Source organism: Ammospiza caudacuta, chromosome 22 (assembly GCF_027887145.1).
Source record: "Ammospiza caudacuta isolate bAmmCau1 chromosome 22, bAmmCau1.pri, whole genome shotgun sequence".
Classification (NCBI taxonomy): domain Eukaryota; kingdom Metazoa; phylum Chordata; class Aves; order Passeriformes; family Passerellidae; genus Ammospiza; species Ammospiza caudacuta.
The window spans coordinates 3,518,627-3,624,337 of NC_080614.1; the positions used below are offsets into that span (position 1 = coordinate 3,518,627).

Sequence of the window (105,711 nt, forward strand, 5' to 3'; positions counted from 1 at the left end):
CACAGGATGCTGGAAATGGGTGATTTATCTGGAGCAGGGCTCTTGGGGAGGATTCCCTGCCAGCCTCCTGCTCTTTGGCTTTCCCGCGTGTCCCACAGGAACCGGTTAAAGGAATCACCCAGCAGCAGCAGCCACCAGGGCATCGCTGTGCCCGTGACTCTGGTTTGTCTGCCGGCATCGTGACAGAAACTGCCTGGTTCTGTCAGAGCTGCAGCACGTGGAGTCCACAAGAGGCCAAGATGAGCAGAGGGATGGAGAACCTCTCCCATGAGGGAAGGCTGGGAGAATTGGGATTGTTCAGTTTGGGGAAAAGAAGGCTCCAGGGTGACCTAATTGCAGCTTTTCAGTACATTTCTCGTCAGGGAGCTGACAAGAAAGATGGAGAGAGACTGTGGAAAAAAAGCCTGGAGTGTCAGGACAAGGGGGAATGGCTTCCACTGCCAGAGAGCAGAGATGGACGGGATATTGGGAAGGAATCCTTCCCTGTGAGGGTGGGCAGGCCCTGGCACAGGGTGCCCAGAGCAGCTGGGGCTGCCCCTGGATCCCTGGCAGTGCCCAAGGCCAGGCTGGACAGGGCTTGGAGCAGCCTGGGACAGTGGGAGGTGTCCCTGCTCATCCCACTGGATGAGTTTTAAGGTCCCTTCCAGCCCAAACCAATCTGGGATTCGACGAATCTCCAATTCCCAGCTCAGAGGGCACATCCCAACAGCTTTGTGAGGAACGCTAACAGAACAGTCCCAGGAATGCAAGAAGAGGCTTCACATCACAGCGATTTCTAAGCTGGATGTCATTTTTCTGTTCCTCTTGTCCACCTGAAGCACAGCTCAGCACAGGGAGAAGCTCACGGGAGTATCCCCAGGATCTTCTGGGATGTTTGGCTTGTGGCACGTGAGGATTTTACTAGCAATGACACAACTGCTCTTTTATATCTATTTCCTGCTATAAACAATTCCATATAAAGCATTTCATAGAAACATATTTTGTTATGCAAACACACTAAAAGAGGGAAAACAATGTGAGTACATAAACTGACTGCAAATGATTAATGAGACAGTAATTAGCCAGAGGAGCATTAATGGGCTGTGAGCAATTCAGATAAGCACAAGGCACATGCCAGCCAGGGAGCATCACTCGTGACACCAGAGACAAAGCGGAGCCAGAATCAGGGCTTGGCTGAAAACTTGGTCAGTGGAGGACAACAATAAACTGTTTTTCCAGCACAAAAGACAGCCAAGTCACCCTCACCCACTGGTAGAACACAGAGCAGATAGACATGGAGCATAGATTCATCCCAACCAGTTCTAAACTTTTTATATTGGGAGTGTATTTGTCCCTCTTGGTGTCTGTTCCAACTTCCAACATCTGCAAGGTGTTTTTATATTTTTCTAGCAATTACAAATCAGGAGATTTTAAGACATTTCCATTTTTGGCATGGGAAAATATGAAGTTTCTAAACTATTGTAATAATGGTAAGTCTGTTTTCTGCTTTCCCAGATCTTTTTAACACCATGAACTTGCTGACAAAGAGTTATTTGAAATGCAAAAGAAAATTTTCTTTTTAACGATAAGTGAGTCTTGCAGTTCACCAGCCTACTTCCAGACATTCCTGCACTTTGATACCAGCTTCTGCAACCGAGAGATACTCAGGCTCCTAAAATTTGGGGCAATCCAAAAGTCCATCAAGCACCACCATATGCCACATCAGCAGAAACACAGAAGGGCTCAGGCACTTTGACGAAGTTTGCTTACGACAAACCTTCTATTTCTCAGCAAATAAGAACAAGTTCTTCTCACCTCATCCCCCTCCAGCGAGTTCATGAGATTAGAGCCTTCCTGAACTCCTTGCCCTCCTCATCTGTAGTGTTTCATTTCTTTCTGCTGCTCCTCTCTGGGAGGGAGGGGCTGGGACTTGGGGGCACGGGCAGTGTGAGCATTCAGGTGCACTTGAGGCTGCCAGTGTGGTACTGTGTGTCTTCTGCTGCTAACACTGACCTCATCTGACTTTTTGGGATTAGGGATCCTTCCCTTCCTTCTTTCATTCCTTCCATGAGATTCTTGCTGAGAAACCGTCTGTATTTTACTGCTCAAATTAAAAGGCAGAAAGAAATTAGAGACTGAGGGATTTTGTTCAGGCTTTTTTTTCAGATGAGATGAATATTCACAAAATCACTCAAGAAGGGCATTCCCAAGTGCATGAGGTTGTTTGGTGAACACCACAGGAAAGAAGATGGTCCCACCCTCTAGGACACTGCTCTTTTAGTTTTCTGATCTCTTTCATGGACTCTGAGAGATCCTGTGTGGACCTCAGTCATGCTTCAGTTTGTACTGGAAACCTTCTGATTACTAAAACAAACAGGACAAACGAGTTATCCTAGGCTGAAAAAAGAGATACCCTAGGATAAAAGAGCTAATAACAATTGGACATTCAACAGTCAATTTAGTAATTTCAATCTCATTCTTCACTTGGTGCTGTCAGGTAGTAAGTGTTTTTAAACCAAGAGCAAACTTCCTACCCAGAGAGCCCAAAGCTGTTGATACATATGCTTTAAGCAAAGCACTGCATTCAGCACACAAATGTCAGAAACAGGTAATTCCCCCAGGCCTGTCACTGTTTGGAGAACAATGAAATTGCTTTCATCTAAGAGAGTTCTAATTTAATAATCATGGTCGTGTCTGGTTGTCAGAGTGGTCTGCTAATGCCATGGAGTCTGCTTCCGGACAGGAATTGCCCACTGATATTATCAGTCATTGTAAACTGTCTTGGCTGGGAAGTCAATCATTAACTCTGGTCCCCATGTCATAAAAACATCATATTGTAAGAGCATGACTGGCTTAAGGCTCTCACTAATCAATCAGGCATACAGCAGGAATACAGCAACACATAAAAGGAGCCAGAGACTCAGGAAATCCTTCAGCTAAGGTGCACCAAGGTTTATCTCCATGGAGAAATCCACTGACAAGCCAAACAAGGAAAACAGATTGTCAGCTCCTGGAGCACTGCAGGCTGAGGCAGACAGTCCAGCGCCCGTGGCAGGAGGTACTGCAGAAATGAGCAGAGCAGGATCCGTAACACAAAACTCAAAACATGAAAAGAGAGTGGGATTCACTGAAGAGTGTACTGAAGAAATGGAGAGACCTTCAGGAACAGAGAGAGACAGTCCTGCTGCCTTTAAAGCAGCAGGTTTGGAACAAGACTCTCCAAACTCACAGCCGCTTGCTGTGCTAACGGACACAAACTCTCCTGAAATGAGCACGTTGGACCTGAACCTGCAGTGCTCGGACACAGCCACCCCAGACATGGACTGCATGATCTGCTTCAACAAGTACAGCATCTACAGAGTCCCAAAGCTCCTGGACTGCCAGCACACCTTCTGCGCCGTCTGCCTCAAGCTGATCCTCAGGAAAGAGGGGAGCACCTGGACAATCACCTGCCCTCTCTGCAGAAAAGCCACCTGCGCGTCAGGAGGGCTCATCCGCACACTCCGGAACAAAGAAGACATCCTGGAGCGCTTGGAGAGCCTGGACTCAAACCCTGAGGTGTACATCTGTGCCATGGGGCTGGATGGCAACAACAGCTGGACTCAGAGCAGCCAGGACGTGTTGAACGCAGAGGAAAGCAGCCCAGCACACAGCAGCCTGGCTGTGCAGAGACTCCTGCTGCTCCTGCTGCTCGGGGTGATCCTCGCCCTGCTCATCCTCCCCTTCATGTACTCGGGGACCGTGAAGTGGGTAATTTGTCTCCTGCTTACTTTGGGCTTGCTCATGTCTATGGTGCTTTGCTGCACTCCTAAATTCCACTGCAGGTGCAAGAAGGACTCCCCTGCCTCCTGTGACAAGGAGATCCACATTGTTACTGTGGCCTGAGACAATTAACCTGCCTGTCCCACAGATCAGGGACTGGGCCAGGGTGCACGCTGGGCACACCAGGGAGTTTTGGACCTAAAAACAATCTCTCAGAGAATAAATTCAACAGTTGGCTGAGCTGGCTCAATGCCAGTGCACACTGTTGTTAAATCTCATTACTGCAAACAAAATGAACTATTTATATGTTGATATTTATGTTTTCACACTTTTTTTTTTTTTTTTTTGTAATTGTGTTGGTTTGCTTTTGCTATTTTGTTCATGTCTGTGTCCCCTCCTGATCAGCCCTGCAGGATGTTATCTGGGACACCTGGGAGGTGATGTCCTGCAAAACCCCGGGGTTGCTGCTCCCACTCTGAAAACAAGGACACCTTTCTTTGGGACAGAGTGGGAAATAAGGCTGCTAAATCAGGGAGTGGGTGTTTGGAAAAGAGTTTTTTCAACCCAGATTATCACCTCAGTCCCTGGCGGGGATGGGGAAAGGGGATGTCATTTGATGTCATTTGAAGTTACATACAAAATTGGAGAGGAAGAGGCAAAATCAACATTCCTGATCTTGGTTTGTGGCTTGCAAAGGGCAAGGCTCAAAAACCTCATGACCCTCCAAATTCCCCACCTTATTTAGCACTGAAATAGTTCCTCTCACCTGAATTCCTTTATCTGGCAACCTGCAGGACCTCTCTTCTTTCCCCCTTTACATTGCCCTTGAAGATGCTCACGGAGGTAAACAGAAATCCAGTGACTGCTGCGCCACACCATGTGTGATATTTTTAAATGGAATGTCTCCATTAAATTTAAATAATATGAATTGCTCATTGACTTCTTGGTTTCAATTCCTCATTGACTATGTCAAAACAATTCCTAGTTTCCTTATTGACAGTATTAGAGAGTCTGCAGAGCTGAGCTGGTGAGTAAAGCAAAGCAGTAAAGTGTTGGAGTGTTCCTTCATTTAAAAAATAACTTAGTTGCTAAGAAAACACCCTGAAACCCAACTAAAATTAAACTGAGGGAAAAAATAGATTTCTCTAGTTAAACTGCATGTTTAAGAGTGTTAAGGATCTCAGGAGACCTTGGATCAGGTAAATATTTGTGTTTGATAAGAATGGAAACTGATGTCCTGCAGTTGCTCAGTATATAAATACACAGAGTGTCTCACAGCAGATAAATAGATTAGACTAAGAGGGTAGGAGATCTTGTGCAGCTAAAGTCTTGGAAAACACAGCTTTGTTTTCTGCCAGGAACAGGAGCCTTCAGGGGATACAAATCCTTAGGATTTTCTCATCTCTTTGGACAGCAACAAGCTTACTGCAGAATATATATGACATTTGCTAATAACCAACCAGAAAAAAAGCAGGTAGTTTTAAACCCAAATACTGTATTATTCCAAATATAAAGACTGGATCAGATATTTAGCTGCACTGAAAATAATTTTAGAAACCCTGGGCAAGTCTTAAAGCTCACAGAGAATATTCTTGTCGAGTTCCTTTCACTAACACCAGTGGGTGACTGGTACTGTAAGGGTCTGTAACAAATTGATTTATATTGGCCTGAACACATCATCCCACAAGGGATCCTGCAAGCCCATGTATGTTTTCAGCACATGGGTGTGAAGAAATGAAAACAGAATGAACATGCCCAGTGAAATCTCTTATTATTCTTCACCCTGCCCTTCCAAAAGAATTCTTTTATTACACTACTTTCTACAGAGCCAAAAAAAAAAGGTCAACAGGAAAGGGCAGCATACAGAAATGTGACTTCCAGGATGAGACTGGCCCTCTGAAAGAATCCTTATGGATCCACAGAGTTCTAGTGCAGCACCTTCCAAGTTTTCCTTCAGCAGTTCCACAGAAATGTTTTTCAGCCTGAGAGCCATTAACACCAGGTGATTCAGAGTTCACCCGTGCTGGTGGCAGTCATGAGGCTCTGGAACCTGCTATCTTTTGAACACATTCCCATCGGACAAGATAATTAGGCTCAATAACCATGCAAGACTCTGAGCGGCAATTACATTTATGGAGAAAAGGCTAATGGGAATATGATCCTATTCCAAAATGTAAAGGATTTGCCTGCACTCAGGTTTAATTCATGCTGGTCATTTTGTTAAGAAAATTTCAGCTCTGAAGTCCCATGCCCTGCTTACCTTACCCAGCTAGCTCCTGATTTCGGACAGTGACTGGGTAATACAGTGTGCCCTGATAGAGAGGGAATTATAAAGATAAATGGGGCTGGGCAGCATCACCTCATCCCTCGCCATGCCCTCAGGCGATCCTGGGATCAGCTCGCTTGGTTGGAGCATGGTACTGACAACACCGAGATAGTGGGTTTGATCCCTTCTGTGGCCCATTCACTTCAGGAGTTTGGCTTCATGATAATTTCGGGTCCCTTCCAGTTCAGAATATTCCCCGATCCCCTCAGTGCCCTCCATGCCCTCAGCCCGGCGCAGCTCCCGCCCTCCCCACGCCGATGGCGCAGCGCCGGCGGCCATGCCGGGCCGGGCCAGGCCGGGCAGGAAGGGGCGGGCGCTGGCGGCGGTAGTCGGTGCTCGGTTCCCGGTTCGCGGTGCTCGGTTCCCGGTTCGCGGTGCTTGGCCGGGCCGGCGGCAGGTCGGGACCGGGCAGGTGGGAGAGGGGCTGTGCGGGGGCAGCGGCGCTGGTTGAGGTGCGAGCGGGCGGGACCGTTCCCTCAGGCCGCTCCCTTGCTGTGGCAGCTGCTTCCCTCCCCTCAGCGTAGCCTGAAGCGCCGCTTTCCGTAAATAAGTGCCTGTGTTGGAGCCGCAGAGACTTCAGACGTGAAGGACTTGTGGTAAATGTGAGCACGGGCATGGCTGTGGCGGTGTCCGCCCTCACAGCTTCCCCAGCTGAGGTGCTGCCTTCTCGCTTCTCAATGTGCTGTTCCCTCTCCGCAGCTTTGCTCACTTCACTGTGAGGACATCGCTTCTCAGCGGCTGCTGTGCCAGCCTTAGGATTAACTGAATTAAACACGCTCACTTTTCCGACTACTTAAGCTTTGGGCTTCGTGTCCCTGTCCCCTCGGGCTCTGATCCTGTGGCCCATCTATAACGCATTCATGTGTTCTTGCATTGAGACAGAACTGAATTAACGGCATTCCGTGTTTATACCTCGTATCTACAGATTGAAAGCAGAGGCTGTGGTGCTCCCAGCGCCTCTGGAGCCGTGTGCAGGTCACCAAAAAATCTCATTTGGCCAAATGTTTCCACAGTCACAGCGTTGTGTGTGATGTGTAACCACAGCTGGGCTGTGCTGTCCCCACTGTGCCTTACACAGAACTCTTTGGCCAGCCCCGTCTGAATAATTACCTACAATCGCTCCTCTGGAGTTAATGAGATGCCTCATTAACTTTGGGAGGTTGTGGAGATGATGGCTTGGTTGCCTTTGTCACAGTTTAGTACAAACACGATGCCAGCCTGTCTCTATTTCCTCTTTCAGCTTACGTGTATCGTAAAGCTTTAGATCCCCAAAGGAATTCTCTTTCAGCTTTCCAAACAGGATTGTGTTATTTGCTGTATAAAATACACAATTTCTCAAGAAAACAAAGGGCTTTGTTTGAAAAATGAGAGCTGAAAGTGATAAAAAATTCTCTTTCAAGTGACAGATTATGGCAATGCTGTTGATTGCTGAACATTGTTTGAGGCAGAAATCAGAATTCCGGTGCCATGAGACTTAAAAACTTTTGGAATAAATAACTTTTGGAATATGTTTCTAACTCTCAATTCCCTCATCTTGGATTTGTGGCAAAACTTCTTGTCCCAAGTTTTCTTTAGTAAATCACACACTGCCCTTTTTTTATGTTGTATGTCTGAAAATCCCAAGGCCATTTTTTCCTACCTGTTTATAAGGAAAAAGATACCTGTGTAGAGGGAAGTACATTGATCTGAACATCTTCAGAGCAAAGCCTTCCAGAAACTTTCTCTGGGTATTTTAGCTACTCAGCACTCTGAATTATTTGTTGCATGCCAGGAGCCACTGTGGTGTTGCTCCATTATTGCTCCATATTTGATGTAATTAGGAAATTAGGTTAAACAGTTGTACTGCTCACGGATCTTTTTTAGCTGCTTCACTTTTCGAGCCCAAGTTAAGAGATCAATAAATCTGTCAGGGAAGGGGGTTTTATTTTCAGTGCTGTCTCCTATAATGTGACCAGAGGTGAGCAGACATGACAAATAATTGTAAAATTATTGGAACTTTAGTGTTAGATTATTCCTGGGAAAATTGATCTGGAAGTCTGGATGTTTAGGGTTTCTGAGTGTGAAGGCAGGACAGACACCTTTCCTAAAGGACCATGACAGATGGCAGGCAGATAATAAATTCTCTTTAAAAAGAGCAGCTCCTGTTGAAGTTTTTTTCTTTTAGGGCTCTAAAATGATCCATAAATGGTCGGCATCCCCTGGGAGTCACTTGTAGTGTCACGGGCTCCTAATTCCTATTTAGCCAGGGTGTGGAAGAAAGGAAACATTTTAATTTGAACTATAAAATGAAATGGGTGATTTGGGCCTCTTAGAAACTGATTGGATCTTAAGGTAATCAGTAGAAATTTCAGGTGATGGAAGTGAGCCCTGGACCAGGTTGTTACCCAGGTTGAATTTGAAATGAGCTAAGTGCTGTCACCTCTGTCTGAGGTCTCAGTTTGCTGCTGGCACCATCAGGGGAGCAGCTGGGAGCCCATCAATTGGAAGTGTGTGCACATCTACAGTCTAAAAAATAATCCCTTGGCCCAGCTTACAGTCCGTGTGGTGCAGGGATCTTATTTTTAGGGAAAGAGCAGTGGTAGGTTGTATAGAGGAGGAATATTACAAACAAAGCTCAGCAATGACTGTGGGACACATCCAAGTCCTTCTCAGAGGCTGCAGCTGGACTCAACTTTCCCAATGCTGTCAGCAAAACAAACAGGAGCAATTTGGACTGAGGATGAGAAAAGGAAAATTATTTCCCAGGCAGCTGTACTGGTCCCTGCACCAGGGGCAGAACTTTTATTTTCATGTTATTTTTGCAGTAAGTGTAGGACTGGTAGGCCTGAATGGAGCCCAGTCCTTTTGCATCCCAAAGGGAACTTGTCCTTTTGCAGGTTGAGATATTTATTGTCAGCTAATTTTGTGCAAAGTTTGAGAATTGATGAACAATTGGATGAATTGTTCATCTGTGTCCTGTTCCTGTGTCTTCTTTGGTCACAGCAGTGTGTTGGGGACAACAGACAGGCGGGATCTGGTATTCCAGCAGCAAGTGTGGCAGTGAAAACAAAGGCCATTTGTCTCCTCACTTCCTGGATTCCAACTGTTTGTTGTTGGTTTTTTTCTGCTGCTTTTTCCTCCTTGACCTCGCAGGCGAAGATGGCTGCGGAGGAGAAGGGGAGGCGGCGGGAGGAGCCCGAGCCCGGCGGGCAGAGGGAGCCGGGCGCTGTCCTGGGCCGGAGGCTGCCCGAGGCCGGCAGGTTCGCGTACGCCGCCCTCTGCGGGATTTCCCTCGCCTGGCTGTTCCCTGAAAACGAGCAAAGGTACAGCCGGAGGCAGGCCTGGGCAGGCCAGGGGGAGTTTGGGTGGTGGCTCAGCCAGAGCTGGTGTCACACTCTGTGCGGGGTCCTCTGAAGTTGCGGGGGTGGAAGAGCCTTTCTCTCTTGCACCTGTAAGGCTTTTACAGTTCAGCACAGAACAGATCTGTTAACACTGCAGACATCAGAGCATGTTCTGAAGCAAGGTCTAGTCCTACTCAGATTATTTCCTTGTTTATTTAGCCAGTTGGTTTAGCAATTCACCTTCATCTGACTCCTGATGCTTTGATTTTTGTTTGAACTGATGTTTGAAACCAAGGACTGCTCAAAACTTCCAAAAATACCCAGTTGTAAAGCCTTGAAATACCCAATTGTGAAGCCTTAACTGCTTCTGTTGCCTTACAGCTCCTTCAGGACAGAATTCATCAAGGGCTTTGTGAAGTGGCTGGACCTGCCTGATGCTGTCTTACCTGCCATGACAGCCTTTGCTGATGGCTTGGGAGGTGAGGGCACAGAAACTTTCACTGAAATTTTGCTGAAGGATCCCATCTTGAAAGAAAATCCACTTCTCATTACCCAGGTAAGTCCATGTGCTCCCCTCGCCCTTGTTTGCTTTGCAAAAGAGGTTTGCTATATGTGTCTGTTTGCAGCTGAAGTGATGTTTATGCAGTCAGGGAAATAAAACCAATATTTCTGATAGGCATTTATTTATAAGCAGCTGTAGGGAGACTGGCAGTCTATCCATAAAGACTTCATGGAAATTATGAACATGAAGCGTGGTCACTGTCTGCTGAGTTGTGTCTTTGATGGTTTCACTTTACAGAACAGAGAACTGAGAAAGTTTTTACTTTGATTGTGTTACTGCAGTGGTCTCCATCCATACACATGTTGTATAGATTTTAGTGACACCCTGAACACAGTAGACACGATTCTCACTTGTCTGAAAGCCCCTTCACTCTGTATGTATCACAAACCACCTCCACACACATGCTCCAAGAGCACAATTTCCAAAGTCTTTTTCCCAAAGTACATTTTGACCAGAAGGAAATTATTGTGACTTTATTTTCTTTTACTGAGGAAGTGAAACTGGGACTGCTCCATAATGTTCTGCTGTAAAAGCTGGTGGAAAGGTAAAAGAGGTGAAGCATTTTGGCAGCATTTGCTTTTGCTGGGGAAGATCTCTCCTCATCCAACCTCATGTTATGCCATGCAGGGTGAAGAGAGCATTAGGCTGCTGCTGGTGTCCCATGGAACGTGGGCACTGTCACCCTGGGCCAGACACCCCAAGGGCACCCAGTGCTCTGATATTGGCTGAGTAAGGGCTATCACACACTCACCTTGAGCAATGGCCTGGAGAACAGCAGATGTGAGAACTCGGCTGTGCATGGGGAGATAAGAGAGCAGTGAACAGCTCTGGTCACCTTGACTGGCTCCCATTTCTTCAGCCACCTTTTTCTCTCTCCTGTCAGTCCATGAAATGCCTCAGAGGATCTGCTCCTGGTCCAAATGTTCCAGTGCCCAAAGTCCTACAATAGTACAAGGACAGCAACAGAGTTCTTAATCTTAATAATTTAGAGCAGATCTTCTGAAATAAAAGTGCCTCTTTGGATGCTGTTTCCTCAAATTCAATACATCCACACTCATTCTTTCTGCCTTGATGTGCTTCCTGCAGTTTCCCTCATTCTCTCTGCCTCAGGATGGATTCCCTGCATTGAGGCAGGTTTTCCTGCTTTGCTGCTGAGTTTATTAAGGATGGAATTTAGCTTGTGCTTGCTCTGAGCTTGTGCTGCATGAGGCCTCCATGTGGCTCTGGATCTGCAGGAGCACACAGGAGTTTGCCCTGACAGGAAACTGAGGATATCCCCTGGATTTTGGTGGAATACAGAAACCATAGACAACTTTGATCAGTTGAAAGCAAAGATAAGGAATAACTATCAGTTTAATGCCACAGCAGCAATGCCTAAGACAGTCATCTGCATGTGGGCAAGATGATTGATTTTGTAAGAGGAGAGGCAGAATGAAAGACTTCAGTAGAGCAAGGCAGCAGAGGTGTGTCTGGAAAAAACCCTGGTGTGTGGCAAACGTCAACGATAAGCTGAGATCAGCTTTCTCCTTCTTACCTGCAAATAAACAAGCTAGGGGACAAAGCTTTATGAATTATTGATCTTTTGCTTTATGGTTCTAGTGCTCCTTTGTATTCAGCAGCTGGTGATGCAATATTTACTGTTTATTAAGTATCTGCTTTAATTGCTCAGCATGTTCAGTGCAGGGCCTTTCTGGCACTAATGCTGCATTTTTTGAAAGCTCTTCATGTCAAAGGAGCTGAAGAGATGATCCATGAAGTCAGGAGATTAGATGTGAGCTCACCATTGATTCAGTGAACATCTGAGGATTATGGATTGTTATCTTTGTGTCTTTTGTGTCATTGCAGATGACTAACACACAGGCAGATGGTGGTAACTGAATCCTTTCAAGATAGTAGTCATAGCAGGCTATGGGTGTTGTATGGGAAGGCAATGTAATAAAAGAGGTGTAGAAGCTGTGATAGGTGATTACATGTTGAAAATTCTTATTATAAATATGTTTTTTCTCTCAGCATACTTGGAATACCCATAATCCAGTGGTTTCCTACCCACATTCACTGTAATGTGGATTTGGGCCTCTCTGTTTTTAAGGAAGTGGGTTTTGAACTTGCATCAACTCAGAAAAAGCTGGCAAAGACTGAATAAAGACTCCCTTCTTTTGTAAGGCTTCTCAGTCATATGGGTGGTTGTCTTGTCATGGAGTTTTCATGGAGATTCAAAACACTGACTTCACAGTAAGGCTGCAATATAACAACTGCTGCTTAGGGAGGAAAACAAACCAGTTGTGAACTAACCTAATCACTGCTGGTAGGATTCCAGCTGCCTGCATGTGCAATACGAGCACAGCCTAAACTGCAGCCTAAATTTGAGTTTGCTAACTGGCACAGGTGCTGCAAAAACAGTTGTTGCTGTTTATCACCTGTTTACTTACGTGCCTCCCTGACCTTTTGAAAGGCACATGTGTACATGCTTAGGCCAGATTTACGTGGGGTGGTGTGATATGAGGTGCCACAGGTGATACTGGGCAGGCAGGACCTCAGTCACAGCCTCACTCAGGGAGAGTTTATTGCCCACAAGCCATCACCTCTTCCAGAGGCTGCTTATGGCAGTCCATGGAAAATTGTGGCAACAAGGTCACAAGCTTCACCTTATTCCAGACTCAAGGCCCTTTGCTTGGTCAGCTTTTTGCTCAAGGCTCCCAGCCCTGCACCTTCTGCTGGGCTTTGACACCTCTGTGCCAACCCTCCCCCCAGGAGGAGGTGATGGTGCCCACATAGTTGATCCCTGGGCACTCCCAGTATTCAGGCTTTGGGAAACCAGTTACATCCCTCCCTCTGTACTGGCGCCTCCAATTCCCACACCCCACCAGCCAGCCTGGGGAGCAGCCTGCAGTTTGTCTCTCTTCTGGTTGGTTCAGGATGGTTTGTTCTGCATTCTGCACTCCTCATGTGTAGGACTCTCAGGTTAGAGACGTTTTTACTATACAAACTGTGCTTGGGAGCTTACAGGACTAATAATCATAAACTCTTTGGCAGCTTCCTACATCTTTGGCTGCATTTTTTGTGTTCCCAGGGGGCTGAAAGGATTCTGTGTAAAATTCAGCTGTGCTGTGTTTGTGTGTAGGAGAGGGAAGCAGCTCAACTGAGCTGGTGCTTAATGTAGTCACATAAAGAGCTTAGAATTTGTCCAGTGGCAATAAAAGAGGAGAACACAGTTGTAAAAACACTGGCCTCTTTTTCATGGATTTAACCATAGAAACCATCTATTGAATTGATTTGTTTTTCCATTTTTTTATGGTAAAGAGCCAACACAGGAGTCAAGTCCCTCAATATTGACAGATGTCCATAAATTCTGAGGTTTTTTAACTCACTTAATCCAAAAGAACTTCATGCCAGTTCAGCCTTACTGCCTAAGGCTGTGAGTTCCCAGAATGCCAAAGAAAATAGGGGCCATTAGAGGAACATTCAAACCTGTTAGTGATGCATATGTGACTGTAGGGAGCAGAAGGCATTAGAGTGGGAGGATTAGAGCCCTGCTCCTCCAAACTTTAAAGTCTGGTGTAAGATCAGGGTCATAACAAAATTTTAAAAATGTAGGATGCCTTAGCATATACCAAGCACTGTCTTCTTCTGTCCAGCCCTTTGTACTGGCCTTCAGAGAATTTTGGACTGCTTTTGCTCTGTGCTGCCTCACTGAATTGGAACTTTCTGCTTCCCTCTTATGAACTGAGCTGCTGCAGTAATTCAGTCAGTGTGATGGGTTTTATGCCTCAATTTTGATCCCTCCAGACCTACATCATCAATTTTAAATTGAACATTATTTGTTTTTTCTCTCTCTTTAGGACCTTTTGTCGTTCTCTCTTCAAGATGGTAAGCTTACTTTTTCTTTGTAAAAATAATGTAGTTGAGTTTACATCTGATACTTTGAAGTGCTCAAAAAGGTGCTATCCTATTTCATCTCAGCTTCCTCTGTGGCAAAAGCTGCACACTCCTTCCCTGCATCCCCTTCAGGAAAAACAACTCTTCTTTTAGGAATGGTTCATAATACCCACTGAAAATTAAACAGCTCTTCACCTCCTTACCTTCACCCACCATCCATTGCCAAGCAGATGTAAATGATGGTGGAGTGGGGTGGTTTTTCTCCAGTGTTTCCAGGGAATCAGGTGATCTCTTCCTTTAGGAAGGCAGTAAAGCTGTTATGAAAATCTCAGCCTAAAATAGTTTCTGCTGGTTGCCTAAAAGAACAAAAAAAAAAAAAAAAAAAAAAAAAAAATCAGGGTATAAATTCCAGAGTGTCCTGTGAAGCCCATTATAAATAAATGTGATTTTTCTCATATATTATATTACACATAAAACAATTCTCTGGCTTGCAATCCATTACATGGATTAGTCTGATAAAATTAATGAAATAAAGACTGTCTGCTGAACAGAATGTTCATTTCTAAAAGAAGCCTGGATTCTATCACTACTTGCATTTTTTAAATCTCAGTGTTTTAACATGTCCTTACAGGAAAGAACTCACTGGTTGCTGATACCCTGTTGCACTGCAGAACAAAACAAGTTTTGTTCTTGCTTTATTTTTAATGGAAAATTGACAAGTCAGTTATTGCAAAACCGCTTATTTTGTGAAGCTGGAATTTAGGAGCAACCTCTTTCCAAGCCTTGCTGCCTTCCCACCAGGCTGGTGAGGAGGAACCCAGCAGTGTCAGCAGACAGAAAAAAGAAGGGGGCTCGTTCCCCCTGCCTGGCCTTGCAGGACGTGCCGCATTTCGGGAAGGAGTGAAGATAAATCCTGTCCTCGTTTCTCAACTACGCACAAACCTGACCAAGGGTGTCATTTAAAGCTATGGAATTGATTTGGTATCTTGGTAATGATGGTAATAAATAAACAACCCTAATAGATTGCCCAATGCCCTGTTTGATCTACGTGCAGCGGGTATCACGAACACTCTTTGTAATTGTGTCTTGCTGGTATCTTCACCCACCTTGAGAAAAATTTCCATCCCAGAGTGCACCAAGAACCCTTTATAAAAGCCAAACACCAGGAAGTAGTAGATGCTGCTGAGAGAAACACATTAAAAAAGCAAGAGTTGGCACAAATAATTTAAAATCTATAGCATTTAAGATATTTTTTCTTCTAAGATGTCTTTTCTTGAAGAACACCTGCTTACAAAACCAGGAGTATTGAGTATAACAGATAACAACAGTTATCTGCTGTTGTCTGAGTGCACTGCTGCATCTCCAGCAGGGAGTGTAAAAGCAAACATTTGTCCGTGGTGCTGCTGGGGGAGCTAGTGTGCAGCTTTACACTCCTGAGTGCTTCTTGCTGCCACCAAAGGAGAAGACAAAGTTTTTGCATGGATTTTTTTGCATTTTTACAAAATGCCAGTTGAGGTGGGCTGTACCCAGTTACCCACACAGACATGTTTGATATTTCCAGTCCTGCTGCAGCATTTCCCTGTTGCAAAATTGCCAGCAGGCTTCTACCCCAGAGGATGGAGACCAAAGGATCTGAGATCCTTTTCGTGCCACAGAGGCATTACCTGGTGTGGTGGCTCTGTTTGCAGGGAAGAAGGATTTTCCATTTATCAGTCTCTTCTCGTGTTCCTGGAATAAAAGGAGGACCTGGGGGAAGGTGACACATTCCTTGAGTACTCTGCTCCTTAACTAAACTGTGGCAGCAGACTGATCAGGCTGATTTCCTGGGCTTTTCTCTCCTCAAGGATCCTATGATGCTCGAGCCAGGGTGTTGATCTGCCGTGTCAGCTGGCTGCTGAGAATTCCCTTGGAAGATCTGGAAGTCCTGGAGGAATCTCTGCTTGAGAGCCTGAAGGAACAAAAAGAGGAAGAGTCAGAGTAAGAACGTTTGGGTTGATATGGGATCAAAAAACACTGCCAGTGCTCAAAAACTTAGCAGTAATTACTTGTGCCTAAGTCCAGTCTCTGATTATTCCCCACATGGCTTTTGCTGTAATCATTTATGGCTTGATTAGGGTTGCAGAGCCCTCACAGCACTGACAAGAAGAAAAGCTCAGCATTCTTAAAATCAGAGCTGAGATCTGGCCTTGCACACTGGTAAAGGCTGTTCTGCTCTGGGCTGCCTCCTTTCCTCTTTCCAGTTGCTTCTCAGACACTGTAGATTTTGTATAAATACCTCACACAGATCTTGTTGTCTCTTGGCCCAATATCCTTCAGCTAGAACTGCCTCTTGCAGAATGAAGTTCCTACAGATAATCAGGGTTAGATCCTCAGCTGTTCATTGTCTCTGGATCTCTCTTTAAGCATCTTTAAGAGACAGCTGGATAACTCCTATTGAAGGGAGATTTCTGAGGGCAACAGGCTGGATCTTCAGATATGTACAGACCTGGCTCATGATTCTATGTTATTAACATGGAATTAGTATTTATAATTCTTGGTATCTATAAGAAATGTAGTATCTTTATATTCCTCTCATCAGGCAGGAATTGTATGACAGTTTAGCAATATTTAAGGCAGTAAACATGTCTGTAGTGGACTTTCAAGGGAAATATTTTCATCTGTCAACTCAGCAAACAGGTTATGAGATTACCCTGAATGCTAATAAAGTTTTTAATCAACACCCTTGCCATGGTCAGATGATTGCCATGGAGTCCAGCGTGCGATGGGTATCTTCCAGTAAGAGCTGTGTTTAAATAATGCTTAACTTTATAGCACACTGTAAAAAGGAAAAGTCAGAATAATCTCAAAGATCGTGGACTTCTAAACATTTGGTGTGCAGGAGCAAGGGTTGGTAGTAATGGGGACTGTTTTGCTGTAGTTTGTGCAAGCAGACTCAGTGCTGGGCCTTTAAGCTGTGTCTGATAACAGTGAAAGAACAGTGTGGATTTCAAACCCTGCTGCCAGCCCTGTGGGCTTCCTGTGTGTCTGCTGTGGGGTTCCTGGCTTGTCCTCTGCACAAATTGCAGCCATGGGAGTAAATATCTACTGGATAAAAAGAAAAGAAAAATCCTTTTGGTAAGAGGGGCCCAAGACCACAGTGTGAACACAGTTTTGTTGCTCTGCTTAAACAAGGCTGAGATTTGTGGGGAACTGATGACCCTTTCTTTGGTTTGAAGTCAGGAATCAGTGGGGAAAGGAAGCAAAATATAAACCTGTCACCACCTTGACCTCACAGATTTTGGGGCTGGGAATACCATTATGTGCTTGGGATGCTTCCAGCTTTGACCAGCAAGAGGTTTTGGAACAGAAATAACCAACCAGGGGTTTGGCAGCTCCTGCACAGGTGTTTTTACTGATATTTGTTAACAGGAGGTTTGCTCCTGCCTTTGCTGCTGTGGATATGTTGGATTGAGGCCCAGAACCTATGAGATTAAATGTACAATACTCTAAAGAATAATGCTCAAAATACTTAAACTGTGTTAGTTAAACCAAGTGTGCTCTGACCTGCAGGTGAGAACCTTTCTTTTGTACACAGTTCTGTAAGAAACTGGAAAACATCACAACATTCGCTTGCTGATGTGTGCTCCTGCGCCTTTCCTTATTGGAAAATCACCTGAAATTCCCCATAACAATCTCTCTGAATATAATTTGTGATTCAGGCAAGAAGCTGCACATCTGAGCTCAGTGAGGGTAGAGAAATACCAGAAGCAGCAGTTAATTACCACAGTGGATAAAAGCAGCCTGGTAATCCAGTGATAGTGGTAATGGAGGAGCCATTAGGAAGCAGTGACAGGCAGAACTTCTCCTTTTATTTACTGCATCAGCAGGCAGGATTTAGCTGCCACTCTCTTTGTCCCCACATAACTCTAACTGCTCATTATTCCAACTGACTCCAAGTTAGGCATGTTCCAGCTCTCTTGTCATTATTGTCAGCCTGAGACACACTGCAGTGACTGTGAAAGCTGATGAAGCTCATGTAGAACAGAAATTGCTGGGTATTGCCAGCTTAGGTATGAACAGCCTGGCTGCAGCACTCGTATAAAGAACTCCAGGAGCAATTCTATCCAAAGCCAAGCATTCAGACTGGTGACTAAGGCACTAAGTAGAGCATTTGGAAAGGATGAAAGGAAATGGCCTCAGGCTGTGCCAGAGGAGGTTCAGGTTGAATCAGGAGGAATTTCTTCATGGAAAGGGCTGTCAGGCATTGGAAGGGGCTTCCCATGGAGGTGGTGGAGCCCCCATCCCTGTAGGTGTCCAAGGAACAACTGGACATAGCACTCAGTGCTCTGGGCTGGGTGACAGGGTGGGCATTGGACACAGCTTGGACTTGATGGTCCTGGAGATCTTTTTCAACCTCAGTGATTCCATGATTCTCTGATAGCCAAATCCTGCTTTGTCTGTAAGGCTGTAGAAGTAACTGTGGCTGTGCAGAAATTGGAGAGGTGTTGCTCTCAGTACCTGGTGAGATAATAGAGCAGTTTATACTGAGTGTCATCATGTAGCATCTACAGGATGGCCAGGGTATCAGAGCCAGCCAGCAGGGGTTTAGGAGGGGTAGGTCATGTTTGACCAGCCTAGTCTCCTTTTATGACCAGGTGACCACCTAGTGAATGCAGGAAAGGCTGTGGATGTGTCTGTCTGGACTCCAGCAAGGCCTTTGGCAGTGTCTGCCACAGCACACTCCTGGAAAAGCTGCAGCCCAGGGCTGGGACAGGAGCACTCTGTGCTGGGCTTAGAACTGGCTGGATGGCCAGCCCAGAGAGTGGTGGGGATGGTGCTGCATCCAGCTGGCAGCCAGGCACCAGTGGTGTCCCTCAGGGCTCTGTGCTGGGGCCAGCTCTGTTCAATATTTTTATTGACCACATGGATGAGGGGATTGAGTCTTTCATTAGTAAACCTGCAGATGACACTAAGCTGGGAGTGTGTGTCCATCAACTGGAAGGTAGGAGGGCTCTGCAGGGAGACCTGGAATGATTAGACTGAGTCTTAACAGGATGAAGTTTAATAAATCCAAGTGCTGAGTTCTGCATTTTGGCCACAATAACCCCCAGCAATGCTCTGGGCTGGGGATGGTGTGACTGGACAGTGCCCAGGCATAGAGGGACCTGGGGGTACTGCTTTGTAGCCATGATATTTTCTGAAAAATCCTTTCCTTAGGATTTTTCCTCCTGAGAGGCTGAGAGGCCTCAGGAACAAAATGTAAACAATGGTTATCTGCTGCTGTGGAATGCAACAGGTGCATCTGGGATTGGTCTCATGTGGTTGTTTCTAATTAATGGCCAGTTACACTCAGCTGGCTCAGACTCTGTCTGAGACAGAAGCTTTTGTTATCATTCTTTCTTTTTCTATTCTTAGCTTGCCTTCTGATGAAATCCTCTCTTCTATTCTTTTAGTATAGTTTTAATATAATATACATCATAAAACAATAAATCAAGCCTTCTGAAACATGGAGTCAGATCCTCATCTCTTCCCTCATCCTCAGACCCCTGTGACATGGTCACACTGCTTGACAGCCAGCTGAGCATGAGCCAGCAGTGTGCCCTGGTGGCCAAGAAGGCCACTGGCATCCTGACCTGGATCAGGAATGGTGTGGCCAGCAGGAGCAGGGAGCTCATTCTGCCCCTGTACTCAGCACTGGTGAGGGCACACCTTGAGTGCTGTGTCCAGCTCTGGGCCCTCAGTTTGGGAAGGACGTTGAGACATGTCCAGAGGAGGCAACGAGGCTGGAGAGGGGCTTGGAACACAAACCCGTGAGGAACAACTGAGGGAGCTGGGGGTGTTCAGCCTGGAGAAAAGGAGACTCAGAGGTGACCTTATCACTCTCTATAACTCCCTGAAGGGTGGTTGTAATCTGGTGGGGTTGGGCTCTTTCTCCAGGCAGCACTGACAGAACCAGAGGACACAGCCTCAAGCTGCATCAGGGAAATAGAGGTTGGATATTAGGAGAAAGTTTTTCACACAAGGAATGATAAAATGTTGGAATGGTCTGCCCGGAGAGGTGGTTTACAAAAAGACTGGATGTGGCACTGGGTGCCAGGGTTTAGTTGAGGTGTCAGGGAATGGGGTTGGCCTTGATGATCTTGAAGGTCTCTTCCAACCTTGTGATTCTCTCTGCAGGCACCACGTTTGCAGCTGCACAAGGTAATGAGCAATGGTTTTTTGGAGGGGCTCTGTGGAGACAAAGTCTCCATGACGTGCAGGTCCATAGGAGTTCTGCCAGTGAGTGCAGTGACTCAGGGATTTCACCCACTGAGCTCCATTCCCCTCCTGCTGCGCCTCACAAAGCTGCATATTGTTTGGGACTCGTGTAAAATTGTGTTAATCAAAATTACAGTGTGCTTAGGGGGTTCCAGGAAAGATTAGGCAATTATATGGATCATGAAAATCCAAAATTAGGCTAGGATTAACAGGGAAAATATCCAAGTTTGGAAGCAAGATAAATGTCACATTTCAAGGCCTGGATTAACTGCTGTGTAAACAGGCCAGAAGGAGCCTTCCTCTTGAAACAACTTACTCCAGTATCCTCTGTTTCTCCCACTTTCCTCTGAAATGGAGTCACTTCTTGTAAGAGAGAAAGACGCTGGAGAGAAATTAAAAGTAGTGGCTAATAACTGGTATTTGTTCCTTTTTGGTTTATTTACCTCTTTCTGATAAGCTTGTTAAAATACAGCTTAAATGCACACTTATGACTGTGTTTAATTCCTATTATATTATTATATTGTGATGTGCAATTAGAAAGCAGCTTGTAGTAAACACTGCTTTTGCAAAACAGTTTAATTGCATCTTTGTTTGTCAGTACAAATTACCCCTATTCCCTTTTATTTCAAACACTTTTCCCTGTTTCTTCTTAGCTTTCTTGTGGTTTTTTAGACACTTAGGCAGCATATAGTTAATGAAATGCTTTTGACTTTTTGTTTCTTTCTTTTTTTTTTCACAAGCTTCAGCCCTATTAGGAAGGGTTTTCGGAGTAAGTAATATCTGTTGGCTTTTGTCAGCAATTAAATTGTTTCAATTTAAATCTGTGGTCCATTTAATCCATTCAATTTAAATCTCTAAATCCATGCTCATAAATCTCACTGTGCTGTCACAGTCCACACCTGCATGTTCCTTTTTATGGCTCCTGGGAGGGAAGTTACACTGAAGAGAATAAAAGCAGATTTTGATGCAGCATTGGAATTTTCTCTTTGTTTTTGTACTTTTAATCCCCCCACAGAACTGCAGAAGTCTCAAGAAAAAAGAAGGAAAAAAGGAAAAAGCTGAAAAGATACCTGCTGATCGGTCTGGCAACTGTTGGGGGTGGAACAGTGATTGGTGAGGCTGCCCTTGGCATTCTGGGGACACAGCCCAGGGACAGAGAGGGGTCTGACTCCAAGAAAAGTATTTTCAGCCCCACAAAAATAAACATGAAAGAGTTCGCTGGAAAAGTTATCCCAGTGTAGCTTTACTAGCTGGGGGAAGTATTAAACTGAGGTTGTCACCCCTTAAAAATGCTTTCTCAATTTTTGCTCTCATAAGAGGATCAGATCTTCAACTCTGAAATCAAGAGTGTGAGATTAGATCAATGTTTCCTGAGCAAACAGAGCACAGCTCACCCCAAAGTCTTCCTTTGACTTTGAAATTATTCTTCCTTTATCTGAAGTCAGTCAAAGAATTTGGGCAGAGAATCAGGGCCTGGGGAGGGTCTCAGAAAGCCTCTTTATTGAACATGCAAAGAGTTCTTCCAGCAGCAGCAGCAGCACTCTCCCAGCACAGAGGAATGCCTGCCTGGGGTTTTTAAGGGATGATAGTTTGGTGATATCTCTTGCTGCATCCTCAGGTCTGACAGGAGGCCTGGCTGCCCCTCTGGTTGCTGCGGGAGCTGGCGCGATCATCGGGAGTGCTGGAGCAGCTGCTTTGGGATCCACTGCTGGGATTGCTGTCATGGCATCCCTTTTTGGAGCAGCAGGAGCTGGTCTTACTGGTAAGAGAGTGACCACACCATTCTCAGCCACTGGGGCTGAGAATCACATCTGTAAATACAGTTAATGACCCCACTGAGCTCTCTGCAGAGTGAGGGAAGCGATTTGAGGTGGAATCCATGAGATTTTTGTCTCAGTGCTGATTAAGGTACTGTGTAGCCCCTGGTGACCAAATAGGGAAGGAATATTTGGTATGTGGTTAATGAAGGAAATGAAAACTTCCTGCTTTGGGTTAGAAAGATGCTGCCATGGAGAAAAACACCTGTTACAGCAAAAAAAAACCCTTCTGCTGGATTCCCTCAGATCACATAAGCTCAGAAAGATCATGTTGGCTCCTTACTATGCTATAAGTAATGGATGGGCTGACTGAGGGTTTTGGAAAGGAAAAAAACCCTCTCCCGATTACCCAATTAATTTCTTAACGAACTCCTGCTGTCAGCAGAGGGTGTCCTTTCTGTGCCATCTCTGAGCCGTGTGTTTCTTCCTGGCTCTGTGTAGGATACAAAATGAAGAAACGTGTGGGAGCCATAGAAGAGTTTGAATTCCTCCCACTTACGGAAGGGAAGCAGCTCCACATCACCATAGCAATCACTGGATGGCTGTGCACTGGCAAATATGGTAAGAGCATGATGAGAAGCTGAGAGGAGCTCCAAGAGCTGTGGCTGTGTCCTGCTCCAGGCTGTGTTTGTGCTCACAAAGCACCATATCTACCCCACATTTCCATGGCATGGTAACTGAGCCACATCAATTCTCACCATAAGACTTTGCAACTCAATCTGCAATCCCAAGCAAAGAGAGGAAAAAAAAGAGGGCATTATGTTGGTGGTGGTAGCAGGACTGGGAGCAGCCATAGCAGGATTGTTTCTGGTAGGAACTGTTGCATGGTTTTGCCAGAAAAGATCTGTCTGGAAGATGATTGCCAGCACTAGTACAAAGTATCTCTGAGACCTTATGTTTATCCACCAGGAATTAAGAGAAAATAGTGTGGTTTTGCTCTCTCCATGTCTGCCAGCTAATGAGGTTTATTGGCAAGAAAGTTCTGTCAAGTAAATCCTGTTAAGCACAGCACTCTGGAGGTGACTTACAGGGGAAACCTTGAAAGGTCTGTAGTGCTTTGTTTTCCAGTGCAGCTTGTCATATAAAATATGTCACCTGTCTGCTAATGTGCTCAGCTTCAGCTGACTGAACAGCTGCCAGTTTATTGAGAAGCACCATAATTAACTCTGGATATCATTAATGCAGAAGGGTGCCTCACCCTGTCACTTCCCAGGCTGCAGCTTGCTGTCACAGGGAACTTCTCACTTGGCAGTGCTGTGCTTTGGCTTCTCTCTTCACTTGCCAGAGGTCCAAATGCTCAGAGCTGGAGGCTCCCAGGCAGGGTTAGAGAGGCAAGTGTGTCCCTCCAGGAACATTTTGTGTCTGTTTGCCTATAAAAGGGAGTTCCAGATGACACACATTCTTCTTCCATAACTAGCAATCTGCCAGAATGTTTTAAAGAACAAAACTAGGGTTGTCATCCATTTTCCTCCTTACAGCAGTATCTGTCTGTGCACACACTCCTTCAAACAGAGGGACTGAGGACAGGAGTTTTATGGAATTTGCCACCTTGTGGTTTTGGAGCTGCAAGTAGTTGCAAATCAACGTGTCCTCAAATAAGACAGACCACGGTGGGGATCTTGTGACACTTGGATCAGCAGCTGCCTCAACCTGCATTGTTTGGGGAAGAAACAGTGTGGGAAGGCTTTTAATTAATTAAGATGACAGTTCTGCTCTGCCCTTCAGTGTTGATCTGTCATTAATAGCATTGCTGGAATATTCCAGTGTCCTGCAGGTTTTGTTCTGATCCTCTGTTGGGCTCCACTTGCCATTGTGTTCTCTCCCAACATGAATTCCATCTTTGCAACCTTTCCCAGGGAGCTTCACAGCCCCGTGGAGCAGCATGCTGCACTCGAGTGAGCAGTACTGCCTGGCCTGGGAATCCAAGTACTTGATGGAGCTTGGCAACGCCTTGGATTCCCTGCTGAATGGCTTTGTCAACATGATGGCTCAAGAAGCCCTAAAATTCACTGTCTTGTCAGGTAAGAAACTAAATCCTATCAGATCTGCTTGAGTAGCTCTTGTGCAGTTTCAGTGTTAAAGGAGCTTTCCCAAAGAGGGAATGTTTTGGAGGGGGGAGTGCTGGCATTGCCCAGAAGTGACCTGAGAACCTCCTCTACCACACCTGTAATTTAGCTGTGCTTTCCTGGACTGCTGAGCCACCATAACATTGCATCATTCTGTTAAAGTTACAGCTGGAAACACCTTCCTTCACCTGGGACTCTTCATTTCCCTCTATTATTACACATTTACTGCTCTACAGAAACAGCCCAACATGTGGGTTGCACTCATTCCCCCTGTGGCAGAACATCAAATTCTTTCTTATCTTTAGTCCAGCAAAGCATTTCTCAGCACAGCTATTAAGAAAGAAGAGCTGGAAATGACATAAGCTCCTAGGCTTAGCCTTTAATTTCAGTGAACTCTCTTGCTTTTGATGTTTTCTAAGGAACCTCTGTGTGTTGCAGGAATTGTGACAGCCTTGACTTGGCCAGCATCCCTCCTGACTGTGTCCAGTGTCATTGACAACCCCTGGGGAGTGTGCCTGCATCGCTCTGCTGAGGTGGGCAAGCACCTTGCACACATCCTGCTCAGCAGACAGCAGGTGAGTGGCCACAGTTATCCAGGAGTAACAGCAGGAAGGGACTGGCCCAGGGAGGTGAAGTTCTATAGTCATGCTGGTTAAATGGCATCTTTCTAATGGGCAAAAATTAATAAAACAAAAACACAGAGAGTGCTGCATGAAGGTGACCAGCAGATATTTGGCTTACTGGGGAAAAGGAGGAGGTCCCAAGTGGATCAGAGAAATCCTGCTGAGATTTGTTCCATTTAAGCTAAAGCTTTTCTCAATGAGGAAGAAGAGATCCAGGTCATAAATGACCTATGGCTAAACCATGTCACAACACAGCCAGGCCCACTCACCTAGTGGAAGTTAGAGAGCGGGAGGTGAGGATGGGTGAAAAGGAAAGCAGAATACAAAGTGTTAAAAATATTTATGGATCATTAAGAGGCACCTGCAAAACAGCCTGAGAGAAAAGTGGGTGGCAGCCAATGCCCAGTGGCTCTGCAGCTTTGCCTGCAGAGAAGGGGAATGGGCTGGTACCTGACAGAAGTAACAGAAGTCTCTCTGAAAATGCTCAAAAAAAAAGGCATTTCTGCCCCCCAGGAGCCTGCCATCATTTGCTGGGCCAGAGCTGGTGTTTTCTGGCCATGTGTTTGTCTCACACCAGTCACTGCTGATCACAGAGGAGCCCAAGGGGAGCTGTGGCCCCAGAGCTGTGTGTCCCAGCAAGGTGGAACAGCAGAGGAGGGACAAACTTGATTTCTCATAAAAACCCAATTCTAGAAAATTCAATAAACTTTGTTTCATAGAAGCCCTTTCTTTTGCTATGGGGCATTTGTTCCTGCCTGTTAAGCATTTGCTGTTGTGAAAACACACATTCCAGTATGCTGGAGAGTCTAAAACCAGTTAATGAGATGTCTGGGGTGTCCATTGCACACCTGCTCCCTGGATATTACAAAGACCATTTTTCATTGATGTTGGGATTAGGCTCCCTTTAATCTTACAGAAAATCTTATTAGGCTGTTCAAAATAAAAGCTTAAAGCTTAAAAGCCACCTCATCTTTTATAACCATCACATGCTGCTGTCACTCAGCCTGAAATCTGGACGTGGTCAGTATTTTTGTATTGCAGCTTCTTCTTCTGTGTATTGAAAACATTTCTAGGAAAATTTTGTTCCTTGAATAAGGTTTTCATTTGGAAATTTCAAACCAAGGGCAGTGTCTGTTTTGGTTCTGTTTGAAACATCCCCTTTGTTGTAACTTCTGATCACTAGATTGTTTTCAGATGATTTTCTAAAGATGAAAAATACAAAATACAAATATGTAGCATTCTCCATACTGAACTGGGCATAACTTTGAGGAGACCTGATCCCTTTGAAACCAACTAAATTGCTCCACTATTTCAAAGGTGATGCACAAGCAGGTGCTCTGTGTCTCAGGCTCTCAGGGATCTCCAGCCTGATCTCTTTCCAGAGAAAACACCATTTGGTGGCATTTTTTCCTCTCCTTCTTTCTCAGGGCCAGAGACCTGTCACACTGATTGGCTTCAGCCTGGGTGCCAGAGTCATTTACTTCTGCCTGCAGGAAATGGCTCAGGAAAAAGGTAACATTCACCTTCTAACCATTTTTTCTTTTATTTTCCTTACTCCTGGTGGAGAAATTTTTCTTCCAAGAGGAAGAATACAGCTTGGCTCTTTTAGGATAGGAATAAAACAAAACAAAACAAAAAAAAAAAAATCCACTGTATTCACTTGAGGGGTTTCAGTGGGGCATTTTGGTCTGTGAACTACAACGTGACATTTGTGATCAGTCTGGAGCTGCCCCTGCACTGCCTGATCCCAGCAGAGGATGCTTTGCCTTTCTTGGGAGCTCTCTGCAGCTCTTGCATCTGATTCCCTGAGTCCTGCCTTCCATTTAAGTCTCTGAAATGCCACTGTCATCTGCTATTTTCATGGTAATTTTCCCCCAAAGTCAAGTATAAAACCATCTGCCAATTTATTACCCATTGTGGTTCTGTTTATTAATAGATTTCTATTTTTAATTTAGAAAAAAAAAAAAAGAGTAAAATCATTATGATCAGTTGATGAAAATTGTATCTTGGAGTTGAGTCAGCAGTGAGTGTGTGCAGCCTGCCTTCCCACCACGTTGCAATTTAACTCATTAACCACTTACTTCACAATAAATCATAACTAGGGAATTTTATAAAGGAAAATGTCCAGTAAAATCCAAGAAGGTGGGAACAGAGTCAAGTGAGGATGGAGAAGGTCAGGACTGACAGCTGTGTGCCAGAACTTCACTTCTGATTTAAGATAAAAGTCTTCAAATACAGGAATTCTGTTCTCAAAATAAATATAATCAAATCCAGAATAATCCTTAGTGAGTTACACCGGAGCCAGAACCCAGATCCTAATCTGGCCCTAGATCTACACGTTTTGTGTCCTGAGAATGCCAAGGGCTGAGGAATTTCCAGGTTTTTATTGCAGTCTGCAGGCTCTGGAATGACACGAGCCCATAGCTTAGGGAGGAAATCCTTAGGGGTCTGGAAGGTTGGCTGCCACTGCAAAGAAATCCAAGTGCTGTGGTGATGTATCAGAGCAGCTCCCACCATACACTGATTTTTCAGCTCCTTAATTGAATTCTGCAAGCTGAGCTGTTTGTGAGATGAAAAGCAGCATGTTTAGCACAGATTGCCAAGGCGTTCTCACAGGCACATTCCAGAGCAAGCCACAGAAGCAGCAGAGCTGGGACCTGGGACAGCTGAGACTGATTTGGGTTTGGACTTGGATGCCTGACACGAAAGGAACACACGGCCTCGTCATGCAGGCTCTGCATCCAGATGGCACTGGCATTTCTGAGGACAGAGAGCTAATGGTGGATTGGCCAGTGAAACACCATGGCAGGAACACAGATTCTGTTCAAAGGCTTCTCTGCAAAGCAATGGAACAACCTTGGGGTACTTCAGCACGGATCACTCCGGCAGCCAGAGCTCAGCAGGTTTCCAGAAAATGCCATTGTGGCAGGAGCTGGAGTCAATGAGCCATCAGAGACACGTGGGAGGATCATTGCTCTGATTTCTTCATCGTGATTCCCATCGTGATTCCAGAGACCAAACCTTGAGACCCAGCTGTGTGTGACAGGGGTGAGGTGTCACACACTGGGTGTTTGGGACTGATCACAGCTCATGTGACCATTATCCCACTGGGCTGTGATCCCTGCTGTGCTCAGCCCTGGGAATGCTCTGCCCTGGAACATCTGTACACAGCCAGGGCTGCATTCAGTGCTGTTCTCCCTGCAGTCAGGACTGATGTGCTGAGGTGCTTTCCCTTTCCCAGTGAGTTCCATCCCTAGGGCACAGCAAAGCCCAGCTCCCAGGACTGGTTATGGTGTCTGGGACAGCTTCTTTCTTCCACACCTTTTCTGGAGAAGTCATCTTAATCAGGTTTGAATTTTGGCCTCTCATTCTCACTCCATTCTCACCTGCTTGGACTTAACTGGAAATTTTCCTTTATAAAACTCCTTATTCATTAGCCACTCTCTATGAGGGTAAATGGTTAATTAAGTAATTTTTTTCCACTGCTTTTACAGACTTTATTGTTCATCATCATCTAAAAGATTTACAAACTGTGAAATAGATTTCATTTATCTCAAGCCTCAGCTGCTCTGCAGGCCAGTGATCTGTTCCCAGGTTTCTATCCTGTCAACATTCAAAGAAAATGAACATTTTTCAGCCAAGGCTAATTTTTTTTTTTTTTTTTTGTTCTAAGCAAGCAATAAACTGGACAAAGGACTGAAGAAACAAAAGCTTCCAACACCTTGCCCAAATATTCAGGATCCTGATGAATTAGCTGCTTGTTTATTCACTTGGCTCACACCACAGACATGGAATTTAGAACCTTGGTTGGTTCAAGCTTCCTGCAAGACTCTGTGCTTCCTTTTCATTGCCCATAATTATGGGAACAGGACTTTATTGCTCACAGATTACACTCACAAAATTGAATTGCTCTTTGCTCTTTTTGATTGGTGCAAAAATTGCTCTGCAATAAGAAATAATTCCAGGAGAGCTCATTTGGATTTGTCAGGCACGGGATTTACACGGCAGAAAAGGAGGCAGGCACTGCAGGCAGCTCCAATCCTTTACTGCTATCAGGGAAAGGAAGCTAAGGGATTTAGATTTGAAAAGTGCCCAGGCAGAACCTCTCCCTCAAATGTTGGGTTTGGCTCAGGTCTGTGGAGCCTGGTCTGCCACAGGTGCTGAGGATGGATTTGGAATGTTCTGCTCATGAGTCTTCCATTTAACTGCTGTGGCATCAGAGCCTTCATCTCTCTTTACAAAGATTTATGGAAGATACTGATATATTGTTCAGGAGTTTAGGAAAGTAGCAGGGCTGCCCAATATTTCTCATTCAATCATTATTCCTCCTGAAATTGCCCAGCTGCAGCTCTTTGGTAAGTGAGGAGGATTTATTATGCTTAAAAAGTTAACATGCTGTTCAGCAAATCAGGCCCTGGGCATTCATGTTACAGGAGAAGGAAATCAAAGAAGTTTGATGGATCTTCACTGGGTATTGGCAAGTTGTTGCTACTTCCAAATCAATATTAACAATTTGGGATTTCCCCTTGCATGTTCAGGTCATGTTTTTCATAGAATCAGCTGTGGGAAGAGCTCCTCATGCTTCACGTAGAACAACATTTGCTCACTCTGTGGGATCTCAGACCCCTTCACCTGTTTCAAAGCTCTGTGCAAACCCACATCAGTGAGTCTGCAGAAAGACCTTTCCAGGGGTTTCCAGACTTTTCCAGGGATTTCCAGCACCTTTCTGGGCAGAGGCCAGCCCACTTCTCCTTCCCAGTGCTTGGTCCTTTGCACTGTCTGAGAATCTCAGTTTTTCACATTTACTAACTCCAGGTGAATTGTGGACACTTGAGATGTATGCAAAGTTTTATTTATGATCCTCCTTTCCATTGTTTCTGTCTTTCAAGCAAATTGATTTTCACCTAAATTATGATTTTTGTGCACATCTGAACACACTTCACATAAGAATATTTTCTGATCCATCTTCTGAATCTGAACTGTTGTGCTTTCACCTTGACAGACTCACAAGGGATCATTGAAGACGTTGTCTTACTGGGAGCTCCAGTGGAAGGAGAAGCCAAGCACTGGAGAGCTCTCACCAGAGTGGTGTCAGGCAGGATCATAAATGGCTTCTGCAGGTCAGTGTGAGCTCAGTGCCCAGCCTTGTTAGCCTGCAGGTGGTTTGGGGCATTTATCCCTTTCAAGCACTTTGTGAGTGCTGGTGAGGACATTGAGCAGTGTCAGAGCCTCGTCCCTCCAGGCCTCTGCCTCAGATCCATTTGAGATGGCAGCTTCAGGAGGCACCTGGAGCTGTTTGACAGAGCTCTTTGGCTCTTTGTGCCACTGGAAACCTGTGTTCATAGAGGGACAGAGTTCTACCACTCACAGCCTAAAGTGCCTGGGTTTGTGTGTATAATCTGATGTATTCTGAAGGCCCTTTAAATCTCAGCTTTGCGTGAAGGACTGTAAATACAGCAGTTAAGTTTGCTGACTTAAAGATTGGGAATTAGAATCTATAAAAGCTTTAAGATGCAGTTCACTTGGGGCTGCTTATGGGGAAAAATATGTGAAAATCACAATGGAAGGGAAGGAGCTCAAGCAAATTGAAGGGTTTTATATCTGGAGTGAGTTTCTGGTCAAGATAGTCCACATGAACAAGATATTTAACTTGCAAAGGAAGAATAACTGGAATAGCTGTAGCAAATTTAGTAAGGATATGAAAGAATACAAAGATTGCCTTCAAAACAAATACCAGCCCTTTAAAACCACATTGAAAAACATTTTAGAAGTAAAAGCAGACAACTGTAGGGCAGAGTTATGGGAGCTGCTGAGTGAGAGGAGGGAGGTTCAGAGGCCTGAAACAGCTGAAGCAATCTCAGAAAAGCTATTAAGTAGTCAAGTGACAGCTTCAAACCTAATGACTGTGTCTTGGAAGATAATTGTGGCAGGAACACTGCTTACCAGCACAATTAGATAAGGGGAAATTAAAACCAAGGAATAAGCGGGGAAGACTAAGAACATGGGGAAATAAATTGAGACATAACCAGGCAAGAAAATTAACAAAGAATCTTCAAGTCAAGACAGTTTATAAAGCTGTGAGCCCTCAGGTCAAGGACAGGTGAAAATGCTGCTGGTGTTTTCCATGCATGCATCCATATGGATGCCTACACACATACATGGAAGGTGGGGAAGTGCTGTGTTACTGTGATTCTAACAGAGTGTTTTAACTTAGAATGAATAATTAAATACATTAATTTAAAGTCTTCAAGGTTAAAACAACAAATTATCAGTCCTATCTCTCAGCTAGGCTGGGAATTGTTGCTTTTGTCCTCTTTGGATGCCAGGATTTTCAGGGATGCCAGATGTAAACACCTCTTGCAGTGTTTCTTCCTGTGCCATAAGGAAAAGCTGCTTGCCTGGGAGTGCTGTGAGTTCCTCCAAGAAATCATAAATCATAGAAATCATTGCATATAACTGAGTTTACCCAGAAAATATTGTTCCTGTCTGTGTTCTACAAAAATAAATTTCACTGTATCACTGCTCAGTGTATCCATTTCCTGTAACACACACACACACAGAGACACAAAAAAGATTTTTACAGTTTCTAAGCCTGCCTGTGCTGTTGGAATAAAATACAGTGTGGGTGTGTCCAGAGGGTTATTCAGGCAACCTGAGGGGCAGCTAGAGGAGGGAATTGAGAGATTTGGGGAATTTCTGTGAGGATTGAGGTAGAGAGAAAGATTCTACAAACATTTTGTGGTAAGGCCTCACCTGATTCTGATTTCTCTGGTCTCTTGCTTGCACAAAGGGTGGCCTCATTCTGTCACTTCAGGAGTAACTCTATTTAGGTTGGATGAATTACACTGAATAGAATTCCTGTGAGATCAGATTTGAGCCCAGCTGCTGAGCTTCAGTCCTTGTTCTCCTTTGGCTTTGGAATATGAGGGGACAGGGTGAGTGAGAGCCCTGTCAGCTCTTGGAGCTGTCCCCTTCCACTTAAACAGCAGGGCTGCAAATTCCCACTGGGAAACCTCACCCAAATCAGTTGGACTGGCTCAGCTTTTGAAAGAACCAACACCTGAGCAGTGTGAATGTGTTATAAGGTTTTGCAGGGCTCTGCATAGACTTACAACTCCCAGTATGGAGTATTTGGGAGTAGTCAGGAATGGGCACCTTTGCCAGGAGCACTTCACCTGCTGCCATCACAGAGCACAAATCTCACTCATGTCCCACTTAAATCTGCTCTGTAGAGTACAGTGGCATTTTGGTACCCAGATTTTATGTTGTTGTTCAGCTCAGAAGAGTTTTGTGTTTCCTTCTCTCCTCATGCTACAGTCTACCCTGAAACTGTCACAGTGACTTATGGCACTGCTTTAGAGTGGGAACAAACCCTTCCTAGTTCTGTCACTGAAGCCATGTATTTCTACAGCACCTATAAATCAGGAGCACTCCCAGGAGCTTCACAGTTAATATTTATGTCCCAACATCAGTGTTGTAGGTCTCATCACTTTTACAGCTTTATGGCCTGGAGAACATAGCAGTACGTTAAAAAGATGAAATATGTCAATGTGCAAACCCTGAGCAAACATAGAAATAAACAGAAGGGTCAGATTTTTAAACTCCCTGCAGGTAAAGACACAACAGCCATGGATCAGGATTCAGTTCAGACTTACAGCCCTGTGTCCCAGGGGTCTGCCCTGAATCCAGCAAGTCATTCCTGTGTGGTTGCTACATCACACAGACCTGCAGCAGGTCTTGGTCCAGACATCACTGTGCTTCCCAGCACTTCCACTCTCCTCATGGTCTGAGCAGTAACCCACTGGAAGTGTTCCAGGTGAGGGTGGGCAGGGCTTGGAGCAACCTGATCTAGTGGAAGGTGCTCCTGCCCGTGGTGGGGGGTGGAACAGGATAAGCTTTAAGGTCCCTTCCTACTCAGACTGTTCTGGAATTCTTTGATTCCACATGGCATCGCTTGGGCAACAAGATTATTCCCACTCTTCTCTGCTTCCAGGGGGGACTGGCTGCTGAGCTTTGTTTACAGAACCTCCTCTGTCCAGCTCAACGTTGCAGGCCTCCAGCCAGTCGACCTGGATGACAGGAGGATGGTGAACATGGACCTTTCCTCTGTGGTAAGTTCTCATATTCTCATTTTTTCTCCATCATTCTTTGCCTGCAGCACTGTAACCCCACAGTGACTGCCCTGGAGAAGCTGGGGACTGAAGAGAGCCCCTCTAGGTACATTGTCCCTCTTTCCTGAGTTTGAGAGAACTCTTTTCCACACTTCCCTCTGGATTTTGTTGGCCCAACTGAGCAAAACAATGAGAATCTGCCTCTCCTCTTGGATATGTCTGGGGTTTTTTGGTTCTGACATATCTCATAGTGGAGATAGAAAATGCTGTCACTCCTCAAGAAGGGCCTTGCTGTCAGAGAATCATGGAAAGGTTTGGATTGGAAGGAGCTGACTGCCAGGCCCTGTGAGTGGGTCCTGGGGAGGTGGGATCAGCAGCTGGAAAACGTGGATCTCAAACACGCACATGGCAGGTGCCAGCCACTATCTTATCTTGGTGGAGCCTCCACAGTGCTCAGGTTCATGCTGGGACGGGCTCCTGGCCCTTGTACCTTGGTCCCCAGGGCTGTAGGAGCCAGAACTGCTCTGGAATTACAGAAGCTCTGTGACAGCAATGGTTGGTTTGCCAGGTCCTGCTGCCTTTTCAGAGTGTGTCTCCAGGAAACAGGGAGCGAATCACAGCTATATCTGGGAAACATTTAACTTCCTCAAAGCTGGCTGGTGTCATTAGTGATAAGCCACTGTTAGAACATCTGGCAATATATCTAAGCAATATTCAACTCAGTTATCTTACACTCATCACCACGTTGTTGGCTCTTCCACAGAAGAAGTGAGCTCTTCCACAGAAAACCAGGCAGGGCTTATCTTGTGCATCCATATCCACAGAAATCTTGGGCATGCCATTGTGTTTTTTCCATATCTTAATGTTTTAATTATTGTTTACTCTCTGCAAAGTGGAAGATGCCCAACACAAAGCTTGGGATATTTCCATGGTGATCTCTTCTTCCCAAGTGTCCCCACAAGCTGGCAGGGACCATCAGTGCTGCTCTGGAGCTAAAGGCACTTGGAAGAGCTTTTAGATTTTCTGGAGCACCAGCTTGCTAAGCCTATAAATACCCAACTGTTCTCAGCTCATTTCATTCATGGTAACTGAGCTCTGCACAGCCCCTGGCAGCACACGCAGGGCTTGGAGCTGAGCAGAGAGAACAGAGCCTTGGAGGAACAAAACAGGGGCTTCCCAGGAGGAGGGGGTTCGGTGGAGGCTGTTAAACTTGGCCAATGCATCTTTGCATCTCTCTGGGCTGTCAGCATTTCCACACTCCCACATCCATTTTCTCACCATCCCAGAGCTGCCAGTACTCATTTGCTCTCTGGCATCTGTTGCTGGCATGAAAATGGCCCAAGATGCCAAGTGGTGGCACGGGGGTGACATTTCCTGTCAGTCAGTCCATGCCACCCCTCTCTTTTTGAGTTCTCTTCAGAGACCCTCCTTCTCGTGCCCCTCTGCCTCCTGAAGAATGAAACCCCCTGAAGCCCTGCACACTTTATCCTGCCTGGATCACAGCAGCTTCTCCACTCCCCTCAGAGGAGCAGGATTTACATTTCACTGAATGAATAAGGTTTGCAGAGCTGCTCTCTGCTCATCTCCCAGGGCTCTGTGTCTGCATCCTGGCTGCCTGCTGCCAGCAGTCAGTCCCAGTGCTGCTCTCCTTCAGAAGGAATTGACACTTCCTTCATCTCACTGCAAAGCTTTGGGGAGGAAAAATGTATGTTAAGTAGGTGTCATTGCCTTGATCCATTTTCCAGACCAGGGGAAGAAATACAGTGCATTCTGGTGAACATTTTAGAAATAAAAGGAGCAAGAATGGGGAAGGAAATACCCACAGGCAATATTTTTTAAAGTGGCAAGAAAGCAAAGATGGATTTTGCTGCAAGTACAGTGCAGTAGCAGAACAGAAAAATACAAAGTGATATTCAGAGATATGTAGAGATACAGGTATTTTCTTTATGGGGACCAGCTCCACCCCTGCAGTTGCCCTTGTTGGAGGTCCCTGTGAGTGCCCTGCCAGGAGAAGGACAAGCTGTGAAAGAACAATAAAGTATTGCTGATGCAAAGGTGCTCAGCATGAAAATATTATGAAGCACCAGCAGTGGTTTTGGCATCTCCTGGTCCATCCATAATGAAAACTGGTCTGTATCCAACCAGCTTGGTTCTCATTGGTGCAGCACCAGAATCCTCAAAAGAGTGGAGGATTAGGAGCCCTCAGTATAAACAGCAATTCACCTCCAAGGCCTCCATCTCATGTCTCTCTTGATTAGTGTGATTTTATCTGACTGTCAGTAAAAAAGCAGAGAGAAAAATATCCTCCCACTCAGCAAATGCAGTTAGAAAATCCTTCCTCGTGGTTACAAAGGGGCTGATTTATTCTGTGGATTTATTTGACAGCACCTGTTAGAGACCAAAGAAGTTGTGGAGCTGCAGGGGATTATCCTGATTGCTGTTTGTTCCCAGAGGAGTTTGTTCAGTGCAATCTGAATTAATATTTGAATATTGCAGAACTGCTCAAGGAGCACCTTCAGGGAGGCTCAGGAGTCAGCAACAAGTCAGGAATGGGCAGTTTCACAGCAGCAGCAGCTGGGGATGAACTTTCAGGTTTAGAATCAATGAGAATGCATGGCTGCAAGTCCAGTGGAGAGCAGGGATGGATCTTAGAATTGTGGAATTGGTGAGGGGGAAAATGCTTTTAAGAGACCCTTGAGGCCATTTGTTCCCCCAGCACTGCCAAGGCCACCACTAACCCATGTCCCCAAGTGCTGCATCCACACAGCTGTTAAATCCCTCCAGGGAAGGGAATGCCATCCTTGCCCTGGGCCAGGGCTGAAGAGCCCTTCCCATGGAGAAATGTTCCCTGATATCCCTGATATCCAATCTCAATGTCCTCTGGCACAGACTGAGGCTGTTTCCTCTTGTCCTCTCACTTGTCGACTGGGAGAAGAGACCAACCCCCCCTGGATCCCCCCTCCTGTCAGCTCTCAGAAAAGGGACCAAAATTCCCATTATGAGGGAAGACAGCTTCAAGGCAGTCAGGTACATCAATACCACTAGCAGGTGGAAAGTCTGAATTTCATGAAATCCAATTGATTTGGCACTTCTGTGAGTCAGGCTTTTTTTCTCCAAACACATTAAATTGTGGCTTTTCCCACTGTATTCCCAAGACTTGCAGCAAAGAAATAATTGTGGTTACAAAATATGGATTAATTAAGAACCCTGGGGAGTTGGAAAGGCAAAAAGAGGTTGCCAGTGTGTCACTGCTCCTTTGTTTGAGTTGTGAGCAGCGAGCAGTGCCACCTCCCCAAGGGCAGGATCAGAGCAACAAGAGCTTGGAGCAGAGCTTGGCTTCAGGGAGCTGCCTGGAGGAGCTGGGAGAGCCCCTCTCCCCTCAGGGCAACATGCAGGGCCTTGTGGAAACAATTCCATCTGCCTGTTGGGCTGTGAGGTCACAGGGATGGCTTCCACAGCCCTGGAATCATCAGTGGCTTCATCTTCTGTGCTCCTCGCTGCTGATGATTTGGGAGCTCCAAGAATCCCACATTAAATACATATTCAATATGGTTTTTTCCCTTTGGGACACAAGCAGAGAGTGCTGGCAGTGTCACTGTGTTAGAACAGAGGAAGAAACTGAAAAAGCTTTTCCAAAAGAAAAGTGCAAAGGAGGCCATTAATAACTTGCAGTTTGTTTTTGCTTTGTGGCTGACAAACCTCAGAGGCTTCTGTCCCTCCTCACTCCTCACACAGACTGCTCGAGCTGGATGTGCTTTGTGGGAGCCTGGGGGTGCTCAGCTGCTTCTAAAGGCAGAGAGAACCATTTTACAGGTCTCACATTTCATAAGGTTGGTGCCCAAATGAATTCCCACAACCAGGAACAAGCAGAGAGCCACAGTTTCCTGCAGATCTACAGGAGGGATTTTCCCATTCCCCCTTGGTGCCTGGAACAGGTGTGTATCCTTCCACAGGGGATTCCCACACCATCTGTGGGGTGTGTGGAGAGTGTTCACAGCCCCCAGCCACCCTGGGCAGGGCTGAATTCCTGGCACTGCAGCTTCTCCTCCAGCTCCAGAAGAGCTGAGGGCACCAGTGCCACCTTTGAGTGGCTCACAGGTGGTCTGTATTGCCATCAAACCCAGCCCAGCAGAGGAAATTCACTGCTCCTTTGCAGAGCCAGCAAAGTTGTGATGCCAGTACATCTTCCTCTTTTGGAACATAATAACTGGCATCACAAATCACCTTTGACAGATATTCTGTTCCCCCTTAGAGCACTTTGCATGTGGAAATGGGACAGTTTGCACTGCATCCCTGTTCTTTCCTGGTTTGCAGTGGGCAGGTCTGTAGCTGTTGGCTTTGCAGGCAGCTTTCCCCATCCCACCCCTGGTGGAGCAAAGCTGTGGGAGTTTTCCCAAAGTGCTGCTCAGCTGGAATCTTCAGGAATGGCCACACAGAGGCCAGACAGGTGAATTAAGGATAGAAAATTAAGGATAGAAATTTCAGCTTTTCATTTCCTGTCTTCTGCTGGAACACAACACTGATTCTGTTTTATTTCTCTGCTCCCTTTGAGCTCCCATTCTGACCTTCTCAGCTAACATGGAAACAAAATCCCAGGGCAGCAGGCAATTAGAAGTGTTAATCAGGGGGAAGGCTGACTCTGCTGACTCCTTGTGCACATCATGGGTTTGAGATGCTGCAATTAGAGCAGCTGAATTATTGATAGGAGCTGAATGTCACTGACGTGCCACGAAGGTGTCACTGCCCTGGTGACACTGGGGGAAGGGGAGGGTTTAAACCTCCTGCAAATCCCCATGAGGTGGATTTATAGGATATCACATTGCTGAGGAGAGACATGGCAGAGACTGCTCCACAGCTCTTGGAATTTCCAAAATGCCCAAGACTTCTTGCCCAGACACATGATTGCCATCAGCTTATGAGGGATGAGTCAGAACAGGTCACTGTCCCCAAAATCAGCAAAAGTTCCTTTAGTTAATCTCAGGTGATCTTGTTTTGTGGGGTTGGGCTGAGAACTCGTTTGAAAGCAGCAGAGATGGTGATGTTTGAGCTGCCAAATCTTGTGTATTCCTGGAGCAAGATGGGGAGAGGAATGGTGACAGCCCTTTGGGTGTTGCAGGAGCCATCCTCTGCTTCAGGCTGGTCCTGATGCTTCCCTCTGGTTATGGACACCAAACCTCATCTCATGTTCTTGTGTGGAATCCTGAAGAATTTTCCATAATCTTCCATATTTTCCATAATTTTCCATAAAAATACTGATCAATATGTCCAGTATTTTGGGTCACTAGTGGCCTGCTGTGGTTTCTAGTGGCAGACACCTGGATCCCCAAAGCTCTTTTTTAGGATCACTCCAATTCAGTGTATGAATCCAGTCTTTATTTTTGGGATCTCTTGTCCTCCATGGCCCAAGACATTATGTCCAAATTATTTCCCAGTGATAATTATATGCACAGTTTATACTGGGTCTTTTAAAACACTCTTTAAACCATTGAATTGAAATAATTTCCACTTGGATTAGCACCAAAAAATGAGTATTTAATTGTAGCTACCTTATAAATGAATGGCAGTAGTTGGGAAGAGCATCAACAAAAACCAGCCAACAGCAGCTCCACAAACAGCTGAAAAATCAATGGAAGAGCTGTTTCCTTCAGGGGGATGGCTTGGAGTGCATTTCTGTCTACAGAGGGACATTTCTGAAGGCACATTTCCCTTGAAATTCTTTCAAGGACTCCTTTACTAATTCAGAATATTAATTCCCACTTTTGTGCTGCCTGTTGTCACTAATGTACAGCTGCTCTCCATTTGTCCCTTAGACCTTCAGAACTTGATTCCTCCATTTGCTCCCTGGGTTTTCTTGTGATATTCTGTATTTTACTCTTCTCCATCTTCCTCTTGGAATTGCTGAAAGTAAATTGAGCATAAAGCTGGCAGAGATTTTCAGCAATGGATGAATCCAGCAAAAGCCAATGATTACTCAGAATTTTCAACATTGATCACAAAACATATTGAAGTTTGGTGGAAAAAACTCTTGGAAAAAACTCTTGCCTTGGTGTAGAATTGCCTGAGGGTGTCTGAGGGAAACATCCCTCAATTACCAGCCCAGAAGTGACAATGACTGGATCAATCTGTTGTGGCTGAAAGATGATTGCAGGAAAAATTACAGTCTGGCTCAAAAAATATCACTGCAATGAAAGGAGAACTTTTACCAGTCGAGTGAGTTTTGAAATGAGAAGAAAAATAAGAATTGAGTGACTTATTCTGTCCACAAGGACTGTGATTGTGCAAAGGGATGATGTGAAAGCGAAGCGTCTGAGCCTCAGCAGAATAATTCTTTATTCCCTCAATTTGGCAGAGCAGAAATAGAAACATTAAAGAGGAATAATGTAAATGGCATTGTCAGGATTTCCAAAATAAATTCAGCTCTATCAATTTTTCTTCAAATATATTTTTGATTAGTTTCTCAAGGACTGCTGGTGCCCAGGATGCACCATTGCTGCAGGTGCCAAATTGAATCAATTTTTTAATAAATCCATTTAAATTGTAGCTTCTGAATTATTGGATGCATTCACTGTCCTCACTTTGACATTGTTTCCTGAGGATCCAAACAGAAGAATTTTATTCCTATTCTAACTTCATTCAGCACAGCCTGTGTCAAGGTCTGTGGAATGGTTTCTGTTTCCTGCTGTCTCTGGATTTTCCATCTCCTCTGCCCAGGCAGCATCAGGGCTTTGCCATGAGCTGTCAGAAAACTGTGGGGAAACCCAGGACATTTTCTGCCAGGCTGAGAATGGGGATTGTTCAGCCTGGAGAAGAGAAGGCTCCAGGGAGAGCTCAGAGCCCCTGCCAGGGCCTGAAGGGGCTCCAGGAGAGCTGGAGAGGGACTGGGGACAGGGGATGGAGGGACAGGACACAGGGAATGGCTCCCACTGCCAGAGGGCAGGGCTGGATGGGATATTGGGCAGGAATTGTTCCCTGTGAGGGTGGGCAGGGCCTGGCACAGGGTGCCCAGAGCAGCTGTGGCTGCCCCTGGATCCCTGGCAGTGCCCAAGGCCAGGCTGGGCAGGGCTGGGAGCAGCCTGGGCTGTGGAAGGTGTCTCTGGGGCAGTGGAAGGTGTCCCTGCCATGGCAGGGGTGGAATTGGAGGATCTTCAAGGTCCCTTGCAGCCCAAACCACTCTGGGATTCTGTGGATGCCCTCTGTGATGCAGGATGTAGCCAGAGTCTCACTTAAGGCTTTCAGTGACATGTGGGAATATCTGTGACCAGGGGAGCCTGCCAGCTTGGCACAGCTGACTGGAGTTTGAGGGACAGCCTGGCAGAGCCTGCAATCCCTCAGCCTGTGCCACCATTTGGGCTGTGTGGGTTCTGAGGCAGCAAACAGAACTGGGGAGTTTTTGGGAAGCAGCAGGGACATCTGAGCTTCTTCCCTTGTGCACCAGCAGCTCCCAGACCTGGCAGCTCAGTTCAGAGCAGGGCTGGACTCCAGTGCTTGTCCTGGACATCACCTTCACTGTAGCTTTGGGAAAGGGAGAGTGGAAAATAGCAACACCTGAGGGGCTGAGCTGGCTGTGCCCTTTGTGTCTCTCTGAGTGTGACAGCCAGGGCAGGTGAGGGCTCCTGGGAGGTGAGCTGTGATTATCCACTGAGCTCCAGAGCCTTCAGCTCACTCCAGGAACTCCTTCAGCCCCCATAAAATACCATTTGCTATGAAAACAGACAGTGTTAGCCAAAAGGGAGTCCTGAAGGATTCCCCCCAAGGTTGTTGCTGCTCCTGCTGAAATAACCAAGCTCTGCATAGGTGTTTGAACTTAAGGGGATCTTTTGCTGTGGAATAAGGTTGCTCTGTGGAGGATTTGATGGGCTTAAAACACATCAAAAGCAGTGAAATTCTCAGGCGTATGAGTGACCTGTGCATTCCCCAGCACACTGCTGGCCTCCACAGTGATTCCCTGTGAATCCAGGGGGGTTTGGTGAGGGGGAGCAGGAGGAAGGCCCAGCTGAGCTGCCCTGCCCACAGGGAGCAGAGGGGTGAGGGACACTCAGCTGAGCTCTGGCAGTTCCACAGCCCTGCAGAGCATTTGGAGCCATGTGCACTCCTGTGCTGGCTGCTTGGGATGGGTGGAGGAGCTTTTATTGAAGGGCACTGGATGGGAGCTGAAGATTCTTGACTCTGGAGTGAGCAATGAAGCGTTATCTTGCTGTACTGAGCTTGTCCCTGTGGCGTCATTTTGTGACATCAGTGCTGTGGTATCAGAGTTGTGATATCAGTGTTGTGATATCAGAGTTGTGGTATCAGTGTTGTGACTGAGTTGTGCCTGTCCCTGAGTCAGTGGAGTCCCAGGATCACGGGGAATGTCTCCTCTCTCCTCTGCCCTTCCCTTGGCATTCTGGGCAATGTCTCCTCTCTCCTTGCCCTTCTCCTGCCCTTCCCTTGGCAGCACCCACTCCAGGACATGCCAGGTTCCTGGCAGTGAAACCAGGGAGAAACCAGAATTCTCAATCCTCTGTATCCAACAGCAACACTGCCCTGGCAGTTTCATCGTCACAACTGATTGTTCTCAGGGATTTTTTTTTTTAATACTTTTGGGTGTATTTGGACTTTAAAACCTTTCCAAACATGCTGAGCTGACTGGCTGGTGGATCCCCATGAGCTCTGTCCCCTGGAGATCCTGGTGTGGCACTGGAGTCCTGCAGCAGCAGTGCCAGAGGCAGCTGGCTCGTGGCTCCCAGTGAGTCAAAACAACCATAAAGTCAAATGGTTGACTGGGATCAGTCAACCAAGTATGTCTGGGGCAAGTCACCTAAACAATCCCAGTAAATCCACCCCACTGCATTCCTTAAAACAAGCAAAAATGTATTTGCTCTGGTGCCAAGCACACTTCCTTTTGTCCTAAATTCCCCCTGCACTTTGTTCTGACAAATATAAATGTAGCTCTTTATTTGCCTTTTAAGATTTTATTGACAATGTTGTCGGTGTTCCCCTCCCATCTCCAGCAGAGGAATTCAGCCTTTCAGACTGAAGATGAAAACAGGCTTTAGTGAGTGGGATTGCTGGGGTTTCCCACTTTAAAGAGGCAAGGCAGTTTGTTTGCTGCTCTTTTGCTGGTGGCTCAGTGCAGCAGAGAAGAGTCCTCCCTCCTCTCACACTTCTCAGGGGCTGCTCTGGTCCAGCTTTATGGAGTCCTCTCCCCTGCTATCCTGGAGACAGCAGTGAGTGTCCTTGGAAGAGGTTGAGCAGAGCTGCAAGAGGGACAGACTCTCAGGAGGTCTCAGCTTTTCTTTCAGCTGCATGAGCTCCTCAGAATGGCTCACACCCAGCATCTCTCAGGGATCATGGTGCTCAGGGAAGAGGAATTCCCTGTTGTTTTAGTGGAAGCTGCTGGATACTGAGGAGTAATGAAAATCGGTCCTTAGGGTGGCAGAGGAAATTTGTTGTGTCTGACTAATGAGTCAGTAACAGCAGGCTGATCATTCCCAAGGCAGGGCAGGCAGATGGTGTGACTGGAGAGGTTCTGAGTGCAGCACACCAAGAGCCTTCAGCCCCTGCTCCCAGTAACTCCAGTTCCTTCCTGTCTCTGCCCACTTTGCCCAAGGCTGTGCTCATTCCTTCCTACAGCCCCCTCAGTGAGAAGTAAAAGGGTTGTACTTTTCTACAGCTCCCAGCCCTTCCATGGTTAATTATTTTAATTAACTAATCTGTTCAAAACATCCAGAGCCCGTTGAGCCATCTGGACAGATTCAAGTCACATATTTGTATTCCTGATGTGCTGATTAAATCCTTCCGTTTGCTCCAAGCCCTCAGTGCAGCCAAATGTGCCCCTCCAAAGCTGCTTCACACAAACAGCTCAGGGGGTTGGGGGTTGGATTTGTGGGGGAAAGGTTGTTTTTAGCTTTGGGAGAGGTGTGCTGGAACCCTGGTGCTGGCACAGCCCTGAATCCCACAGTGCTTTGGGCTGGGAGGGACCTTAAAGCCCATCCAGTGTCACCCCTTGCCATGGGCAGGGACACCTTCCATGATCCCAGGCTGCTCCAAGCCCTGTCCAACCTGGCCTTGGGCACTGCCAGGGATCCAGGGGCAGCTGAAGGATTGCTCTGGCACCAGGCAGGAGGTGAGCAGAGGGCCCAGGGCTGGGGTCTGTACAGAGCTCTGTGAAAAGCTCTTACCGTCATCATCCCTTCCTGGGGGTGTCATCCCTGTGTTGAGAAGCAGGAATCCTGGGACTGAGGTTATGGGTATTCCCTGCCATGGAAATTCCCTAATTACCAGCAAGGCTTGGAAAAATAAAAGGCCAAGACAAATCTCTGGCTGGGTCAGGAAGATTTAAACTGCTAAAAATTGGATTTACCAGAGAGGCTGAAGTATCTGGGGATGCTGTTGGTACATCAGCACTTGGGACACCTGGAATGGGGAAGGAATTTCAGCCTCTCCAGCCACGTGGCCTTTGGTATCAAGAACAATGACGTGCAGAGGAGATTTCCTCTCCTCCTGTGCCCTGATTGGAAGGAAACTTTACAACATCCATCTCAGAAGGGGTTATCTTGTCGTGGAATTCATTTTACAATAAAACTGTCTGGGTTTTTACACATACTGTTGACCTTTAATTGGTATATGAACCCATAACTCCTGGGCTCCCAGTTTTATACAGGGCAGGATGGATCAGTGCAATTCCTCAGCTTGGGAGTTGTGTGAGCTTTAATGACTCTGCCTTAATTTAAATAAGATAATCTTGGCTTTTGCAAGGGAGCTGAGGCACCTGGAGGACACCTTTTGCAAGAGCAGGCAACTGAGCTAAGAGAACTCTCCTGCCTGGGTGTCTCTCCCATGGCAGAGCTCCTCCTTTACCCCCTGGCACCCAGGATTTGGGGGGTGGAAAAGCTTTTAAACCTCTCAGAGGAAAACTCATCCAGCACCAAAGTGCCCCAAACACTGCAGCCACTTCAGGCTGGTTGATGGACACTTACCCAGTGGTGATTCCACCACTCCTGGAAACATAAAACATGTGAATGTGGCACTTGAGGACATGGGTTAGTGGTGGCCTCAGCATGATGGACTTGATGGCCACAAACATCTTTTCTAACCTTAACAATTCCATGATTCTGTGATTTTTTCCAGCCTCATTCTTTCCATGTGTCAGAGCCAAACCCAAGTCTCTCGGTGGTGGTGGCTGTTGGGATGAAGGGCTTGGCTGAGCTGGATCCCTGTGGGTTCCTGTCACAGACATCTTTTGTGAAAAATCCTTTCTTGGGATTTTTCCCCCTTCTGAGAAGCTGTGGCCTCAGCAACAAAGTGTAAACAATGGTTATCTGCTGCTGTGGAATGCAGCAGGTGGATCCGTGATTGGTCTCCTGTGGATGTTTGGATTTACTGACCACTCACGGCAGAGCTGCTCTCGCTCTCTGCTGAGACACAGATCTTTGTTATCATTCTTTTCTATTCTTAGCTTAGCCAGCCTTCTGAGAGCTTTCCTTCTATTCTTTTTAGTATAGTTATAATGTAATATATATCATAAAATAATAAATCAAGCCTTCTGAACATGAGGTCAACATTCTCATCTATCTCTCACCCTGAAAACCCTTGTGACCACTGTCACAGGTTCCCCCTCACAGGATCCTTGTTCCCTGCAGGTAAACGGCCACCTGGACTACATGAAGCAGATGGACACAATCCTAAAAGCCGTGGGCATTAAAACCAAGGACTGCCAGCTGGAAGAGAGGGGCAGTGGCAGTCTGTTTTCCCCTCAAGCCAGGAAATCCCAGCGGGCAGCTGGCAGCGAGGCTCGGGGAGAGGAAAACACCAGGAAGGAGGAGGAGGATGAGGCTGGGAGTGAGGCTCTCCCAGCTGGCTGTGCTCACCGACAGAATCCCTCCAGCTCTGCCCTGGGAGAGCCCTCTGCTCCCTGCCCAGACTGCTCACACAGCACAGACAGCAAGGACCAGGCAGTGGGGAAAGGAGCAAACTAGGGCAGAGCAGCTCAGCCAGCACAAAAACCGCTGTCAGCACACCCGTGGCTCCGGGATTCCCAGAGGATGGAGCTGCAGCTGCAGTTTGCAGCCCCTCCGGAGCAAAGTGTGGCACTGCCGTGGCACCGGATCAGAGGCTCGGAGCAGCCGCCCACGGCACCTCCCCGAGGCGGGAGAGGGCACATTCCTGCCTCAGCCTGTCCTGCTCCAAGGAATCCGAGCCAGATCCCATCCAAATCCTCGCAGGAAGCAGCTGCGCCCCTCGGCACCGTGTCCCTGCTGTGACTGGGGGAAGCAGGTGGCTCTGAGGGGATTTTAAACATTTCACAGAGAAGGGTTCATTATAGGAAATTAAAAACAATTCTCCACTGGAGATGAGTTTGGTTTGAGGATCTCAGGGGTGTTCCAGGCTCTACCTGCCCCACTCTGGACAGATGTGGATCTGCTCACCAGCCCTGCTGACCAGGAGGGGAAAGGCTGGGGCTGCCAGGCTTCCTTCCCTGCCTGCTGCAGGTTTGCTGCCAGGCCTCAGGCACTTTCCCAAATCCAAGATGGTTTCCCTGTCTCCAGGCTGAGGTTGGTGGGTGTTGGAGGCCCTGTTAGAAACATGTTTGGGACCCTGGGGGAAAGCAGCAGGAAAACCAGGGGGGTTTTTGATGGTTTATGAAAATCCCGGGTTCTCCAAGTCAGCAACCCACTGAGACTTTCCTTTTGTGTCCCACAGACATCTCCAGCCTTAAAAGCTCCATCCAGACATATTTTTAATTGGCTTAGAATAAAACCAATACTTGGCACAGGATAAACATGGATCTGTTTGATTTCTACCTCCTTCCATAAAAGTGAGTTGGCTCCACTCTCTTCATCCCCAGTCTCAGAGCAGAGGGAAGGACCCAGCCCTACATTCCCTGCCAGCACAGCTCCAGAATGATCCACATCATGTGGATCATGTGGATCATGTGGAAGATGTGGGAATGATCCACATCTTCCACAAAAGCCCCTTTTCTGGCCAGTGTTGCTGCTGAGCCCAGGCAAGTGCCTCAGGCAGGAGTGTGGCAGGAGGGTGATCACACTCTGGGGTTTTATGCTTTGCCACAAGAGAGGGTTCAAACTCTTCCACCCCCATCTGGGGGTCCTGTAGACTCATGAGAGGGAAATACTGGGATTGCACCTTCCAGTTTTGGTTCATACAGGGCTCTCCCCCTCCTCCCCACTGACCCAACAGCCATGTTAATCCCCCTCCCATTCCCAGCTTCCTGCAGACCTTACCTGCAGATCATTCCTCGTGGAGTCAGGCTCAGCTGGGTTTGGGGTGATGCTGTGACCCAGCAAAGCACCGTGGTTTGGATGCAGTGCCTGGCAATTCCTGTCCCTAAATCCATCATCCCAGGGGCTCAGACCTGCCCAGCTCTGCCCTGAGGGGTGCCTTGCTGCGGAGATGGGAGGGACTGGCTGTGGGATCCCACAGGGTTGGGGCTGTTCAGCCAGCTGCTGTTGGTGCTGCAGGATTGGGATGGGATTCTCTGCTCATCCAAGGCTTTGTCCACAAGCAAACACCCAATCACACAGAACTGCCTGCATGAGACAGGAAAGAATTATTGCTTTTGAACATTTGGCTTGAAGAGGTGACTCTCCCTCTCTCTCTGTCCATTTCCCAAGGCTGATTTGGTGCCTAACACACTTCCAGACTCCACAGTACCTTTTTCTGCTCCTTTTTAACTCGGGTTGTAGTCCAAGCTTGTATTTATATTAAGCCATTGTGGGAAGATGCACATCTTGATCTGGGTGCTCAACACCAGCCCCAAGCTCCATCTGTGGCAAAATTCATTGAACAGTTTGAGGTTTGAGCCTGTGCTTGGCCCTCAGTGTGTCCTGGTCACTCATCCCAAGGGATCTGTGGCAAAGAAATGCTGGGTTGGTCATACAAACTCCAGTTCAGTTCTGGGACACCTGTGGGCAACATGGAAAGAAAACTGAAAGTGGCCTGGCTTCTTCCAGCATCCTGTATCCAGGGATGCTCTGTGTCCATTTGGGTATCAGGGAGTTCGAGGAGAACAGTCTTGGAATTAGGCAGAAGGCTTGGAGTGAAGGGTCCAGGGAGGGCACAGCAGCCAACTGCCAGCCCAAAGGCACTTGAGAAAGGATTTACTAAAATAATTTCTTTTATTGATTTTTTTAAGTGCCCACTTGTCACATTTACTCAGTGTTCCCTCTGCTTATGGCTCTGGGGGAGGGGGTTGGCATTGTCATTTAAAATACAATTTTCCTTTAGATTCTCATCTGAAGGAGGGGAAAAAGTGTATTTTCTAACTGCATCATCAAGGATGTGATGGATTGTCAGAGGGAAGGGAGATGGTCCTGTGCCAGGAGTGGGCAGCTGTGGGATGGAGCTGATCCCATTGCTCCTGTGAGACACGCATGGAGCCACTGTGAGTCGCACCCCACACCCCCACTGAACACCCAGACATCAGTGTTGGACATTCTGCACCAAGCTCAGCCCCCACAGTGCAGCTCTGCGTGACAAACCACGGGGGTGTGCTGAGCTGGAGTGCGCTGTGTGACAGCAACCTGAGACAGACACAGCTCCAGCCAGGAGATCCAGCCCCAGCTCCAGGCAGGAGATCCAACCCCAGCTCCAGCCAGGAGATCCAACCCCAGCTCCAGGCAGGAGATCCAGCCCCAGCTCCAGGCAGGAGATCCAACCCCAGCTCCAGGCAGGAGATCCAGCCCCAGCTCCAGCCAGGAGATCCAGCCCCAGCCCTAGGCAGGAGATCCAGCCCCAGCTCCAGGCAGGAGATCCAACCCCAGCTCTGGGCAGGAGATCCAGCCCCAGCTCCAGGCAGGAGATCCAGCCCCAGCTCCAGGGAGATGTGATGTTCATGGGCTGAAGCAGCCCCAAACCTCTTGCCCATGAGCCACAGGATGTTTTTCTACCACTCCCCCCAGTGCACTTGGAGGAGATCTGCTGAGCTCTGTGTGTGCACAGCCAAGGCTTGGCTTGAGGTTAGGGAGACACAGAATCTGGAATCCGAGGTTCAGACTCACCAGAGGTGGAAAGGCCACAGGAAGGGTTAGAGCATGGTGATGGTGAGCACAGGAGGGATGAAAGAGAGAGAGACAAAGCAGGTTAATTCAGCAGCCACACCTGCCTTTGCAGGGTTTGATCCTCCCTGTGACAGTGCTGGGGCCACCATCCCCTCCTTGAGCTGCACCGTGTGCCGGACCAGGGATCTGGGGAGATGGCTTGTGGCAAATCAGCTCCCTCAGGGTTTGTGTTGGGCCCTGGGATCCCTCCTGTCGCACAGAGCCGCGTGTGCCCGCTCAGGCCACGGGGGTGCTGAGCTCCGTGCCCGGGGGCTCCGTGTCCCAGAGGCTGACGGAGCGGGCGCCGGGGCCCCGCGGCGCCGGGGGCAGCCTGGGCTCGCTGCCCGGAGCCCCGGAGTCCATGGAGTCGGTCTCCGCCTGCAGGGTGAGCACGTTCTTGAGGGAGGTGGCGGCGCGGGCCGCGCTGTTGGAGTTCCTCATGGACAGGGAGATGGCGCTGGGCCGCGGCTCCGCCGGGCGCCGGCAGCAGGGCAGGAATTTGCCCATGGCCCTCTTGAAGTCCCTCATGAAGAGCGGGTAGATGATGGGGTTCATGGTGCTGTTGCAGTAGCCCAGCCAGGTGAGCACATCGAAGAATCCGGCCGGGACACAGTCACAAACTGCCTGGGGGACACAGCAGGGATCAGCAGCCTCCCGCCTCAGCCCCAGCCTGTAGCAGACTCCATGGAGCTGGCTAGGCCCCCATGGCGTACTGAGATTTAACAGTAGGAACTGCTGAGACAGCAAAATAGGCTCCTGTCTTCTGCCTCTTGAACCCTAGCTTATCTCTGTAACCCCACAGGCCACTTTCCCCCTAATCCTTACTAATGGGCAAGTTTAGATCCCCCTTTACCCTATAAAAAGGGGCAGTTTTAGCCCGTTCAGGAGAAGAAGAGCTGTCACTGGAACCCTTCACAGACACCTCAATAAACCATCGCTGTGGAACCACCAGGACCCTCCTCCTCCTCTCTCTCTGCTTCTACCCCCAGCCCTCTGGTGCTTTTGACAAGCACGAGCTGAAATCCTAAGAGAGCTGCTAATCACTAAAGAGCTGAAAATCACTTAGCTTGCTAAAGGTAGCCACGGCTTCCAGCAGCATTCGGGCACTCTGTGTCCAGGAGGGACTGATTTATCCAGACAGGACGGCCTTGCTCGAGGTTAAGCCTAATCTGAGGACCTGTGGGTCTTTTTCACCAACATTCCCCTTTCAGAGGAAACCTTCAAATCCTTTTTGAAGGGTTTTTTCCTTGCTGTTGCTCCCTGGGGAATTGCATCCTTGGTCCCAGAGGTCCAGCAAGACCTTCCGGTGCCTCCAATTGAACCCAGCTGGATTCCAAAGGGAAAACTTCTGGAAACCCGACATCAAGCCCTTGCAGGCTCTTACCTGAGCTACGTTGGTGACAAAGAAGGGCAGCCAAGCCACGAAGAACATGCCCAGGAGGATGCCCAGGGTCAGGCTGGCCTTCAGAGCCTTCTTGCTGTGCTTGTTGGTGAACCTCCTGCTCTCACTGCTGGCCAGGGGCTGGCTCGGGGCACGTGGGACCTGCAGCCAGAGACAGGCAGGGGTGGGCAGCTCTCCCTGGCACCAGCACTGCCCTCTGCTCAACAAAAGTGGCATTTGGTGCTCCAGATCCTGCAAAACCCCTGCCAGTAATTCCCTTCTCTGTTCAGGGCTTTGCAGACACCACGAGCCGGACACACACCACGAGCCCTGAAGCACAAATTAGGAAGGGGAAACAATAGAAACCCTCAACACTAAGGGTATGATTTTATTTACTGTAAAATAGTGTGTTTGTCATTAGGCTGCTCTTTAGAGAAAAACCCAGCTCAGTCCATGTGAGGATAAAGCCTGCCCTAAACAGGCAGCTCCAGCTGCTGATTACAGCAGCAAACTAATTATGGTTTTAAAAGGAGGACATGAAACATTTCAGCCTCCAAACACCATAACCCAGCCCTCCGTCCCCTCCTGCAATCTAAAATTAAGTGATTATCTCAGCCCTCCCCTGTAATTAAATGATACCCTGTTGCAACTCAGCTTCCAGCCCAAAAAGAGAACAAAAATCTCAAAAATTAGATTAAGATGTAAAAGGTTAAAAGATGAATCTGAGGGTTCTCTGGCTGACGCCTTATTCCTCAGCCAATTTGGGTCTTCAAGGAACGTTTTGGGCCTCAGCTGAATGACAGGGGGATGGATGCTGCTCTTGCATGGCACAGCAAAGCCCTGAACATCCCCTGACTCTGTGGAGTCCAAAAACCTGGCAGCCTGTGAGGAAATAAACAATTTATGATATTGTGTGTTTATTCTTTAATTCTCCTTTTCCTTTTGACCGTCTGGTGCAGCTTATCACGTGTGGGAGAGCTGGCCGGAGTCCTGGCTCTGCTCTTGGAGAGAATAAACTCAATCAAGGTATTTAAAGGCAATTAAGTTTGCTTTTTCCCTGTAGGATATGAGGTCAATAAAGCCTATTACAGGGAATTAAAGCTGTTAGATTTAGTGGCAATTACCTTCTCCTGGAGAAATACAAACAAGTGCAGCCACGTTTTTGTTATAAAACCCACACACTCCGGTTCCACCGGCGAGCACACGAGGAGGGCTTTGGCAGCTCCTGTTATAGAGCAGGTAACAAAAATAGAAGCTTCTGTTCAAAATAAGGTGCTCTCGGGAATCTGGCATTTGCTATTAGTTAAAATCCTTCTCCCCCGTATGTCTCACACCCACCACGGCCAAGATTTGTGAGTGGAAAGTCAGATAAGATTAAACCCCTCGGGGATGACGCCAGCCAAGAGAGGGGGGAAACTGCGCTTATTTTGCACTGCTGAGCATTTTTGCCTGAATCTTATTTATTTCTCTGCTTGTGCTCACGCTCTTTCTGTGCTCATGAGCAGCTTCAGAGCTCTCCATTGCTGGGACAAGGCACGGGGCACCTCAGAGGATGTCAGCGAGGATGTTGCCCAAAATCTTCCTCCCTGCAGTTGTCAAAGCTGGCTCCAGCCCCGAGGCCATCCAGGAGGCAGAAACAGCCCAGGCACCCAAATTGTGGGATCTGCCAGAGGTATCACGTCCCTGTGGGCTCCTTACCTGTGGCGTGGCCTCATCAGCAGTGGCCACGTTGGAGGTCAGGGAGGCCACCTGCACGGCCTGCTTGCGCGCCGCCAGCAGGATGCGGCAGTAGGTGAAGGAGATGGCGGCGGAGGGCAGGAAGAAGGTGAGGCAGGAGGCCACCAGGGCGTAGGGCAGGCTGACCCGCAGCCGGCACTGCTCCTCGTCCCCCCGGCCCCCCGTGACGTTCAGGGGCTGCACCTGGAACTCCAGCTCGTGCCAGCCCATCTTGATGGGCAGGAAGGAGGCCAGCGCGGCCAAGGCCCAGGCGGCCAGGACGAGCGCCAGCGCCCGGCAGGACGTCATGCGCAGCTTGTAGCGCAGCGGGGACGTGATCAGCAGGTACCTGTCCAGGCTGATGAGGCACAGGTTGAGGATGGAGGCGCTGCAGCACATGACGTCGAAGGAGGCCCAGAGGGAGCAGAAGTCCCCCCGCAGCACCCAGCGGCCGTAGAGCTGGTTGAGCATGGCCGGGGGCATCACCACCAGCCCCACCATCAGGTCCGACATGAACAGGGACACCAGGAAATAGTTGGAGGTGTTGCGGAGGGAGCGCTGGCTGACGATGAGGAGGATGAGGAGGAAGTTGCCCGCCGTGGTCAGCAGGATGATGAAGCAGAGGAAGGCGGCCACCCAGCTGCTGCTCACGAGCAGGGAGTGCTCTCCCAGCACGCTGGCATTGGGGGCCCCCAGGTCCCCCTCCATGAGGAGCCAGGGGCAGGGCTGGCTCTGGGCTGGGCACCTTCTCCAGCGTGGCCCGTGCTACGTGATCATCACCAGCGCTGGGGAAGGAGGATCATCTCTCTGCTCTGTGTCTGTCCTCCCTCCTCCTCTCCTCCTCCTCTCCCTCTCTTCCCCCACTGTCTCTCCTCACTGGCATTCAGGGCAGGCTGACATTCCCAGGAGCCGATCAGCAGCACCAAGGTTCCCTCCCCATTACTCACAGCAGTTCCTGTAAATCCCCCTGCTCTGGGGTGTCCCTGGATGCTGCTTCTGGACGCTGGGGACGAGCTGGAAGGCAGAGTTCCCAAGGTGCCAGGGATGGCAGGATGCTCTGGATACCCTGATGCTCTGGATGCGCTGGACCAAGGAATAATACAGCACCGAGATGCTCTGGATGCTCTGCACTTCAGCTGCTGGGGATGCTCTGCATCCCAGGATATCCCAGGTGCCAGGGCTGCTCTGTACCCAGGGTACCCTGGCCGCTGGGGATGCTCTGGACTCCAGGATGCTCCAGATGCTGGGGATGCTCCGGCCCCCCGAGGCTCAGCTGCCGCCCCCCGGCTGGGCTGGGCGCCCTGCAGAGCTCTGTGCCCGGGGTCCCGGAGCTCCTCCGCTGCTGCAGCCGGAGCGTCGGGAGCGGCAGAGCAGCCTCGGGCGAGGAGGACCGGGATGCTCCCGGCCGAGCCCGCCCGGGAGGAGGAAGATGCGGGGTGTGGAAGGGATCTCTGCCGCGGCACAGCAGCGTCCAGCCCACAGGGAGCGGTGGCAGTGGGTGTGTGCAGGTGCCAGCCCGACTTTCACCTGCTGCTCTGGATGCGCACAAAGGATGCAGAAATGCCGATCGAGGAGGTGGGGCTGGGGGGGAGAGGAGGAGATGAAATGGAAGCGCTAATGAAAACAGGGATCTGGACTAAACTCCACAAAGTGGCAGCCAGAGAGTTCCCGTTTCTGCCTTAAAGAGACAGCCCCGTGCTCTGCCATCCCTGCTGGAGACACCTGGGCCAGCAGCTCAGTGGCCAAACCCGGCTGGCAGCTCCGAGTTCCAGGCTCCACCCTCCACACTGGGCAGGAAAAAGCAAAATTTTGCAAAGTCAAATAAAACCACAACGAACAGCTGCCCACAACAGCCCCCAGGCAGCAGCCCCAGGACTCACTGGCAGATATTGCAGCAATCTGTAGCCAGGGATGGAGGAGCAGAGACAAGGGAGACCCTGGCCCCTCTGCCCCAGGGTTATTTGGAGTGGCTTGGGGCAGCCCAGCTCCCTGCCTGAGGGGCAGTCCTGGATGGCCCCACAGCAACAACGGAGGGGACCCAGCTCAGGAAACCCTTCTGAGTCTCTGTGTGCTGCTGGGGATTCTGTGCTGCCACCTCCATGCTCAGGGCAAACACCTCAGGGGGCTGGGCAGGGACTGCTTGGGGTTCTTTACTTACCCAGCTGCCCAAAGTTGGGGTTCTCCAACCAGTGGCTGTGATTTCTGCTGGGGCAGACCAGAACTGAGGGCAATGGCTCCAGCACAGACCAGAGCTGAGGGTGTGCTCCTGGCACCCACCCTGTGCTCCCAGGGCCAGCCCTGCCCTCCCCAAGTGCCCACTGGAGCTTTCCTTGGCACGCCTCCCTGGGCAGTTGTGCTGCAGATGTGTGGGTGAGAGCCAGCTGTGCACACCACACCCCCAGCCACCACCCCGGGACAGAAATCAGCCTCTTCACCACGTCCTGCTTTTCCAGTCACCTTTCCAACACATTTGTTGTGCTTTTCCCAGTGCCTGAATGGGCATTCCAGGCCTGGAAACCATCTGTGAGCAAGGCAGGGGAGGTGGAAGGCAGGGACCCAGACAAACACACACAGATTTATCCCCCCAGATCTCTGGGTCAGGCTGCCACTGGCAAACTGCTGCTGCCACTTGTGCCAGGACAAGCTCTGCTGCCCAGGACCCTCCCCTGGATGCTGCCACCAAACCTCCCTGTCCCCCTCAGTGTCACAGTGTGCTGGCAGCAGTCCCAGGGCAGCACCACGTGCAAGGCTCTGTTTGCAGCAGGAGGTTTCCTTAGAAAAGACTTTGCCCCAGGAAAGCCTCTCTGTGCTTGGAGCAGAGAGAAACCCCACCCTGAGCAGCCTCAGATTTATCCCAGCTGGATGCACAGGGAGGAAATAATTTCCCAGTGCAGGGCCAGCCTTCCTTCCCAGCCCTGCTGCTCACCAGGAACACCCCAGATTGTCTGCAGAGCTTTTGCTTCTGAGGGGGAGACTGGGTCAGAATCATGGAGTCCTGGAATGGTTTGGGTGTGGAGGGGCCTTAAAGATCATTCCATTCCCACCCCTGCCATGGCAGGGACACCTTCCACTGTGCCAGGGTGCTCTGAGCCTCACCCAGCCTGGCCTTGGGCACTGCCAGGGATCCAGGGCAGCCACAGCTGCTCTGAGCAGCCTCTTCCCAACACCCACAGCACATCCTCCACGCATGGGAGGCTTTGTACACTTGGTTTGGATGTGTTTGCTGGGGCAGCAAATCTGAACTGATTGAAACAAAATGTGTTTAAAAAAACCTGCCTTAAAATGAAGACCAAATCCCGCCATTGTCCCTGCAAAAGCTTCTCTGTGCTGGCAGCTCTCCTGGCCTGTCTGTGCTGCATTTCTGGACACATCTGCAGAGATCATGGACTCCACCAGCTCTGCTCTCCAGCACCACTAGCAGGGAAAGCAAAACCAGGTTGTCAACAGCCACCCAAGTGTCAACATGGCAAAAAAAAAAAAAAAAACAAAAAAAAGGGTGAGACAGGGAGAGTCAAACTGGGAGCTGAGAGACTTCAGTGAGTCCCCAGCAGTCCAGGGCTGAGCACAGAAACATCCAACCCTGCAATGCTCTCTCGAGATGTCCTTCAGGCTGTAACTGGGGTGGCTCCCTGGGTTTGAATCTGGGCAGAGCCTGGCTAACTACCTCAGTTTATGGTTTCATCTGCACAGCAGCCCTCACTGCCTGCCCCTGCTGGAGTTCAGCTTGTGTGGAATGGAGGTGGAGATGTCCTGCTCCAAACACCTGGAACTGCAGCTCCTGGAGTTCACAGGAACAGCCCCCTGCTGAATCCAGCTTGTTTCCACTGTACACCAGCAAAGGGGCCCCATGGTGGTGCTCAGTGACCACCATGGTTTCTCCACCTTTGCCAGGCTCTCAGGTAAAGCTCCCTTCCTTGGGAAGACACCTCACAGCCTAAAAACATCACAGTAACACCCAGAGCACCTCTAGCCCTGCCAGGCCCTCCCTGGTCAGCCCAGCCCCTCTGCTGTGGCAATTCCTGCCTAACACAAAGCCTCTCCCACTTCCCAAGGCACAGACCTGCTCTCCCAACCTCTGCAGAGCCCCCAGAGCCCCACAGAGGAGGGCAATGAGAGCTGAGCTCAATAAAGGGGACAATGAGAGCTGAGCTCAATAAAGGGGACAATGAGAGCTGAGCTCAGTGAGGGCAATGAGAGCTGAGCTCAGTAAGGGGCAGTGAGAGCTGAGCTTAATAAAGGGACACTCAGAGCTCTCTGCTGGCCCAGCACAGCCTCTGGCCCCTCCAGGAGCTGCTGGACCTTCCCCAGGGCCAGGCTCAGAGCAAGGAGCATCACTAATCCTTGCTCAGGGCACATCCACGCTGGCACCAGTGGGACCAGAGGTTTGCATGGGCACAGGGAATGCCCGATCCAAACCCCCTTGGGAAGAACCCGCTGGCTCCAGCCACGGTGCCCCTCCGTGCCCCGAAGGGATGTCCTGTCCTGTTCTGTCCTGTTCTGTCCTGTCCTGTCCTGTCCGAGCCGGCCTCCCGGAGCATCCCGTGAGCACGGGGATGCCGGGGACACGGCGGAGCGAGGCTGGCACCTAGTGGCTGTCACCTACGGCTGTCACCCTGCGGCACAGCAGCCCCGGAGGCTCCCGTGTGTCACAGACATCTGTTAGGAAAAATCCTTTCCTTAGGATTTTTTCCTCCAGAAAAGCTGAGAGGCTTCAGGGACAAAATGCAAACAATGATGATCTGCTGCTGTGGAATGCAACAGGTGCATTTGTGATTGATGTCATAGAGTTGTTTCTAATTAATGGCCAATCACAGTCAGCTGTGGGAAGGAGCCACAAGCCTTTGTTATCATTCTTTTCTACTCTTAGCCAGCCTTCTGATGAAATCCTTTCTTCTATTCTTTTAGTATAGTTATAATATAATATATATCATAAAATAATAAAACATGGAGTCTGTTCCTCATCTCTTCCCTCATGCTCGGACCCCTGTGAACACCGTCGCACTCATGCACAGGCGGCTCCCACAGCTCCCCAGGCAGCTCCCCCAGCACATGCAGCCCACACCCTCAGTATTTGGGCTCGCTTTTCCTCCCAGCAGCTCTCTGCTCCCTTTCCCAGCTGGAACACGGCTCGAAGCTATGGGAACCACGGCTCTCCCCTGCCCCAGAGCCTCCTGCCTGTCCTGGCCTCAGCACCGCCAAAAACCAGACAGGCGGCACAGCACTGAGCAGTGGAAGTCAGAACTAATTTATTTAAGAAAAAAAAAACCCAAAACTTGTCAAAAGGAGGGGGAGGCATTCGATTACAAGCTCTGGAAGCTCTTGTCAGGACAATGCCAAAGAATCAGCAGAGAGAGGGGCAGCAGAGGCCGTGCCCACCCCGACCTCCAGCCCTGCCCAAGCACTCCCTGCACAGGGACGTTCCAGCCCTCAGCCCCTTCTCCCTCCACCACCATGAAAGTGCAGCAGGGAGAGGGGGGACAGGGCTGGAACCTCCCCCAGACCCCCCTCAGCTCTTGGCCTTCCCCTGCAGCCCCAAAATGTGAAGTCCCAGTGCTCACAATCCAAGTCCCTCATTCCCAGGGAGCAACGTGGTGGCCCTGGGGACAGCAAGGTAAGGGTTGTGACCACCATGGCTCCCATGCCCCCAGAGGCACCTCCTGGCGCAAAACCCTCCCCAGGAGCCACCTGATACAAAGGGTTGGGCTCGGACCAAGACCCCGTGGGTGCCAGGAGCGTGCCCACACTGAGCCCTTGTGGGCAGGCAGGGGGAGAGGAGGCAGGAGGGTGCTGCTGGTCCCACCACCCCAGAGAGATGTGGGTCCCTCTTGGGGCTGTGGAGAGGCTGCTTCCCTTCCTCCTCCACGCTGGGCATGAGGAGAACCCAGCAGGACTCAGAGGGATCCCCCCAGGGCCAGGAGCCTGTGGAGAGCCCCAGCCCCTGCTCTGAGCCAGAGCCCCTTATGCCACTCCTCTCAATATATTATCATCATCATCATCATCATTATTATTATTATGTGCATCTGGGAAGGCCGAGCCCTCGTGTCTCAGCCTGCAGCTCCAGCCTCAGCCCTGCTGTGTCCCCAGGGTCGGGGACAATGCGAGGGCAGCGATTTGACAGGAAAGACTCCAGCACCCCCCTCCCTCCCCAAAGCCTGGCCCAGCCCTCAGAGCCCTGCCAGGACAGTCCACAGGGTCACTCCTCGCCCTCCTCCTCGTGGTGGTGGTGGCTGGAGGGCGGCTCCTCCAGCTCCTGCTGGTGGTGGGGGTAGTGGTGGGGCGCGGGCCCCTCGTGGGCCATGTTCTCCTCGGCGTTCAGGTACACGTTGAACAGGGCTCCCTCGTGGCTGGGCTCCTTCCCACAGGCCTGGCAGCTGCAGTGCAGGATCTTCTCCACCAGCTTGTCCACCCTGGGGATCTCCTCGTTGCCTGGGCAGTCCAGAGTCACCTGGGCAGCAGGACAAGGACAGAGCAGGTCAGCACTCGGGCTCCCGTGGTGGAAGGTGTGACCTGCCCCAGACCCTGCAGATTTGGGGTGGTTTTAGGGCACATGTGATGGGTTTCTATCCATAGAAACAAACCCCTGGTCAGTCTGCAAGGTGAGAGTTCTCTGGGAATGTCTCGTTCCAGACATTCATGGAAAATCTCAGAATTATCAAGAGACCTTCAAGCTCATCAAGTCAAACCATCAACCCAGCACCACCACAGTCACCTCTAAACCGTGGAATCACGGAATCATTAAGATTGGGAAGGATCTCCAAAACCATCAAAACCAACCTATGACCCATCCCCACCCTGTCACCCAGCCCAGAGCACTGACTGCCCTGTCCAGGCATTCCTTGGGCACCCCCAAGGGACAGGGACTCCACCACCTCCTTGGGGGACCTTTTTCCAAAGCCTGACCACCCTTTCAGTGACATTTGTTTTCTTATATCTAATCTGAACCTCCCTTGGTGCAACCTGAGGCCATTTCCTCTCCTGAGACATGGCAGGAGAGACCAACCTCTCACTCCCACCCTTCAGCACAACTCCAGCAGGACTCAGCTCCCAGGCACTGCTGGCACTGGAGTGTCCATGAGACAGCAAAGGCCACCCACAAGAGGTGATGCCAAGCAGCCCAGTTTGGGCTAAACCCTCTCATCAAATGTGAGCTGGAAGGAAGGCAGAGGGCAGAGCCAGTTCCCTGGGCTCTGGGCTGCTCTGGGACCTGGGTGTATGGCTCTGCCAGGATCAGAGGTGACACAGAACTGTGAGGTCTAAGGATGAACTGCTGGACATCAAGCACAGCCAGATCTCCCAGGGGGGTGCAGGTGGACAAAGGGAGCAGTGGAGACAGCAGGAATGTGGATAAGCATAGGGATAAATAATGCAGGGACTGACAGGATGGTTCTGCAAATAGAGGATAATAAATCATCCAGCAGAGCTTCCAGCAGCTCCTTCCACCCAGGCATCTCAGGACATGGTACAGCCACCTGAGAGATGCCCTGGGAGGAAACTCAGAGTGGGAAAAGCCCAGAGAAGGAGGAGGAGTGGCCCTGAGGGGGTGTCAGAGCAGAGCTGGGCCCCATGGAGCAGAGCAGGATGGATACTCACGATTTCCCACATGGACTGGGCTGGCATGCAGGAGTCACAGTGGACCAGGGACTCTGTGGACTGGGGGAAGGTGTTGGGGACGCTGTAGCTGAAACACTGTCCCAGACAGGCCCTGCAAAGACAGCAGGATGGGGCTCAGGGAGGTGCTGCCCTTCCCAGGCAAGGCAGAGGTGTGACCTTCCCTGGCACAGAGCAGGACACCGTGCCTGGTGCCAGCCACAGCCCAGAGGCACTGCAGTGCCAGCAGTGCCTCCAGCCCTGCCTGAGGGCAGCTCTGTACCTGTTCTGGATGGATTTGGACTCGCAGCCGCTGTGCCCCACGATCTGGGTGATGTTCTTGGCCTCACACCAGGCGCTCTTGTCGGGGAAGAGGGCGAGCTTGTTTATGGGCGGTGGGGCAGCCAGGAGCAGCGCTGGGAACAGGGCCCCCACCAGGAACCATAACATCATGGCCAGCTCTGCCAGAATCCTACACCTGCACACGGAGAGCACAGCGTTAGCAGCAAGCAAAACTGGCCAAGCAGCCCAATTTCCCTACCCCAGGGAGCTCCTGGGTGTTATAAGCACAGGTGGTGGTTTTGATCAAACCACTGGTTTGATCTTGCAGCATGCAAACTGGATTTCTTCCTGCACAGTAGTAATGCTATTTCCTAATGCTGTCCTCAGCACTGCAAGTTTCATTGTAAAAGTCTGTTGTAATTAGATCACACTGCTGTATGTATAACCACTATGTATAACCAATTTGTCACTTCTGCTAATCAACCTATTCACTGTCTTTTGCTTCCTTGCCTTAATGATGCCAAGGGCCCTGCTCTTTTGTCAGCCTGCCTGGGGGTTTAAGCAGAAGGCTTAATTAATGTCTTCAGCTGTGATCTGGAAAATGCACTCTCTCACAGGCAGTTTGGATAGGTCCTTAAAATCCCCCTCCACAGCTCCCAGAACTCTGCCCAGAGTGGGATGTGCTGCTCTGCCTCTTTCCTCTTCCAAAGGAGCTCTGGGCCAGTCAGGGACCTGCCTTGCCTCTCCCAGGCTTTTCCTCACGTCCCATCCAAAGCTGGGCTGGGAGAACTTTGCAAACCAAAAGTGTCACCGCCACGAGCCGAGCCGGGCTGGGGAAGTCCCACAGCACAAAAATGTTTTTATTTGAGGAAGGCACGAGCTTTCCCCCTTCCTTTTCTCGCAGCTGGGAAGCCTTGGGGGTCCCCTCTCCTCCTGGGAGCGCGCAGCAGGTGTCGCTGCAAGGCAGCAGCAGAGACACGGGGAAACCTCAGCCCAGGGCTGGGAACCCGCAGGGAGGAACAATACAGCGTTTATTTACACAGAGCACTCAAATTCTGCTCAGGGTTATTCCGAGGACGGGACAAGGGGGGCCTTGTCACAAGGACACGAAGGTGGTGGGTTTGGAGGTCGCTGCTCACCCTCAGAGAAATCCCCCCGAGGTTTCCTTGCTCGGCTCTCCTGAATTGACACCCCCAATTTGCTGGGGAAAGGCAGATGGAAAAGCAGCACAGAAACAGGGAGATTTTTTCCTGTGTGGGGTTTGGATGGAGTCATGGTGAAAGGCATTTATACTTCCTAAAATATTTGTTAGAACCATGTTATTTGTTATTTCCTTCTATTTATTTATCCAGACGATGATGCACAGCCCACACTGGAAAGACTGCTGTTGATTCCCATGGCTCCTGGGCCCAGCCCTCTAACACTTGCTGGGAGGAAAGGAAAAATGCCCCGTTCCTCTGGAGCCCTCATCCACACCCCCTGGGCTGCAGCACCATCAGATTTATCTAAATGATTGAGACACCTCCTGAGCACTCAGGGATTTTAAGGTCGTTATGGGATTTTGCCCTGTTATCCCTCCACTGGATCTGAATCAAGAGACAGACCAAAAAGATTCCTCCCTGCCTTCCACCCCATGGCACACAGAAAAGAGCATCCTCACTCATGGGATCTCTGGAGGAATCTTGTGGGGTCTCTTGCTAAATTTCCTCATTTTCTGATGATATAAGAACCACAGTAATACAATGCAGCAGCACCTGCAGAGCCCTGGCTTTGTAATCCTCCCAGCAGCTGTGGGATGTGGATCCCATGGCTCCCTGGTGGGAATACCTGCACAAAGGAGACCTTGCAGGTGCTGGCTGGAGATAAGCAGAGGGTTTTAACTCCTGAGCTTGCACCGCCACTAATGAGAGTTGTGGGGTTAAATACATCTGTCCCGAAGAGGACTCTTGTGCCTGAGGTTTTTTCTCATTTCAGTGGGGGAATTCTGCAATTTCTGAAGGATGAACATGGCTAAGCTGCACACACAGACTCACACACACTTGGTTTGCTTTCTGAAACAAGCATCACTCATTCCTCAAATGCCAGCAGCTCTGTGCTGAGGAATCCTGCTCCCAAAGGCAAGTCCGAGATCAGAGCTGGGATGTGACCCAGTGAGCAATCTCAATCCCCCGGGGAACAACCCAAATTCCTCTGGAGCCAGCACACAAGTTCACTTCCACATGCCCGATTAGAGAGCAATTTCCTTCTTTCCTAAGAAAGGTGGGGTCTTTCCAGGTTTCTGTGCATCTCTAGCCAGCTGCAAAGAGACAAAATTCCTGTCAGTGCTGGGGTCCTGTTTCCTGGGGTCTGTGCTCCATGGAGGTGTTTCTGCTGCTCAGAACAGATCCACAGGCACGAGGGATCCTCTCTCAGCATCCTGTGAAGATGAGTGAGGCTGTGCTCTGCTCCAGCACAGGACCTGGCCTGGATTCAGGAAAGCACTTAAACATGTGCTGAGCTTCTTTCCTGAGCAGGGCGCGTTTGTAAGCAGGGCCCCACGGCCGCTGTCCCTGTGCAAGGGGTGGGGAGGAGCTGGGGAATTCCCAGCAGGGGAAGGGGGCACCCCTTTGGAGCTGGAGCAGTTCCAGAGTCCCCCATTGCTCAGGGCACCCAGCACTGCCGTCCCCCAATGCCCTGCAGCCCTGAGCACACCACATCCCCTGCACATGGTGTTTTCCTTCTCCCAGGAATGTCCTGGAACCCGCAGGGCTACTTTTCTAGTAAGTAACGAGGTTTATGCCAGTGCCTAGGAAAACATCTGATGCAGCTGAGTTTGGGAGGGAGCCGGGGCTGGGAGCAGCGTGTCCATAGCTCAAAGCAGTCATGCGGACAGAGCTGCCACCAGCACCATTCATCTGACAGCGGCCACAGAGACAAAAGCACCGTGTTCCTTCTCCCCCCAGCCTGGGAAGGAAAGGCAAAAAGGAAGACGAGGCACCCGAGCAGGTTTGCAAACTCCCGATTAAATAAAGGCATTGAGCACATTCCTCCGTGACAAGCTAAATTACACGTTGCAGCCCAAATGAACAAGTGTGTTCCCCGGCTGACCCGGCGGGAGCAGCCACTTCCCGGCACACAGGGGCTTCTTTCTCTCCCCCGAACCCAGGCACATTTTTTCCCCCGCTAGTCAAAGCTCTTCAAGCAGAAAGTTCAGCTCAGTTCCGGCAGAGCCACCGGCCCGTGAGGGGCTCCCCCCGCTCCCTCTGCGGGGAGCCCAGGGCAGCTTCCCTTCCATCCCTCCGGCAGCATTTGGGAAAGAAATGACTCAGCCCTGAACCTGGCACATCCCAGCTCCCGGCACAAACAACCGCTCAGCGCAGCACAGCTGCAGCCCCGTGCTCCGGGGCCTTTTCCAGCCGTGCCCGAGGAGCTGAGGGGCGGCTGGGACCGGGGTTCCACCCCAGCACCCCCGAACTGGTTCCACCTCAGCACCCCCGAACTGGTTCCACCCCAGTTCCACCGGCAGCTTCCTAGCATGGAGATCTCCTGGCGCCACCTCAGATGTTCTGTGTCACCTAGAGGAGCTCCTTCCTCCCATCCCAGCAATGCCAGCACTCTCAGGAGTCCCCCCAGCAGGACAACACCAGCGCCTGGGAGCAGCTGGGAAAATCTCCATCGTTCCATGGGCTGGAGGACAATCCCTGGAATTACCTCGGAGGCCACGTTCCCACCATCCAGCCCACAGCTGTTCCCAGACATTTGGAAACCAAACACTTCTGGAGGAAAATAAAACAGATCTAATCAGTTTTACCCTCTTTTTCCAGAGGGAAGTTTACACCATAACACAAGACAGGCTTGCAGGTGGACATGGGGAATGTTTCACGAGTTGTTTAATGTGTTTATAGGTATTTTTCTTATCCAGGATCTTGCAATGCTGCCAAATACAGAGAACCACAAACACAGGTAGGTTGTGCTCAGGGCCACACACGAGGCACCACAGGCTCTGAGAGACAAGAACCCCCAAAGCTTTCCAAACACCACTGGGGCTCCCAGGCTGTAAGCACAGCACAGACACAGGGGTCCATTCCATGCTGTGCCTCAGGGATCCCAGCCCTTACACACGAGCTCTCAGCAGAGATGGACAGAGGGAAGGTTTGGGCTCCTAGTCTGGGTCAGAACTGGGATCCCTTCCCCTGGACACAGGGCTGTCCTTCCTTTCCAGCTCCCCACCCAGCTGTGCCCTCGCTGGGCCGAGGAGTGACCCCAGGCTGGTGTGGGACAGGAGCCCTCTGTGTTCCTCTGGCTATTTGCGCTGTTTGACAAGAGCTGCCTCACAGAGCACAGGAGGGCCCAAAGGTGCTCTGTGCCTCAGTTTCCCTGGCTGCAGGAGGAGCAGGGGAGCTGGTGGGTGCACAGGGAGGTGTCTGAGACCCAACTCCCCTGGAGAGAAGGGGCTGCCCGGGCAGCAGGGAGGGCTGGGCTGGTGCCAGAGCCCTCAGCCCACACCCCTGGGTGCACAGGGCAGGTGGGAGCCAGGTGGGCACAGCCAGGTGTGGGGGAGTCACCCCGGGACACGGCGCTGCAGGCAGGGCAGGGAGCGCTGCAGGGACTCTGTGGGATCTCTGCTCTCACTGCAGGGAATGCTCAAAGAAAATTATTATTGAGGCACCTAAAAGGATGCAAAGCCAGAGTAAAGTGTCTGCTTGGTGGCAGCTGGAAAGAAACATGCCTGGAAGATCCAGGGCACGGCTCTCCTCAGGGGCAGGATTAGGTCTGTAACTGCTGAACACCACTGGGGACTGGCTCTTAGGAAACTCAACTCAAATAATATTTGCTTACATGGAACAAAACAACTTATAAGCCAGCAGTATTAAGAGGGAAAGCTTAAATCTCAACTGCTAAAAATGGAGAAGTCACAGTGTATTGAAAAACATCTATCAAAACAACAGATGTTATTTAATACCTATTATTAAATACTTCCCCCTTTTTGAAATTTGCATTTAGCTAAAACTTTACAGTTTTGGGGACCCTTACTGTAGTGACTGTAACAGCCCAAAAGAATCTAATTGAGGTATGATATGAGCAGGAGTGAGGGAAGAGAACTCTGCACTGAGAATGTCTGGAGGGAATTCTTCAGGACAGCAGGACACAAGAGTGCTTAACTGAGCACAGAAATCTCTCCAAGCTCAGAGCCCCAGTCTTGCTTCGCTGAGCTGCAAAATCTGGGGAGAAATTACAAAAAAATAAACAGGGAACCACCACAGGAAGACATTTGATATTTAACAACCACAAGAATCCATCCTAAGAACTTTTTGATAGTGGAGAAAAAGCTGTGTTGTTTCTCACTGTGGACCTGGCTGTGTCTGCTCCTTTCAGAAGCAGATGTTAGAGCTTCCCTTTCTGTAACATATTAATTTCCACTCAAGCATGGTTGAGCAAGTTGCAGAAATAAAGAAAAGCAGTGCAGCATTTTTAAAGCCTTCTGCCCTCCCCACATTGGCCAGAATGTGAAAAGATGTTGGTACATTGGGAGTTTTAATCTGGCTTCTCATCCATGCACTGAGCTCTTGGGAAACTCATTTTTTGCAGCTGAAAAAAAAAACCAAAAAAACAAGATGCTTTACCTACAAAATTCATTGGAAAGCTACCTCTGGACTTGGGCTTAGGATGGGGTCCTGAAGGAGCTCTGCTGGAAAAGGGACACACTAATGGCCTGTAGAAGAGGCAAGAGTCATATAAACAGTTTCTGGCAATTTATTTCAATTGCTCCATTTCTTCAGCATTGAGAACAATCACAGCCAGGAAAATGCATCAACCTAAAGCTCAGGAGCACATCCTGGCCCCACACCTACACTGCCCCTCTTCCTGAGGCATAGAAGGCTCTGCAGCCCCCAAGAGCAGCTGGAGGAGTGGGATGGGAACAAGGATCAGCTGTGTGGGGAGCTGGAAAACGAGCCTGGGACTAAATCAGCTGTGTGGGGGGCTGGAAAGGGAGCCTGGGACCAGATCAGCTGTGTGGGGAGCTGGAAAACGAGCCCAGGATCAGATCAGCTGTGTGGGGAGCTGGAAAACGAGCCCAGGATCAGATCAGCTGTGTGGGGAGCTGGAAAACGAGCCTGAGACCGGCCTGCAGTGGCTCCGGGAGCAGCGGGCTGGGCAGCCCCAGCTGGCCGGGCAGAGGGTCCGGGCTCTGCCCAAGCCCTTCACGGTCCAGGACCGGTCTGGAGTGCCTGGAGCGTTCCCAGCCGGATCGGGCCCGGTGCAGCTGATCCGAGCCCAGCTGGGAGCAGCGTTCCTGCCCCGGGCTCGCTCGCATGCCCGGGCCTGAGCGGGACCCGGCCGCCTCCTGCTCTCCCCGGGGCTGGTGCTTCCTCAGAGCCGAGGCTGGTGCCCCATAGAGCCGGGGCTGGGGCTCCCTCAGAGCCGGGGCTGGTGCTCCCTCAGAGCCGGGGCTGGGGCTCCCCACAGAGCCGGGGCTGGGGCTCCCCACAGAGCCGGGGCTGGGGCTCCCTCAGAGCCGGGGCTGGTGCTCCCTCAGAGCCGGGGCTGGGGCTCCCACAGAGCCGGGGCTGGTGCTCCCCACAGAGCCGGGGCTGGGGCTCCCCACAGAGCCGGGGCTGGGGCTCCCTCAGAGCCGGGGCTGGTGCTCTCTCAGAGCCGGGGCTGGGGCTCCCCCAGAGCCGGGGCTGGTGCTTTCCACAGAGCCGGGGCTGGGGCTCCCACAGAGCCGGGGCTGGTGCTTTCCACAGAGCCGGGGCTGGGGCTCCCACAGAGCCGGGGCTGGGGCTCCCTCAGAGCCGGGGCTGGGGCTCCCTCAGAGCCGGGGCTGGTGCTCTCCACAGAGCCGGGCCGAGCCCGGAGCCAGCCCGGGCCGAGGGCAGCCCGACGGGCACCAGGGTGTCCAACAGCCCGACGGGCACCAGGGTGTCCAACAGCTCCTTCGGAAATCCCATGGGTAACAGGGATTGTGCTGCTCTCTCCAATGCTATCCCCGACCTCTGTGAGTTCCCCACCCAGCGTGGACAGGAGGATCTTCCTCATCCCCAGCACATCCCCGCCATGGGGAGCCGGAGCACCCCCCAGAGCACCGGGCTCGGTCCCTCGGGTCTCCGCAGGCACAATCTGGCCCGTCCCAGCTCTCAGGAGGGCAGGAAAGCCCCGGAGCCTCGGGAGCCGCGGCTTTTCCCCGGTGGATCTGCGGGCAGACACCGGGCACTGCCCGGGCAGGGAGAGCTTCTCCCAGCAGGGCCCGTTCTGCTTTCGCTTGGAGTGAGGTAAACTGGGACCGGCTCCTCCAAATGACTCCACTGGTGCAAATGAGATCAGAATCTGGCACCGCTCGTCTTACTCAAAACAAGCCTAACTGGAACCAGATAAAACCAGTTCCAGTGCAGAGTGGCCACCAGGATGATGATTTTTTTAATTCCTGCAGGCAGCGAGGGGATGTCTCAGATGCCAACCACGCTGGCTTTCCCTGGCTCGGTCATTCATTACCAAACTTGCATAAAATCCCAGCGCAGCAGGGTTGCGCCTGCAGGATCAGGTTCCCAGCTGCTGGAGCAAGAAGGGGACGGAGCAAAGGAGAAAAGAGCTTGTGGATGGAGCTGTGGATCTTTCAGGATCCTCCCTGCTGTCTCCCTCTCCCTTCATACCCGTTCAGGCCATATCTTGGTCACAGCAGCAGAAATTCACTGACCTGATGTGTTTTTGCCCTCTTTTAGTCTCTGCTTTACACCACAGGAGCCTCCTCAGTTCTGATGGCACAAACCCAATGTCTGTGTTATTTACCCATGGCACTGGCCAAAGCAGAAAAACACATGGAAGTGCAAGGCCAGAGGGGTTTGGAGGTAATGTAACAGCCCATGGCCCAGCTGGTATTTTCAGTCACTACCAGGGCTGACCTCACACTTGATATTTAGACCATTTCTCCAAAAACTTCAGGATTGGGCCCACAAAGAAATCCCACTGGGACCCCAATAGCACTCCCTTCCCCCCTCTGGACAGGTTGCCTGAGCTCTGTGTCAGAGAAGAAGGAGGCTCAAACCACATCTAAGAGTGACCCTGGCCAGGGCTCCATCCTGACGTCATTTCCAAGGCTCAGCTCCGCAGGACTGCGATCCTGGAACAGGGAAGCAGCCCAGCCCAGCCCAGATCCACAACTGCTTGATGGGTGCTGGGCTGTTCCCTTCCCACCCTCGGTGCTAATTTATGTCCAGGAAAGCCCTGGCCCCCACGGCCCTCCCTCCCTAAACAGCGCTGCACAAGAAACAAAGGTCTGGAGAGCAGCGAGCACAGCCCTGCCAGGGCTAACAGAGGACAGACCACCCCTGGCTCTCACTGCACAACTCCCCCAGAAGGACAATTTTATCAGCTGCTCGGGTTTTTAAGAGTCTGGTTTGAGCGTGTGTGAAGTTTCTTTGCCCTCAGCCATGCTGGACCCCTGTTACTGAGCTCCTTGCTTTGTCCCAGGGGCTCCCTGAGCCCGTGCAACCACAGAGGAGGGTGGATTTTTCCAGCGGACTTCAAAACAAAAAGAGCAGGAGCAAGGCCCAAGGACGGAGCAAGAACCTGGCTCTGCCCGCCCCGTGGTCGGATATGGGCTCTGGCAGAGGAGCTGCTGAAGCTGTAATGGGAACAGCACGGAGTTTGGGCAGGAATAACTGCCCAGGAGTTTCCTCTGCTCCTTGGGCAGCTTTCCCATGGCTGCACCAGCCTGATCCGCAATGCCAACGCGCGCCGCAAGCAAAGTCACTCCAACACGGGCAGCTCTTCAAGGCTCCCTGAAAAGCACTTTGGCTCAGGGCTTGATCCTGCACCTCCAGAGCACCCAAAATTCCCTCCAGCTCCACTGTTTTCCCTGCTCCGGAAAGACGAGCGGGCACTCGGGAGGACTTTGCTCGTTTGCCCTTTTTGTGAGACCGCAAACTCCCCAAGCTGGAATCCAGCGCTGGGAGGTCACGCCAAGAGCCCGGATTCTTCTCAGGGCTGTTTGCAAACACTTGGGATTTTTATACTGAAGGCAAATTCCATTTCCCATCCTGCGGTTTGCAAATTTGAGGCGAGCAGCCTTTTACGAGATGGGAGCCTGCCTTCAAAAGGCAGAAGTGCCCAGTGGATGCAGCTGATTTTTGGCTGGCTGGACACTGCAAAGAAAGCACCGAGTTCTTCGGCTAAAAACACAAGGGAAAATCTGGGTCTCTCCATCTCGCTAGGATCTTTCCCACTTGTTTAAACAGGGTTCAGATTTTTCCCAAAAAAAACCTACATGGAAAAGCTACCATGTCCTAAATCCACCAACACTTCTCACACACAGGGTGCATTTTTAATTTGATTTGGCTAATCCTACATGTAAAAGTTAGATTGTGGAGTGGAGCAGAACTTGCTGGTGCCCTTGTAAGAGAAATGTTAGTAGGAAATAAGGGATTGTCCAGATCAACGGTAATGCAGCCCAAAAGCAAGCTAAAGCATGTTCTGTTTCCAAAACACCTACCAGAGAAAAAGAGAAATCCCCACTGATCTTAAAATGCAGAGACTATTGTACGGAACAAATAAAAACTGCTGCAAATACTGAGACAAATTGAAATGCTACTCTGGGGTTCAAAAAACAGGTAGGGATATATCGGATATAAGCTTTACAGTAAGTGCCTAAAGTATTTCCATGAAACAAGGATGTAAATTAATCACCGGGATGAACTTTTCAAGGAACAAAAGTTTACTGCCTTGCCATCGGGAAAACTTCTTCCTTTTATGATCGTTGAACTACCCTGCGTCCGCTGTGGTGTGGTTAATCGATACTGAGCGTTCCCGTTCTTCCCTCGGCACTTTTGTTTCAAACCCGACAGGGATGGGAAGGAGGGAAGGACTCTGTACCACAGATGTGCGACCGACACAGCGCGGCTCCCCGGCTCCCAGGCTTTTATTCTACTCGAGCCGAAGCGGCGGTGGAAATAGTTTAACGACTGCAGAGCAGATCCCCCCAAGCCCGCCTCATCTGCAACCCATTTCTGCCCGTGGCAACATCCTCATCCTCCCGGCCATCCATCACCGGCGGGGGGGAGAAGAGGAGCGGGAGGAAAAGAGACGGAAAATCTGGTGCGGGGGAAAAGCGGCAGGTCCGGGGCGGGGGTGGGGGGCACACAAAGCCAAGGGCTACTCACCAGCCAGGGAACGGCGGGCGCATCCCATGGGGTCCGGGGCCCGGCGGTGCCCGGCGGCTGCCGCATCCCCGGCGCGGCGGGGCGGCCACGGAGGAGGCGCGGGGCGGGCGGGAGCGGCCGCCTCCCTCCCCCCGGTGCCGGGCTCCGGGCGGTGCCGCCGGCCCCGCCGCTCGCGATTGCACAATCGGGCCGCGAAGGGAGAGGAAAGGAGGGGAAAGGAGGGAGGGACGGCCGGCGGGAGGAGGGAGCGGCGGCAGCGGCAGCGCCCGCCCGCCCCGCCGGGCTCCGGGCGCACCGAGAGCCCCGCGGAGAGCAGAGCCGGGACCCCAGGAACACGGGCACGGAGCTCACCCACCGACCTGGGCCGTGGAACCCCGGCAAGGGCTCGAGCTAACGGGGAGAGCCCGCTGGAAACGCCCGGGCACGAAACGAGGGGGCTCTCTCAGCCAGGAGAGCCCACGGGAATGTCCCAGCACTTGCTCCTGCGGTGGCAAAAACAGTCCGGACTGGGCTCACTGAACGCCAGCAACTCTTATTGAAACATAATTCGTGATAGAGAATCCGTGGGGCAGAGTCCCGGCTGCAGAAAAGACTTTGGGAAAGGTCTCCAGCACTAGAGACGACGGTTTTCTCTTTTACTTTTCCTTTTTTCCCCCTTCCTCTTTCTCCTCTTTTTCTCTTTCTTTTTTCTTTCCCTCTTTCCTCTCCCATTAAAAAACAGCCAAACCCCAGTGAAGCCCCATTCACGGCTCTTTCAGATAGGATAATTGCTGGAGACCAAGGGCTCTGTTTCTGTTAAGGCACAATTAATCTGAAGAGGCCCCCACATTAAACACTACCCAAATCAAAGATACCTGCCAGGCTTGGCTGGGTTTTGCTGGCTGCTGTTGGTGCGAGGATTTGCATAGAGATCAGAGAAGCAGGAAGGGGAGATGGCAAGAAGCAGCAGCTGTGCTGGGAGAAGTGCTGGCAGTGCCCTGGCAGCAGCTGTGGGGAGAGGCTTTGGGGGTGGCTGGAGGAGGCTGCAGGCTGCCACGAAGGAATGGTTTCCTGCTGCCCAGTTCCTTCCAGCTCCAGGATAACAGGATTTGTAAACAGGGTGGCAAAAACCTGCTTCCAATATCACTTTCTTATCCTGCTAAATGCAACCTACCCAGCCCTGAACTGTACTGCACTGGTAAACTGCAAAAGGGCCAACAAGAGGAAAAGCCTCTAGCCATGAGCACACACCCCAGCAGGAGCCAAAATCTGTTTTCCCAGCATTTTCACCCACTGCTGAACCCAGGCCTTTGACCAATGCTCTACCTGCTCCCCAGGGCCAGCCTGACCAGCAGTAAACTACTGCTTTATTCTGAATAATATGAGTGAAATAAGAGACATCTGAGACTCTGAAGCAAGTTCTCACAAGGAAAAGTAAGATGTAGCTGCAACCAGCTACACAGCAACAGACCATGGGCATTGTGGTGAAATTCAGCTGAGTGTTTGGGGTCCATGGCTCAGTGTTTGGGGTCCATGGTTCAGTGTTAGGGGTCCATGGTTCCATGTTTGGGGCCATGGTTCCATGTTTGGGGTCCATGGCTCAGTGTTTGGGGTCCATGGCTCAGTGTTTGGGGTCCCTGGTTCAGTGTTTGGGGTCCATGGTTCAGTGTTAGGGGTCCATGGTTCCATGTTTGGGGCCATGGTTCCATGTTTGGGGTCCATGGCTCAGTGTTTGGGGCCATGGTTCCATGTTTGGGGTCCCTGGTTCAGTGTTTGGGATCCATGGCTCAGTGTTTGGGGTCCATGGTTCAGTGTTTGGGGTCCATGGCTCAGTGTTTGGGGCCATGGTTCCATGTTTGGGGTCCATGGCTCATGGTTCAGTGTTTGGGATTCATGGTTCAGTGTTTGGAATCCATGGTTCAGTGTTTGGGGTCTGTGGTTTAATGTTTGGGGTCCGTGGTTCAGTATTTGGGGTCCATGGCTCATGGTTCAGTGTTAGGGGTCCATGGCTCAGTGTTTGGGGCCATGGTTCCATGTTTGGGGTCCATGGGTCAGTGTTTGGGGTTCCTGGTTCAGTGTTTGGGGTCCCTGGTTCAGTGTTAGGGGTCCATGGCTCAGTGTTTGGGGCCATGGTTCAGTGTTTGGGGTCCCTGGTTCAGTGTTAGGGGTCCCTGGCTCAGTGTTTGCGGTCCCTGGTTCAGTGTTTGGGGTCCATGGCTCAGTGTTTGGGGTCCATGGCTCAGTGTTTGGGGTCCATGGTTCAGTGTTTGGGGTCCATGGCTCAGTGTTTGGGGTCCATGGTTCAGTGTTTGGGGTCCATGGCTCAGTGTTTGGGGCCATGGTTCCATGTTTGGGGTCCATGGCTCAGTGTTTGGGGCCATGGTTCCATGTTTGGGGTCCATGGCTCATGGTTCAGTGTTTGGGATTCATGGTTCAGTGTTTGGAATCCATGGTTCAGTGTTTGGGGTCTGTGGTTTAATGTTTGGGGTCCGTGGTTCAGTATTTGGGGTCCATGGCTCATGGCTCAGTGTTAGGGGTCCATGGCTCAGTGTTTGGGGCCATGGTTCCATGTTTGGGGTCCTTGGTTCAGTGTTTGGATGGGATTTGTGGGATCCTCAGCACTGGGGTGTGATTGCTCTGCAAGGAGCTGTGAGCCAGCGTGCAGTTCATTCACTGCTTCCTACTATTCATCCCTGTTCCAGTTCTGTAAACAGCATGAAAGGGAAGCAGCAATCAGTGGATCTGGGGGTGGGGAGGCAGGAGGAGCAGGGTTCAGCTTTTCTGGTGTCAGGAGGAACAAGCAGAGGTGCTGTAGGACAGAGCGGCTTGGCTGGGGGATGAAAGAAGCTGCTGAAAGGCTGTCAAAGCCCTGGGCCAAGACTTTTCCCTTCTCCTTGGCAATGTGATATCACAGCCAGAACCAGGAGTGATGACCTGGTGCCTGCAGATGTCATTTGGACAGACTGAGGTGCAGAGCAGAGGCAGATGCTCTGCAGGGAGGGCAGGAGCCGAGCTCAGCCCCTCTTCCCCAGCCAGGGCTCTGCCCTCCGCAGCAGCTTTGGGCTCCTGCTCCACACATCACCCAGTGTTTTATCAGCTCCCACTCCCCTCAGGCTGGGAGGGTTTGCTGCCTGCCCCTGAACAGCCAAAGCACAGTGATGTTCTCCCACAGTGACACAGCTCCTCTCTCTCCCTCACAAACAGCCCATTCCATGCTGCTTTTCCCCCAGGTACTGTACAGGATATTTTGTGCCCCACATCCACACCCCCCGTGCCTTCCCCTCCTCAGCCCCTTCCCTGTTGCTGGATCACCAAGGACACAGCAGAAATTCTGGATGTCCCTCCTCACCCTCTGCTGCTGCTCTGGGCTGCTGCCAAACACCCACAGCGCCAGGGGCTCCCCGCTTGTCAGGACAGGACCTGGCACTGTGGGCGTGAGAATGAAAAGGGTGAATGTGTAAGTCAAAAATAAAACCATTTCTTTTATTTGTGTCAGTGCAGAGCCCAGAGCTCCCACAGTGGGAGGCAAGAAAACACATGGGGGGAAGGTGGGTGGGAAGTGAGAGGGGACAGAGTGTGTGTGCCCATGAAGGGCTGCAGGGTGGGGACAATGGCCCTGCACTTATCCCACAGCTGGGCCTGAGTTCCAGCTCCTCCCCACTGGTGCTTTGCTCACTATCCCTGAGATGAACCACACAGGGTCCAAGGAAGGGCTCTCAAGGGATAAAGCCCCTTGCATGACCCATGAGGGATTTGGGGGCCATGGACCACCCTGCCCACATCAGAGCAGCTCCTTTCACCTCTGCATCTGATCTGCAAATGGGTGCAGAATGGTGCAGCTGCTCCCTGAAATAAGGACAGCTCTTTATCAGCTCCCTTCTGAGGGAGGTTGGATCAAAGTTGGTCAAGGCCAGGCTGGACAGGGCTTGGAGCAGCCTGATTCAGTGTGAGTGGCATCCCTGCCCTTGGCAGGGGCTGGAACAAGATGATCTTTAAGGTCTGTGCCAACCCAAGCTGTTCTGGGATTCCATTCCATGATTCTCTCACCACACCATCACCTGCTGGGGTTAAACTCCAGCTTTTTGGTTCCTAAATAAACAAGAACACATCTCCAAGATACCAGGGCCCCAAACTGGTGTGTAGGGGCATACACACCCTGGGTGAATGGAGCAGCACTCCTGCCAGAAGAGAGACACAAAGATTTAACAACCAAAAAGCTGAGGGTTATTTTCCCATCTCCACCTCAGGTAGGAGGAGAGAGGGACAGTGGTGGCAGGGAGGGCGTGAGGGCCACATGCTCTCAGTGCTGCAAGCCCAAACCCTCCCATCTGTGCAGCCCCAGCACCCAGGGCAGGGGTGAGCCTGACCTTACAATGACAGCTCTTGCTTCCTGAGGTTCCCCCAAAACCTGTGGGTACAACAGCCCCCACTGTAAAAATGGATTAGAAACTGTTGTAAAATAGTTGATAGATCATTAAGCATGTACTGGTAGTTTGGTTGTTATATTGTAAAATATATATTGGTTGTTATATTGTAAAAGGAGTTAAAGGGTAGTTATAAGAAATCCAGTACTCAGTGTGCCATTACACACCTCAGTAAAGTGCACCACGAGCCAGCCTGGACAGAACTGTCATGGCCAACCAAGCACCTTAAACCTTCATGCAAATGAAGGATATAAAAATAAACCAATCCAAAGGGACTAAAAACAGGATAAAAAGGGGCATCTGACCCAGGGAAGCTGTGCTGTTCCCCTGGAGCATCGGGCCCATCACTGCTGAGCAGCCCCAGCACCAGTGCTGCTCCATCCTCCATGGGAATGCTCCTGCTTGGCCCGGGCCCCCTTGCTTTGGGCCTTTCTTTTTCTTATAATAAATGCTGAAATCACTTTAGTACCAGGAGCCTGCTCTCCTTTTTATCACCCACTGCTCCTTCAGACCCCCAGAGCACTCCCTGAGCTTCACAGCATGCAGGGAGGGAAGAAGAGGCTGGAGGGGAGGTTCAGCCTGCAGGAATTGTGGGGAGTAATGGAGGGAAGGTTCAGCCAGGGCAGGAATTGTGGAGCCATTCAGGGAAGGTTCAGCCAGGGCAGGAATTGTGGAGCCATTCAGGGAAGGTTCAGCCAGGGCAGGAATTGTGGAGCCATTCAGGGAAGGTTCAGCCAGGGCAGGAATTGTGGAGCCATTCAGGGAAGGTTCAGCCAGGGCAGGAATTGTGGAGCCATTCAGGGAAGGTTCAGCCAGGGCAGGAATTGTGGAGCAGCCTCCATCAGGTTGAGCAGCCCAGACTGGAGCTCTGTGCTGGTTCCCCCGTGCAGCAGAGGAAAGGCAGCAGCCCTGAGGGAATCTGGCTGGATTGGGCAGCAGGGTCAGACCTGGGGGCAGACCTGGCTGCCAGGGACTGCTCAGGAGTGAAGGAGAAAGTTTCTCATCGGGCCCATTAGCAAACATCTGGGCTCGGCAGTGCCCTGGAATGCGGCTGGGCAGCGGGGTGCTCCTCTCCTGCCCGGCCGGGAATGCAGCTCCTGCAGCTGCGACTCCAGCCAGCTGCTTCCTCTAATCCCATCAGCCCTGCCTTGCCCTGCCTTCCCCTCTGCAGAGTCCCGTTCCCTCCCCTGGTCACTGCCATTCATGGTTTCTCTCTTGTGCTGTGCCAATGCATTGTGGGGCCCTGGGGCAGCAGTAAAAACCTTCCCCTCCCATCCAGAGCACGTCCAAGTGTGTTCAATCACTCCGTTTTCCACCTTGCCCAAGCACTCCCAGGCACTCCAGGCCCCTGCATCCCTCTCTCCTTTGCTTCCCCAGCAGCTCAGGCCGTGCAGAATCCTCCTCTCATTCAGTTCACACCTGCAGGGGCAGTTCTGAGCTGTTGGGCTTCATTTTCAGGTGCCCTCATCCCTATGAGTTCAAACAGCTTTTTTTCCTTTCTACTTCAAAAATAACCAGTTTCCTCCACCTCCATTGCAACCAGTTAAATCCCTTCTGATAACCATCTTATTCTCTGCTGCACAACTTCCCCCTGCTGCAATCACCCAGAACCTCTTATTATATTAATTATTTTTCTTGCAGCACTGCCTGAAGGCCCCAGCCAAGCTCAGGCCTCGTCACAATAGGTGCTTGTGTGTGTTCAGAGACAGTTCTGGCACCAAAGCTCCTCCAAACTGTCAACCAGCAGGACAAACTTAGAACATCCACATGTGTGCAGGGAACATTTTGCACATTACTGAAAGGAAACCAGCGCCCGCCTGAAAGGGGGTGACTCACAGAGCAATATTGCACTGCTCTTGCATGGGAACAGCCTCATGCACAAACTCCCTGGCCTTGAAGAAAAGCACCCAAAATCAGAGACCTTAAAGTGCCAGTTTTTAAAAGTCCTGCTACAGCAATGCGTCAGTGTTGTTTAGACTTAGGATGACTGAGAAAAAAGAATATCTCTGCATTTGTTAGCAGATTAAAGCCCTCAGCTCACAATTCCCCCACCTTCCAAATACAAATGCAAATACTATTCTCAAAGTGATAATGTGATTTTCATAATTTAAAGGGTCTGGTTCATAACATCAGAGATGTGTGACCCTGAGAAATCTGCTTATTGCCTCCCTCTCCTCCTGCCCTGGAGCAGGATTGGGATTTTTGATACTATAACTGCAGCTGATGAGGAATAAAATGAAAGTGGCTATGAGTTCTCAGCTTATCCCAGCTTTCCTGAACAGGCTGAGACATCTGTGTCAGACCAGCTTTGCATGATTCAGGTTTTAATTGTGGCAGCAGTGGCTGCTGCAGTGCACGACAAGAGTTAAATGAAATAATCGTGGGCTCATCCGGTGCTCGGAGGAGTCACAGTGACCTTGCCTCTATCTGCCAGCCTACCTCTATTTATACCTAATATGGATATAAAATCCATGACTCTGCAGATAGTAAACTGGAGCCTCCCACAAGCATGTGGCCTGCTAGGATGCTCCCAAAGATTTAAAGGAATTATTTCTCAGGCCTTAAAAGAACCCGGTGCAGTCACTTTGCCTGCCCAGCCTGTGTGCAAACAGCAGGACACTGTGGGCTTTCCCTGCACCTCCACTCCCATCCCAATAACCCCCTGCAGCTCCAGCCCCAGGCCTCCATCCATCATCCAAAAATGTATTTATTGACATATGAAAAAGCCATCTCTTGACAGATTATCTAGGGAACCATGGCATCTTCAGAGAGAATGAAACAGAAAATGGGCCCTGTGCCTGGAAAAAGGAGCGAGGGGAGCTCGCACCATCAGCCATTCCCTCAAACAAACCCAAGGAAAACAGTCCAAAAGGGAGGAGCTGAGGAACAAAGCAACAAGAACAGCACAGAAATAGGTTGTGTTCCCTCTGAGGTCCACAGCAGGGACATCTTCAGGGAGTGTCTAACAAGCAGGGTCCTCCAGCTAAAATCACTCTGCCTTTAGTTCAGATTAAGCCACGGGACAGAGAGCAGGAATTCTGCAGGCAACCTTTGTGGCCTTACAAGTTTTGGAGAATTTATGGCCAACAAACACAGTTGGATGATCAGATCTGGGTCCATGTGTGTTACAGCCATTTGATTTCACCCAGTCACTCCCAGGTGGAGCTCAGTAACTTCCATTTAAGACCTTGGGAGTTGGAAAATCTTCCCATGGCTCTCCCAGCTCATCCCAGTCTGTAATTCAGTGCCTCACTGCTCATCTGCAGGGGTCAAGCCTCAGCCTCCATCCTTGCTTCTCACTGTGCTCTCCCTGTTTGCAGCAATCCCTTCAGCTCCCAGGGTTCCATAACCCCCAGGCTGTGCCATCTCCAGGTATTATCAGTGTTTGTTGCACCTGGATGCTGAACTTCACATCTGTCTGGGCCAAAACCTACATTGCCCCACTTTCTTTTCCACTTACACAGCATCCCAACCAACAGCAGTCATTTATCTGCCACCCTTTCATATTTATTTCCAGATAATTAGTTAAAATTACAAACACAGCCTGCTCTATTGCCTCCCCACCCTCACAGGGTAGAATTCCTTCCCAAAATCTCATCTAACCTTGCCCCCCTTGTCCTGGCACTCCAGGCCCTTGCCCACAGTCTCTCTCCATCTTTCCTGTTGGCTCCTTCAGGCACTGGGAGGTCACACTTAGGTCACCCTGGAGCCTTCTCCATGCTGAACAATCCCAGTTCTCCCAGCCTTTCCCCACACTGGAGCTGCTCCATCCCTCTGGTACCCTGGGTGCCTCCTCTGGGCTCTCTCCAGCAGCTCCAGGTCCTTCAGTCCAAATCCAGAGGGAATGCAGAGCTCAGGGGAGCAGCCATGGCTTTGGGTTTAGCTGTTTATCACTGCTAACAACTTCAAGTGCAGCACTGAGGGGGAGGAAGAATATCCTCTAAAACCTCTAAAAAGAAACACACTCCTTTGCATGATTTATGAACTGAATTTGAACTGATCAGGGCGTGACCTTTTCCAGGAAGGGGCATCCACTCCTAACGCAGAGCTGGAGGCTTTACAAGCACCACCAATAAAGCCTGGAGATGAAGAGTGATTTATTAGTCACCAGCAACTTTCTAAGCATCTTTATAAGCTCCAGGAGTGGGTATCCAGCAACATGAGGAAAATGCAGCTCCAGCAGCCTGCAGTGCTGTACAGCAAAGTGCTGACAGCCAGAAGGCACAAGAGCACGGCCATCCACAGCTGAATTTCCATAAACTGTGCTCCCATTTAGCTTCAGTCTCAGGGAAGCATTTCACTGTGGGTGGGCTATAGGCTGGACTCTCAGAGCACTACAGACACATTGCATCCAGCTGCCTACAGAGCTGCCATGCCAAAATTTGCACCAGTCTTACTTCCAAAGGCAGGAGTGGGGTGGGAGAGGAGGAGAAAGTTTATTTCTTACTGGGGGTGTGTGTGGTGTGGGGGTAGGTACCAAACCCTGCCAGCTCAGAGTGGAAGAAGGGTCAGAACCTGCTGGAAAATGGGGTTTTCCCAGCAGGTCACTCATGGATCAGGGACTCCCCAGCTCCACAAGCCTCTCCCTTCCAGCTGCAGCATCACCTCGTGGCACATCACCACCAACAACAACCTGACACCTTCAGTCCACTTGTGCACCCACTGTTTGCATTTGCAAACCAGCACCTTTGTCATTTCTTTTGCATTGCTCCCAAACTCAGAGGGAACCCAAGAAAAGACTGGATGTGGCACTTGCTGCCATGATCTAGTTGAACAGTTAGAACATCGGCTGGACTTGATGATTTTATAGGTCTCTTCCAGTCTTGAATTTCTGTGATTCTGTGAAAAACAGGAAACCAATTCCTCCTCCTTTGGAGAACCATCCCTGTGAACTCTCTGGAAGAGTTGGGTTACACCATCACTGCTCTGTTCCCACTGCTGGAGAGGGACTTTGGACACGGCCCTGGAGTGACAGGACAAGGGGAATGGCTTCAGACTGGAAGAGAGCAGGTTTAAATTGGATACTGGGTGAAATCCTTCCCTGTGAGGGTGGGCAGGCCCTGGCACAGGGTGCCCAGAGCAGCTGTGGCTGCCCCTGGATCCCTGGCAGTGCCCAAGGCCAGGCTGGATGGGGCTGGGAGCAGCCTGGGACAGTGGAAGGTGTCCCTGCCATGGCAGGGGGTGGCACTGGATGGGCTTTAAGGTCCCTTCCAGCCCCAACCACTCCATGATCCAATGGTACTGGAATGCTGCTGTCTCCTTGATCCTCCCTCTTTCTCAGTCTGTTGCCTAAATTCATATTTACATTTACTAAGGCATTGACTTCCTCCTGGTATTGTATTTATGTTCTGATAACACAGGAGTGTCCCTGAGGCACAAAGGACTGGGAATACATTTCAGTATTTTCTCAGTTTATCAGATTCAGATTATCACCAAAGTCAATATTGAGGATCACAGTGGTTTACACCTACCAGTGATTCCATAAGATATCAGCCTCTGGACAGCAAAACATCATTCCAAACTTTCTCAGGGGTTTGCCAGTAAGAATTTGGGGCAATTTGAAAATAGCAAAGGGTGGCACAAACACTTTTGGAGTCTCCCAGTCTGTGAAGGGCAGCCTTCCCCTGAGACTCCACCACCACGTGAAAAACCAGTTGGGAAGGATGGGCAAGGCTGGGCTGCTGGACTGCAGGCAGGGCCTGGCTGCACCCCACATTCCCTGCACCACTTCTCCCTGACCTTGCCTGCAGCTTCTCCCTTCTCCAGAATGGGAATTCCAAACCCTCCTACCTCCCTGCAGCCCATCTGTTTGGTTTGTAAATTCTCCAGGGCAGAGGCTGGTTTTTATTTGTGTGTACAGCACCACATCCAGCCAGGTCCTGCTCTTGGCCACGGCTCCAGGCAGGACTGGAACACAAAGCAATGACGGTATCTTGATCAAACATGAACAACTCGCATAAACAATACAAAAGCAGCTTGATATGTCTTTCCCCGCTGTCTCTGCTTTTCCGTGACTTGTTTATTCATCTCAAAGCCTCAGCAGACATCTAATCAAGCTGTTAAAGAGGCAGATTTGTGGTCAGTCGAGCACTTGGGGAGTTGTTAAACGTTCAAAACCAGTTCTAGTCAGCAAACAGCTTCTTTTTTTTTTTCCCCCCTTCTCCTGGGTAGTGATATGGTTTCCTTACTCACTGTATACTCCAATTACAATTGGGATACAAGTTCTCTCCTAAAAGGTCTCATTAAGTCTGGGTAGGGACACCTGCCTTTTTCAGCCCTATCTTGTTTGCACTTTTTGGTCCCGATCCAAATCACGCCACAGATGAAGCAATGATTTCAGCAGGCTTAAGAAAGAAGGAAAAATGTGATAGTTTCCAGATGAGTGTATTATACTAAATTTAACATGCCTTTTGGTACTTAGAATTTCCACTTTTCCCCCTTCCATTTATGCAATTAGAAATTAAGAGGCAGGAAACCATTCCTACTCCAGCCTCAGCTGGGAAGGGCACAGGCTCCATCCCACAGAAGGAAAAAGGAATATGAAAAATACGAATTTTGCACAGCTTACATGGACAGGTTCAAAAATAGGTTTGTGATAATACATCTTTAATTAAATAAAGCAAAACAAATACAGACTCTTCACGTGGTAGTTATATGTGCATATACATATATATATATATATATATACATACATCAACACAGACAACAAGAAGCAAGGCAGCTGTGAAGAAAACCAAAAAGTTAAGCTTTTATCCTATTTAAAGAGCAATGACAAATTTAAATTCCACTTTTAGAAGTGTGCATTTTTTCCACACTCACCCATGTTGACTTGATTACCTTTGTTCTGACTGTTCTCACTTTAGCAGTAAAGGACACACTGGGAATTGATATCTGCCATGGCTATCTCTGAGTTCCAGGGCCACAAGAACCACCTGCTCACAGGCCAGAGCAGCCCACAGTAAGAATTAACTCAGGGAAGTCACATTTGGGCTGGAGCAGAGCATGTAAGGGCAGGATGACTCGTTACCAGGGACACCAAATAAAAACTGAACTCATCATCAGCCTGAAGGACAGAGCAGGAGCTGAGGCTCTGTCTGCACACTGACAGTCACTGTGTGAGGTGTTGCCACCGCCTTTGGTTCTCCTGGGTCTTGCCCAGGCTGCTGCTCCTCTCTCCAGCAGATCCCAATGGCTTCCCAGGCTGCAGCACACACACAGAGAACTCAATAAAACCCCTTTCCAAACCACAGAGGAGCTATGGCTCCAAAGTACATAGCTCAAATTAAAAATTGGGGCCGGATAAAATGATTCAAAATTGGGAAGAAAGCAAGATATCCTGTTTTCAATAAGCTGTTTTGACCTGACTGATGAATGCAGTCCGGCAAGGGAGGAGGTGGAAAAACAAGGACATGCTGGAGCAATGGTCCTGGATGGTATAATGCTCTGACAATCTTAATGCTGCTCTGGCACTGGAGCTCTTTGATTTCACAAGTGCTTTGCTCCAGGCGAGCTCCTCAGCTCTGTTGACTCTGGGCACAGCTCAACACGTTCCTCAGAGCACAGGATCCAGAGCAGTGCCCAGGAGAGGTGGGGATGCAGGGCTGCAGCAGCACCCACACCTCAGCCTGGCAGATCAGGAGTTTCTCAAGCCCTCTGAACTCCAGCTTTCCCCTCAGTCCATCCCCTTCCTTTCCTGGCACGGTTTAACAAACAACTATCACACAACTTGTTTTCCTTTCTCCCATTTGCTGTGCAAAACAGGAGGAGCTGCTCTGTCACTTTCCCATCTCTCAGCACTCAGCACGACAGGCTCAGTGCAGGGAGGTTCTGCACCGACCTGCAGCACTGCCCTTCCCTCTGGAGGCACACACTCACTCCTTGTGCTACATGGACAGCACACAGCGTGGCACAAAGAAAAGAGATCCTTGAGAGGATCTCCAGAGCTAGGAAATGGTGCTGAGCAAAGCAGTGCAGACAAGCTTTGAGGCAGGGGAAGAGCAGCAGAAATGTGCCAAAAAGGACTGGGGGGATGTAAAGAAGGGAGTGCTTGGAGCAGTGTCTTTCCAAGGCAATGAAGAGCTTTAAGTAGTTGTGACCCATTGCCAGACACAGAAACCTCTCTGCTCTCCCCCAGAAGAGGGGTGCAAAAACAATCAGCCTAAAGGGTAAGCTGAGAGCCAGATGGCACAAGGATGTGTTTAACTCACCCACTGTCCTGGGGAGTTTCAAACAGGGGTCACTCCATGACCCAAAGCTACAAGAGACAGCAGGGCCTTGCTGCATCCGTCACAGTTTGGATTCTGCCCTTCTGAGAGGACAAAATTCCAATTTTAAAGGGCAACTGTACAAACAGGACATAGGAGTATTTATATTCCTCTCCAAACAGCAACACAAGCAGCAGGGGTCTAGTGGTGATTTATGAGGTGGGGATGCTTCTTTGAACTGGATGTGGATGGGGGTTGCTCTCAGGACCGGGAGGAGCAGACCAGGCTGGCTTTGCTGAGGAGCTCTCCCAGTGGCCCAGGTGGTCCCAGCTGCTGGCCACTCCAAATGAAGCTCTCTCCTTCCATTCTCCCTCTCTCTCACTCACATACAAACTCAACACACCAGAGAAGGCCATTTTTCTTTTATTTATTTCCCAGAAGAGCTCTTCCTTGCACTTTTCAGACACGATACAAAACAAGCAACAGATCTTTGTTTCATAGACAGAAACAGTTTGTTGGAGTATAAAGAGTTACTGGTGATCGTTACTGAAGAATGTTGGCTTATTCCAGGGGCACTTCAGTATTCCTGAGGAATAATCATTGATTTCTCCTTCCTTCCCACTGGGATAGTCTTAGCCATTAGTCACTGTTCCTGTAAAGCAAGAAGGCTTAAGATTATTAAAAAGCCATTTGGGTTCCTTACATGGAAGGTGCTGCAGGATGTAAAGCAAGTCACAAAGCTCTGTAACATTTCCAGAGGGTAAGGGAGAGTTTCACCCTTTGCTAAAGCAAGAGGTTGTACATGGAGGAATTAAGCAGCTGTTTTCATGCATAACCCTCCATTCTGATAAACTGAATACTTCAAAAAAACCCACATTATTGGTCAGGTTAACTCTTCACAGGCTGAAGAGAAATCAGACTGAAATCAAAGCCACAAAGAGCAAGAGGAAAGGCTGCAGTTGCCTTCCTGTGTTCTTGCACATCAATATAAATCCACATTCCTATCAAAGCACAAGATAGTGAGGTTTGGGTGATAATACAGGCTAAATAACCTGAAAACAGGATATTCTCCATTTTGCAAGGAAATCTAGGCTGTGTAATTCACAGCCATAGCATTTTAAGCCTTGAAATAATTGTGACATGTTGATTTTAAATCCTGCTGAAGTCACTGTGAAAACCACTTGATCAAATTACTTAAAAAGCCTCAGAATATTCTGACCACAAATTAGAACTCTGCTGCACTTTAAGTATTCTTCTGGTCTAGATGAATGGCTCCTGCACTGGGGCTGGGGTTTCATGGTGGAATGTCTAACCCAATGGATGGGCAGTGTGATGACCCAAGTTACAACAGCTGCAAAGTCACTGTGACATGATTCAGGATCTTGAATGTGCTCTGTCCTCTCTCATTCTGACTCAGGAGTCAGAATTAAGAACCTGATCCTGAAGAATCAACAATCCCAGCTGAGTTACCTGCTCTGACCTCACAGCTAACCATGACCTCCCTGAAGTCCTTTCCAACCCGAGATCTCCTCTGATCCTGTGAACTTCACAGGCTCAGAAAACTAGAAATCATTTTGACCAAGTTACTCCATGTTACATTTCCCTCTAATAAAGGCAATTTTCTTGCAGATTCTATCTTTTTGACAAATTAGCATTTGAACAGAACTCAGCTTTGTAAAGGAAATCCTACAAAGTTTAGTTATAGCAAATTTGTCTAGGGAAAAACCAGATGCGTGATAATGCAACAATATCTTCCATGTTTCTAACCAAGAGAAATGAAATAACTGTGTTGTAATAACCCTGGAGCCATTACCTATGACATGACATTTGGGAGGGAATTAATGACATTAACCATTTAGATGCCTTCATCTGTGTTTTCCCTCTCAGCCTCTTTGTGCCAGAGAAAGCCATGGAGACAGTGCACTGGAAACTATTTGTCCTGTGCCATGCACATCCTTGCAGTTAGCTCATGTTCCAAGGACCTCCCTGCTCCAGATTAATCCTTAATCCAGAGAAAATCCCTTCCTGGGGTGACCAGACACTGTTTTGGGCTGCCCAACCTCCCTAGGAACAAGCATCCCTGAATGATGCTCTCAGAACATGTGAGCAGTGCATTCAGCACTCACATGAAGCCACAGACTTGTCACTCCAGCTTTTTTTTGGAGACATGAACTGCAGGAACACCCTCAGGATGGTGTGGATTACTAACACATTTTAATGTTAACACATCCAGCCAGAAGAACTACAGATTTTTTATTTTGGGCAGTAGCTGGCAATGCTGATCAGCTGCATCCAAGGCAGTTTCTCTACACTGCTCTCCAAAGATTTTAATTGTTGGAGAATCTTGTTACTGTTTCCCTTTAACAGGCAGCTGGAGAGAACATTTGCAAGCAGGTATTTCTGGTGGGGCTGCAGGAGGCTGGCCAAAGCTCATCTGCAAAAAAGTAAAAACAGGAGGACTGTAAAAAAAGTAAAAAAGCTCATCTACAAAAAAAAAGTAAATCAAGGAGGACTGGGCTCAACTTGCAGCTCTACAAGCACCAGGAGAAGCCTGGAAATGCCTGGAGGCCTCCTGAGCAGGCAGAGGAGTCACACAGGAGGGGTTTCTGCACTCTGGGCCCTGCATGAGAAGCTCCTGACAGAATATTTTACCTTGGTACTTTCTGAAGTATCTTAAAGTTCCTTAAAGTAACTGTAAATATGTGCTGGTAATGCCCCTGCACCAGAGGCACTGAAACCATTTAACCAGGCCATGGCACTGTGGATCCAAAACACAGACTCACATATTCCTTTTGTTTCCAGGTGCCACAGGGATAAATTACCATGAGAACAGCCCCAGCTCTGACACATGAAGAAATTAAGAAAACACTAATGGAGTCAGTTTGTGGACTGGTGCAGTGCAGCCAGTTTGTCACTGCACAAATGGTTCCTGCTAATTAATCCATTCTCAAAAAGTTTACTTCAGCATGGTAAAATATTTTAAAACATTTTACTTCAGTGTTAATACTGAACTCATTGAAATGATCCTCTTCAAAACTGTACAAGTACTGAGTTAATACTGAACTCATTGAAGTGATTCTCTTCAAACCTGCTTACAGGGCACAACTACTACATTACTGTGCAGATAAGCCACAAAACTTACAAGTGATCAGTGTCTTCATATTGAAAAAAAACCAAACCCAAAACCCAACAGAAGATCAAAGATCTGCTTCCACAGGCAGATCTACCTGAAGTGCCTGATGTGACTCTCAGTTTCTTCCCAGCTCATCTCTTTTAAAGTCTGAAGAACCTTAATACCAGTTTAGTTTTTCTGCTTTTCTGACATGTATTTTTATTGTGTTTTCAGGTTGTGGGAAAAGCTACCTGCAGGATCTGTTAAACTTATTCCATTTATTCAGTGTAGTAAATCCACTGTTAAACACAGCAGATATTAAAGAACAGGGGAACATTCCAGCTCTGGCAACACAAGTTTCTTCCTACCAGCACTGCTCTGGGAAAGGCAGAGGAATATCCATGTAAATGGATAATCTGACCTGTAATAAAGCAGTCACCAAGCAGTGGCAGCAGCATTGTGTGGTGGTTTTGCACAGCCCGGTTTTGGTAGCAGGGAGGGGGCACAGAGGTGGCTGCTGTGAGGAGCTGCTGGAAGCTTCCAGTATGTCCAGCAGAGCCAGTCCCTGGTGGCTCTGAGGATGGAGGGACAGGCTGCTGGCCAGGGCTGGCCAGTGAGAGATGATGGGAATGCCTCTGTGGTAACAGACTTGAGAAGAAACCAAAACAAAGGTGCACAGCTTTTCTTCTAGCCAGAGGAGAGGAGGAGGTGAGAACATGTGAGGGAAACAACATGGAGACACCAAGGTCAGTGGAGAAAGAGGGGGAGGAGGTGCTCCAGGTGCTGGAGCAAAGATTCCTCTGCAGCTGTGGTGAGGCCAGGCTGGAGCAGCTGTGCCCTGCAGCCCCTGGGGATGCAGGGAGGATGCAGAGATCCACTCACAGCCTGTGGGGATCCAGGGAGGATGCAGAGATCCACTCACAGCCTGTGGGGATCCCTGAGGGATGCAGAGATCCACTCACAGCCTGTGGGGATCCATGGGGGATGCAGATTCCCCCCACAGCCTGTGGGATCCACAAGGGACACAGAGATTCCCCCCCAGCCCGTGGGGATCCCTGGGGGATGCTGAGATCCCCCCCCCCAGCCTGAGGGGATCCATGGGGGATGCAGAGATCCCCAGGGGATGCAGAGATCCACCCGTGGCCTCTGGGGATGCACAGGGGATGCAGGGATCCCCATCAGCTCCTGGGGATCCCCAGAGGATGCAGAGATCCACCCCCAGCCCATGGGATCCACAAGGGATGCAGAGATCCACCCCCAGCCCATGGGATCCCTGGGGGTGCACAAATCCCCCCCCAGCCCCTGGCAGAGGTGCCCACACTGCACTCGGTGGATGCCTGGAGGGGGCTGTGCTCCAGCCCATGGGTGTGGGATCTCAGCACCTCAGGATGGAGGTGCAGAGTGGCCGAGACCACCCTTGGGGGGCTCGGGAGTCCTGGAATGTTGCCAGAAGTGTCTGGTGGCAGGGCTTTGATCCTACACAGGAGACGACACCTGTATGAGGATGGGAGGATTTCACTGGGGTAAATGGTGAAGGGATAAGTTAATTAGAGTGTAAGACACAGGGTTTAGGATTTTGGTACAGGGGGGTCTAAAGAAGTAAGATGGAGGAATTGGGGCGTGTCCTCTTCTTCTTCTTCTTCTTCTTCTTCTTCTTGGCCTCCATCATCTGTGGTGATGGTGGCACTTTGGGATTGGTTATTACTAGAAGTGCACCGGTTAATAAGGGTAGAAGGTATTGGAGAAAAATGATAAATATTGTACACGTAACTTCGGGTATAAAGATAAGTGACCGCCCGGGGGCTCTCAGTGTGCCCATGGCTGACTTGCTGTGCAGACCTCTGTCGGGCTGAAAGAAAATCTTTTAGATAAACAATTAATAAACACCGAGACCGAGACAAGATCAGAAGTCTCTCCTCGTCCTTTGAAGCGCCGGGCTCTTCAAGGCCATCCCTGGGCCTTTCCAGGCCACCTAGACAGCACAGAAAACTTACACATGGGGAGGGCCCTGCTGCCAGGCTGGAGCTGCCTGTCCTTGCAGGGCTGCACCCATGGCAGAGTGACCCAGGCTGCAGCAGTGCTGGGAGCACTGTGTGCCCATGGAGGGACTCACAGTGCAGAGTGCTGGGAGAACTGCTGCTCATGAGAGTGGATCCATGCTGGAGAGGTTCATGGAGAAGTGTCTCCTGTGGGAGGGACCCCAGGGTCTCACAGGGGAAGGGATGAAAGCCTCGGGTGATGAACTGACCAAGATCTCCCCCCTCCTGTCCCCCTGTACTGTGAGTGGGAAGGAGGAGTGGGCTGGGGGAAAAAAGGTGTTTCAAGGCCTCATTTTACTTCTCATTATCCTCCTCAAATTTTGTTAGTAATAAATTCACTTTCCAACTTGAAGTTGAACTTGTTTTGCCCTTGAAGTGTTTTTCTCCCGCTCCTTATCTCAACTCATGAACCTTTTGTTATGTTTTTCTCTCTCCTCTGCCCAGCTGTGACAGGGGAGGGTAACCCAGGCTCTCCTGGGTGCCTGGCATTGGGCAGTGACAAACCAGACACGCTGATACTTACTTTTACAAATTTACCATGGAGAAGATATGGAGACTGGAAGTCGTGTTGACAATTGGAATAAGCCATTCCTAACCCCATCCCTGACCCAAATGCAATAGGCCATGTCCTTCCTGTGGGAGAGGCAAGCACAGAGCAAAATGTGAAGTCAAGGAAAGCTGTTGTTATATATTGTTCTGTAAGCACCAAGAAAAAATAAATTACTAGAAGATGCATTCTAGTTCTAAAATCCTCCAAACCAGCCCACTACAGAAGAAGAGGAACAGTAACGTGTTCAGAATTTAACAGAAAGTAATGTGTGAATTCAAGGTATTACTGAAACTGATTCTGTTTTAAAGCCCTGGTGAGGCTGGCACAAACTGATGTCTGGGCACAGCCCCAGTGATTTGGCTCAGGCTCAGCCATTCCAGGATCTGAGCTGAGCACAGGAGGAGCTCAGGGAGGTGCCATGGGTAACAACCTTGTTACACAACAGCCAGAAGTTTTGGGAACTCCATTTCATGGAAAAGACAGGCCAAACAATGGCAGAATTGGTCTAACAAGCTGATTAACTTCTATTAAGGCTCAAAGGCTTCTAGCTGGACCTCCAACAGATGGACAGAGGGAAGCCAGGCAGCCAAGATTAATGCAGGGCACTTACTCTTGAAGAAGATGACTGAGAAAACAATTCCTAGTCCAAATCCAGCACCTGTAAGAAGAAATGCAGCAGGTGAGGACAAAAATAAAGCAAAGTCATGGAAAATGATTTAGTTCTTTACAGTAAGTCTTGATTCCAACTCAGGAATATCAGACTGTGACTATCCAGCTACATGTTATTTCAGCACACCCAACCAGAGAGTTCTTACATAACAAATCTGAAAAAACCAATTCTTGTTTTCTTAAGTAACTGTGAGCAGCTTTAGAATCCCACATATGTAATAAATACATTATCAGAAATCCCAACATATGAATAAGTTCACATTAGAATCCCAACATATGTAATAAGTACATTATCAGAAATAGCTGAGGAAAAAACAGACTCTCATCCTAGAGAAAGTTCCTGAATTTCTGTCACCATCTCCAATGTGGAATTAAAATTTATTTGGCTCATTGTCAGCAAATGAGAAACACTTTAAATGAAAACTTATTGTGTCCTTGAGCTTCACATTGTGCAGATGAATATCTCATTGTATTTCGTTTATCTCACTCCTTTAAGTGCTTCAATGTGTGTCCCCAGGGCAGCAGAACTTTGAAGCTTTGTGTTACCCTATACCTTACAAAGAAAGCTCCAGGCTGCTTATCTTTCACATCCCCAACATTCATTATGGAGCATATTTAAACACATTAGGAATGAATGACTTTTCACATCCTTGTATTATACACAGAAATAACTGCAGCGGTTGAAACAAAATTATTCAGCACCACTAAAAAAACTCAGCATATTTAAAAATAATCTTTCACTTTCCTTGAAGGTGAGGTAATGATTTTGTGTAAAATGTCAGGCAAGTCTGCAAACTCCTCTCAGACCCAATAAATATCATAGTGAGAACTTCAGGCTGAGTGGGCAAATTCTACCTTTAATTATGTCCAGTGAAGAGAAGAATTTTAGATAAGGCACGGAAGTACAAAAGTTTGAAGAAAGAAAAAAAAAAAAAATCAGTCCTGCACATCCTCATTAAAAAAACAAACCAACAGCTTCAGGTTTATTGTGCAGCAAACACATCCTGTTATAAGTTTCAACTCTCTCCTTTCAATACAAGAAATGAAATATTATGAGTTTGCTACTTAAAATACATCATTTTTTTTATATTCCTAAAAGCACATGGTCCTGTTGAATGCATTATTCAGCGGGTTGAGTACAGAACAATGCCAAGGAATCCTGTACTCTCATGGCATATAGGATGCTGGGGTTTCTTTATGTTTCTTTGTGCTCTTCAATTTTTTTTTCCTTGTAAAAAGTACATTGATAGTTTCTAGTGAAGAACAGATTAGCAAAGAATACTTGACATCCTCAGTAATTAGGATGCACCACCTTGTACATTAACTAAGCATCCCACGGTTTTTGTTGAGGATAAGCCCCTGAATATCAGGACAGAGGTAAGCAAACGTGATCTGAGCAAAGCACCCCACCTTCACTCTGTTAGCACCTTACTCTCTGTATTTACTGACAGCTGGAAAAAGGGCTGCAAACCCTTTTCATTTTACTACAGATCTGCAGTTGTGCCAGAGGTAACTGCTTTACCAGGTCATTACAATGTGGAGTAGGCTTACAAAACATGCAGGGAGAGCTCTGCCTGCCTGCCAGGCAATCCTGACATAACTCCCCAGACATCCCAGAGCCCAGTGCTGCACTGAGGGTCAGGCTTTCACCCTGATCAGTGCACAGCTCAGAGCCTGGGGGTTTGTGCCTTTCACACTGTGAGGGACTCCTGGAGCAGCTCGTTCAGAGCTGTGCACTGAGCAATGCCCACCTGGAACAGACATCGGGCACAGCTCAGCCTGCAACCCCAGCAGAGCCCTCCTGCCCTCCCAGTGCTGAACCCACAGTGTTTGTGCCACCAAGATAATGACCATCCTCCAGGAGCCACCCTGCTTGGTGCCCTGGATCCTCTGCCAGCCCATCCCCACAGCCTGAGCTGGTCAGCTTTGGGCTGCTCAGAGATCCACAGGGGATCCTCTGATGAGGCTTTGCTGTGGGCATTCTCTCTGCTCACACAGCACCAGGACTGAAGTTCCCAGCTCAGTTTTGGGCTGCTCAGGGCTGATGAGGATTTTCTGTGGGCATTCTCTCTGCTCACACAGCACCAGGACTGTCTGAAGTGCTCAGCTCAGCAGCCCTGCCATGAGGGAGCAATCCTTGTCCTACACTTCCTGTCCCTACAAGATCCCCTCTGCCAATCCAAACAGCTTAGCTAATCAATGAGAAATGATTTACAGGATGACAAATCCTGCATCATCTCCATGCAGAGCCTGGGCAGTTTCTAATGTCACCACATTTTCCATGTCACCAGTCAAACCCACACTCCTCTCACCAGCCTGGTGCTGAACTGCTCCGTGCCTTAACACAACCCTGCACTAAGGAAGCAGCTATAATTAATACAGTTTCTTTCCATTTAATTATCATTATCTTGTATTCTCTTCACCTCCTTGAGATGTCCTCTGACATTACAGCCCCTCTGTAAGGGCTGCACTCACTGCCATCAATGCTGCTTCCTGTTGGCCATGGGGGAAGCTACAGGATACACTTAAAAGGTGAAGAATTTATTATTTATGTTAACTGCAATTCAGACTAAGTCTAAAACACAAACTAGGCCTTCCCCCACACCAACACCACTGCTAAACAGATGTGGTCCAGCATCACTGGCTTAGGAAAAGCTACTCTGCCTTAAGGAAGCTTTTTCTGAAGCAGCTCATTTGAAAGGATTGTTGTTCTTCATGCAAATGCATTTTTGTGCAATTTCAGAGTCTATCACTGCACTTTATTCCAGCTGTAAGGAGTCTGCACCAACAATGAGTATCAAAAATGATGGGAGGACAGCTAAGACCTTGCTTTAAGTAATGAAAATGCTACAGAGAAGTGAAGGAGGAGATCTGACAGCTAATGGGTTCTGGCCTTCTGTGCAGGAAAACAGCTTGAAAACAAAGCCAAAAAAGCACCTGAGCTTTCCTAAACTCACAGGCAGCTTAAACTCACCCCTGTCCTGCCTGAGGCACAGCCTGTGATCACAACACCCTGACCATGAGGAACACCAGCTCTCCCCCACACCAGGCACTGCATGCACAGATTTTGCTCTTTTTTATTTGTGTTGAACAGTTAGGAGCTGGTTTTAACTCAAAACCAGAGCCTTCAGCTACATTTAATTCCTCAGCCTGTCTGGCTAAGAACCTCTTTCTGTGGGAAGTTTGTCACTCATCCTCATTCCACTAGAAAGTATTTGTGGTTATGTGGTCATTTCCTGTGTCTCCAAGACCAAGGGGGAGCAAAACCATCTTGCCTCGGGAGCAAAGCAATGCATTTCACTTTAATTCTATATAAAGTTACAGCAGAGATAAACAATGGCAGAGCTGCTGATGAGTTTTACAGGTTGAAGTTCTCACATGCTCCATTTCCTCTTAAAGAGGCAACATGTCTCTTCAAAGAGCCTCCCACCTGAGCAGGGGATGCTCCAGCTGTTCCTCCTAGAGATCAGCACCTCCAGGCCAGCCTTTAACTCCACAACAATAAAACATGAAAGGTTTATCTTACAATGAAAACAAACGAACACGGCAAAGCAAAGGGCTTGATCCACACCAGGCACATTTTCCCTCCCTTTCTTGCCTGACAGATTTTGGAGGAAAAGGCCACAGGAAAGAGTACAAGCCATTTTTCACCTTCTCTGACAGTTTAAAATGTTTAACTAGAAAAACAGCCTCTTCCAGCCCACATTCATCACTGCAGCCTAAACTCATTTACAGTGTCAACAGGGGACAGGACACTTGTGTGGACACCTCAGCCCTGCTCCCCCCATGCAGCACAGCCACCTTGAATTGGCATTAGGCAGCAAGCCCAGGCACCAAAACTTTTTCTTTCTCCGTTTTTGGCTCCTCCACCTTCCAAGAAAAACCTCCCAGTGCCTCCAATCAATCTAACACGCAGGAGAGCACACGCTGTATACCCAACAGGACATCATAAAAGTGTCTCAGAGAGAAACACAAATCTTCAGGATGGGCTCCTGCCCTGCAAGAACATCTGGGAAAAGCTTTTTCTATAAATTTAATCAGCAGTCACTCCAACAGTGATACTGCACGGTTCTTCCCTAGGCTACCCAAGTAGCTGCAGGCTGAGGCAGCCACTAACACAGCCACACCTCGATGTACTCTGCTTCAACAGCCTGAAACTGAAAATAGAGGGATTAAAATCTGCTCACTGACAGCTGGCAGATGTGCTGCTGTTACTATAGCAGCTGGAAGCTTTTCAATTACTTAATCCCAAAATGAAAACTCTTCTTTTCCTTTGTCATTCCACACACACCAATACAAAACGGAGAGCTTCAGCCTCCAATCCCGCTCTGACAAGGTCCAGAAAGAATTGCTCTGTAAAAATGTGGAGGGAAGCTGCCTTCATAACCAGGGCCCTCACAGGGCAGCACTTAGCACCAGTTAGAAATCCAAGACCATGAAATCACTTATTTACAGAGAGAATTCATTTTAAGCAGACTCTCTGCAAGGTCTTAGTGGCAGGAATCAGATTTTCTTCAAACACCAACTCTGAAGCTTTCATTCCCATCTCCCCTGTGGTGTGGATTGTTTGCAGAGCAGACAGAAAAATGAGCAGGGACACGAGAAGAAAACACAGTGAAATTGTAAACCAAGTACCCAAGAAAGAAGCAGAAAAAAAGAGTTTTGTTTTATACCAGCATCTGACTGCAGTAACAGAGAAAAACTGGAATAACAAAATATTAATATCCAAATATCATTATAATCAAAAATCCCAAGTTGCTTTCACCCTGAAGCACTCAGGGTCAGGCCAAGCGCTGCTCAAAGGCAAACCCTGGGTAACAAACAGCAGCACTGCTGCAGGGGCACAGGCAGCAGCACCAAGGGACATCTGTGATGTCCCAAGGAACCACAGTGACACCAGAAACTCCAACCTCACAGCCCAGGGACACCAGAAACTCCAACCTCACAGCCCAGGGACACCAGAAACTCCAGCTTCACCCCACAGTGACCTGTCGCTTTCAGGTTTCTCTTTGCCGATTTATGACCGGAGATAGCTCAGGGATGCCACTTGCTCGGTTTCTCGGCTGTTTAGGCTTGTAAGTTTTCTGTGAGCTGTTTAGGTGGCCTGGAAAGGCCCAGGGATGGCCTTGAAGAGCCCGGCGCTTCAAAGGACGAGGAGAGACTTCTGATCTTGTCTCGGTCTCGGTGTTTATTAATTGTTTATCTAAAAGATTTTCTTTCAGCCCGACAGAGGTCTGCACAGCAGTCAGCCATGGGCACACTGCACAAACCCCTGGGCGGTCACTTATCTTTATACCTGAAGTTACGTGTACAATATTTATCATTTTTCCCCAATACCTTCTACCCTTATTAACTGGTGCACTTCTAGTAATAACCAATCCCAAAGTGCCACCATCACCACAGATGATGGAGGCCAAGAAGAAGAAGAAGAAGAAGAAGAGGACACGCCCCAATTCCTCCATCTTACTTCTTTAGACCCCCCTGTACAGAAATCCTAAACCCCGTGTCTTACACTCTAATTAACTTATCCCTTCACCATTCACCCAGTGAAATCCTCCCATCCTCATACAGGTGTCGTCTCCTGTGTAGGATCAAAGTCCAGCCACCAGACACTTCTGGCAACATTCCAGGACTCCCGAGCCCCCCAAGGGTGGTCTCGGCCTCTCTGCACCTCCATCCTGAGGTGCTGAGATCCCACAGCTTCACCCCACAGTGACCCTGCACCAGAAACTCCAACCCCACACCACAGACTGGTGAATGAACTGTGACACCTGAAGGCACAAATGTTTTCTCCCTCCTTTGAAAGGGGAAGGGGACAGGAGTGGAAGCTGCTCTCACCCAGTGCAGCTCCCCTGTGAAGGTGGCACAGATTTCCCAGAGAAGCTGGGACTGCCCCATCCCTGGAAGTGTCCAGGGCCAGGTTGGACTGGATGAGCTTTAGATGCCTCCCACCCCAAACCTTTCTGGGATTCTGTGATCAGTGATGCACCAAGCTTTTAGACAAATCAGGGCTGTGCTTGCTTTAGAAGCTCCTGGATAAGAAATCAGCAATTTTCTCATAACACAGAAAATGCCCCTCTGACAGGAAACTTTACCTTATCTTACTGCAGTTACATGTTCTGCTAATAAAAATAATAACATTACTGAAAAGAAGGATTTAGCAGCAGTAAACTCCACTCTCAGGGCTTTTGCAGCCCAGCTGGCAGTGCTGCTGCCTCACAGCCACCCAGCACAGGCTGGCCAGCACTGGTGTCTGCTGGCCCAGCTCAGAAACAGAACTGGGAGCAAGGGGAGTTTCAGGGGTGTCTCACTGGCAGGAGTGAAGGGAAAAGGAGCCTGATCCTTCTCAAACCTCCCCCTGTTCATTTATTGTCACCAAGGATGTGCCAGCAGCCCTGAAAGGATTTTCTCAGATAATTGTTTCTGATATAAAAACCAGCAAAGTCTTGTTCCCACCTAGAGCTGTGAGTTCTCAAGGAGCAAACTCCAGGACATCACTTGGCTGCAGTCCCTGTTGTTGGAATTCATAAAATTAGAGGGTTTTTAAGAAATGGTTAAAAAAGAATAGGCTTCAGACTGAAGTTTTGTTAGCATTGCATGTCTCATGTCACTAGTCCAAATTGTCCTGTTCTGTCCATAATTAGACATAGTTGCCACAGCAAGTAAATTGCTCAGTAAGTGTAAAACATTGGACACCTGTCCCCTGGGCACTGCCACCGCATGCCACCTCCACAAAAGGCAGAGCTGGCACCTCACCAATGCTGAGGTTCAGGAAGTTGGGGTGTTCTGGGCTCATTTCCCTGGAGCAGAGCTCAGGTTTGGGTTTTGCAGAGGCTGCAGGGGCATTGTCACAGCTCTGCTCTCGTGGGTGGCTCCAAGTGCCACCCAGAGCAGGCTGGCACAGCTGGAGGGGCACAGCCCAGCAGGGCACACCCAGAGCCAGCCAAGGCAACAGCAGGGCACAATGCACTCAGGGGACACCTGGGCTCCTCAAGAGGTTCCTGGCCTTTCCTTCCAACAGAAGATAATACCCTAATTTGTAAATGGACACTGCATTCAGAGCTCTGCTAACAGCATTACTAAAAATTGCTGTCAGATTTTGGACTAAAAGCCTGTTCTCAGAACAGCACTGCCCACCTCTTCCAAGGAAAACATTTTTTATTGTCTGTGCTGCCTCCCTGCACAGCCTGAGCCATGAGCAGTTCATATTTACACTGCTGGCTCTGCTGCAAGACACAACCAGCAGAGCTGGATCTTCTGTGAGATCAGGAAAAGCTCACACAACAACGCAGCTGTGTGCTCACAGAAAATCCATGTTCTCCAGCACCAAAAACAAAACCCCAAAGGAGTTTGGAACAAACCTTCTGGCCTGGTAGCCAGGACTGGATGGCCATGATACAACTGCCAAGCAAAGAAACACTTCAAAACAGGAATTTCAGGATTTTTGTATATTTAGACAAAGTCTAATCCAGTTTTCAGAAAGTGTAATCAAGTTTTATCATTATATAGACTGACTTTATCCTACTCATAACCATATGAAGGATTATTTAAAAATACTGACATTACAATCCATACAATGATTCTTTCTGAAATATCCAATCTGTGCAATGACACAAACAATACAATTTCATCCCTGCCATTAACAGAACAGCTTTTCAAGCAGACCAGATGATGAAAAGCAGAAGAATTCATGTTAACAGTTGCAGAATTCAAAGTGCCCTTTTCTTTTTAAAAAAAATCCCTATTAAATGGAAATTAGAAGTATTTTATTTTCAGATGTCAAAACAGAGGATTAGAGGAAAATGAAATCACTACACTGGGTTATTTACAAGCTTCCAGGCTGAATTCTGGTCAATCACAGATATAAATCAAAACATTTCTGTCCTGAAAAAAAAAATGAACTTCAACACAGCAACTTCACACACACACAAGTCAAGAAGCAAACAGTTTCCCTAGGATTACCTCCAGTATCAGGAAAATTACAGCCTTCAACTCATTTAAAACAACAACAGCTTCAAAACAAACCAAGGCATGAGGGCACATAAACCTCCCTCTCTTCCACACTGCTCTTTATGGCCTCTCTGGCCCCTGGAAACAGCACATAATAATAATTTGTCCAAAATTACAGCCTTTCAACAAAAAAACACCTCTGCCAATCTTCTGGGAGTAATTGTCCTTCTAAATAAACAGCCATGAACTATCAATCAGTTAAACAAACCAACCAACCCTTTGAACAGGGTTTGGAGCCTGCAGGGTGGAGGAAGACCATGGCAGTGTTTACTTCATCAGCCTCCTCTGCAGAGCTCTACTGAGGAAAAGGAAGAATTGGCTGTGAAGGCTGGAGAGGACACAGGGACTGAGGAGGGTTTGCAAGCTGGCAAGGAAAAGAAAGCCAGGCCAGTTCAAGTCTCTGTTCCCACCTGCCAAACAACCAGGTTTTCTGTAAGAAAGTAACAAGGAGTTTTCTGCATCAAAATCAGAATGACAAAAAGGAACAGAAAGTTAAATTATTTAAATGACTGCTGGGTGAAAAGCCCTGAGGATGGTGCAAAGGCAGCAGGACCTGGCTATCAGAAACCCCCAGGTCAGCTAAGAAAGCACAAGCCAGCCCTCTGCACACAAACACTGAGCTCACAACTACCTCTGGAATGGCAGAGGAACAAAACCCCCTGGGTACAGCCTCATCATTAGCAAAACAAATAAATATCATGCTAATAAAAACGAGGTGACCACCAGCTCCATGTGACAATGGCTCAATGTTCTGAGCAGGCATCAAAAGGTTCAGCTCCTCTTCCAATGAAATCCTGTCCTAACAACGCCGGACAACATCCTCTGTTTGGAGCTAACAGGAAAAAGTTAATACTAAATTACAAGATCCACACAGGTAGTGACCAAGAGCTCAAAACCATAATACAGCATTTCAAAAGATGCAACACAAGATAAATATTTATTTTGGAAGCTTTAGTGGCAGGAGATCAAGTTTTTTTCAGGAGCCTGGTCTCCAACTAAAACAGGATTGCACAACTCCAAGCAGAGCTGAGGACAAACCCTGCCTTACCCAGGGAATCCTGATGGGCTGAGGACAGGCAGCACAGCCCCAGCTGGAATTTAAAGCACATTTTTGCTTTAAAATAAAGCCAGCCTGGGAGCTCAGCCTCCCCTTCTCACCCTTTTCTGTTTGCCATGTCCCACCAGCCCTCAAACCAACCTGTCGCAGACATTTCTCCACAGAAATCCTTTCTTTCACATTTCTGCATCTTCGGGAGGCCAGGGGCCCCCGAAGAGAAGGTAAACAATTATTATCAGCTGCTGTGGAATGCAATAGGATTCACCTTGATTGGCTCATTTTCTATGTTTATAATTAAGGGCCAATCATCAGTTCAAGCCAGGGGACTGAGTCCTTGGCCACAACTTTGTTGTGGGTTCTTTTCTATCTCTTCTTAGCTTAGCTAGCAGCTCTGCAAAACCTCTCTCTATATTTTTTTAGTATAACTATAATGTATTATATCATATATTAATAAATTCAGCCTTCTGATCAAGGTACAAGATTCACCGTCTCTCTCTCACCAGCAGCGACCGACACAGGTCGTTGTAATACCAACCCACAGGAGTTATCTGTCCACAGCTCTCACAGACACTGGGAAATGTTGTGCATGCACAGCTCCAGAAATTCGGTGCTTTATTTAGAGAATCTGCAATGGGAAACACTGGGCTAATCACAATGATTGGTTTTGCTCCCTGGCTGTGGCACTTGGGAGGGATGTAAAGGAGTGTTTGGGAAGGAAATTGTGGCCACCAAAGGGAAAGGCTGACAAAGTTTACCAAGCCCTGTAACAACTAAATCCTCAAGTAACAAATTAATTTCTTTCCTTCCTTCTTTCCACCCTTGGTAATTTATATTGGAAACTCCAGCAAAGTTTGCAGTAACATTACAAAACCAATCAAGCCAACCACTCACAGTTTTAATGTCCCAGCAGAGAAAACAATCATTCCCACTGGGATGCCACAGAAAAATGTGTGTTGTCAGCACACCATTCATGCAGGAGGCTGCCAGCACAAATGCTGCAGCTACTGATCCACTGCAAAAGCACACAAACCAGAAATGGGCCCTGACACAGGAACAGAACCACGTGTGTGAGCCCACCCCCTGGCTTTGGGGAAAATAAAGAGATGCAGCACAGGGGACCCTTCTGGGCAGCCTGCTGGAAAACAGCAATTTCACTGAGATCTCTCCTCAGCACCCTAATGATGCCAGCACTGGGAATGCTCAGAGCAGAGCCCAGAGCACGAGGCAAAGCAGGTTCTCGTTCTTGTGCTGCCCCTTCAGGCTGGAGGAAATCACCAAATCCAAATGAAAGGACACAGCACAGCCAGGAGTGCAGGGACAGACACCAGGGTGAGGGCAGGGGACAGGGGACAGGAGGGGACAGGCACCAGGCTGAGGGCAGGGGACAGGAGGGGACAGGCACCAGGGTGAGGGCAGGGGACAGACACCAGGCTGAGGGCAGGGGACAGGAGGGGACAGACACCAGGCTGAGGGCTGCACACACCTGAAGGCCAGGGCTGTGCAGAGGGAGCTGGGCAGGCTCCAGGAGTGCACACGGGAATCCCACGAGGAGGATTTCCCTGCAGGAGGCTCAGGACAGCCCCCAGGATGAATCCAGGCTGAGGGATGAAGAGGAGCCCAGGAGAGGAGCAGCTGGGGGTGCTGTGGGTGAGAGCTGGGCACAACCCAGGCACAAACTCCTCATGCCCTGGGTCAGCCCCCAGCGTGGGCAGCAGCAAAGGGGGTCCCTGCCCCTCTGCCCCACTCAGGGGAGACCCCGGCCCTGGAAGGACCTGGAGCTGCTGCAGAGAGCCCAGAGGAGGCACCAGGATGAGCAGAGGGATGGAGCAGCTCTGCTGGGAGGAAAGGCTGAGAGAATTGAGATTGTTCAGCCTGGAAAAAAAGAAGGTTTTGGGGTGACCTCATTGCAGCCTTCCAGTACCTGAAGGGAGCTGCCAGCAAAGAGGGAAAGGAACTGTTTGCAAGGGCCTGGAGACAGGACAAGGGGGAATGGCTTCCCAGTGACAGAGGCAGGATATGGTTGGATAATGTGAAAAGATGCTTCCCTGTGAGGATTTCCCAGAGCAGCTGTGGCTCCCCTGGATCCCTGGCAGTGCCCAAGGCCAGGCTGGAAGGGGCTGGGAGCACCTGGGACAGTGGAAGGTGTCCCTGCCATGGCAGGGGTGGGACAAGATGAGTTGTAAGGTCCCTTCCAGCACAAACCACTCTGGGATTCTGTGAAATCAACCCTGCATCCACTTCCTTCAGCCTCCAGGGCAGAGGATGCACAGGATCCTGACATGTACAGCTGCAGCATGGAACAAGTTCTTGTTTATAATTTGGCATACTTAATATTTTATGATAAAGCAACCAATGCTATGGAAACATAAACATGTCCAGATATGTTTGTCAGACAAACCTGAGTAGAATTTCATAAGGAAAAACACTGCTCTGGAGCACTTGACACTTTTCAAAGGTCTGCTATAAACAATGGAAGTTTCAGTTTACTTAAAATTATTAAACATCTTTTCTAATGGAAAAGTATTAGGCAACTAAAACCCCTGAGCTCCTCATCAGCTTTCAAGCACAAGGCCCCTGCAGCCTCGAGAAATAAACATTCACATTTCCCAGATATTATTTATGGTTCTAAAAGAGACATCTGCACCAGCAGGGAACGACACGTTGTGTCAGACACTGCATTTGAAGATTTGGCTTTGTAAACACACTTTGTGAAGCCACAGGCTGTGCCTGGTGTCACTCCGCAGGCGGTCACAGGGTGAGCGTGGTGCTGCCACCAGAGCCACCACCCCTACACCTCACAGCGCTCGGGGAAACCTCGGCAATGCTTTGCTGCAGAAAACTGAGGCACATAACTCTCACTTTAAGGACAAATAAATACGGGAAAAAAAACACCAGAACTGTTCCCCTGCTTGGCGAACAGGCAGAGTTACAGGGCTGGGACGGGGACGGCGCCTCTCAATGTCACACTCCACACGCTGTACAAGTGACACGTGCCAAAGCCCTCAGCGTGTCACGCTGCCTATTGCCTTTAACAAACGCAGCCCCTCGCACACAGAGCGGGGGGAGCAGCTCCGCACACACCGACCCAAAGGCACCGGAGCGGGGGGAGCAGCTCCGCACACACCGACCCAAAGCCACCGGCGCCGCAGAGCCGGAGGTCGGGCACGCCGGGAGCCGTGGGTGCCTGCCCGCCGCTCATTCATTCCGCCCACATCTCCTCGGATCCCGAATTCCCGCGGACACCGCTCGCCCTCAGCACCGGGAGCGGCCCGAGCTCAGACCCGGCCGGAGCGCGGTAAGCCGGGGCCGGGCCGGGGCGCAGCAATGGGAGCGGGCCCGCCAGGGGTCCGAGCCCGCGGCCAAGGTCACCTTGCCAGGCCCGCGGCCGCCGGCTCTGCCCGACGCCGGGGGCAGCCATGAGGGCGGATCCTCCGCCACCCCGAGCCCCCCGCGGGCTCACAACCGCCCTAAGGCGAACCCGGGGCGGCGGGGGACAGCGGGCCCCGCGCCGCGGGGACACGCCGGCGGCGGCTCACGCGGGTTCGGGGAGCCCGGGGGGACCACCACCGCTCTTCCCCGGGCCCTCCCGCTCCGCCGCGTCCGCACCGCCCTTACCCAGCTTGACGGCGGAGTCTGCCACACACCGGTCCCACTTCCTGCCCAGGTCGCCCTCCGACGCCATCTTGCCCGTCCCCTCACCTCCTCCCCCGCGCAACTCTCGCGAGAGCTCGTGCTCCACCTATCGGCCGCACCGGCAGGTCTCGCGAGGTTTCGCTGCCGCTGCCATGGTAACCAACCGGAGGGTGTCATGGCCGCCGCGCCCGACCTTGGGCTCGGCCCAAAATCCCCTTTCTCCCCGTAGGATCCGGCCCAAACGCCATTTACCCCCGTAAGACCGGGCTCGCCACGTCCCCAGCTCCATCTCTCCGTCTAGAGCTCCCGCTGTGTCCTTGTTAGCCCTCGTCTCCCTCAGGCTATGGCAGCATCCCTCCCTCCTCGCAGGCGCCTGTGCTGGGCCCGCGCCCGCCGCGCCCCTGCCCGCAGGGCTCTCGCCTCAGCCATGGTAAGAGCCGGGCCGTGCTGCAGGGCCGGGTGTTCACTGCAGCGGTGGGTACAGCACTGCACACACACTCCCTGCAGGGTTTCCCTGTCCTGCACAGCTCCTGTGTCCCCTCAGCAGGACAATGACACCCCGGGAGGGTGGCAGAGCTCCGGACAGGTGCGCAGGGAGCGCGGGGAGTCTCCCTCGCTGGAGACATTCCAAAGCCACCCGGACGCATTCCTGTGTCACCTGCCCCAGGTGTGCCTGCCTTGGCAGGGAGGCTGAAATGAGTGATCTCCAGAAATCCCCTCCAGCCCTAATAATTCAGGGATTTTGACTCTCTGGCCTCGGCTGCTCTCCAGGGCCTGAAATGAGGTGGAGGTGTGTCACAGCTGGTGTCAATCCCTATCAATATCTCAGGAAGAGCAATCTGGGCCCCCCACATTCTTGTTTATTTGAGAAAAGGAGCCAAATAATTTCAGCAAGATCATTCAGTCCCATGCAAGAAGTTATTCCACACAATAGGTTGATAATGAGAATCACAGAATTGCAGAATGGTTTGGGTTGGGAGGAATATTAAAGTTCATCCAGTGCCACCCCCTGCCATGGCAGGGACACCTCCCACTGTCCCAGGCTGCTCCCAGCCCTGCCCAGCCTGGCCTTGGGCACTGCCAGGGATCCAGGGGCAGCCACAGCTGCTCTGGGCACCTGTGCCAGGGCCTGCCCACCCTCACAGGGAACAATTTCACCCTAGGTATATTTTTATATTTTTTAACTTCACTCTATAGGTATAAATACCTATATATTTCCTAATAAGTATCTAAATATTTCCTAATTTTGGGGGAGGAAGTTGTGGGAAGAGTTCCCACTGACCTCTGGGGCTTCAGCCCATCCTGTTACAGCTTTGTGGGGCCAGCAACAACTCTGGATGTCTGTAAACCTCCTAAAGTGAATTCTTGTGGTGCAAATGGTGTGTAGGCTGCCTGGCAGGCATCCTCCAGAAGCCTTGTGAAAAAAACCCAGGGTGTTTGTTGAGTGCTGATGTCCCCATTCACACTGGGAGGCAATTTTTAGCTGTGATTACTTGTTTTGATTTCTGCAAGTTCAATTTTCTTTATGGAGGTGGAGGAGGCTCTGCTGCTTCATGAAACTGGAAGTTCTTTTGCAAGTCAATTACAGACCAAAGCCACAAACAGAAGAGAAAAATTCATGAAGTTGGCAAAAATTTCATTAAGTTATTGTTGGTATAGGTCTAATTTATCTTAAAAGTACAACTGGTTTTGATCTAGGATGGAAAGGTTTTACTTTTCATTGGTTTGGTTCAATTCCTTCACATATCACAATCACAATTAACCAATTAATTATTTTCTCTGCCTTACAAAACCAAAATGGCTTCTATAAATTTATCTTTGATCTGGGATGGAAAGTTTTTATTTTTCATTGGTTTGGTTCAATTCCTTCACATATCACAATCACAATTAACCAATTAATTATTTTCTCTTCCTTATAAGACCAAAATGGCTTTTATAAATTTATCTTTGATCTGGGATGGAAAGGTTTTATTTTTCATTGGTTTGGTTCAATTCCTTCACATATCACAATCACAATTAACCAATTAATTATTTTCCTTATAAGACCAAAATGGCTTTTATAAATTTATCTTTGATTGAGGATGGAAAGGTTTTACTTCTCATTGGTTTGGTTCAATTCCTTCACATATCACAATCACAATTAACCAATTAATTATTTTCTCTGCCTTACAAAACCAAAATGGCTTCTATAAATTTATCTTTGATCTGGGATGGAAAGTTTTTATTTTTCATTGGTTTGGTTCAATTCCTTCACATATCACAATCACAATTAACCAATTAATTATTTTCTCTTCCTTATAAAACCAAAATGGCTTTTATAAATTTATTTAAAGGCACTGTTTAAGTGAGCCCCTGGAGGTTCAGGAGGTTTCCCTGGAGAAGGCAGCCCTTGTTCTGCAAGGGGATCTTCCTTTTCTCTTCCTCCCCCTGCAATTTGCTCAAATCAATCTGCATTGCTGCATGGTTGGTATCCAAAATAGAACCACTCATTGAGTTCCTTATAAAAATACCAACATGATCCAGCAGTTTTTTCCCCAAATAGCTCCAGAAGTGCTTTCTGAAACCACATCCCCAGCAGTGCCAGCTCCACCCTCCCATTTCCAAACAGCTCTGGAAAATATCATGAGGGGAAAGATAACTTGAAGCCTCCAAAATAATTATTTCATTTGCATCCTGAAAATTAAATTCCAGAAGGCAGGGTTTCAAACCAGCCCAGAAATGTGGTCTTGTGTTGGCAAAAACAAATGCTCAGTGTAGCCTCACTTCACACTTACTCATTTTCAGGCTGCTGGGTCCCTGGAAAATGCAGATTTTTGGGATGAAGGAACTGGTGAGCAGCTGCATTGTGAGGCACTTCATAAAGGCTTGTGTTGCTGTGTCTCAATGGATCCTGACAGCCTCACCTCAGGACCTGGTGCATTCAACCTTTCCAAGGGGAGGGAATGGTTCAGGGTCATTGTTTTGAATGTTCAGCTTCCTTTGGAGAGTTCACTCTGCTGCTTTCAAATCCCAGAGTCATCAGAGGGGGCTCTGGAAAACGTTATCCATGAAGGATCTAGAGCACATTCTCTGCACCCCTTCCCCACCCCAGGGACAAATTAAGGCAGGAGGGAATGTGTCCAAGGCCAGGCTTTCCTTTTCATTGCTATAGTTACTTGGCAGTGGGGCCCTTGCAGTGTAATATCAAGTATTTATTATTGTGGGACTCCAAGGTGATGTTTGGAACATGTGGTTTTGAAAAACCTTCCTTGCATTTTACAGCCCAGGATTCCTTCCCTCCCTTGTGCTCTCCTCTCCTTTCTTTCCAGTAAATAAGTGTAGGAATAAATGGAGGAAATGAAGGCAGAAAGGTTCAAAATGAGCCCTGGATTTCTCTGGTGGAAGTCACCTTCTGGTTTGAGCAGGTTCAGCCCTTGGATCCCCAGTTTTGTTAACGATACCTGGCTTAAGAACTGCTCACTAGGAGTTAGGCACAGGTTGGGTTTGCAGCAGAAGGTAGAGGCAGCACTGGGGATCTCAGATGAATTAGCACCATTTTTATTCTTCAAATTGCTGTTTCCTTGTGTCCTGTGGAAGATCCATGCAGAGGAGTGCTGTGGAGTTCTGGGCACACACCACAGGAGGGACCTGGAGGGGCTGGAGCGTGTCCAGGGCAGGGAATGGAGCCCCAGGAGAGGCTGAGGGAGCTGGGAAGGGGCTGAGCCTGGAGCAAAGGAGGCTCAGGGGGCCCTTGTGGCTCTGCACAGCTCCTGACAGGAGGGGACAGCCCAGGGGTCGGGCTGTGCTCCAGGGAACAGGGACAGGAGGAGAGAGAATGGCCTCAGGCTGGGCCAGGGCAGCTCAGGGTGGACACCAGGAGGAATTTCTGCATGGAGAGGGTGCTCAGGCCTTGGAACTGCCCAGGGAGGGTTGGAGTGCCCATCCCTGCAGGTGTCCAGGGAACACCTGGAGGTGGCACTGAGTGCTCTGGGCTGGGGACAAGGTGGGGATTGCCACAGCATGGACTGGATGGTCTGGGAGGGCTTTTGCAGCCAGAAGGGTTCTGTGGTTCCATTGCTGCCTTGGAGGTGAGGAGCTCCTCTGGAACTGCACAGCTGGAATTCAAACCCTTTCCACAGAACAGATTTCCTTTCAACTCTTACCTCTGGTTTGTCCATAGAGCGGGGTGAGTTTTTGTTTCAAAAGTTCCCAGCAAGTTTCTTTTAAATCTTGAACCTTCCCCAGCATGAGAATATCACCTCTTATCCTACTTTTTCAAGCATTCCTTGTGTCATTTCCCCACTGGCTACCAACACACTCTTGCTCTCCTCTTTTCCAAAGAATACACATGCAGCTTCTCCCATAGATTTAAATTACATGAATCACCTCCCACACATCTATTTTTTATTTATTTTTCTGCCAAGATCTGCACAGGAAGGCAGCAGTGTAGGAGTTATCTGCTTGTAATGGTTGACACAGGCTCAGTGTGGGCCCCCACTCCCTGTTTCCTGTACTTCCAGAACAATTCTTTCATGTTACAGAGAGCTCAGACCTGGGTGGGAACCTCCAGCTCTCAATCTCCACTCTGCTGTGTTGGGTTTTTCCTCCAAACATAAGGCACATTCACCAACAGACACTGATGCTTCTTTCTCTCTTTGAAAACCTTTTAGCTCTCTGAGCAACAAAAAAAGTCTGAGGAGAAAGAAACCCCTCCTGAGCAGGACTTTGCCCTGGGATGGGAAAGGTGCCAGCAACTCCATTAAGCCTCCTGTGCTGTCCTTATTGATTTTCTGTGGGCAGCACGTGGATGCTGTGGGGTGAGCAATGCTCTGAGGCTGAGCTGAGTGCACCAGCAGGGACAGCCTGTGCTGCACTGCAACATCCCTCCTGTCACAGACATCTTTGATGGAAATTCCTTCCCTTAGGGTTTTTCCTCCTGAGTGTAGGAGCGTCGGGGGCAGGATGGTGGGGATGGATGGAGAGCAGAGATCTCTGCAGCCAGGTCAGGAACTTGGGGTTTATTGCAAAGGGCCAAGTGCAGGAACCTGCTGGGAGCTGCCAAACACAGCTGGAGCAGGAGTGAGAAGAGAGGGTGAGAGGGTGAGAGGGAGAGCAGCAAGAGAGCGAAAGGGGTAAGAGAATAAACGGGGTAAGAGGCAAGGGAGAGAAGTTCCTGTTACAATACAATGAATTATCTTCTGTGTTGAATATTCTAATTCTCACTAACCAATCCAGT

The 105,711-nt window shown here is 49.4% G+C and overlaps 5 protein-coding genes across 6 annotated transcripts; 2 read left to right on the plus strand and 3 right to left on the minus strand.

The window, feature by feature from the left end:
• Positions 1 to 2,940: 2,940 nt before the first annotated feature.
• On the plus strand, positions 2,941 to 3,864 carry RNF186 (ring finger protein 186). Its single transcript, XM_058818920.1, has one exon. The coding sequence runs from the start codon at positions 2,941 to 2,943 to the stop codon at positions 3,862 to 3,864; it is 924 nt and encodes a 307-aa protein (XP_058674903.1).
• A 5,326-nt stretch (positions 3,865 to 9,190) lies between these two features.
• TMCO4 (transmembrane and coiled-coil domains 4) lies at positions 9,191 to 45,399 on the plus strand. The gene is made up of 13 exons (XM_058818796.1): positions 9,191 to 9,369; positions 9,769 to 9,943; positions 13,789 to 13,816; positions 15,670 to 15,802; positions 21,078 to 21,175; positions 21,681 to 21,824; positions 22,321 to 22,440; positions 23,736 to 23,900; positions 24,384 to 24,520; positions 25,996 to 26,080; positions 29,571 to 29,688; positions 32,562 to 32,679; positions 44,301 to 45,399. Exons 1-13 carry the CDS (start codon positions 9,206 to 9,208, stop codon positions 44,634 to 44,636), a joined length of 1,821 nt encoding a protein of 606 aa, XP_058674779.1. The 5' UTR covers positions 9,191 to 9,205; the 3' UTR covers positions 44,637 to 45,399.
• A 2,555-nt stretch (positions 45,400 to 47,954) lies between these two features.
• Positions 47,955 to 51,522, minus strand: HTR6 (5-hydroxytryptamine receptor 6). The gene is made up of 3 exons (XM_058818913.1): positions 50,797 to 51,522; positions 49,102 to 49,350; positions 47,955 to 48,341 (listed from the first exon to the last, which is right to left on the minus strand). Exons 1-3 carry the CDS (start codon positions 51,520 to 51,522, stop codon positions 47,955 to 47,957), a joined length of 1,362 nt encoding a protein of 453 aa, XP_058674896.1.
• Positions 51,523 to 56,039: 4,517 nt separating this feature from the next.
• NBL1 (NBL1, DAN family BMP antagonist) lies at positions 56,040 to 68,976 on the minus strand. Its single transcript, XM_058818778.1, has 4 exons — positions 68,820 to 68,976; positions 58,685 to 58,879; positions 58,405 to 58,516; positions 56,040 to 57,259 (listed from the first exon to the last, which is right to left on the minus strand). The coding sequence occupies exons 1-4, from the start codon at positions 68,840 to 68,842 to the stop codon at positions 57,008 to 57,010; spliced, it is 582 nt and encodes a 193-aa protein (XP_058674761.1). The 5' UTR covers positions 68,843 to 68,976; the 3' UTR covers positions 56,040 to 57,007.
• A 12,861-nt stretch (positions 68,977 to 81,837) lies between these two features.
• MICOS10 (mitochondrial contact site and cristae organizing system subunit 10) lies at positions 81,838 to 100,567 on the minus strand. 2 transcript variants are annotated; one of them, XM_058818754.1, is made up of 4 exons: positions 100,479 to 100,567; positions 87,738 to 87,785; positions 87,101 to 87,210; positions 81,838 to 82,078 (listed from the first exon to the last, which is right to left on the minus strand). In XM_058818754.1, the coding sequence occupies exons 1-4, from the start codon at positions 100,543 to 100,545 to the stop codon at positions 82,070 to 82,072; spliced, it is 234 nt and encodes a 77-aa protein (XP_058674737.1). In that variant the 5' UTR covers positions 100,546 to 100,567; the 3' UTR covers positions 81,838 to 82,069. The 2 variants fall into 2 exon arrangements, with proteins under 2 accessions (XP_058674737.1, XP_058674736.1); XM_058818753.1 differs by lacking the exon at positions 81,838 to 82,078 and adding an exon at positions 82,125 to 83,860.
• Positions 100,568 to 105,711: the final 5,144 nt, after the last annotated feature.

Bases quoted from the DNA above. Each gene is read 5' to 3' on its own strand.
- RNF186 (XM_058818920.1), top strand. From the start codon at position 2,941: ATGGAGAAATCCACTGACAAGCCAAACAAGGAAAACAGATTGTCAGCT.
- TMCO4 (XM_058818796.1), top strand. From the start codon at position 9,206: ATGGCTGCGGAGGAGAAGGGGAGGCGGCGGGAGGAGCCCGAGCCCGGC. The intron at 22,441-23,735 runs GTAAGAGCATGA...AACCTTTCCCAG, and splicing joins GCTGTGCACTGGCAAATATG to GGAGCTTCACAGCCCCGTGG. The intron at 26,081-29,570 runs GTAACATTCACC...TCACCTTGACAG, and splicing joins GGAAATGGCTCAGGAAAAAG to ACTCACAAGGGATCATTGAA.
- HTR6 (XM_058818913.1), bottom strand. From the start codon at position 51,522: ATGGAGGGGGACCTGGGGGCCCCCAATGCCAGCGTGCTGGGAGAGCAC. The intron at 49,351-50,796 runs GTAAGGAGCCCA...GGGGTTTTGCAG, and splicing joins CTGATGAGGCCACGCCACAG to GATCTGGAGCACCAAATGCC. The intron at 48,342-49,101 runs GTAAGAGCCTGC...TGTGTCCCCCAG, and splicing joins TTGTCACCAACGTAGCTCAG to GCAGTTTGTGACTGTGTCCC.
- NBL1 (XM_058818778.1), bottom strand. From the start codon at position 68,842: ATGCGCCCGCCGTTCCCTGGCTG. The intron at 58,880-68,819 runs GTGAGTAGCCCT...CTCCGTGTGCAG, and splicing joins CGCCCGCCGTTCCCTGGCTG to GTGTAGGATTCTGGCAGAGC. The intron at 58,517-58,684 runs GTACAGAGCTGC...CTGTCTTTGCAG, and splicing joins TCCAAATCCATCCAGAACAG to GGCCTGTCTGGGACAGTGTT.
- MICOS10 (XM_058818753.1), bottom strand. From the start codon at position 100,545: ATGGCGTCGGAGGGCGACCTGGGCAGGAAGTGGGACCGGTGTGTGGCA. The intron at 87,211-87,737 runs GTAAGTGCCCTG...CCTCTCCCACAG, and splicing joins CTCAGTCATCTTCTTCAAGA to GAAGGACATGGCCTATTGCA. The intron at 83,861-87,100 runs GTAAGTATCAGC...ACTTTTTTGCAG, and splicing joins TCCATGGTAAATTTGTAAAA to ATGAGCTTTGGCCAGCCTCC.